This window comes from Dasypus novemcinctus, chromosome 12, assembly GCF_030445035.2.
Source record: "Dasypus novemcinctus isolate mDasNov1 chromosome 12, mDasNov1.1.hap2, whole genome shotgun sequence".
NCBI lineage: Eukaryota > Metazoa > Chordata > Mammalia > Cingulata > Dasypodidae > Dasypus > Dasypus novemcinctus.
Window position 1 is genome coordinate 55,377,939 of NC_080684.1, and position 144,179 is coordinate 55,522,117.

The 144,179-nt window shown below is 36.8% G+C and overlaps 1 non-coding gene and 1 pseudogene across 1 annotated transcript; one reads left to right on the top strand and one right to left on the bottom strand.

Annotated features, from left to right (window-relative positions):
• Nucleotides 1–26,082: 26,082 nt before the first annotated feature.
• On the bottom strand, nt 26,083–101,911 carry LOC101433455 (ribosome biogenesis protein NSA2 homolog pseudogene; annotated as a pseudogene).
• On the top strand, nt 74,000–74,107 carry LOC111765399 (U6 spliceosomal RNA). Its single transcript, XR_002797757.1, has one exon. It is a non-coding gene; the product is annotated as a U6 spliceosomal RNA (small nuclear RNA).
• Nucleotides 101,912–144,179: the final 42,268 nt, after the last annotated feature.

Sequence of the window (144,179 nt, forward strand, 5' to 3'; positions counted from 1 at the left end):
CAGGCGACTCTTCCCGGAGGCGAGGGCGAGGCGGGAGACCGACTCTTCCCGGAGGCGAGGGCGAGGCGGGAGACTTGGCCGAGTCTCCGGAGGAGGCATGCAAGGTGTGGAGGGCAGTGGGGACGAAGGAGACGAGACACCCTTGTGGAGCTGTAACAGAGCCGTTTATTGGGGGAAGTACAGAGATTATATAGGGCAGTCGCGGGGGCGGGGGGAATCTCTAGCTGGAATGCCTTATAAGGCGTGCTGGGGAGATTCGCGGTGAGGATTGGTAAGGAGCAACACGGAACTGCTCGGAGGGGGTGGGGCGGAGAGGGGCGGGAATGGTGTCACAGCGGGGGGGGGGGCGGGAGGAGGAGGGGGAAGGGGGAGTGGGGGAGCCATCTGGGTGTTGCTTTTAGGCGGGAACAGTGGGTGTAGCCTAGTTGACTGGGCGGGCTTTGGAGCGCCGCATACCAACGGTCCGAGGACGTGGCATCCGTACTGGCCGCCTCATAGTGGGCCTGGGCAGGCTGAGGGCTTGCGCCCGTACCAGCCCTTCCCTTGACCACTGGCTCCAGGTTACCCGTCTACCTTCCGCCAGGGCTGGCCCCTACTGAGGAGGAGGCTATCCCACACATGTTGCTCTTTACCAATCCTCACCGCGAATCTCCCCAGCACGCCTTATAAGTCATTCCAGCTAGAGATTCCCCCCGCCCCCGCGACTGCCCTATATAATCTCTGTACTTCCCCCAATAAACGGCTCTGTTACAGCACCACAAGGGTGTCTCGTCTCCTTCGTCCCTGCCGCCCTCCACTTGCACGCCTCCGCCGGAGACTCGGCCAAGTCTCCCGCCTCGCCCTCGCTTCCGGGAAGAGTCGCCTGGCCCACGGCCGCCCGTCCCTCGGCCAGGCTCAGACCGCCGCTGCCACAGTATGGTCTCACACAGTTCTCATTGTCTTCTTGTCAAGGAAAATAAAGCATTTTGCTAAGTAATATTTGCATTAGCCATACTCCGTGCTTTTATACTTGCTTTTCATTCTCTTTCCACCTATGTTTTTTTTTTCCTTTTGACAATTCAGACAAAGCATGTTCTAAAACACTGTACAGATGATAAATACTATCCCCATTTCTCTTACTCCCCATTACTCTGCAAAAATTGCAAAAGTATAAGGTACCAATTTACATTGGAACTTCATGTATTGCCAGCTCTAACACATCTTTCCCGTTTCTGAGATACACAGAAAAATAACAGGACATCCTCAGGCACTATTACAAGTTTGAGGACCAAATATCCAGAGATAGTCAATTTTCTCTATTAGAGCATTGTTCATAAACATGGGGTGTTTGAAGACCAATCTTTCTTAATTAAGAGGTGGTTTTATTTGACTAGTCTTATCTACCCACTTACATACATAGGTGACACTTACATTCCATCATGACAGTGATTACTTGGCTGTAACAACAAATACGGTTTATTTTGTTGAATAGTTGTCATCATTGACAATATTGATTCTCCTTGGTAGCATAGAACTGCACAATATGAGATGTTTGGAACAAAGTGGTCAATTAAATATCTACACAGATCCCTGCCTCTATTATAGTCACTTCAAAAACAAGACAAAAAGTAAACATGGAAAGTTTTAGAGAAGTTTTAGAGAAGATAATAATATAAGGATAAATTTAGTGTGAAGTGTTTACAATGTTGAATTAAATTTAAAAGAAGAATATTTTTAAAAACAACCTTGTTTTTAATTCATGAATTAAATGAGATGTTCACTATTTTACTTCTTAGAGTTGTTATAAGAGTGAAATGAAATATTCTGGAAATTCTAAAGAGATTTTCTTTTAACCCCACAACAAAATCACTGTTCCTCACTCATAAATATTCCAATATTTTCTTGTCACCTAATCTAATATCAAGAATGAAAGAAAGATTTTGTTTTTCTGATGGCAAAAATACTACGAAAGAGACAAGAGCATAATCTCATGAGAACCTGTGTTCTACCCTAGGATTGTATGAAATACAGTAGTGGGTCAAGATTATTCCATTTTAGAGATGCATGGCTACATTTATGAAAACATGATTATTTTATTTCTTTCATAAGTTTAATTCCATTGTACACTTCTTTAGGAGATGTTATGCTATGAAAAATTTGGGAAACATGTTTCTCTGTCTTTGGTACCTGCCATAGGTACATTACATGAACATTTTCTATTCTATTTGGTTTTATTTTATTTTGTTTTATGTAACCTTTTTGGAAGTGCTATTGAGTTTCATGGTTTAGATTGTTTAGTGGAAGTTCACTGGATCAATTCCAAAATCTAATTACTTGGCTTAACTGTAAGTCATTTATATCTGTACTAGGTGGCATTTTTTTACTCCATAGAAAATAGCTCAGTTTTTCCTCTTCCAAGTAATCCTCCTCCCCAAACCAAGCACACATCTAAATAAGTAGTTGAGCTGTGACTACCTCCTGTTTATAATTACCAACAAAATAGAGAAAATCACCGATTCTCTCTTTTCTGCAGTGTTGCTAGAAGAACATCTCAATCATAGAATGAAAAAAAGTATGTTTGTTAGAATTTAGAACTAACAAATTGTCAAGATGCCATAAGTAAGATCAAAGGAGTATTTTGTTTTACTTCAAAATATTTAAGCAATTTTTATTAGATTTGTTCAGTGAGGTAGCTTAAAATATTTTCTAGAAAAATATGAAACATTGCCATGTGACATTTAACATGGTATATATAAATATATATATCCCCTATAAGAATAGTGAGGAAAGTTACCTTTTGGGACTTATATAGTATACCATTTCTGGATGGAATTTTTATAGTTTATAGTAAGAGGAAACACTTAGTTGTTAGTTATTACTTAAGAATATGACAGTTGAGAAAGCTGTAAAAGTCATAATCAATTAAGCCATTCAGTTAAATTACTGCTAAGATTAAAACATATAGGTCAAGTTGTATGAAACATAAATTTACTGAGGACCTGACTGGCACTGATAATCAACTTCATAATATAATCTCTTTCAAGTTTCACAATAAAGTTTTGAAAATGTTGCTATCAACATCTTACAGCTGAAGACATGTGAGCCCAGAATTTTGTCTACTAAAAACATTAAGGGCTAAAGTCAACTCTGCATAAGTTCCAAGTCCATTTTCTTTCATTTCACTACATTCTATCAAAGTGTATGAAACTCTTTATCTATCAAATAATATGGATCAACATAAATTCCAACTGGGACTGGGAGGTCTTATGTATTTTCTAACTACTGCATTGAGGAGAATTTGGGAGAAGTTTTCTTTGCAGACACAATCAAGACTGGAATCTTTTTGTATATTGGAAAAACTTGGATATGTAGGAAATCATAAAATACAAAAACAAATAATGTATACATTTATTTTAAAATAAAAATACATTAATGGCAACTATAATATTTAGGAATGAGCCCTTTTCTTTATGTACATGTCTGGTGATTGAGTTTTAGGATCTTATTTTTTGCATAAACCACATGCGTAATACATCATGTAAGATTCAAACTTTTGTTTCTCCGAAGTAAAATAATGGAATGAGAACTGAAGAACACTTGAGATGCAATTTAAATGCACAATACTTTTAAAATGTTATGATTTTTCTCAATATTTTTGGTTGTCATGGGTAACATGCCAAATCTAACAGCAGAGCTTCTAAGTTATTGATTTAGATTTCATTTAAGCAACCTTTTTTTTTTGCATTTATTGTAAAGTGGTTTTATTTCATTTGTTTATCCAATATTTAACTATTTTCATAATTCTAAGAACAAGGCAACTAGTACAAATGATATAGAAACCAATACAATTGACTCCTGGTAAGTATGATTGTCAGAAGAAAAGTACAAAGGCATAATAGAGTGTTGATCATGAGCATGCAGTTTACCAAGGCTATTGATTAGTATGTTTTATAGGGGGAATTTATGTCAGTAAATCTATTGAATCAGTTAACTGGAGGTCAAGTAATTGGAATATATATAAAACAATAGTAATACAGAAACTTAGCTCATTAATCTAATGCATTTTAAGTGTTAATTCTGTTCTCTATGTTATTCATTGCTAGTGTTAATAGGTGTAACTAATATAATGGAATCAATATATAACAGCTTAAAAGAAAAAGATAACAATTAGCATTTGCTGAGCAACTTATATATGCCAGTCTTTTTTTTATAGTTTTAATAACCCTCCAGAGGAAATGTTATTATCTTTACCTATGTGGAAATAGATACTCACAAAGGAAAGCAATTATCTAAAGTCATAGAGCTAATAAGTTCAGACCTGGAGTACATGTTTCTTTTGCAACAAAGGCACTAAATACTAAACTAGAGTTTGTTAAATGCCTATTCTGTTCTGGGTATTTCCCTAGGTGATGAATTTATAGGTGAGAATGACTGACAAAGCCCTAGTTTTAATGGAGATTGTTTCCTAGGCTACAGTTAGAAATTAAACAAGTTAAAGAAATATAATAAAAATGGAAAATAAACAGGTAATCTGATAAGTCTGGGTAGCGTGGGCAATATTGCATAAGACAGATTTCTAGAAATTGAAACAAAATGTTAAGATTAATGAAAATGGCATTGATAAGTGCTACAATCTTTGTATTAAGGGCTATTAATAAGAGTAACTAAATATCATTACTTAAAGATAATTGTTAATATTTGTTAGCCTATCAATAAAGAAGTTTTAAAAACTAAATCCTCAAACTTGGTAGTGCAGTATAGTCAAGTTAACCTTATTTTAATTTGTGCCAAAACTACAAGGTGTATTTTCTTATCCTGGCATTTTATATTCATATTTATGATTGACATTACAATCATGGCAGCTTTAGGTGACTGCAGGTTGCTGTAATGGATAACTTGTAAATTAAGGACTACACAAATTAGTAACCACATTTTTTCTAAGGTACCACATATAAATTAACATATCTTCTCTAGTGTCAGGCATTGTTTTCTGTTCCGTATCTTAGAATTGCTGTAGGCACTGATTTTGAAAACTATTGAGTACTGTTAAGAAAAAAGTCAAAATTGTAACTGTGAGTAAATTCTGGGCCTAATTTTATAATACTGGACAGAAGATTAAAAATGGCTATAGAAAGATTATTTTACTTAAAGCTTATGCAAAATATACCCTGTAATTAGAATTATAATAATTATTAGAATAGTTAGAATTAATTTACCCACTAGCATATATGAAATCCATCTCAATTGCCATATTAGAAATGTTATAAATTATTCATAATAAAGCAATATATTTATGTGACGCCATATTCTGAAAGTCATTAACAGTGTTGGAAACTATCAATTGTATATATTGTACTAGTCAGAAACACTGGTTTACTTATGTCAAGAAAGAATTTACCAAGAGATTATTGGGGGGGGGGGTGAGCCAAGATGGCGGCAGAGTAAGTCACTCCTGGAGACAGCTCATGATACAAGGCAGTTGGTGGTCACCCAGACCTACCTAAAGCACCTGTTTAGGGGCCCCAGGAGACCAGAGGAGTATCCTGCAACATCCTTGAGAGTGTGAAAGGAGGAGACTGCCCATCTGCACAGAAGTTTCATGAGTAGAGCACTCCACTCCATGGAGGTCAGTGCCCGTGGAGCATAAGCTGTCTCAGGAGCTATTCCACGGAAATGGAGCTTCCAAAAAATGGGGGAGGAAGACACTAACTTCAGCTACTGATTAGTGAATTCAGTGGGCTGAGGTATAATCCTAGGAACAACTAAATTTTGAGCCTGTCCAGGTCAGAGGGAAACTGGTGGCCACGATTTTGACTCCACATCTGGCATGAGGGGAAGTATGGCTGACTGAAAATCACAGTGCTTGTAAGGACCAGCTTCTTTGTACCCAGGTTGGATTGCAGGTCTAACCTAAACTTCAGTTCCATCTCTGGCTGGGAAGAAGCTGGGGGGACCTGCACCACCCCTCTGAGAAGCTGCCAGCCACAGTGCAGAGGCCAGTGTCCATCCTAATCTAGCACAAGCTGCCTCAGGACCTTTTCTGTGGTGAAGTTAGAAGCTCCATTTCCCATAAACAGTTGAGGAAAAGACAGTTGTCCACTGACCTCAGCTACTGATTAGTGGACTTCACAGGCAAAAGTATAATCCTAGAGACAGCTGGGGTCTGCATCTGTCCAAGGAGGAAAGAGTCTGGTAGTCACCATTATGACTCCATGCCTGGCATGAGGGGAAGCCTGGCCGACTGAAAATCCAGGGAAGTTAAGGACTGGCTTCTTCCCACCAAGATATGACTGCAGCCCTAGCCTAGGAAGCCCAACTTACAGCAGAGAGGAAGCTGGTGGGACCTGCACCAGGCTCTCTGCAAGTGCTTTCTGCTGGCACAGACTGAATACTTGATCACCTGGGGCTGCATGCTTGCATCCCAATAGAATAGGAGAGGTGCTGAGTATTCTTGGCCTCTCTGGGCAATGGCAGGAGTTTTCAGCCCCCACAAGGAGATTTGTTGACTGCCTTCTGGCCCATCTCCACCTCTGTCACCTCATAGGATAGGAGGGGGCTGGTGTTCCCTCAGCCTCTCAGGACAACTTCATGTAGTTTTGGTCTGCACAAGCCTGACTGTGGGGCACCTGTGGCTCCACCTCAATCCCCAATAGGACAAGAGATGGATGGTGACTGTCCAGACTCTCTGGGTAACTGCAGGTGCTTTTGGCCCACAAAGTCTGGACTAGTGGGTACTTGTTGATCCACCCTTACCCTACAATAGGAAATAAGGGAAATGGTGTTTCCACAGCCTTTCTGGGCAATGACAGACTTTCAGCCTACATGGACTGGACTATTGGATGCCTATGAATCCACCCTCACCCCCAATAGGATAAGTGGGATCTGGTGTCTCTACAGGCTCTCTGGACAATGGTGGGTACTTTTGGGCAACAGAGACTGATATATTGGGTGCCAGTGGACCCAACCCCATGCCTTAATAGGATAAGAGGGGGCTGCTGTTTCCTCGGTCTCTCCTGGAAACAGCAGCTATTCTTGGCCTATAGGAACTGAACTGTTGAGCATTGGTGGTTCCATCCCCAGTCCCTAAAAGGCAGAAGGGACAGTACTCACTCAGCCTCTCAGAGCAATTGCAAATATATTTGGCTGACAGAGATTAGATTGTTGGGCACTCCAGAGGATCCACTCCCACCCCTAGCAGGGGAAGGGTCTGGTGCTACATCAGTTTATCATAACAACTGAGGTCATTTTGAACCCACACAGCATAGATTGCTGCCCATAACTATAGCTACATCCCTGCTCAAGGTAGGGGAGAAAGGGGTGTGAAGCTTCATTAATCTCTCTGGGAGAGTACAGACAGTCTTTCTGTTCCCAAATTGGATTAATATACACAGCTGCAGCTTTGTCCCTACCCCTGACAGAGGAGAAAGTTGGAAGAAGCTTCATCAATTCCCAGGGCAATGTGGACAGCTTCAGCTTCCATAGCCTACAGCACAAATTAAATCCTTGGTTCTTACACAACAACCAGCAAAGGAGAAAAGACAAAAAATCATAAACTAAAAGGAGAAACTGCACCCAGAGTAAATACATCTAGCAAGCCAGATGCAAAAACACCAACAGAAAATTAAAATCCATACCAAGAAACAGGAAGATATGGCCCAGTTAAAGGAACAAGATAATCCTGCAGATGACATAAAAGAGTTGAGACAGCTAATCTTAGTCAAACAAATCTCCTTAATAAATTCAATGAGATGGTGAAAGAGATTAAGGATATTAAGAAGATACTGGGGGAAGCAGACTTGGCCCAGTGGTTAGGGCATCCATCTACCACATGGGAAGTCCGCAGTTCAAACCCTGGGCCTCCTTGACCCGTGTGGGGCTGGCCCATGTGCAGTGCTGATGCATGCAACGAGTGTACTGCCATGCAGGGGTGTCCCTGCATAGGGGAGCCCATGCACAAGGAGTGCACCCCATAAGGGGAGCTGCCCAGTGTGAAAGAAAGTACAGCCTGCCCAGGAATGGCACAACACACACAAAAAGCTGACACAACAAGATGATGCAACAAAGAAACACAAATTCCCATGCCATTGACAGCAACAGAAGTGGACAAAGAAGAAGATGCAGCAAATAGACACAGAGAACACACAATGGGGTGGGGGCTGGGGATAATAAATAGATAAATAAATCCTAAAAAAAAAAGACACTGAATGAGCACAAAGAAGAATCTAAAAGCCTACATAGAAAATAGCAGACCTTATGGGAATGAAAGGTGCAATAAATGAAATTAAAAATACACTGGAGACATATAACAGCAGATTTGAGGAAGCAGAAGAAAGGATCAGTGAGCTCAAAGACATGGCCTCTGAAAGTGAACATACAAAAGAACAGATGAAGAAAACAATGGAAAAAATTGAATAGTATCTCAGGGAACTAAATGACAGCAAGAAATGTGTAAACATATGTGTCATGGGTGTTCCAGAAGGAGAAGATAAGGGAAAAGGGGCAGAAGGAATATTTGAAGAAATAATAGTGGAAAATTTCCCAACCCTATCAAAGGACATAGATATACATGTCCAAGAAGCACAACAAACTCCCATCTGAATAAATCCAATAGACCAACTCCAAGACACATACTAATCAGAATGTCAAATGCCAAAGACAAAGAGAGAATTCTGAGAGCATCAAGAGAAAACAATGCATAACATATAAGGGATACCCAATAAGATTAAGTACTGATTTCTCATCAGAAACCATGGAGGCAAGAAGATAGTGGTATGATATATTCAAGATACTTCAGGGGGAAAACTGCCAGTCAAGAATTTTATACCCAGCAAGATTATCTTTTTAAAATGATGGTGAGTTTAGAGTATTTACTGATAAACAGAAACTGAGATAGTTTATAATAAAAAGACTAGCTTTACAAGAAATACTAAAGGGAGTGTTACAACCTGAAAAAAAAAAAAAAAAGACAGGAGAGGAAGACCTGGAAAAAAGTCTAGAAATGAAGACTGTATCAGTAACAGTAACTAAAAATGTCAAAAATAAAATGACAGATAACATGCAAAGTTCAAAATGGATGAAATAAGAACAGTCCTTACAATAATAACATTAAATGTTACTGGATTAAATTCCCCAATCAAAAGACACAGACTGACAGAATGGATAAGGAAATATTAGCCATCTATATGTTGTCTGCAAGAGACTCACCTTAGAACCAAGGATACTAATAGTTGGAAAGTGAAAGTTTGGCAAAAGATATTCCATGCATGTAGTAACCAAAAAGAGGCTGGGATAACTATACTTATATCAGATGATATATATTTAAAAAGTAAAACTATTATTAGAGACAGGGAAGGACATTACATATTAATAAAAGGGATGAATCACCAGGAAGAAATAAGGATCATAAATATATATGCATCTAATCAGGATGCCCCAAGATACATGAGGCAAATACTGGCAAAACTGGAGGGAGAAGTAAACATCTCTACAATAATAGTTGGAGACTTCAATACACCACTCTTAGCATTGTATAGAACATCTGGGCAAAGTATCAATAAAGAAACAGAGAGCTTGAATAACATGATAACTGGACTAAACCTAATAGATATATAAAGAACATTGTACCCAAAACAGCAGGATATGCATTCTTTTCAGGTGCTCACAGATCATTCTCCAAGATAGATCATATGTTGGGTCACAAAGTAGATCTCAATAAATTCAACAAAATCGAAATTATACAAAGCACTTTCTCTGGTCATAATGGAATAAAGTCAGAAATCAACAAGTGGCAAAAAAAGGGAAAATTCACATATATATGGAGATTAAACAATCCACTCTTAAATAATCAGTGGGTCAAAGAAGAAATTTCAAGAGGAATTAATAGATATCCTGAGATGAATAGCAATGAGAACACAACATATCAGAACCTATGGGATGCCACAAAGGCAGTGATGAGAGGAAAATTTATTGTTCTCAATGCTTACATTAAAAAAAGAAGAAAGAGTTAAAATCAATGACCTAACTACACAGTTGGAGGAACTAGAAAAATAACAGCTAACTAATCCCAAAACAAGTACCAGCAATGAAATAACAAAGATCAGATCAGAAATAAACAAAATTGAAAACAAACAAAGCAATAGAGAGAATTAACAATACCAAAAGTTGGTCCTTCAAAAGATTAACTAGCTAGACTGACTAAGAAAAAAGAGAGAAGATGCAAATAAATAAAATAAAAAGTGGAAAGGGGAACATTACTAGTGATCCCACAGAAAGGAGAGTGATTATAAGAGGATACTATGAACAACTTTATGCCAAAAAACTAGACAATGTAGATGAAATGGAAAAATTCCTAGGAACGTGCAAGCAATGTACACTGACCCTAGAAGAAAGAGAAGACCTCAACTAACCAATCACAAGTAAAGAGATTGAAACAGTCCTCAAATAGCTCCCCAAAATGAAAAGCTCAGGACCAGATGGTTTCACAGGTGAGTTCTACCAAGCATTCAAAGAAGATTTAATATCAATCTCACTCAAGCTCTTTTTTTAAAAAAGATTTATTTATTTCTTTATTTATCTCCCCTCCCCATCCACCCCGGTTGTCTGTTCTCTGTGTCTATTTGCTGCATCTTCTTTGTCCGCTTCTGTTGTTGTCAGAAGCACTGGAATCTGTGTTTCTTTTTGTCGCGTCATCTTGTTGTGTCAGTTCTCTGTGTGTGTGGCACCATTCTTGGGCAGGCTGCACTTTCTTTAGCACTGGGCGGCTCTCCTTATGGGGCGTACTCCTTGTGTGTGGGGTTCCCCTACGTGGGGGACACCCCTGCGTGGCACGGCACTCCTTGCGTGCATCAGCACTACGCATGGGCCAGCTCCACACGGGTTAAGGAGGCCCAGGGTTTGAACCGTGGACCTCCCATGTGGTAGACGGACACCCTAACCACTGGGCCAAGTCCACTGCCTCACTCAAACTTTTCCAAAAAATTGAACAAGGAACTCTACCAAACTCATTCTATAATGCCAATATCACCCTAATACCAAAGCCAGATAAAGATATTACAAAAATGAAAATTACAGACTCATTTCTGTAATGAATACAGATGCAAAAATTCTCAATACTTGTTAATCGAGCCAAACAACATATTAAAAGAACTATTTATTGTGATCAAGTGGGTTTTATACCAGGCATGCAAAGCTGGTTCACTTAAGAAAATCAATCAGTATAATACACCACATTAATAAATCAAAGAAGAAAAATCACATGATTTTATCAATTGATGCAGAAAAAACATTTTAAAAAATACAGCATCCTTTCTTGATAAAAATATTACAAAAAATAGGAATTTAAGGAACCTTTCTCAACATGATAAAGGCCATGTATGAAAAACCCACAGCTAACATTGTACTCAATGGTGAAAGATTGGAAGCATTCCCATTGAGATCAGGGAGAAAACAAGGATGCCCATTGTCACCACTATTGTTCAATATAGTGCTAGAGATTCTAGCTAGAGCAATCAGGTAAGAAAAAGAAATAAAATGTATCCAAATTGGAAAGGAAGAATTAAAACTTTCACTATTTGCAGATGATATGATTGTATATTTAGAAAGTCCTAAAAAATCTACAAGAAAGCTGCTAGAGCTAATAAATGATTTCAGTAGAGTTCCAAGATACAAGATCAATGCACAAAAATCAGTGGTGTTTCTATGTACTAGTAATGCACAATCTGAGGAGGAAGTCAGGAAAAAAAATCCATTTACAACAACAACTAAAATAATCAAATATTTAGGAATAAACTTAATCAAGGATATAAAGCACTTGTACTCAGAAAACTATAATGTATTGCTAAAAGAAATTTAAAAAAAGACCTAAATAATTGAAAGAACATTCCATGCTTATGGATTGGAAGACTAAATTTCATTAAGACATCAATTCTACCCAAATTAGCATACAGATTCAATGCAATCCCAGTAGAAATTCCACCATCTTTTTTTAAAACAAATAGAAAACACAATTATCAAATTGATCTGGAAGGGTAAGAGGCCCTGAATAGCCAGAAACATCTGTAAAAGGAAAAGTGAAGTTGGAAGACTTTCATTTCCAGACTTTAAATCATATTACCCAGTTACAGTGGTAAAAAACAGCATGGTATTGGCATAAAAATAGACATATAGACCAATGGAACTGAACTGATGATTCATAAATAGACCCTCACATCTATGGTCAAGTGATTTTTGAGAAACTTGTCAAACCTACCCAGCTGGGACAGAACAGTTTATTCAACAAATGGTGTTGGGAGAACTGGATATCCATAGCCAGAAGAAAGAAAGAAGATCCCTATCTCACTCTGTATACAAAAATTAACTCAAAATGGATCAAAGACCTAAATATAAAAGCAAGTACAATAAAACTCCTAGAAGAAAATATAGGGAAACATCTTTAAGACCTGGTGGAAGGTGGTGGATTCTTAAATCTTATACCCAAAGCATGAGCAATGAAAGGAAACATGGATAAAGGGGACTTCCTCAAACTTAAACACTTCTGTGATTCAAAAAACTTCATCAGGAAGGTGAAAAGAGCCCACTCAATGGCAGAAAATTTTGGGGAATCACTTATCTGATAAGGGTAAGGGTTTGATTTCCAGTCTATATAAAGGGACCATGAAACTCAACAATAAAAGAGCAAGCAATCTAATTTTAAAAATGGGCAAAAGATTTAAATAGACATTTATCCAAAGAGGAAATACAAATGGCCAAAAAGCACATAAAAAATATTCCATATCACTAGCTGTTAGGGAAATGCAAATTGCAACAATGAGATATCATCTAGCACCACACAGAATGGCCATTATTAAAAAAAAAAAAACTGACAATAGTAAGTGTTGGAGAGGATGTGGAGAAATAGGAACACTCCTTCACTGTTGGTGGGAGTGTAAAATGGTGCAGCCTCTGTGAAAGACAGTTTGGCAGTTCCTCAAGAAGCTAAATATAGAACTGCCATATGATCCAGGAATTCCTCTGCTAGGAATATATCCAGAAGAACTAAAAACTATGACATGAACAGACATCTTCACATCGATGTTCATAGCGGTGTTATTCACAATTGCCAAAAGATGGAAACAACCAAGTGTCCATCCATCAATGAATGGATAAAAAATGTGATATATACATATGATGGAATACCATGCTACAGTAAGAAGAAATGAAATGGGACACATGTGATAACATGGATGAATCTTGAAGACATTATACTAAGCGAAATAAGCCAGACACAAAAGAACAAATATTGCATGGTCTCATTAACATGAAATAAATAGGAAGAATAAACACATGGAATTAAAACCTAGAGTATAGGTTATTAGGAGATAGAGGAGGGTTGAAAAGAACTACTGATGCTTACTGTATGCAGAAGTTTTTATTAACGACTGTAAAAGTGTGGAAATGGATAGAATTGATAGTAAAACATTATATTGAGTAGCAACTCTTTTATAAATGTGGTTGTGGCTGAAAAGGGTAGACTGGGGAAGTAAATGTCAATAGAAAGAAAGCTAAAGAATAGTCTAGGGACTGAATAATACAGAGAACCCAGAGGTAGATGAGAATTGTGGTTGAGGGTACAAATGCAAGAGAGCCCTTCTGAGAGCTAGAGCAAATACACATCATTTTTGCAAGGTGGTGGGAATATGGAGAAGCGTGGTGTGAACTATAGACTTTGTTTAACAACATTATTATAATACTCTTACATCAATGCCAAAGCTGTAGTGTATTAATGATGGAGGCGTATGGAAAAAGAGTCAAATATACGTTACGGACCATAGTTGGTGGTAACAGTCTGATGATATTATCTCATCATCTGTAACAAATGTTCCATCATGGTGTGATGTGTTGGTGAAGGGGTGTTGTATGGGAAATCTACACATGTGTATGCTTGTTTTGCAAGTTAACAAACTAATAAAAATATATTTCTTAAAAAATAGTGTGGGTTGGGGGAAAAATATACCAAATGTAAGGTAAGAACTATATAGTTGGTAGTAATATTTTGATGATGCTCTTGCATTGTTTGTAACAAATGTTTCACAACAATTCAAAGTATTGGTGGAGGGGTGATGTATGAGACCCCTGTATGATGTTAAGTACGTTTATTTTGTAAGTTCACAATCTTTACTATATACTTATTGTTTATGCATGTTCATGTATGAATGATATACTTCAATAAAAATATATTAAAAAATAAAAAGTATTAAGTAAGTCACAGAATTAATGGGAGGTGGCAAACTGATCTCAGGAAAGACCAAACAGAAAGGTAGAGAGGAAAGGATACTCCAGGAGTATAATACTCAGAATACCACTGCTTGTTGCTACAGCTGAGTCACTGCCTAACTGGCCATGCTAACTGTAACCTTTTATTTCCTTATGACTGGAGTTTTGGTTCTATGCCAATTACTATTAAAAAATCCTTTATAAATTTGGCTTATCTGAGATTACTTTAAAAATTTTTGTCTATTAATCTAGCATGCTCACAATCTGTGCTGAATTACATGCCATGGAATTTTGCCAAATTACTAAACTATTATCGATGTTTAGGAGTTACAAATTTTCTCCTTGGTTTTTTGTTTGTTTGCTTATATTTAACGTTACTCCTTGAGTGCTGGAATCTGGGTTCATCAGCTGAAGACAAGTAGGAGTAGAGAGTAGGAGGCATTAAGAGAGATGGCCTCTTTTTTCAAGATAAACCCATCAGCTCGGGTTGTCAGAGTCTTCAAGCCAGGAGAACAATTCTTCAGACAAGGTGATAAGCTGCTTTGAGTTTCAGTATACTTTTTAATTTCCCATATATCCTGTTTCCAATAATTAGGTCCAACTCTTTCTCCACTAATTCCCTAACTTTCTATAAAAGATGACTAATGAGGCTGGGAAATTATGTCCTTTTGTAATTTGACAGCCACTTGGAGGAAATTTTATGCTTCATTTACTGAGATCCTTTGGATCTCTGTAAAACAGGGGTTCTTAACCAGGGGTCCGTGGAAAAATTACAAGGGGTCCATGAGCTGGATTGAAAAAATAAGCTTATTATCTTTATTTTCTCTGACCTCTAACTGAAATCTACTGTTTCCTTCATTTATGAATGTATGCATTAAATAAATTACAGTAGTATTCATTTCACCTGATTGGCAAAGGGATCCATGGAACAAAAAAGGTTAAGAATCCCTGCTATAAAAGGAGCCCAGGAAGACCTTGAGTTTCAATGTTTTTCTTGAGCTGAGAATTTAGAAAAGTGAACTTGTTATTCTTTTTCTGTAGTGTGATAGAAATGGGCAGATAGTTTCCTCATGCCCCTCATCCTGGTTCATGGTAACTGCCACTTAGACCGTCTCTAAAACATTTTTTCAAGGGCACTTTATTTCAGGTGACCATAAAATTTCACCACTGCATGCATGGAATGACACATTTCTTTTTTTAATACTAATTTAGATGTTCACTATCTTCAACTGAAATATGCTAAAGAACCAATCCCAAAATCCTTTATGTCCCTCAGGGCCTGCTCTTAGAAACCACTCAAATTTCTGTGTCAGTCATAGTTTACAGTTACAAATAACAGAAAAGAAAAAAAGATTAAAAGCAGAAAAGGACTTTATGAGAAGGCTTTCAGGTAGACCATAGCTAGAATTAATAGGAAAGCTAAGTAACAGCTTGGTCAACTGCCAAGGTAGACAAGGAGCAGGCCATATGGTACCACAGGGTAGTGTACATAACATGGGGCTACTAGGAAACTGGATCCTTGTCATTGCTTCTGGCCCTGCTGCTACTGGAACCTTAACCTTTCTATATTCACTGCACAAATCTGGTGACTCCATTATACTCTCTATCCTTGCAGATTTACTTTAAGTAAGCACATTTATTAATTATAAAATATGCCACTTAATCATATTTTATCAGGATTTAAATTACTTTCAGAAAAATAGTATAACTGGTATAGTGTAATTGTGCTTACAGCTCAATTCCTTCATACTCTGTTGTAGTTTGCTAAAATTTGCTGGGAGCAATATACCAGAAATGGGTTGACTTCTATAATGGGAATTCATTAGGTTAAAAGTTTATACTTTTGAGACCATGAAAAATGTTCAAATCAAGGCATCCTCAGAGATGTCTCACCAAAGGCTGGCTGTTGGCCTCCTTCCTCGTGGCAAGGCACTTGGAACCATCTGCTTCTCTTTCAGGTCTCATGGCTTCAGCTTCTGGCTGCTTGGTGAGCTCCTGGGTTCCTTCTCTCTGTCTTTGCAGCTTTTTCTCTGTGTATCTCTGTGCTTTCAGTCATCTGTTTATAAAGGACTCCAGCAAGAGGACCAAGACCCATCCTGGGTCATGCCTCATTGAAGCAACACAATCAAAGTCCCCCCAATTAAATCCAATCCCATCAAAGGGTCTCATACCCACAGGAATGAATTAGGACCAAGGACATGATCTTTTCTGGGTCCACAAAAAGCTTCAAACTGTCACAGACTTCTAAATTCACAGGCCATCATCTCACCTCTTCCCCACTGGCTATATTCCATGGTTTATTTTTGTTTTTGAAAGCAAACTGCCTTTCCTGTTCTTTTTTATACTACAACCCAAGACAAATGCCTGTGTTTGCTTTGGCTTTAGGCCATCCCTGATCCTGGTCTACTGCTCTATTATAGATGATGCTATGTTGCCTCCCATGTGCAAATGTTCGGGAACTAGTTTAAAAGTAATCAACAGGCAACAAAGGGAATATGTATCAGGCAAAATGCACAAAGCCTAGCTGATTTCTTTCAAGTGCCCACTAGTGTCCTGGGAAAGGTGGTTGGATTTTACTCTTAACTTGTTTCTAACCAGAAAATAAAGGTATTTTGGTCACACGGAAAAAATAGTAAATCAGCAGGGTAACTGAAAAGAATAAGACCCGATTACTTGCAAACATAGAACTCCAGAATAACTTTTGCACAAAATAAAATAAACCCAGAACCTTAAGTGACCACATAGTGTAACAAAAATACGGTGGTGGTCAAATGTACAATGGCCCACAGATAAGGCAATAAACTCAGCTCAGAGGTTATAGACTTCATGTGCCCCAAAGGTTTACAACTCTGTTTTGTGGAAGTGCAATTTAAGTGAGACAGAAATGAAACTGAGAAGCACAGACAAAGGAGGAGTGAAGGAAGGAAGGAAAGTTCAACTACTATCTTGATATTGTTTTAAAATTATACGGTATTTTAATACATGAGTTTTGAATCAGTAATATCTTAATGAATTTAAATATACCTGCTTTGGGAATTGATTTTCTGACTACTGGGCTTTTAGACTTTTAATCAAATGATTTCATAAATAGCATTGTTACTAAGATCATGAAATATTTGTATTTATACAGGTTAAGTTTGATTTCTATCTCCACCATTGACTAGCCAAGTGCCCTTAATCATTAAAACTCTCAGTTTCTGGATTATCTCATAGGGTTGTTGGAAGGTGAGGTCAAATAATGCATGTAAAATATTACATGGTATATGACACATAAATATTAGCTTTATCATCATAATCATCATCATCATTGTATTATAATTTGATAAAATTAGCCATGTTAAGGCAATTATCAACACCATATTTAATGACAGATGACTAAAACCATAGATAAAAGAAAAGTGGGTAAGATTTGAATTCTCATTTCAGAGTCTTAAGCATGAAACAAAAACAAGTGTTAACCATTAAAAGGAAGAGAAAAAGTAGTATCATTATTAACATTATTATATATCCTGAAATATAGAAAGAATTAAGAGGAATAAAACAATTTTACAAAGTAGCCAAATATAAGCTAAATATATACATATATGCATTTTTATACAACAGTTTTGGAAATTCACTCATACAGTTTTCAAAATACTTTCATGTCTAACTTGATCATATTTACATTATATTAATAGGTTAATTTTTGAGAGAATCAATATATTGAATTGAGCTTTCACCCATAAAAAGCTTAATTATTAGTCTTAAAGTGAATTTTTAATTTATACTGACATTGGTGAAATTGTCTCAAGTATTCCTGTATTAGGCAAGATATTGATATTTTTCTTCAGGCTAAATAATATTTTTCTACTTCTAAGTTATTGCATTAGATGAATAACAATTTGCTATTTTTTCGTTTTTGTTTTTAATCCAGAACAACCCACTTGTAGTTCCTAATTTGGAGGATTTGTGACAAGTGAGACTGGAGTTGCAAAAGAATAGGATTCTGTTCGCCTGGATGCATAACATTTGCATATAACTGCTTGACAGCTCAGGGGCTCCCAAAGATACCCCAGACTAAAGTCCAAGGTTGGTGGAAATTTTCCATCCTAGTTTTCACTATTGTGATGGTATCAAGCCAACATGGTTTTGCTCTCCTGAACTGTCAAAATTTCCCTAAAACTCTGGCGCATTTCTCTACTTACTGAATTGTAACACCATGAAGAAAACTCAATAACGGCCATACTACTCAAATAAAACCAACCAAGCAAACAAACAAAAACCTCCAGTTAATCAAAAGACAGCATCAGACAGCAATTTTAGCAAATAAAAAATAATCACAGAGATTTAGTGTTTCTACTGACACTGATTATGCCTTCAGCTCTATATCTCAACCTGTCCTCCATACACCCAGACTGCTTGTCTCTGAACTAGTGATACAAACCTGTATCACTGATTCTTGTAGCTTAAAACAGAAATACAAGGATAATTTTTAAAAAATTAATGGCAAACTGAGCTTATCTCCCACCCCCATCCCCAATACTTAGAATTGGCAGTTAGGTATTTCTTTAAACATCTTTTTACAATGCTGGTGGGAGTGTAAACTAGCACATTTTGGACACTACTTAGCAGTATCTGTTGAACTTGCATATATTATACTGGAACACTTTCATTTCTGATCAAGATGAAATAAAAGGGATTGTACTTACCCTCTAAACTGAAATAACATTCCCCCCGATCCCCCAAATCCTGAAAAAATATAATAAAAAAGGTTTGCAAAATTCTGAGTATCAAACGATAAAAGATGATGATCTCTGAGAGGCAGGAGAAAAATGAGATGAGCTTTGTGATTGCCCCAAATTTAGTACCTTAAGAGACTGGTAGTAGTCCAGGTAGGGAGCACCCAGGTAGATGTCCTGAATTGTGGCACAGGACACAGAAAGAGAAGGTTCAAGCAGATGTTGTGAGTTGAGGAGACAGAGGTATACGTTTGGGGAGAATAAGGTAGCTAATGGTTGCTGTACTGGACATAGTACTGGAGAGGACAGAGCTGCACACAAAGAGAGCTTCAGAAATCTGCAGAGGGACTACCTTGAATATTCAGCAGAGTACTGATAAGAACATATATATAAGGAAACAACATGAGGCTGGAGAAGAACCATCCAAAAAGAATAAAAGTAACAATGTCCAGGACCCTCACAGGGCCAGGAATAGTGCCTGTTCCCACCAGTCAGATATAAATCATGGGACATTAGAGTATTTAGGAAGGTCTTACTTCAGTAATAAGGAACAGTTAGCCCTAGACTGAGCACTGCTTTGAACACACCTAACAAATCATAAAAGCAAAACCCAAATGGATCAACTACTTCCAAGTAACTTAGCTGCATCCTAGAAGAAATTTTAAGAATATTTATTACAATATAAATATATCATATCTCTGTCATCCATCAATGCATAAATCTCAATGTCTGACATCAAAAAAAAACATTACCAATAATTTTCCCTTTTAATCATATTCAGATATATATTTCAGTGCTGTTAATTACATCGTTGTGCTACTATCACCACTATCCACAACAAAAATATTTCCTTCATTCCAAATCATAATCCTATACTTTTTTTTAAGAAATGTGAAACAACTTACACTGACTCAAGAAGAAATAGAAGATTTCAACAGACGAATTACAAGTAAGGAAATTGAATTAGTCATCAAAAACCTACCAAAAAGGAAAAACCCTGAAAGAGATGGCTTCACTGTTGAATTCTACAAATCATTCCAAGAAGAATTAATAGCAATCCTGCTCAAACTCAATGGGACATGAGAGGCTACTTCCTAACTCATTCCATGAGGCCAACATCACCTTAATAACAAGGCCAGATAAAGATACTACAGAGAAGAAAAAAGAAAATTACAGGCTAATTTCTCTTATGACTATAGATGCAAAATACATGCAAATTCAATCCAACAGCACATTGAAAGAATTATATACCATAATCAATTGGGTTTTCTCCCAGGTATGCAAGTATGGTTTAACATAAGAAAATCAACTCTTCTAATACATCACATCAACAAAAGAAAGGGCCTAAACAAGATGATCATCTAGATTGATGCATAAAAGGAATTTGACAAAAGTCAACATTCTATCTTGATAAAAACACTTAGAAAACTAAGAATAGAAGGACACTTTCTCAGTTTGATAAAGGGCATATATAAAAAAATTCCCAGCTAACATCATTCTCAATGTTGAAAGATTGAAACAATTCCCTCTAAGACCTGGCAAAAGGCAGGGATGCCCACTGTCACCACTATTGTTCATTATAGAACTGGAAGATCTATCCAGAGCAATTAGGCAAGAAAAAAGAAATAAAATGCATCCAAATTGGAAAGGAAGAAGTAAAACTTTCAATATTTGCAGTTGGCATGATCCTATATATAGAAAATCTGGAATGATCAACACCAAAGCTAATAAACAAATTCAGCAAAGTGGCAGGGTACAAGATCAACACCTCAAAATCAGTGGTGTTTCTGTATGTAATGAGTAAGCAGAATTAATTCAGGAAAATTTCCATTTACAAGAGCAACTAAAAGAATCAAATATCTAGGAATAAATTTAACCAAGGATGCAAAGGAATTGCACACAGAAAACTATAAAATATTGCTAAAAGAAACAAAGTCCTATGTAAATGGGAGGTCATTCCATGTGCATGGATTGGAAGACTGAGTATTAAAATATCAATTCTACCCAAGATGATTTACAAATTTAATGCAATTCCATTCAAAATTCCAACAGCCTACTTTGCAGAAATGGAAAAGCCAGTGATCAAATTTAAAGGGAAGACTAAGGGGCCCAAAATAGCTACACACAAAAAAAGTCTTAAGAGAATAAACCAAAGTTGGAGGTCTCATATTTCATGACTTTAATGCATATTACAAAGATACAGTGGTCAAAACAGCATGGTACCATTATAAGGGTATATAGAGAGACCAATGAAATCAAATTGAGAGTTGAGAAATAGACTCTTACATCTATAACCAATTGATTTTTTTTAGAAGGCTGCTAAGTCAACTCAAGTGTTGCTGAGAGAATTGGGTATTCATATGTAAAAGAATGAAAGAGGACCCCTATCTCACACTGTACACATAAATTTACTCAAAATGGATAAAAAACTGAAGTAAATGAGCAAAGACTATAAAACTTCTAGAAAGAAAATGTGGGGAAACATCTTAGGATCTTGTGTTAGGCAATGGTTTCATAAACTTAAACCCAAAGCACAAACAACAAAAGAATAAATAGATAAATAAGATGCTTTTGTGCATCAAAGGACTTTATCAAGAAAATGAAAGGACAACCTACTCGATGGGAGAAAACATTTTGGAAACTATGTATCTGATATAGGTTTAATATCCAGAATATATAAAGAAATCCTACAACTCAACAATAAAAAGGAAACAACCCAATTTAAAATGGGCAAAAGACTTGCATAGACATTTCTCCAAGATGATAAAAATGGCTAAAAAACACATGAAAAGGTGCTCAACATCACTAGCTATTAGGAAATGCAAATCAAAACCACAACGAGATATCATTTTATACCCACTAGAATGGCTATTATTTTTTCAAAAAAAGGAAAATTGCAAGTGTTGGAGAGGATGTGAAGAAATAGAAAATTTCATTGATGGTGATTGTAAAATGGAGCAGCCTCTGTGGAAGACAGTTGGCAGTTCCTCAAGAAGCTAAATATATAATTGTCATATGACCCAGCAATTCTTCTGCTAGGTATATACCAAGAGAAGAATTGAAAGCAGGGTCTCAAAAACGTCTTTTCACACCAAAGTCCATAGTGGTATTATTCACAATTGCCCAAAGATGAAGGTCACCCAAGGGTCCATCATAGATAAACGGATTAACAAAATGTGGTATATACATATGATGGAACATTACCCAGCTGAAAAAAAAGGAATGAAGTCCTGATGCATGTGACAACACGGATGAACCTCAAAGATATTATGCTGAGTGAAATAAGCCTGACACAAAAGCACAAATATTATATGATCTCACTGATATGAACTGATTACAATAAGCAAACTCATAGAGTTAGAATCTGGAATACAGGTTACCAGAGGATAGATGGAATTAGAAAATGGGGAGCAGTGCTTAAATAGTGCAGAATTTCTATTTTGATTGATTGTAAAGGTTTGGAAATGGATAGTAGTGATGGTAGCACAATACTGTACATGTAATTAATAGGACTGAATTATGTTTGTGAATGTGGTTGAAAGGGGAAGTTTTGGGGAGTGTATGTTACTATTAATAGAATGAAAATTAGAAGATAAAATATGGGACTGCATGAAACAGTGAAATCTGTTGTAGACTATAGACTAGGGTTAGCAGTACAAGTATAAGAATATTATTTCATGAATTACAAGGAGTAAACAACATTATTACAAGGTGTTAATAAAAGGGTGGCATATGGGAAAATATACCTAATATAAACTCTGGACTGTAACTAACAGTAATATTTTAATATTCTCTCTTCAGTTGTAACACAGGAACAACACTAATGCTAAGTGTCAACAATAGGGGTGTATATAGGAATATTGTAGCTTTTGCATTACTCTTCTGTAAACCTACAACTTTTCTAATTAAAAAAATAATAATATTTAAAAAGCATTATGCTAAATGACAACCAGCAAGATGGTGTCAGAGTAAGGAGCTCCAATAATCAGCCCATACTACAGGGCAGTTAGTAATCACCCAGAGCTTTCTAAAGCACCTGTTTTGGGGTTCCAGGAGACCAGAAGAGCATCCTGCAATATCCTTGAAAGAACAGAAGGAGGAGACTGCCTATTTGCAGAGGGGAATCATAAAGAGAGCACTGCATGCCTTGAAGGCCAGTGCCCATCCTCCACAGCTCGGGAGCTATTCCATTGCTTGAATTGGAAGCTCCATTTCCCCAAAAAAGGGGAGGAAGAGATGGGTGGTCACCAACTTTGGCTGCTGATTAAAAATTTGGCTGTCTAAAATATAATCCTAAGAACAGTGAAAGTTTGAACCTGTCCAAATTAGGAAGAGGCTGGTAGCTGCCATTGTAACTCTGTCCCAGCAAAAATGGAAGCAGAATGGTCTGAAAATCATGATGCTGGTAGGAACCAGCTTCCTTCCATGCACATCAGATTGCAGTCTAGCCTAAGACCCAGTTCCACCTCTGGCAGGGAGGAATCTGGGGGGACTTGCACCAACCTCTCTGAGGAACTACAGGCCATGCCATGGAGTCTGACGCTCATCCTACTCTGGTGGCACAAGCTGCCTCAGAAGCTATTCTGTGGCTGGAGTTGGGAGCTCCATTTCTGGAGCACAGGAGAGGAAGAGACAGTTGGCGTCTGACTTCAGTTACTGATTAGTAAATGTGACTGGCTAAAGTATAACCCTAAGAAACATGAAGGTTTGAATCTGTGCAAGTTGGAAAGAGGCCAGTAACTGCCATTTTGACTCCACCCCCAGCATCAGACAAAGCCAGGCTGACTGAAAATCACAGTAACAATAGGGACCATCTTATTTTTCACCCAGATTGGACTGCAGGCCTAGCCTAGGCTCCAGCCCTACCTCTGGCAGGGGAAGCTTGTGGGACCTACCTGCACCAGCATAAATACATCTAGTAAGCCAGATGCCAAGACATGAACAATAAACTAAAATCCATACCAAGAGCCAGGAAGATATGGTCCAGTTAAAGGAACATGATAAGCCTCCAGATGGTATAAAGGAGTTGAGACAACTAGTCATAGACATTCAAATAAATCTCCTTATAAATTCAATGAGATGACTAAAGAGATTAAGGATATTAAGAAGACATTGGATTAGCACAAAGAATCTGAAAGCATACATAGAAAAATAGCAGATCTTACAGGAATGAAAGGCAAAATAAATGAAATTAAAAATTCATGGAGTCATATAACAGCAGATTTTAGAAGGCAAAGGAAGTACTGGTGAGCTTGAAGACTTGGCTGTCAAAAGTGAACATACAAAAGAAAGATGAAGAGGAGAATAGAAAAAATTGAACAAGGTCTTAGGGAACTAAATGGCAAAAAGAAACATGCAAATATATGTGTCAAGCATGTCTCAGGAGGAGAAGAGTAGGGAAAAAGGGCAGAAAGAATATTTGAAGAAATAATGGTAGAAAATTTCCCAACTCTATGGAAGGACATATTGCCATATCCAATAAGCACAATGTATTCCCATCTGAATAAATCTGAATAGACCAACTTGAGACACATATTAATCAGAATATCAAATGCCAAAGAAAGAGAATTCTCAGAACAGCAAGAGAAAAGCAATACATAACATATACAGCATACCCAATAAGATTAAATGCTGATTTCTTTTCAGAAACCATGGAGACAAGAAGGCATTGCCATGACATATTTAAGATACTTCAAGAGAAAAACTTCCAGCCAAGAATTTTATATCTGGCAAGACTGTCTTTCCAAAATAAGGACAAAATTAGAATATTTACAGATAAACAGAAACTGAGGGAGTTTGTAACCAAGAGACTGGACTGACCTTGCAGGAAATACCAAAGGGTGTGCTATAGTTTGAAAAGAAAAGACAGGAGAGAGTGGCTCGGAAGAGAATCTAGAAATGGATATTATATCAGTAAAATTAACTAAAAGTGTCAAAAGACTGGTGAAAATAAAATAGGACAAATAAATCCCAAAGGTCAAAATGGGTGAAATAAGAACTGCCTTCATAGTAACAATATTGAATGTTAATGGATTAACCTCCCCAATCAAAAGACACAGACTGATAGAATGGATAAGAAAATATGTGGCATCTATTTATGGTCTGCAAGAGACTCATCTTAGACCCAAGGATACCAATAGATTGAAAGTGAAAGGCTGGAAAAAGATATTCCATGCATGTAGTAATCAAAATTTTTTTAAAAAGTCCAGGGTAGCTATACTTACATCATGAAATAGACTTTTAAAGACACAATGCACAATCTGAGGAGGAAGTGAGGAAAAAAATTCTATTACAATAGTGACTAAAAGACTCACATATTTAGGAATAAACTTAACCAAGGATGTAAAGCACTTGTATTCAGAAAACTACAATATATTGTTAAGAGAAATAAAAAAGACCAAACAATTGTAAGAATATTCCATGCTCATGGATTAGAAGACTAAACATCATTAAGATGTCAATTCTACCCAAACTGATAAACAGATTCAATGCGATTCTGACAAAAATTCCCCCAGCATTTTTTTTAAAGTACATTTGGGTATATTTTTCTTACATAATTAAATATATATAATTCCAAGCAGATATTGCTATAAATTAATGAGAAGAGAAAAAATTAAGTGACCTAATGTATAAGAAAGTCACTAAGGATTAAGAACAAAGGTGAAAATATTTATCTAAGTAAGAGCTCTTCCAAACTCTCAGGAAAGGTCTCAGACAAAGTTTTCTTAGTTTAGGCCACATATTTAAATATGTGCTGAATTTTAAGTATGAAAAAAAGGTGTTTTAGACTAGCACTGGTGATTTTTCCAGTCCTGATGATAGATTTGCATTGCTGAGTGCCTGTACTCATCAGTTCAGATGCTGAAGTAGTATGATATTTTTAAAATTTTTAATCATTCAATATTTTGAGTATCGTAACTGTAAATGGATAAAAAAATAAACAATTTGTATAACTGAGCCATTTTAATGTTTTGATTTTTTGTTTGTTTTTTTCTTAAACAACATAATAATTTTCTTGATGACTGCAGCTATGTAAGGCTGTTGGTAGCACTCAGAAACATTACAGTAATGGTGGTTTTCCTGATTGGTATGCAGTCTTCAACAATTATGAGGAATTATTTGTATGAAACATCTGTCAAACCAGTAAGACTGCATTTATGCATCTATCATTTTCAGGATTGTTGATAACCTGGGCATATTTTCCCCAAATAACCTTGCTTCCTTGTGTCACAAGGCCCAGCTGTCTCACATTCACTTCAATGATGGTACCTTTGGTAATACCCAAGGTTGTACGTAATGGAGATGACATCTTCTTCTTTACACCAAGTATTTGCAGGCAAAAAGTGGCCTAAAGTTCAGCACATTACATGAACCTTCCTGAAACATAAGCCCATTGGCCTAATGAATCTTTCATATTTAGGTGGTTTTCGTGTAAAGTCATCGCCAACAAAACAAACTTTAGTAGTCATCCTCTTCCACGCTTTTTTCCTTCTCTTTCCTGGTTGAATCACTTTTAATACTTCTGTTTCTCCCTGGGCATGAACTTTGGGGAGAGGGACTTCACATTTTCCTGATTTCTCTTTTCATTTTTGTTTAATCATATTGGAAAGTACATTACCTCAGTTCTGTCCCCTCTGTCCAGCAGATGGGCAGGCACTGCACTGTGTGGGATCTTCTCATCCTTCTTTTCTTTGTTGTTTCTCTTCTCATGCATTTTGATATTCTTTTTCATTTGTATTTTCACAGCATGGTGCTGTTTATGGTAAAAGTTAGCCTTCAAGCCAATCATCTTTTTTGCCTTCTTAGAAAGTTCATGAGCCTCTCAACATCTTTTTTCTTTCTCTCATGGTGTATTAGTCAGCCAAAGGGGTGCTGATGCAAAACACCAGAAATATGCTGGGCATTATAAAGGGTATTTATTTGGGGTAGGAGCTTACAGTTACCAGGCCATAAAGCATAAGTTACTTTCTTCACCAAAGTCTATTTCCACATGTTGGAGCAAGATGGCTGCTGACATCTGTGAGAGTTTAGGCTTTCTGGGTTCCTCTGGGCTCAGCTCCTATTTTATCCACAAGGACAGATGTAGACTATAAGGCTCTCTAGGCTTTGCCTCTCCCCACAAGGTCAGCTGTAGACTATTAGGCAAATGGTGTGTCTCTTTCCCCAGTTTAAGACTTCAGAATCCAACATCAAAACTCCAACATCAAAACCCCAACATCAGAAACCTGCAACTCTGTCCTTTGTCATGCCTTTTATGTGAATCTCCACCCACAAAAGGGTGGGGACTCAATGCCCTAATGACATGGCTCAATTAAGGCCCTAATCATAACTCAATCAGGACCAGGTACAGATCAGATTACAAACATAATCCAGTATCTATTTTTGGAATGCATAACCATATCAAACTGCTACACAAGGTAATCCACATGATATCTCATAGTGCTTGTCATAACTCAATATATTCACTTTGTGACATCATGAACACTGCAGAGCTGCCAGGCACAGCCACAGGAGCACGATAATTTTCGGGTCTTAGACACCCACTAGTCTACTCCACACAACATGTGACAGTCCACCAGCATTTTTTAAACAAACGGAAAACACAACTATCAAATTTATTTGGAAGAGTAAGGGGTCCAAAATAGCCAGAAACATTTTAAAAAGGAAAAGCAAATATGGAGGACTCTCATTTCTGGACTTTAAATCACTTTACTAAACTATAGTGGTAAAAACAGCATGGTACTGGCATACAGATAGACATATAGACCAATGGAACCAAACTGATCCTTCAGAAACAGTACCTCACATCTATGATCAAGTGATTTTGCCAAGCCTCTCAAACCCACCCAGCTCAGGCAGAACAGTCCCTTAAACAAATGGTGCTGGGACAACTGGAAGTCAATAGCTAAAAGAAAGAAAGAAGACCCCTATCTCACATCTTATAAAAATATTTACTCAAAACAGATCAAAGACCTAAATATAAAAGCAAGAACCATCGACTTCTGGAAGAAAATGTAGGAAAACATCTTCAAGACCTGGTGGTAAGTGATGGGGTCTTAAAGGAGATAAGAGGAAGGTTGAGAATGACTACATACATAAAAATGTATGTAGAAGTTTTAATTAATTTTTCTGTGAAAGTGTGGGAATGTATAATGTTGATGGTAACACATTATAGTGAGTAACAGTTGGTTTATAAATGGGAATGTGACTGGAAAGGGTAATTAAGGGTTGCAAATGTCAGTTGAAAGAAAGCTAGAGAATAATCTAGGGACTGAATAACACAGTGAACCGAGAGGTGGATGAGAATTGTGGTTGATGGTATAGATGAAAGACTGTCCTTCTTTGAGCTAGAGCAGATGTACATCAGTATTTCAGAGTGGTGGAAATGTAGAGAAGCAAGGGGGAAAAACAACTAGAGTGACTTATGGACTGTGGCTAACAGCAATACTGTAATATTTATGCATCTAGATCAAAGATATACTATGTTGATAATGGAGGAGTATTAAAAAAAGTGTGCCAGATGTACACTATGAACCATGGCTAATGGTAAATAGTCTGATGATATGGGAACTCTACAAATGTACATGATTGTTTTGTAAGTTCATAACTTCTGTAATAAAAATATATTTTTAAAAATATGGTGGGGTGGGGTAAAAATACACCAAATGTAAAATATGGACTATAGTTACTAGTAAGATTTTGATAATACTCTTTCATAATTTGTTTTAAATGTCTCACAACAATGCAAGGTGTTGGTGGTGGGTTGATTTGTGGGACCACTGTATGATGCTATGCATGTTTGCTTTGTAAGTTCACAACTTTTACTATATACTTATTGTTTACATATGTTCATGTATAAATGATATGAATTAATAATAATAATAATAATAACAGGGTGGGTTTGGGGAAAAATACACCAAATGTAAGATACTTCGGTTAGTAGTAATATTTTGAGGATGCTCTTTCACCATTTATTACAGATGTTTTACAACAATGTAAGTTATTGGTGGTGGGGTGAGGTATGAGAGCCCTGTATGATGTTATGAATGGGATTTTTTTGTAATTTCACAACTTTTACTATCCACTTATTTTTTATGTATATTTATATATGAATGATCTACTTCAATCATTTTTAAATCAAAATAAAACATTATACTAGGTGAAAAACCAGAAACTAATGTATTTATCAAAGGATAAATATGTCAAATCTTCCTGAAACATTATCAGTTAATACATTTAACATAATTTTTATATTGATGATATTTAATATTATGGACTGTGATGAAAAACTTGCCTTTTTTTAATAGGACTTCAAAGAAACTTACATTTTGCCATGGGCTACCTTAGGGTCTGTTCCCAGAGTGGTCCAAAGATCTGTGTTCACTTGTTGTTTTAGTCAGTCAAAGGGATGCTCATGCAAAATACCAGAAACTGGTTGGTTTTTATAAAGGGTATTTATTTGGGGTAGTAGATTACAGATACCAGGGCATAAAGCATAACTTACTTCGCTCATCAAACTATTTTCATGTGTTGAAGCAAGATGTCTGCTGATGGCTGCCAGGGTTCAGGCTTCCTGGGTTCCTACCTTCTAAGGTCTTGCTTCTCTTTGGGTTCAAGGTTCCTTCCTTCCCAGGGCTTGCTTCTTCCTGGGCTCAGCATTCCCCTCTTCCTGGGACTGGCTTTTCTTTCCTCTGTGAGCTAACTTCCCAGGGCTCCAGCTTAAAGCTTCAGCATCAAACTCCACCATCAAAACTCCAACATCAAAAACCCTCGAAACAAAAGCTCCAACTCTGTCCTTTGCTATGCCTTTTATCTGTGAGTCCCCACCCACCAAGTGTGAGGACTCAATGCCCTAATGACATGGCCCAATCAAAGCCCTAATCATAACTCAATCATGACCAGTAATAGACCAGATTACAAACATAATCCAATATCTATTTTTGGAATTCATAACTATATCAAACTGATACACTTGTGGTCAACCTTATCTCTTTCCTTCCCCAGCACTTAGAACCTCATGACCCTTTCAGCCCTGAGACCATTAAGTCCTAAGTCATTATACCTTTTGTCCTGGGGATATAAGCTTTATAAAGCAGGCATTTTTTTCACTTTTCTCATTGATAAGAGGAGTGTCTGACACCTAGTAGGCCCTAAAAAGTACTTGTTAAATTGAATTGAACTTGCCAGTCCCCACAAAACTCTAGAATTCCCCAGGAATCCTCTAGCCCCAAGATTCTTATCCTTATACATAGGTTTTGTACAATTCCTTTTCTAATTCCATTGTAACTCCTCCCCAAGTCATAAAACTTTCTCCCCCACTCTCAGTAACTAATTAGCAAATGCTACCTTCAAACTCCTCTCCAATGTACATTTCCAAGTTCTTGCTTTGACTAAAACCTGCCTTAGCTCTGAAATATTGTATCCCCTGCTGTCTTTTCACATCATGACTCATTTCTATCCCTCTCTCCTAAGATTTGTCTTTTTTCTCTGAGGGAAAGTGGGGTCCACCGATTCTGACCCCAGAGCACTTGCCCTTTCTGGGAAACCAGCCCTATAGGATCTCTTCCCCTGGTCTTTTGGATGCTTTGTGTTGTTTTAGTAATAAAGTGGTCACCTGCTGAGCTTGTGTTTCCACGGCTCATGCTGTAGCAATGCACTCCATACAAGTCACTTTCGTTTATCTCTTGAAGGTTCTTATTCCTGGATAATATTTCAACTGTCTTCAACAACATTGCTGCTATAATTATCAAATATTTTCATATCTATATAGGTGATCCTTCTAATACTCATTCAGTTACTTGAACTTTGATCTTTTTTCCAGTGATCATGTAACTACTTCAACTTAACCATTTCCCCTCATGGTTATGAAAGAACCAAGTCAAGTCAGCCCTTCCAAATTCTCAGTTTTAAAATCTCTACTTTCAGCTCACTCCTTTTTGTTCTACTTTATTGGCAGCTGACATACATTGATCTTATTAGGTTTGCAATGTTTATCTTTCTCATTTTCCCACTCCCCTCTTCATCCAGGTTTTTTGTTTTTGGGTTTTTTCTTTGGTCTGGCATTTTGTCACACCCTTCTCACACACTCAAAACATTTAACTCCACATGCCTTTCACTGAACTTGTCTGAAAAAAATACTAATGTTAATTCACATTCACTTAAATATTTTCCCTATTCCTTTCCTGAACATACACAGCTAGCTGAACAAGTCTGACAATACATGTGCATGTGAACACATGCTGACTGGTTTCACTTTAAATTAATGTGAAAGTCATGAGGAAAAATTTTCTGTGAACTCCCACCACCGCATCAACCAACTTTCCTGACATTTTGCTTTTATGTTCTACATTCTTTCTTGTTTTCATGGGAAAATGGTTTTGTTATTTAAGGTCAGCCCCTCCATTTGTAAACTAGATCCCAATGTATCTCTCTTCCTCCTAAATTGCTCTATTAATTCTCTGCTCTAACTCCTATATCATCAATTTTTTCTCTCTTACCTGTTTATGCCCACTACTACACAAATATCATGAACTCTTTCCCATTTGAAAAGTACCATCACTTATATTTCACATCCCTTGGCCTAGGTACCACTCTTTCCTTCTAATCCCATCTATTGAAAATCTCCTTGAGGATTTTCTCAGGAAAAATATACTCACTATTCTTCATTCTCTCTTCTACCCTTCTCTCCTGGATGGATTTTAGTCAGGCTTTTGCTTCATTGCTATAATTAATCTGCTTATCAATGTCACTGTGATACTAACTCCAGTAGTCAAGCTTCAATTTTCACCCTACTTGAACTTTGACAGCACCAGACCCTGCTGATCACTCCCTTCTGTATAAAACACCATCTTTACTAGCATTCCAGAATGCCACACTCTCCTGGCTATGCTCCTTCACTTGGAAATTTCTCAGTCACCTTCAATATCTCTCCAACCTCTAAATGTTGAGAGCCTCCTGAGACTTTATTCTTATTCCTCCTGTCTCCCTTTTCTGTGTTTATATCCAGACTTCTGGTTTTAATTAACACTGATATAATAATATCATCAACTCTATATTCTTGATCTAGACTACCTCTCCCCAACTAACATTCTGACCTATATATTTAAAGATATTTCCATTAAACATCTAACAAGCACTAGAATTTAACATGGTCGAGTCCAAATTTCTCTTCCTACCTGCTGTTGGGGTTTGATGCTGAAGCTTTAAGCTGGAACCCCAGAAAGTAAGCTCACAGAGGAAAGAGAAGCCAGCCCCAGGAAGAGAAGACCCTGAGTCCAGGAAGAAACAAGCCCTAGGAAGAAAGGAACCTTGAACCCAGAGAGAAGCAAGACCCTGGAAAGGAGGAACCCAGGAAGCCTCACAGCCATTGACAGCTATCTTGCTCCAACACATGAAAATACACTTTGGTGAGGGAAGTAACTTATGCTTTATGGCCTGTTATCTGTAAGCTCCTACCCCAAATAAATGCCCTTTATAAAAACCAGCCAATTTCTGGTATTTGCATCAGCAATCCTTTGTCTAACTAATACAGAATTTGGTACCAAGGAGTAGGGAAGTGCTTTTACAATTACCAAAATGATAGAAAGATTTTATAAATGGGTAAGTAGTATTTTTGGAGGAATTGTGAAGTACTTGATGTAAAAGAGTTAGATCACTTTGAAGAGACTGCTGATAGCAATGCGGATGCTAGACTTTTCATGATGCCTTAGAAGAAATGATGAAACTATTATTGGAAACTGGAGGAAAGGAAATCCGTGTTTTAAAGTTGCAGAGAACTTAGCAATATTAGCTCCTGCTGATTTATGGAAGGAAGAATTTGTAAATGGTGAACCTGGGCATTTAGCTGAAGAAATTTTCAAAGTAAACCCAGAGAACACGGCTTGGCTTCTGCTTATAGCTTATAGCAAACTGCTAGATGAGAGATGCTGAGGACTGAACTGAATGTGAAACTGAATGTGAAAATTCCAAGCCTCTGGAAATCAAGCTCCCAGATGAAAATGCCCCATTTGAGGACTTAATTAAACTTGGGACTTGTAAATCAGGATTGAAGATGCAATTATGTCAGAAAGACTTGTGGAAAGTCTTACTGTCTGATGGCTTGGACACCTGCTTCCTGCAGGCTAAACCAACAGACTTTTTGAGAGAGCTGTATGAACAAAACCACTATCAACCTGGAATAAAAGGGACATGGAAAGGAGAGATAGAAAGGGAAACAACTTCAAGAGGAAAACCATGGAAGCTGAGATCTGGAATTAAGACATCACCTTGGGCCAAGAGAGTAACAACACCCATGTATATAGAGAGGGTGAGTTTACCCCAGCAGTTAAAGAGGTGGATGTCCCCACCCAATGTTCTTGGAGAGTTTTGCTGCCCCAGGGTACAGAGAGGATGAAGCACATTCCTCAAGATTAGGGCGGTTAAGCTCAACATCCCACAGGTCTGAGAGGGGTGGACCTGTCCCCCAAAGATTAGGGAAGACCAGGTGGACAACTCATTGCTCTGAGATGGTTGAGTCTGTTTGCCAAAGGTTAGGGGGAATGTTGTCTTCACATCACTGTACTAGGGGCATTAAGACTCTAATCCAAAGATTGGATAAGGTGTGGCAATCACCCCAACACTCTTGGAGGGAGAGGTCTGGAGCTTGGTCAATACCCAGATGCATGATGAGGGTGGAACAAAGAAAATGGCCATTGGGCAAGCCAGTGGAAAGGATGGATCCCCATATGGCCCCAAGGAAAAGAAACCATCATTTTAATAATGACTCTTAGACTGAAATCAAATGGAGAATGCCCTGAAGATTTAGCTAACTATAGAGAACATGTTACTCATGTTTCCCTCCCAATTTCTCCTTATTGTAATGAAAAATGTTTATCCTTTGTCCATTTGTGTATTGGAAACAGATAAATTGTTTTGTAAGTTTCAGAGGTCTGTAGCAGACAGGACTTTGTCCCAGCAAAAACTATATTTCTTTAATACGATTATGATATGACTTAGTACTTGCGTTGTTTCTGATTCAAGGGTTTTTCAAATACTGTAATGTCTTTTTGGAATTCAGAGGGTGGAGTGGTGCAGTTTGATATGGTTATGAATTCCAAAAATAGTATTGGATTATGTTTGTAATGTGGTTTGTATTTGGGCATGATTGAATTATGATTAGGGCTTTGACTGGGCCATGTCATTAAGGTGTTGAGTCCCCACCCCTTGATGGGTAGGGACTCACAGATAAAAGGTATGGCAAAGGACAGAGTTGGTGGTTTTTGCTGTTGGAGTTTTGATGTTGGAGTTTGATACTGAAGCCTTAAGCTGGAGCCCTGGGAAGTAAGCTCACAGAAGAAAGAGAAGCCAGCCCCAGGAAGAGATGACCCTGAGTCCAGGAAGTAGCAAGCTCTGGGAGGGAAGGAACCTTGAACCTAGAGAGAAGCAAGACCCTGCAATGGAGGGACAATGGAATGGAGGAACCCAAGAAGCCTGAACCCTCCAGCCATCAACAACCAGAAAACCTATAGAATTATTAAAACTGGCTCAATCTCATATACCATAATGATGTTATGCAACTATTAAATGATACACTTTTCCCCAAAGTCAAGATGAATTTTTAGGTGATTATATCAAGTCAAGTGAAAATTCTAAAGTCACCAACGATCTTGAACTGATCCAATATCTGGAAGATAGAAGTTAAGCTCCGGTCCTGCTCCCCAAAACTAATAGTCTATGTATCCAGTTTTCTGAGGTCAGTGGAAAGGATAACAGGTTTTTGAATGATCACTTCTCAATGGATAAATGTTTAAGATACCATGCTACCTTGTTTACCTGAAGATATCACTCTTTATAAGATACAAAAAATTCTAATCAAAAGAGTCTTAAAGTATTTGCTCCAATGATGTAAACTAATTTGTAAAAGCATAAGATATTTCACATTAATGTAGTTATAATGGGACTATGGGGTAAACAATAAGGAAAAGATCAATATGGACACATGTATCAATTCCTTTGTTTTTGTGAATTCAGATTTTCTGCATGAAGTTCCTGAAAATTACAAATTGTCCTGTTGTCCTATTTTAAAAATCAGAATATCACATAATTTTAAGAATTTATTCTTAGGTGATATCACATAAATTTTCAGCACATTTGCTGCTAGCTTAGAGAAGATAAAACAGAATATAAACTGCCCTTTAGAAAAAAAGTTTAAAATAATGTTTTTACTGTCTATAAAATTTCTCATTTTACTTTATATTAAAGTATAGAAAATAATTTCTTTCCAAATAGCTGAAGAATTTTGGCAGTTGAACAAAATAAACAGTCATGGAAGTATCATGTTAGTAAAATTGCAGAGGGTTAGAAGTTTGGAGACATGACTTTTAGGTATAGCTCTGCCATTGAATAGAAGGTCCACTTGGTTAAGTCAGTTAATCAATACTCTCACTAGATTTCTCTGAGGGCAGCCCCTCTAATAGTATATAACTTAATGAGATATTACAATTTTAAAATAAGTTTTCTAGATTAGTTTTAAGTAAATGACAGTAAATATTATCTTTTCTAAGACTCTGATTTTTTTTTGTTTGGACATTTTCAGAAAGAAAATTTAGTTTCACAGTGATTTAGACATAAACTTGAATGGATGTATTAAAAAATAAAAAATTTGAGACAATATAAATATCTTCAGATTATGTCTGTATTCTATAATCTATATATTTGTGTGCATGTGCATATGTTACAGAATAAAGTTTTCATCTTAACTAGAAAAGAAGGCTCTAGACTAATTTGAATATATCATCCTCAAGATATCTTTGTTTTTTGTGTTTTTTTTATTTTTTACACTTTTTAAAATTAAAGTTAATAGATCACAAAGACTGTTGCATTAAAAAACATAAGAGGTTCCCATATACCCCATTCCCCAACCCCCCACCCCATCATTTTTGTAAATTGTATTTTTTGAAGATATATACATCACACAAAAAAGTTACATTAAAAAATATGAGGTTCTGTATACCTCCCACCCCCCATACCCCACTCCTCCCACACCAACAACCTCCCCCATCATTGTGGCACACTCATTGCACTCAGTGAACACATTTTGGAGCACTGCTGCACCACATGGATAATAGTTTACCCTGTAGTTCACACTCTCCCCCAGTACATTCAGTGGGTTATGGCAGGATATATAAAGTCCAGCATCTGACTATGCAATATCATTTAGGACAACTCAAAGTCCCAAAAGTGTCCCCACATCACATCTCTTCTTCCCTCAGAAACTACTGTGGCCGCTTTCTCTACCTCAGTGCTACAATTTCTTTCATTACTAGTCACAATAGTTTTATAGTAGAATATCAGTAAGTCCACTCTAATCCATATTTTATTCCTCCATTCTGTGGACCCTGGGATGGTGATGTCCTCTCCATCTCTAGATCAAGAGGGGGAAGATATGATCTTTGAAAGATATTATTGCTATACAATTGAAAGGAAGCAAGGATTACAGGATCAGTCCCTTATGCTTATATATACATAAAATAACCTCTTTATCTTTTGCTTTCTACATAAGACCTATTTCAGAATTTTTTAATGGTTTTTTTGTTTTGCAGTCTGAAGACCTGATGCTTTTTCAGGTCCACCCAAAGAGAAAAAAGGATACCTTATTTGTATTCTTTCTGTCAATAAGAACAACATTTAATGACTAAAAGAAAATTTGAAGAGTAATTTCTTATTCAAAGTTTAATTGTGTAAATTACTGCTACTTAATATACCTTCCCCAGAGGAATAAATATTTAATGAGCTAATAAGATAATCATAAACTTTCTAGTGCTATTATATTATTTGACTGGCGTTATAGTCATACAATTATTGAAAAAATTAATGGTTGGAATAAATGCCATGTAATAATGCATACTGCAGAGCATATGCATTTTCAAGTCTGTGGTATATAAAGATACTGCTAAATTCCTATTTATACAGAATGTATACAAACATACACTCAGTATTAACACTTAACTCTAACAGAGCACCTAAGTTATACTGAACTTGTTAGAAATGATTATTCTGGACTGTGAGCTCCTTGAAGTCTGGGACTCAGTTTTAATCATTTGTTGTTTGTGTGTGTGTGTTAAATCCCAAACATTAGACACAATATATGGCATATATAATGAATTGAGTTTTCACTATGTGTCAGGCAGTCTAAGACACTATGAACAGCGAGGTAAGCAAAAAGACAAGGTTACTAGTACTTCACTTTTGGAGCTTGAAGTCTAGTCAAAGAAATATGCAACTAAAATACTCACATAGACAAATGTAAGCTAAATTCATGAATAGTGCTATGAGAGTAAAGTTTTCCTGTACTAGAGGGATCTAAAGTGATCATATAGGTCAGCAAAACTTTACTGTGGCAGAATTAATTGAAATGCAACCTGGAGGATAAGAGAGGAAAGAGGATATCTCAAACAAGGTAAAAAGCTTGATCCTTTTCTCCTGGGGCAGGAAGACTATGTTCAATACAAGAGACTGAAGGAAGTCAGGTTTGATTACAGAATAAAGATTTTAAAAAAATGTAGACCATGAGATGGGAAACAGATGTAGCTCAAGTAGTTGAGTGTCTTTTTCCCACATAAAAGTTCCTGGAATCAATCCTTGATACCTCTGGGAAAAAAAAGCACTCCATGGAACTGATCTGGGATATCATTTATTTTTAAAATTATTTTTGTCTTTTTTTAAAAGATACATAGATCACACAAAATGTTTTCATTAAAAAATATGAGGTTCTTATATATTCCCCACTCCCCCACTCCTCCCATATCAACAATCTCTTTTATCAGTGTGGCACATTGATGAATACATTTTGGAACACACCTACACTGCATGGATTATAGTTTATAATATAATTTATACTCCTCCCAGTCCATTCAGTGGGCTATGGCAGGATATATAATATTCTGCTTCTGTCCCTGCAATAACATTCAGGACAACTCCAAATTCCAAAAATGCCCCCATACCATACTTCTTCTTCCCTCTCCCTGCCCTCAGCAACTCCCATAGCCACTATCACCACATCAGTGATACAATTTCTTGCACTGCTAGAATCCGCTCCACCTCTAAATTTGGAGGGGGCTTTGATCCCACATGGCTGATGGATGGGATTCTCCTGCCTGCAGTTGTAGGCTTTCTTAGTTCCCTGGTGTGGTGGTTGGCCATCCTCACCTCCCTGTTAGCTGACCTGGGTAGGTCCAACAAACTGGAGAGTAGGTGTTGAAACTCTGCTGAGGCTCAAGGCCTAGCTGGCAAATGGACAGTCCAGAGATTCAAGTCTTCTGAGCATATATCAACCCCAGCTCCAAGTCAGTAAAAGTGACAGAAGTGACAGAAGAGGCATATGTAGAGAACTCACATCTGAGTCTAACTCCATCACACTCAGGAGCACAAATTCCAAAGTAGGGCCCACTGGTGAGGCACTGCACTCCAGAACCATCTGCCATGAGTGTAGGACCTGAGTGTGTCCATAGCCCTCAGGAGCACTTCTACCTGGGGTAGTATCTACTTTGGCTGTCTCTGGAATTCTGCTGAGACATGCAACACCTCTGATGGCCTCCCAACTCATTTTGAAGTCTCTTAGCCATATAAACTCATTTGTCTTTACCATTTCCCCCTTTTATTCAAGGTCTTTTTCTAGTTGCATCACCAGCTGTTGCTTGGTAGTAATCCCTCGGCACCAAGGAGGCTCATCCCTGGGAGTCATGCCCCATGCTGGGGGGAAGGTAGGGCATTTACATGCTGAGTTTGGCTTAGAGAATGGCCACATTTGAGCAACATGGAGGCTCTCCTGGTCTGTATCCATCATTGCACGATCTTGCAGAACACTTTCATTTTCTCCCAGTTACCCACACTTCCATCTATTCTATTTCTCTCTCCCCTTCCCCTCAGGGCCCACAGTGACAACTAAGCCTCACTGCTTGAAGAGCAAGATTCATAGATACTTGCAACAATGCTGAGGGCTTGACACCCTAGTCTGTCCTTCCCCCTTGGGAGTCACACATGCTCCTGAGGGACACTTTCCCCTCTTTTTGAGATCATCAGGCCTCCCCAGTATGGGTCTCCATTCACTGATATAACATACTATGACAAGATGAGCATTCACATACTCCCTAGAAGTCTGCTCCAGGTGCACCCTGTGCTAGATATCCATCAAACACATTAAACCAGTAACCTTTCTTTATATTTTCTAAAGACTTTTCTCAACATTAGGTTTCATCCACATACCTGACAATTTCCCATGTTTATCTGCTCCCTCCAACCCTCCCCCCAATTCCATGGGCCATCTGACACATCATCCCAACCATAGCTCTCCTCAAGCCTGCAAAACCACATCCAATAGTATCCCTATGCTTCTGTCTTTTCCCTTCGCTGCTCAACTACTTACTTCCACTTCATCATAGATTTTGCCCATAAAGGCATTGGCTCACAACCTCCCTCTACCTTCCAGTCTCCTGCTCTCTGAGACAGCTTGATTTGCTTAATTCATATCGGAGAGGTCATGTAGTATTTGTCCTTCCATGCCTGTCTTGCTTCACTCAACATAATGTCCTCAAGATTCATCCATTTTATTCCATATATTAGTACTGTATTCCGTTCTTACAGCTGAGTAGTATTCCATTGTATGTATATACCACATTTTGTTAATCCATTCATCTGTTGATGAGAATTTGGGTTGAATCCAACTTTTGGCAATAGTGAATAATCCTGCTATCAACATTGGTGTGCATATATCAGTTCGTGTCCTTGTTTTCAGTTCTTCTGGGCAAATACCCAGCAGTGGAATTGCTGGGTCATATGGCAAATCTGTACCTTGCTCTATGAGGAACTGCCAAACTGTCCTCCACAATGGCTGGATCCTTTTGCATTCCCACCAGCAGTGGATGAGGGATCCCATTCCTCCTCAACCAATACTTGTAGTCCTCTGTTTTTCAATAGCCACCAGTCTAATGTGTGTAACATGGTATCTCATTGTAGTTTTGATTTCCATTTCCCTAATAGTGATGTTGAGCACATATTCATGTGCGTTTTAGCCATTTTTTATTTCTTCTTTTGAGAAGCATCTGTTCAAATATCTTGTCCATATTTTAAATGGGTTGTTTGTCTTTTTATTTTTGAGATATAGTATTTCTTTTTATATGCTGGACATTAGGCTTTTATCAGATATATGGTTACCAAATATTTTCTAAAGTTGGATACACTATCACTTTCTTGATAAACTTCTTTAAGGTGGAAAAGGCTTTAATTTCAAGGAAGTCCCATTTATCTATGTTTTCTTTCATAGCTTGTGCCTTGGGTGTGAAGTTCATGAAGCCATTTCCTATTATAAGGTCCTGCAGATGCTTCCCTACCAAGGTCTTTATGGTTTTGACTCTTATATTTAGATCTTTGATCCATCTTGAGTTGATTTTTGTATAAAGTGTGAGATGGTATTCCTCTCTCATTCTTTTGCATATGGATATCCAGCTCTCCAAGCATCATTTGTTGAAGAGGCCATTCTCTCCCAGCTAAGTGGGCTTGATGGCCTTGTCAAATAACATATGACTGTATATGCAAGGATCTATATCAGAACTCCCGATTCAATTCCATTGGTCAATGTGTCTACATTTGTGCCAATACCATGCTGTTTTGACCACTATAGCTTTGTCGTATGTTTTAAAGTCAGGTAGTGTGATTCTTCTGATCTCATTTTTCTTTTTAAATATGTCTTTGGCTATCTGGGGCATCTTTCCCTTCCAAATAAATCCCATAGTTAGTTTTCCCAGTTCATTAAAAATGCTATGTTAATTTTTATTGGTATTGTATTAAATCAGTAGATTGGCTTGGGTAGGATAGACAACTTAATGATATTTATTCTTCCTATTCATGAGCAGGGAATATTCTTCCACTTATTTAAGTCTTCTTTGAGTTCCTTTAACAGTGTTGTGTAGTTTTCTGTGTATAATTCTTTTACATCTTTAGTTAAATTTATTCCTAGGTATTTGATTCTTTTATTTACAATAGTAAATGGTATTTTTTCCTTGATTTCCTTTTCAGATTGTTCACTATTGGTGTACAGAAATGCTACTGATTATTGTGCATTAATCTTATAACCTGTGACATTACTGAACTCATTTATAAGTTCTAGAAGCTTTGTTGTAGTTTTCTCAATGCTTTCTATGCATAGGATCATGTCATCTGCAAACAGGGAAATTTTTACTTCTTCTTTTCCAATTTGGATGCCTTTTATATCTGTTTCTTGTCTCAGTCCTTGACATTAACACATGTTAAATAGGAGGGGAGATAGTGGGCATCCTTGTCTTGTCCTTGTTCTTAGAGGGAAAGATTTTAGGATTTCATCATTGTAAATGATATTAGCTGTGATGTTATCATGTTCAGAAAGTTTCCTTCTATTCCTGTCTTTTGTAGTGTTTTTGTCAGGAAAGGGTGCTGTATTTTTTCAAATGCTTTTTGTGCATCTATAGATATGATCATGTGATTTTTTTATTTCAATCTGTTTATGTGGTGTATTACATTGATTTTCTTATGTTGAACCATTCTTACATATCAAGGATGAAATTCACTTGATCATGGTGTATAATTCATTTGTTGTGCTGTTGAATATGATCAGCAAGTATTTTGTTAAGGATTTTAGCATCTAGGTTCATTAGAGATATTGGTCTGTATATTTCCTTTCTTGTGGTGTCTTTTTTTGGCTTTGGTATTAGGGTGATGTTGGCATCATAGAATGAGTTAGGCAATGTTCCTTCTATTTTAATTTTTTTGGAAGAGTTTAAGCAAGATTGGTGTTAGTTCTTTCTGGAATATTTGGTAGAATTCACCTGTGAAATAGTCTGGCCTGGAGCTCTTCTTAGTTGGGAGTTTTTTAAAGACTGATTCTATCTCTTTACTTGTGATTGGTATGTTTAGATCACTTTCTTCTTTTGTTAATGTAGGCTGCTTCCATGTTTGTAGGAATTTGTCCATTTCCTCTAAATTGTCCTTCTTGTTGGTATATAGTTTTTCAAATTATTCTTTTATGATACACTTTATTTCTGTGGGGTTGGTGGTGATATCCCCTTCCTCATTTTTTATTTTGTGTATTTGCATCTTCTCTCTTTTTTCTTTGTTAGTCTAGGTAAGTGTTTGTCAATTTTATTGATTTTTTCATAGAACCAGCTCTTCGTTTTGTTTATTTTTTTCTAGTGATTTCTTATTTTCTATTTCTTTGGTTCTGCTCTGATCTTTGTTATTTCTTTCTTTCTTCTTCCTTTGGAGTTAGTTTGTTCTTTTTTTTTACTAATTCCTCCAAATGTGCAGTTAGGTTTTCAATTTTAGCTCTTTCTTCTTTTTTGATATATGAATTTGTCGTTATGAATTTTCCTCTCAGTACAGCATTTGTTGCCTCCCATAAGTTTTGATATGTTGTGTTGTCATTTTCATTAGTCTCAAGGTAGTTACTGGGGCGGCAGACTTGGCTCAGTGGTTAGGGCATCCGTCTACCACATGGGAGGTCCATGGTTCAAACCCTGGGTCTCCTTGACCCGTGTGGAGCTGGCCCATGCGCAGTGCTGATGTGCGCAAATAGTGCCCCGCCACGCACGGGTGTCTCCCACATAGGGGAGCCCCACGTGCAAGGAGTGTGTCCCGTAAGGAGAGCCGCCCAGTGTGAAAGAAATTTCAGCCTGCCCAGGAATGGCGCCACACACATGTAAAGCAGACACAACAAGATAACACAACAAAAAGAAACACAGATTCCCATGCCACTGACAACAACAGAAGCAGACAAAAAAAAAAAAAGGAAGACACAGCAAATAGGCACAGAGAACAGACAACTGGGGTGGGGGGGGTGGAAGGGGAGAGAAATAATTAAATAAATCTTTAAAAAAAAGGTAGTTACAGATTTCTTTTGAGATTTACTCCTTGACCCACTGTTTGTCTAAGATTGTGTTGCTTAACTTCCATATCTTTGTGCCTAATCTGGTTCTCTGGCCCTTGTAGATTTCCAACCTCATTCCACAGAGGTCAGAGAAATTATTTTGTATGATTTCAGTCTTTCTGAATACACTGAGGCTTTCTCTGTGCCCTAGCATGTGGTCTATCTTGGAGAATTATCATGTGCCCTTGAGAAGAATGTATATCCTGCTGTATTTGGGTGTACTGTTTTGTATATATGTTTATTAGGCCAGATCATCTAATATATTATGCAAAGTCTTTGTTTCTTTATTGATTCTCTGTTGAGATGTTCTGTCTAATGATGATAACGGAGTATTAAAGTTCTGGACTATTACTGTAGAGGCATCTACTTCTCCACTCGGTTTTTCCAGTATTTGCCTCATTTATTTGGAGGTGCCCTGGTTAGGTGCACAGGTGTTTATGATTGTTCTTTCTTCTTGAAAGGTTACCCCTTTTACTAATATGTAGTGTCCATCTTTGTCTCTCACAATAGTTTTGCATTTAAAGTCTATTTGTCCAATATTACTATAGCTATTCCTGCCCTCTTTTGGTTATTGTTTGCTTGTAAGGTTGTTTTCTGGCTATTCACTTTCAAACTCCTTGAATCCATGGGTCTAAGGTGAATTTCTTGTAGACAGCATTATGGATGGGTCATATTTCCTCATCCATTCTGCCAATCTGTGTTTCTTGACTGGTGAGTTTAACACATTAATATTCAGTTTTATTACTCTCAAGGAATTAATTACATTAGCCAAATTTTCTTTGGATTTGTGTGATGTTTAGGCTATTGTGTCAACTCCGCCAGATAATTGTGCCCACTTTTTGATCAAACAAGCATTGGGCTAACTGTAATACAAGGGCATTTATGGACTTTAGTCACCACTGACTTTACTGCAGTGGTAAATCATAGGTAGCTAGTTATAATTACATCAATCAGGGAGATTGTCATCAGCAATGTGTGCCGCTTAACCCAATCAGTTGAATGCCTTAAAAGGGGAAGTGATTCCAGCATAGAGAGGGAATTTCCCATTTTGTCTTTGGACAGCCAACATCTCCAAGAACTTGTCAAGAACCTTCATTGGACTTTCATTGCAGCTCCTGGTTGTAGCTGTCTGTGGAACCTGGACTTGTGCATCCCCATGGCTGTGTGAGAGACTTATAGAACTTCGTACTATTGACAGATATCTCTTGTTAATTCTGTTTCCCTAGAGAACCCTGACTAATACAGCTTTGTACCAGGAATGGAGTAGTGCTTTTGCAATTACCAAAATGCTGGAATGGTTTTGTAAATGGGTAAGGGGTATTTTGGGGGGAAATTGTGAGATACTTGATGGAAAAGACCTAGATAACATCAAAGTTGATAGCAATATGGATGCTAAAGAAACTTTTTATGATGCCTTAGAAATAAATGATAAAACTATTATTGGAAACTTGAGGAAAAGTGGTCCATGTTGTAAAGTTGCAGAGAACTTAGCAAGGTTAACTCCTGGTGTTTTCTGGAAGGCAGAATTTGAACATAGTAAACCTGGGTATTTAGCTGAAGAAATTTCCAAAGGAAATCTGAGAATGTGGCTTGGCTTCTGCTTGCAGCTTATAGGAAACAGCTATACAAGAAAAATATGTTGAGGACTGAACTGTCAGGCACAAAGAAAACAGAAACTAATTCTGGAAATTCCAAGTGTCTGGAAATCAAGGTTCCAGAGGAAAATGGCCCATTGGAGGATTTAACTAAGCATGGCACTTGTAAGTCAGGATTGAAGATGCAGTTATCTTGGAAAGACTTGTGGAAAATCTTACTGTCTGTTGGCTTGGAACCCTGCTTCCTGCATGCTAAACTAACAAGGTGTTTGAGAGAGCTGTATGAACAAAACCAATGTAAGCTTGGACTAAAAGGGACATGGAAAGGAGAGACGGAAGGAGATAATGCTTTAAGAGGAAAACCATGGAAGCTGAAATCTGGAATTAGGACATCACTTTGGGCCAAGAGAGGAACCCCACCCATGTGTACAGAGAGGTTGAGCTTACTCCAGCAGTTGAAGATGTTTCCACCTCTCTCCCTCTGGGAGAGTTTTGCCATCCCAAGATGCAAAGAGGGTGGAGCACATTCCCCAAGGATTAGGGCAGTTAAGGTCAGCACCCCACAGGTCTGCGAGGGGTGAACCTGTCCCTCAAAGGTTAGAGAAGGCGAGGTGGTCAACTCATTGCTCTGAGAGGGTTGAGCCTGTATGACAAAGGTTAGGGAAGGCCAGGTGGTCAACTTGTTGCCCTTAGAGGGTTGAGCCTGTTTACCAAAGTTTAATGGGAATGTTGTCTTCACATCACTGTACTAGAGGGGTTAAGACTCTAATTCAAAGATTGGGTAAGGTGTGGCAATCACCCAATCTCTTGGAGGGAGAAATGTGGAGCTTGGTGACATCCAGATGCCTGATGAGGGTGGAAACAAGAAAACGGTTATTGGGCAAGCCTGTGGAAAGGGTGGGTTCTCCTAATGCACCAAGGAGAAGAAATCATCATTTTAAGAATGACTCTCACAGGTTAATAAGCATAGTCATCCATATCAAGGGTTCATCATTGGACCATCCTTCTTCACTGGTCTTTGCCCTTGCACTTGGGGGATGGTTGCTGGTCCATTGAGGAATGTGAGAGAGCTCCCCTGGCTAGGAACTCAGAACTCCCTCACTTGTAGTGTGTAATTGTAACTACTGTGAAAATACCCAACAAATATCTGAACATTTTTATGTACCCTATATACTTGCTCTGGAGAAATCCCCCATCAATAATACCCCACACCAGCATTCCTCCCCTGCCATAGTTGAACCCCTCTGTGGTTCAAAACTTCTTCAAAAATGAAGCCTAATATATTACCAAGTTCACTTAATAGGAAAATGAAAGATAGATTTAAAGATTAGAAATAGAATATATATTAATTTAGAAAAACTAAAATAAAGTAAAAGTAAATTGGGGTATTAAAAAATGAAAAATATCATAAAACCTTGTTTTTGATGTTTTTCCTTCATCACTGTAGTAGGTGTTGCCCTGTATGTACAGTAGTAAGGCAATTTCTTTCATTTCTTCCTCAGTGTCTACATTTTTTTTTCTAATTTTTAATTTTGTCTTCAGAAAAGTTTTAGATCACAGGAAAGTCACATATAAAATATAGGGGACTCCCATATATCCAACATCAGCCCTTTCCCCCTTCCCCAGCAATGATCTTTTTACATGTTCATGTTATATTTGCTGCAGCTGATGTACAGATATTGAAACATGGCTGAAATTAAATGGAGGATGCTCTGCAGGTTTATGAACTTTAGAGGACCTGTGACTCATGTTTCCCTCCCAGTTTCTCCTTATTGTAATGAAAATGGTTATCCTTTGTCCATTTGTGTATTGGAAACAGATATATTGTTGTTGTTTTTTTTAATTTCAGAGGTCTATAACAGAAAGGACTTTGCCCTAAGGCAACTAATTCTTTAAATTGATTCTGATATGACTTAGTACTTACATTGTTACTGATTTAAGGCTTTTTTGAATATTGTAATGTCTTTTTGGAATTCAGAGAGTGGGGTATAGCAGTTTGATATGATCATGAATTCCAAAAATAGATATTGGATTATGTTTGTAATCTGGTATATTACTGGACATGATTGATTTATGATTAGGGCTGTGATTGGACCACATCATTAGGGTGTCAAGTCCCCACCCCTTGGCATGTGGAGGCTCACAGATAAAAGGCATGGCAAGACTGAGTTGGAGCTTTTTGATGTTGGGGATTTTTGATGTTGGAGTTTGATGATGAACCCTTAAGCTGGAGCCCTGGGAAGTAAGCTCATAGAGGAAAGAGAAGCCAGTCCCAGGAAGAAAGGAACCCTGAGCCCAGGAAGAAGCAAGCCCTGTCTTTTTATCAATCAATTTTACTATCTGTGTGATTTCAGGGGTACTGTCTGCCACATCACTAATTCTTTCCTCTGCCTGTTCAAATCCGCTGTTAATAGTTGTGAGTGTATTTTTGAGTTTTTGGATTGTGCCATTCATCACCATCATATCCATTATCTTTTTGTGTGTATTTACAATTTCTTCAGTATGCTCTCCAAGTGTTTTCTTAATATCCTTAATCTCTTCCTTCACTTCATTAAGTTGGTCTATGATATTTGTTTGGGGAGCTTTGACTAGGTGCTCAATATTCTGTTCTTCCTGGTTTTTAGTTTATTCATTCTACTGGGTCATGTCTTCCTGATTATTGGTATTATTTGTCATTTTTTGTTGCTGTCTGATCATCATTTTATCTTGATGGGTTTGTTCAATTGACTCACTTCTCCCTCTAAGTAAAAACCTCTCAGGTTTTATTTAGTTGCTATTTTTTTCTGTGTATTAAGCGTTTTATTAGACACTTTTTCTTCTTATTCTATTTCCTTGCTGTTCTCTAAGTTTGCATGAAGGAAAATGATTCAGACCAGGGAAAGCAAAAGAGGAAAGAAAAGAAAAAGTATAATAGCATTAATAGTAAATGTTAGCAGAAGAAGCATGCAAAACCTAGGAGAATGAATATTAAAATCATGCAAACAGTGTAGATTTAGAGGAATAAAAAAGTGAAATCTCTATAATGAAATGGGAAACTGAAAATGGAGAAGAATATAGTATGAATTAAAAGACATAATGAGGAGGGAGGGAAAGAGAAAAGAAAGGACAATTTCAGAAAGAGTTAATAAAAGAAAACAGAAGTGTTAGACATAAAAAGCCAGGAAAATTGGTGGCTAAACACAGCAAGGTGGAATGTAAGAAGAACAAGAGAAGGTGAAAGATAGAAAGATGTAGGAAGGGAAAGAGATAGTGTTGGTAGCCAAAATCAATGCACACAGAAAAGAGGAATTTAAGGAAGATGAAACACAGCAAACAGGAAACAAGCCGGCAGCACCTAATTAAAAAAAAAAAAAAAAAGCCAGGGAGGATAAAGTGGAAGGAAAGACAAGAAAACAAACAAACAAAAAAACAAACAAAAAAACACAGATGAATCCACAGGCATGGAGTCAACTAAACATTAAGAAAAATCAGACTTCCTTCTTAAGTCCCTATGAAGCTTGTCAAGCTGCTGGCGTTTATGCATCAATTACCCTGCAGCCTTCTCACTGCAGATTTTGAAGTGGGTGTCAGTGAGTAAACTAAGTTAAATTATATAACAAAAGTAATTTTTTTTTTTAGGAGAAATAAAAGACCCAAGGGAAGCTAATACAAGGTAATGTCTATGTTTTCCCTGTCCTAATGTATTTAATATTAGATGTTTAATATCCCAGTGGGTCACTACTCTTAGAGAAGCCAGAAATTGAACTAGAGAGCTTGCACATTCAAGGCTGAAACTCCTCCACTGAGCTAAACTTTCTTTCTATGTTGATTTGCTCTTCAAAAGTGCCCCTTTCTCGGTGAATGATCAACTCTTTGCAATTGAATAAACTGCTGATTAGGAATCTGTCCTCCCCCCCCCTTTTTTTTCTAACTGCTTTCTTTCCCAGGGCAGCAGGAAGCCTGTGTGTGAGTTCCCTTTTGAAATTCAAATGGGACCCTGATGAATTAACTCACCACAGAAAATAATAATTCTCAGTCTGTTTGAGAGAGAGCACCCACACCTTGCCAGGAGCCCTAAGTATGCTCTTGGAAGCTTATTAATTACTCCCTTAGGTGTGTTGCATGGGACTAGGTAATTGCCTGATTCTACCTTCTCCCAGACCAATTTTCCCTATCCCAGGGAGGTTTGGTAAATCAGACTGCCTCAGCAGATTGACCTCCTTGCTTCCTGATTTCCCGTCAAGTCAGCTGATATGCTCCTCAAAGCTCAAAAAGGAGGTACAGACAATTGAACTCGCACTCGTGGGACCCCTCTCCACCCTTCACCAGAACACTCCCACTCTCAGAGTTTGTCTTCTCAGGCTGCGTGACCAGCAAGGTTCAGGAAACTCGTTGGCTTCTTGACCTGGGGGAGGGGCTTAACCATCCCACAGATCCAGCCTCAAGTGCCAGATAACAGTTTTACCTTGAGCTATCACTCTTTCTGTTGCACTCTCTCCAGGTTGATGTCCTGAAGCTCCTGCTTTGTGGGTTCCCAAAACAGCTCACTCAAGCAGGATTTTTTCTCCACTCAGCCATTTTTTGCAGGAGAGGTGATGTGGATACACTTGTTCTTATGCCATTTTGCCCTTCTGTCTCTCGAAATATCATTTTGTATACATCACTCTCCATGAGAGTCACCTGATATATTTTCATTATAGCATTTGCCAATTCCCATACAAAATGATTTTGCTTACTTATGTATATTTTTATTAAGTTTTTTCCTGTTCCCCCACCCAAATGCAAACTCCATGAAGGCAGGAATCTGTATTTCTTATTCTCCTTATGCCATAACTCCAATACCTAGTACAATTCCTGGAAGATGCTGAATAAATAATGGTGAGTTCAGAGACAAGATTATGAAGACTGTCATTGCCTAATATGACAATGATGTATGGTATAGGGCAGATCATGTGCAAAAGAAAGGGGTTAACATACTTGCTCATCAATCAACCAAGAAGTAAATGCCATTTTTTAAAAGATGGAGTTAGAGAAAACATAAGTCTAGAGGTGGACAGACTTGGGAATTTAGTGAGCAGAATGAATGTGATGAGTGTCTTTGGCATCATTATGCATTAAGGTGAAGGAAGCAAACTAGGCAGAAGAACTGCATATAAGGTCCAATGACATCCTTAGCCATCCCACGAGAAGTTCCAGAGCAAAAATGACCTTTCAAAATTTTCCTGCATTGGCCCCAAATGGCCAGACCTCTGTTCTTCTGACTTTCTCACTCTTTGGAAGAGATCTGCTCAAGGAAGAGATGTGACTTTGGGGAATGGAGCTCTTTGCATTTGAGGCAATCCATGAGTGATGTCTCACAGCTGAGGCAACAAGAACTTGGAAGGTGGATCTGGTACACAGCTCATATCCAGCACACCTGGCTTTTTCTTCTGATGCCAAACTTATATGGATTCTTACTCTTTGAAGATTCAAAAGAAAGGACATTAATTCTGGTTCAGGAGCAACTAAGAATGCTAACCCTTGTTGTTTCACCTACTGGTTGGGAAAAACTTTTATCCTTTCTATTAATTTATTAGGCAGAAGACTAAAGCCCATAATTGTCCTTATATTACAATTAGCTCAGTGCTTGCTTGACCAGACAACTGGGCATAATTATCTGACTGAGTTGACACATTAGCCTAACCATCACAGCTGACTAATACACTGAATATTGTTTTTAATCCTAAAATCAGAGTAGGATTTTCCATAGTTGTTACCATCTTCAGAGTAAAATATCCACAGGTTGGGAGTATGTGCTTTGGAAAACAGATTTCGGGACACGTTTGTGACCTTTTACTATATATATATATACAAAAACAAACACTCAGGAATAAATATATGCAACAAGCCACAAGTATTAATATCATGCAGGGAGGGCCTGAAGATTTTGGGAAATGGAGTTAAGGAACAAAGCATTGTCTTGGTCTATGACTGTTTAATTACTTCATGTTGTTGGTGATTCCATTTCAAGGTAATTTTTTTTTCTAGTCTTGTAGACGTGAAAAAATTCTTCTATTTTTTCTTATATAGAAACAAATGGTGGTTTATGGAATTAGCTGTTCCAGAATTTTCCCCTTTTTATGCCAGTCTGGTTACTGAAAACAAAGCTATTCACACTGTTACCTTGGAGTGTCAGGGAGAAACTTCGATCAAGGTTTTACAATGTGTCATTACCAGGTAACACATTCTTCACAGTAGGTAATTAGCAGATGATAATGAGGATCAAGTCCAATATTTCACATTCACCCTTAAAAGCTACACATCCAGGAGAAGAAAGAAAAAGAGCTGAGAAAATGAGTTACAAAATGTTCTTCCACATATTGCTCCACTGTTTAGAAAAACAAAGTTTGTTTTAAAAGTAGAAAGTTGGACAAATATTTGAAAATCAGGATCTGCAAGCAATTGGATAATGCTATTGATTATTCACTGTGGGTTATCTGTGTTTTGGTTGAAGTGATTTTTAAAGTAACAGAGACTGTTTTCTAGTATAACTGACCTGAACAAATACCTTGGTTCATTTACAATTAAAAACAAAAGTTGAAAGTAATTGGAAATTGATTACCAGCCCAACCTATTGGATAAGTTCCCAGTGGTATATATGACATAATTTTGTGTTAAAGACCTGCCTGTCTTGCAATTGCCTCTACCAAATTATCAAGGTGTGGCAGTTTGGTCTTGTTTATGAATTCCAAAAATAGATATTGGATTGTGTTTGTAAACTGGTCTGTTCCTCTGGACTTTAGACTGCATTAGACTCAGAAGTTTCACCTTTACTGTATTAAATAAAGATTAGGGCTTTTATTTGACTATGTCATCAGGATGACTGGTGTGAGTCACCTGCCTACAGCTAGCCTATAGCTGTGGGCTATATCAACAGATGATCAATCAAAGACAGGGAAGTAAATACACAGAGAAAGAGAACAAAGAGAGTTTAATTTTGGACGCTGGAGCCTGGGAAAAAGCCAGGTCATTTGTCTGACAGTTTGTGGCTGAAGAGACCAGGGCCCTTGAACAGCTGAGAAGCCTGGAAAGAAATGAACCCTGGGGACAGAGACAAGCTGTATGCTAGCCTACAGCTGGAGATTGGAAGGAGCTGGGACTGTGGAGCCTTAGGAGGCAGAGCAAGCCTGAACCCTCGCAGAGACCTCCAGCCATCTTTCTCCAATACGTGACAACAGACTTTGATGAGGGAAGTAACTTATGCTTTATGGCTTGTGACTATAAGGTTCTACCCCAAATAAATACCCTTTATAAAAGTCAATGGATTTCTGATACTTGGCATCAGTACACTCTGACTAATACATAAGGTGATGGAAATGCCTAAAATTAAGATCTTAATCTTTCCTGGGAGGCAGAATGGTGAAATTCTTAAGCTCTAGAATTGGAAACTGTGGGTTTTCATTCTGGGTCCTATATGAGCAAATTGGGTGATTTGACAAATTGTTTAAATTATCTGAGCATTCAATACCTCCTCTTTAATATTGATGGAACAGTGAATTTGAATTTTGCATAGGGGTATGTAAGAAATATGTGGAAGTATCCAGATGAAGTTCTTAGGATGGTGTTTGGCAGTGAAGTCTCAATAAATTTTAGCTACCATTATTACTATTATTACTTCTACTGTTATCATCATGTGTCCAACAGAGACTTAGTAACAAAGTGTTACCCAGGAGAAGGTAGTACGTTAAGCTGTTATTACCCAGCAATAAAAACTGGAATAGGATATGGAACTAGATAGCTTTTACTTAACATGAAAAATATTTTGAGGAAATGAAATTCAGGACCTGTCAGTTTTGAAAAAGTGTAGTGGTAGTAGTAAGGGATTGTGAGAAAAAATCAGTACTTGAATGGACTTTTGCTCCAGGAAGGCAAGTTTGGGTGAAAAATGGGAATTAATCATTTCATTATTTTAGGACCATTTTAGGCTGTTTTTGAGAGAATGCATCAAAGGAAGAATGCTATTGCCTTCAATACAGAGTGAAGAATTTAGAGAATAAGCCTGAAATTATGCAGAAAGCAAACTTTGGTCATTTAAGCGTGTTTATTCAGTGATAATCATGTGCCAGGGACTATGTTGAATCGTATTTCTCCTAAATAAAATTGAAAATTAGAGTTTAAATGTACCTCTTAAAGGCAATAACCCTAATTCAAAATAACGCTAGTTTTAAAAATATTCAAACATGCATCTAATTGATAATATATGTATATACATTTTCAAAGTAGAATATGATATAGATTTCATAGATTACATGATTAATTTGTGCCTATGTTTTGCTGGATTATGCAGATTATTTCAACACATAATTGCTTGCCTTTTCTAACATTTTAAAAGCCTGTTAATGAAACAGTTTCCATCTAGACAACTCTTATTACCTGTCGCTATAATATATTGTGATATAACCAATAAATTTCTAGATAAGATAAAGCAAAGAAAGCTTCCAAAAGATTCTACAGTAAATCTGTGAAAGTTATAGCTCTATATTTCCTTTAATTGACCCACTATAATAATAATAAAAAGGAAATAATTACTGTTCTTTAGCTGCTCTAAAATTGCTCACTATGACTGTATAATATTTAAAGTAACTAGCTACTGAGAAAATGCCAAAGGCATTCACAGAAATCCAGAGTTCATCAAAAGGTTCTGCTTTATTAGTCTTTACCATTGAATAAAATTATGCTTAATGAGAGGGGAAGCAGGGCAGGGGAGAAAGGTAGGCAAGCAGTGCTATTTGGAATAACTATGGAAACAGTTGCCAGGAAGCACACACAGCTGCAAATTCTTCATCTGGACTAGCTCTCCCAGCCCCCAACCCTTGCCCACATTTTGGGTTCTATATTGCCATTTATTGCTGAAATTGGTCACTGAACATTTTAGGGTATATGGACCAATGATGGCTGGCCCCAGCATCATCTTTGAAAATCAAAGATAGAATTTATCATTGTGGTGACAGAAGTGATAATAAGAGATGGAGTAGATGTTAACGTCTAGTGAGAGGATTAGTAGCTTGTATTAAATTAACTATTTCTATTGCTTAGCATATTACCAGCACCTTAGACAAGACATGGTGTATTAGTCAGCCAAAGGAGTGCTGATGCAAAATACCAAAAATCTGTTGGTTTTTATAATGGGTATTTATTTGGGGTAGAAGATTATAGTTACCAGGTCATAAAGTATCAATTACTTCATTCACCCAAGTCTTTTTCCATGCATTGGAACAAGCCTGCTGCTGACATCTGCCAGGGTTCAGGCTTCCTGGGTTCCTCTCTTCCCAGGGTTTGCCTTTCTGCAGGCTCAGCTGCTCTGTTATCTCCACAAGGCCAGCTATAGACTACTAGACCGTCTGCTTGTTTCTCTTCCCTGGGTCTTCTCTATTTTCTCATGACCAAGTCCTTCTGGGTGCTTACTTCCCGGATCTCCAGCTCAAGATTCCAACATCAAAACTTTAACATCAAAACTCCATCCAATTCCTCTGCTGAGCTGTGTAGTTTCATCTGCATGGGCAGGGACTCAACATCCTACTGACATGGCCCAATCAAAGCCCTAATCATAAACCATATCAAACTGCTACAAATGGCATGAAACATTTTGGAAGAAGAATGATAATTTTTTCCTCTCTTAGACTAACACCACTGTTTTTTATTTTGTTTTATTTGTTTATGTTTGCTTTTTTTTTTTGTAAACTGTAGGAATCATATTAATTTTATTAAGAATAGTGGAAATTCTTCCCCCTTACAACTTATTACATATTACATGATATTTGGTGATGTTCTGTGATGGTTTTTTGTTTGTTCATTTGAAAGTTGCAATGAAAAACACATACTCTGACAATTTTACAGGCCAGTAAACAAATCTGTTTTATTAATTACCACCATCAGAAAATGTCTTGGTATTTGATTACTGACAATGACTCTTGCTAAACAGATTCTTAGTAATAAGACTCTTGATTCTCTGGAAAGGTGGTCTGACAGATTAACCAGCCTATGAGTCACCCAATCAAGGACCCTCTCAGGAAGATTTGACTGTTTCCTCCCTTTCAATCATAATAATGAAGTTAGGTAGCCCAAGATCAAAATAGACAGTTTTTTACTAAAATGCTTAAAAGAAGAATCAAATCCTGTTCACTAGGTCTTGTTACATTGAGATATTTTTCTGGAAACTTGATATTGTGACAAAGTCTTGGTTTTATGAAGCTCAAATAACAAATGCCTACTAATTAACAGCATTACTCTTACTGAAAATACAAAGATTTTGTTAAGAAATTATATGAGTTTTCTATTGCTGCTGTAACAATTTGCCAGTTTTACTGGCTTAAAACAGCTAAAATTTATTATTTTACTGTTCTAAAGAGTCAGAAATCTGAAGTTATTCTCACTGGAATAAAATCAAAATGCCTCCAGTGCTCTTTCAAGAAACTCTAGGGGAGATTCTATTTCTTTCCCTTTTCCACTTTCTAGAGGGCACATCACCTACATTGTGGTCTCCTTCCATCTTCAAAGTCAGCAGTGGCCAACTGAGTCTTTTTCATTTGCATCGTTCTGAAACTGACTCTCTTGTCTTCATTTTCCATTTTTAAGGACCCTTGTGATTATATTAGGCCTATCCATAAAATTCAGGATAATCTCCCATCTCAAAGTTAGTTGACCAACAGTCTGAATTCATCTGCAACTTATTTTTAGTAAGCTCCATTCCCATCTTTTATTTTTAATATTTTTATATATACTTGAATATAATATTCAATTATATCATTCATATATGAACATACATAAACAAAAAGTATATAGTAAAAATTGTAAACTTGTAAGATACACGTGAATAATATCATAGAGGGGTCCCGTATATCATCCCTCTACCAACACCTTGCATAGTTGTCATACATTTGTTACAAATTATGCAAGAGCATCTCAAAATATTACTACTAACTATAGCCCATACCTTACATTTGGTGTATTTTTCTTCCAACCCATCCTATTTTTTAAAAAATCAATTTTATCGATACATATAGATAAGCATACATTTTATCCAAAGTATGCAATCTATGGCGTTTGGCATAATCACATAGCTGTGCATTCATTGCTTCAATCATTATTAAAACATTTTCATTATTTCAATAATAATAATAAACAAAAAAACAGACAAACAAGGAAATTCTTCCTCCTTCTCAAACTGTTTCCTCTGCTATACATAGCTGCTATTTCTGGCTATTCTTGCACAATTATTATTATTTTTATTAAGTAGTTTTATTGAGATATATTCACATACCATATGAACTATCCAAAGTGTAAAATCAATGGTTTTTTTTTTAGCTGCTAAAAAGTTCTTTATTGTAAAATTGTAAAATAAACAGAAAAAGAAATTAGAAGAGGGAGACAACCAGCAAGATTGCGGCAGAGTAAGGAGCTGCTAGAGTCAGCTCCTGCTACAAGGCAGTTAGCAAACACCCAGGGCTCTCTGGAGCTAGCTGAAGCACCTGTTTGGGGGCTCCAGGAGACCAGAAGAACATCCTGCAATGTCTTTGAAGGAGTGGAAGCAGGAGACTGCCATCTACAGAGAAGACTCATAAATAGAGCTCTCCACACCGCGGAAGCCGGTGCCCATCCTCCACTGGAGACACAAGCTGCCTCGGGAGGTGTTCTGCTGCTGGAATCAAAAGCTCCACTTCCCCAAATAGGAAAGAGATGGTTTGCGACAGTTTGCTCAGTCGGTAGAGGTGGGGTCTGGCTGTGGACGAGGGGTCGGTCCAGCTCAGGATGAGGGGTCGGTCCCGCTTGGGATGAGGGATCGGTCCCGCTTGGGACAAGGGGTCGGTCCGGCAGCAGACGAGGGGTCGGTCTCACAGGGGTTGCGCGGTTCGGCTGATGGGGTCGCCCGGCGAAGCCGGCGATGAGGGGGTCGCCCGGAGAAGCAGGCGACGAACTGGGGACAAGGGAGGCCAGGCCCTTGTCGGGGGCTCTCAGGACTGGAGGGCGCACGGCAGAAGAACTACCGCGGAGACGAGATAAACACGCAGGTCCACTTTATTGAGGGAGAGGCAACAGTTTTATAGGGGCTGGGGAAGGCTGATTGGTCGAAGCCACGCCCTGTTCTGATTGGTTGCCGGAGAAAGGTCAGTGGGCGGTACTGGGCGGGGGAGGGGTGGTGATTAGGGATTGGCTGTTGCTGTTCTTGGGGGAAGTGGCAGGGTTTAGTGATTGGTGGCTGCTGTTGCTGGGGTAGAGGGCAGACTTGAGTTTTCCGCCCACGCCTGGCTGTTGCTGCTGTCGGGGGAGGGGAAAAGGGCAGACTGGAATTTTCCGCCCTGCGCCTGCGCAGGGAGAAAGAAGAAGAAGGGTGCCGCCCCACAAGGCATCGTGTGGCGCCATCCGGGAGGAGGGGCGGCCGCGGAAGCATGGCTGCCGAGAAGGGGAGACCCGAGGGCACTCTGCACCCATGCCGAGCTTCCTTCAGGGGTGGTGGTGGGCCCAACCAACCACCTTATTATGGGGGCAGCGGAATTAGGCCTACCACGGCCGCTCCCCCGCCAGGCCAGCAAACCACACTTCAGCCCGAGGGGTGATTGCAATGGTTGGGCACCAATTTCAGCTATTGTTGAGGAAACTCAGTGGGCTACAGTATAATCCTGAAAACAGCTAAAGCTTGAGCCTGTCCAAGTCAGAAAGAGACCAGGAGCTGCCATCTTAACTCCATGCCTGGCATGAGAGGAAGTGAGGTGGACTGAGAATCCCAGTGCTGGTGGAGACCAGCTTCTTCCCATCCAGATCGTATTGCAGATCTAGCCTAGGCCCCAGTGCCACCTCCAGAAGGGAGGAAGCTGCGGGGACCTGTGCCAGGCTCTCCGGGAAATTACCAACCAAGCTGCTGAGGCAAGTGACTATCCTACTCTGGCAGCATGAGCCACCCCAGGAGCTATTCTGTGATGGGAATTGGAAGCTCCATTAGGGAACTAAATGACAGCAAAAGACGTGCAAACACATGTGTCATGGGTGTCTCAGAAAGAGAAGAGAAGGGAAAAGAGGCAGAAGGAATATTTAAAGAAATAATGGTAGAAAATTTCCCAAATCTATTGAAGGACATAAATATCCCTGTCCAAGACGCACAATGTACTCCCATCTGAAAAAATTCAAATAGACCAACTACAAGACACATATTCATCAGAATGTCAAAGGCCAAAGACAAAGAGAATTCTGAGAGCAGCAAGAGAAAAGCAATACATAACATATAAGGGATAGCCAATAAGATTAAATGCTCATTTCTCACCAGAAACCATGGAGGAAAGAAGATAGTGGTCTGATATATTTAAGATACTACAAGAGAAAAACTTCCAGCAAAGAATCTTATATCCAGCAGGACTGTCTTTCATAAATGAGGGCAAAATTAGAATATTCACAGATAAACAGAAACTGAGAGATTTCTAAGCAAGAGACCAAAAATTCAGGAAATACTAAAGGGTGTGCTAGAGCCTGAAAAGAAAAGACAGAAGACACAGGCATAGAAGAGAGTCTAGAAATGAAGATTATACCAATAAAAGTAACTGAAAGTGTCAAAAGAGTGGTGAAAATAAAATATAGCAGATAAAACTCAAATAGTCAGGAATAAACTTAACCAATGATGTAAAGCACTTGTGTTCAGAAAACTGCAACTCAATTTTAATACAAATAAAAAAAAGGCCTAAATAATTGGAAGAACATCCATGCTCATGGATTGGAAGACTAAATATCATTAAGATGTCAGTTCTACTCTAATTGATATACAGATTTAATGCAACCCTGATAAAAAATGACACCAGCATTAAAGAAAAAAATTAAAAACACAATCATTAAATTTATTTGGAAGAGTAAGGGTCCTGAATAGCCAGAAACATCATAAAAAGGAAAAGTGAACCCTCATCTCCAGACTATAAATCATAATACCTACCTATAGTGGTAAAAATAACATGGTACTGGCCTAATGACAGACACAATAGACCAATGGAACCAAATTTATGGTTCAGAAACAGACCTTCACAGGTATGGTCAAGTGATTTTTGACTAGCTTGTCAAACTCACACAGCTCAGGCAGAACAAACCATTCAAAAAATGGTGCTGAAAAAATTGGACACCCAGAGCTGAAAGAAGGAAAGAGGACCCCTATCTCACACCTTTTCCAAAAATTAACTCAAAATGAATAAAAAAACTAAAAATAAAAGCACAAACCATAAAACTTCTAGAAGAAATTATTTGAAAATAGCTTCAAGACCTGGTGGTAGGTGGTAGATTCTTAAAGGAGATAAGGACTGAGTGGACTACTGATATTTAATGTATGTACAAGTTTTAATTGGCTTTACTGTAAAATTGTGGAAATGTATAGAGTGGATGGTAACACACAGCGAGTAACAGCTAGTTTATAAATGGGGATGTGACTGAAAATGGTAATCTAGTTATGTAAATGCCAATTGATAGAATGCTTGAGAATAATCTAGGAACTGAAAAGCACAGTAAACCAAGAGGTGGGTGGGAATTGTGGTTGATGGTACAGATGCAAGAATGTCCTTTGTTAGCTAGAACAAATGTATATCACTACTGCAAGGTGTTGGGAATGTGGAGAAGCATGGGGAAAATACAGCTGGCGTGACCTATGGCCTGTGGTTAGTAGTAATAATATAATATTCTTGCCCCTATGCAAAAGATGTACTGTGTTGATACTGAGGCAGAATGGAAAATGTGAGCCAAATGTACACTATGAATATGGTAACAATCAGATGATATTATTTTATCTGTGGCAAGACAGGACAAGCTTCAGAAATGAAAATTATGAGGAAAAGAGGGCATGAAGTAAGGGAGAAAATTTAAACAAACCATAGGAACTGGGGAGAAAATTCTACACAGAAACAAACAAAACAAATCAAGATTCCCAGAGAAGGAAGAGAGGAAAAGAAGCTTACTCCAGGAGGTAAAATCATTATACAAAATATATAATATTAAATTTTTTACAGCCCTGACTCTGAGGTTCCATTTGGAACTCTTTCTGGGGTCAAGGGAAAGCCCTGGATAACACCAAACAGGCCTCCTCATTGGTTCTAGATAACTCCAAACAAAAGGTCCCATTACTGATCCACTGAGAGCTAACAGGTGGGAACTTAAAGACAATCAGCCAGAACAGCAAACAGCTGGGACATCTCCCCAACAATAGGAAAGAGAAGGTGGAAAGGTCTTAAAAAGTTTTATTCTGGGCCATATGCATGCATTTCTCCCTGTAGCAGGCCTGCACCCATGTCTGGGGTTGTGTATAATTTTGCTTTTTTGTTCTTTAATAAATTCTTTACTCCCTTGCCTCAAAAATGTTTTTAAAAATTTTTTATTTAAAAATTATACTGCATATCCAAGGCAAGAATCAGATGTAGAAGAGGTGAGAAGAGCTGAGCTGTTAAACATGGACTACTAAAATGGTCCAAAGTAGGTTAGACCAACCATCAAAGAAGAGCTTTAACACAAAGCAAATCAAGATTAAAACCCTAGGTAAGAGGGAGAAACTAACCTTCAGTGTTAACCCATAAAGACAATCAGATGCCCAGACATTCAGCAAAAATTATAGGACATACCATGAAATAGGAAGATATGGCTCTGTCAAAAGAAAAAATTAGTACTTCAGAGGACACAGAATTTGGAAAAAGAAATGAAAGAAGTTTGAACAAATTAATCATCCAAAGAGATGAATATAGAACTAAAGGGTAATAAGACAGTAATGTGTGAGCATAAAGAAGAATTTGAAAGTTTAAAAAGAAACATAGAAATTATGAAGTTGAAAAACTCAATAATGGAGATTAAAAACACATGGGAAACAAACAACAGTAGATTTGGACAGAAGAAAGAACCAGTGAACTAGAAGACAGATCAGCTGAAATCATGTAGTCAGAAGAACAGATACAGAAAAGAATAGAAAAAATAGGGCAGTGTCCAAAGATTTGAGTGACAGCATGAAGAGCACAAACATACACATCATGGATATCTCAGAAGGAGAAGAGAAAGTAAAAAGGAAGAAAGAATATTTGATGAAATAATGGCTGAAAATTTTTCAACTCTCATAGAAGACATAACTATACCTATCCAAAAAGCACAACATACTCCATACAGAATAAATCATAATAGACTTACTCTGCGCTACCTACCAATTAAAATGTCAAGTGCTAAAGACAGAGAATTCTGAGAGCAGCAAGATAAAAGTGATTTGTCACATACATGAGATCCTCAGTAGGACTGAGGGCTGATATCTCACCAGAAACCATGAAGATGAGAAGTCAGTGGTATATTTAAGGCACTGAAAGAGAAAAACTACCAGCCAAGAATTCTTTACTTGGCAAAACTGTCAATAAAAGACCTTCCCTCTAAGAATTATCAAAAGGATTTCTACAGATTGAAATGAAAAGAAAGAAAAGTGTGATGCGGAATAGTTAAGAAATGAAGATCTTTTGTAAGGATAACTTAAAAGGTAAAGGTAAAGGTAAAGTGAGGTCATACTGTGTCCTCTATACATAACTCAACTCTTTAATTCCTATAAGAGTCAGAATACAATTGATCAAGAAAAAGGCAATTTCCTGATAATGAACATGCAAAATGTAAAGAGGTAAAGTGGTAGAAAAACAACATAAAGAGGGGAAGCTGAGACATATGGGAGCAGAGAATGTGCATACTATTAAAGCTAATTTGGTATATTTTCAAATTAGTAGCTTATAGATGTAAGTTGTGTGATATAAACCCCAGGGTAACATAAATAAAGTATTTTAAAAATATACAGAAAAGCAGATATTTCTCAAGCAGTGGGGCACCTGCCTACCATATGGGAGATCCCAGCTTTGGTTCCCAGTGCTCCTAAAGAAGACAAGCAAGACAATGAGCTGACATGATGGGCTAGAGCAGCAAGCTGATACAAGAAGATGATGTAACAAGATGACACAATGAAGAGACACAATAAGGAAAGACAAAGATGCAACAAGTGGGATATGGGGGTGGCTAAACCCAATGGACTTCCACATAGGAGGTCCCAGGTTTGGCTCCTGGTGCTTCCTAAAAAAGAAGGTGAGCACACAATGAATGGACACAGAGAATAGACAATGAGTGTAAACAACAAGGGAGTGGGGAAGAAATAAATCTTAAAAAAAATTAAAAATGAACAGAAACAGAAATAAGAAAGGAGTCAGTGAGATACATCACCAAAGATCAGCTATATGAAAAAAGAGGTTGCAATAAAGGAAAAAAGAGACAAAATAATATATGGCATATAAAAATCAAAGGACAAAATGGCTGAAGTATGTACTGTCTTTACAGTAATAACAATGAATGTTAATAAACTCCCCACTCAAAAGACACACAGTGGCAGAATGGATAAAAATCATGATCCAATTATATGTTGTTTAAAATAGACTCACCAAAGACCAACAGACACAAATAGGATGAAAGTGAAAGAACAGAAAAATATATTCCATGCAAATGGCAACCAAAAAGGAACTTGGGTAGCTATAGTAATATTAGACAAAATAGACTTTAAGTCAAAGTTGTTGTAAGAAACTCAGAAGGACACAATATATTACTAAAAGGGGCACTGCAACAGGAATAAATAACAAGCATATATATTTATCTACCTAACCACAATGTCCCAAAATACAAGAGGCAACCACTGACAAAACTGAAGGGAGAGTTAGGGACCTCTATAATAATAGTTGGAGACTTCAATACACAACTCTCACCAATAGGTAGAATATCTAGATGGAAGACCAATAAAGAGACAGAGAACTGAATTATATAAAAATGAATGAGATTTAGTAGACATATACAGAACATTGCAACCCAAAACAGCAGAATTTACATTCTTCTCAAATGCACATGGATTATTCTCCAGAATAGACCACATATTGGGTCACCAAACAAGTCTCAATAAATTTTAAAAAATTGAAATTTTACAAAGCTTCTTTTCTGACCATAATGGAATGACACTGGAAATCAATAAAAGACAGAGAAATGAAAAATCCACAAATATGTGGAAGTTAAATAACACACTCAAAGAATCAGTGAGTCAAATAAGAAATTACAAAGGAAATCTCTTAAGACAAGTGAAAATGAGAACACAACATATCAAAACTCATGACATGCCACAAAGGCAATGCTGAGGGGGAAATTTATATCCTTAAACACTTACACTAAAATAGAAGAGTTGAAATCAAAGACATAACTAAATACCTGAAGGAACTAGAAAAATATCAGCAAATTAAACCCAAAGCAAACAGAAGAAATAACACATACTAGAGCAGAAAAAAAATGAAATTGAGAATAAAAGTAAAACAATAGAGAACATTACCAAAATCGAAATTTGGTTCTTTGGAAAGATAAATAAAATTAACAAAACCTTACCTATATGGATAAAGAAAAAAAGATAATATGCAAATACATAAAATCTGAAATGGGGGGGAGGGGAGCATTATAACCAACCATGTAGAAATGAAAAAGATCTATATACAACTGAATGACAACAAATTAAACAACCTGGATGAAATAGACAAATTCCTACAATCACAACCTACACTGACTCTACAAGAATGAGAAGATTGCAACATAACAATTAATAGTAAAGAGATTGAATAATCATCAAAAGCCTCCTAACAAGGAAAAGCCCAGTACCAGACGACTTCATAGATGAATTCTACAAATCATTCCAAGAAGAATTAATACCAGTTCTGCTCAAAGTCTTCCAAAAATTGAAGAAGAGAGAAAACTACCTAACTAATTATTTGAGGCCAAAGCCTCCCTAATACCAAAGCAAAATAAAGATATGACAAGAAAAGAAAATTATAGGCCAATATCTCTAATGAATGCAGATACAAAAATCCTCAACAAAATACTTGCAACACAACTCTAACAGCACATTAAAAGAATTACACACCATGATCAAGTGTGTTTTATCCCATGTATGTGAGGGTGGAGCAACATAAAAAAATAATTTAATGTGATACATCACATTAACAAAACAAAGGGAAAAATATATTATCACTTTAATTAATGCAGAAAAGGCTTTTGACAAAATCTCATATCCTTTCTTGATTTAAAAAATCTTTAGAAAACTAGGAATAGAAGGAAACCTCTTCAACCTGATAAAGGGCATGTATGAAAAACCCACAGGTAACCTCATACTCAATGATTAAATACCAGAAGCTTTCCCTCTAAGATCTGGAACAAGATAGGGATGCCCTCTGTCACCACTGTTGTTTAACATGGTACTGGAAGTTCTAGTTAGAGCAGTTAGGCAAGAAAAAAAAAAAAAAAGGCATCAAAATTGGACACAAAGAATTCAAACTTTCCCTACTTGCTGATGGAATGATACTATATATAGAAATCCTGAAAAAAAATATACTCCAAATTTATTAGTGCTAAGAAATGAAATTACGAAGTGAAGGGATACAAGATCAACACCCAAAAATCACTAGTTTTCACTAGTAATGAAGTCTGAGGAAGAAATCCAAAAAAAAATTTCCATTTACAATAGCAACTCAAAGAAACAAATATATAGGAATAAATTTAACCAAGGATTTAAAGGACTTTTACATGAAAAACTATACAGTTTTGCCAACAGAAATCAAAGATGAACTACATGAATGAAAGGACATTCCGTGCCTCACAGATTGGAAGACAAATGTTGTTAAGATGTCAATTCAACTCAAAACGATTTGCAGATTCAATGTAACACCAATCAAAATTCCAACAGCATATTTTCAGAAATGGAGAGGTAATTATATTTATTTGGAAGGATAAGGGGCCCTAATAGCCAAAAACCTATTGAAAAGAAGAATGAAGTTGGAGGACTCATATTTCCTGATTTTCAAGCTTATTAAAAAGCTAAGTGGTCAAAACAGCATGGTACTGGCAAAAGGATATATGTATAGACCAATAGAATTAAACTGAGAGTTCAAAAATAGACTCTCATATCTATAGCCAATGGATTTTGATAAGGCTTCTAACTCCACTCAATTGGGAAAGAATGTTCTCATCAGCAAATAATGCTGGGGAAACTGGATATCCTTTTGCAAAAGAATGAAGGAGGACCTCTATCTCACACTATATACAAAAATTAACTCACCAATGGATCAAAGACCTAAATATAAAAACCAGAGCTATAAAATTCCTAGAAGAAAATATAGGGAGTGTCTTTAGGATCTTGTGCTAGGCTTTACATCCAAAGCACAAACAACAAAAGAAAAAAAAATATTGGGGACCTTTTCAAAATTAAAAATGTTTGAGCATCAAAGGACTTTATCATGAAAATAAAAACATAGGCTGGTCAATGAAAAAAAAATTGGAAACCACATGTCTGGTAAGGGTTTAATACTCAGAGAATTTAATGAAATTCTACAACTCAATTAAAAGGCAAATAACTCAATTAAAAATGAACAAAGGACTAGAATAGTCATTTCTCCATAGAGGATGTACAAGTTGTTAAAAGCACATGAAAAGATTCTCAACATCATTAGCTATCAGGGAAATGCAAATCAAAACCCCATACTCTTTAACACCCATTAGAAGGCTACTGTTAAAAAACAGAAAAGTCTTGGAAAGGATGTGTAGAATTAGAACCATTCATTCATTGCTGTTGGACATGCAAAATGGTGCAGCTGCTGTGGAAGAGAGTTTGGCAGTTCCTCTGAGAGCTAAGTATAGAATTACCATATAACCTGGCAATCTCTCTTCCAAAAGACTTTAAATCAGGAATTTGAACAAGTATTTTCACACTGATGTTCAGAGCTGCATTATTCATAATTTCCAAAAGTTGGAAGCAACCCCATTGTCCATAAAATGATGAGTGATTAAACAAATATGGTATGTATATACATACAATGGAATATTATTCAGCTATAAAAAGGAAGGAAATTCTGATATATGCAATAGCATGGGTGAACCTTGAAGACTCATGTTGAGTGAAGTAAGCCAGATACAAAGAGACAAAGATTGTATGATCTCACTGATATGAAATAATTAGAATAAGTAAACTCATAGAGTTAGAAACAAGAATATAGATTATCTGAGACGAGGGTCATGGTAAGAAATCGGGTTAAAACAAGCAGATAGAGGTGGCTCCAGGGTTTTATTTTATTTCTTCATGCTTGCAACCCAGCAACACAAATTTTTCACTTTCTTTTCTTCATTACTCAATGCTGCAACCAACAATTCAATATATTTCTCAGATAATGGTGGAGAGACAGAATTAATCAGTCTCTAGCTTTATATTACCAGGACCTTTGGAATTGTCTCTACAAATATGTTTTCATACATGCAAGAAGAAATATGGCATATCTTGCAAATTAAAAAATCAGTATATCAAGATGGGTAGGAAGGCAAGTAGCCAGATTAGGCTTGTGGGCCACATTAGGGATTTTAGATTATATGCTAGGAGTAGTAAAAGGTCTTTGAAGAGTATTAAAGAAGAGAGGAACATATTTAACCTTGTGTTTTTAAAACAACTTTTTTTAAAAATTGAGAGCTAAGTATGGAAATCCCCTATATTTTCTATGTGACTTTGCTGTGACCTAAAAGCTTCTTTGAAGATAAAGCAAAAAAAAAGGACTGTGGGAACATATGGAAGAAATTGTCACTGTAAATAAAACATAACAGATCTTACAGTGATGAAAGACATGAGTAAAATTTATTTTATTTTTATTTTTGTATTTTTAATTTTTGTATTTTATTTGTTAATTTTTATTATTTTATTTTCTTATTAATTTTATTTGCTTATTTTGGGGCTTTGTTTTTCAGGAGGTTTTGGTTCATAGAAGGGTTACAACTGTGGCAGGGGAGGATCACTGGTGTGGGGGGTTGGTGATGGGGGAGGTGGGTGGGGAGGAGTACATATGAGGCATGCCTCTATGGCATATTAATATGTTCAAGGATTCATGGGGCATTGTCTAGGGGGTGGAGAACCACAAAACAATAAAAAAAAACCAAACTGAATTCCCATCCTGGGGAGTCCTGCTACATTCCTGCTACTAATAGAGCTGTAAGAATCCCCTGAGTACATGAGCAGTGCCTAGTGAAGAAGGATGGCCATTATACCAGACCCTTGATTTGATGATTGCACTTATGGAACATTTCTTGTGAAATTGAAACTTAGCCTACTATCATATATATTTGTGTAAGTTAACTCCTGAAAACCTCCTTGTTGCTCAAATGTGGTCTCTCTCTAAACCAAATTCACCATGTAGATTCACTACTTTCCCCCCAGCATGGACATGACTCCTGGGGATAAGCCTTCATGGCACCAAGGGATTATTACCAACTAAAAATGCATCTGGGAAAAGACTTTGACCAAAAGGAGGAAATATTAAATACAAATAAGTTTTTATGGCTAAGAGATTTCAAAGTGAGTTGGGAGGTCATTCCAGAGGTTACATTTATGCACATCTCAGCAGGATCTCTTTGGCTGCTACAGAAAACAATGCCTCAAACAGCAGAGCTCTGAGGGCTCTAGAATCATCTAGACACGATAAGCAGGACAGTCTCAAGAATTCAGCATCCTATCTGTGAGCCTTACTTTTTAATTTATGCCCCTCTCAACATAACAGACTCGTTTATAATTTGCCTACACATTGCTCTTCTGCCCCTTTTATTTGAGCACTATCCTTGTTATATATATGTGCCAGAGATTTAAATCTTTGGTCTGTCCATATGCCGGTTGAACTCCGAATCTCAGCAGAGTTGTGTCCAACAACTATTCCCCAGTTCATTGGACTCATTCAGGACAACAAACAAAAGAATGAAGGACAACACCCATGTCAAAAAACAGAGTATCTACAAATGCAAGCAAGACAGTTTCATCCATTTGCCTCATAGGATCTAAGCCCCCTTCAATCAGAAACAGAACAGGCATCACCATCTCAAAATCCTTCAGACTGGAGAATGAACAATGGACTAATATAGACTTATTATTATTCTATCATAGACTTATTATTATTCTGGCAAAGGAAGAACTGGTATTACTGATATAAAGGCATTGGTCACCAGAGATTCTGAGGGGAGGGAGAGGGAAGAATAAGTGTAATATAGGGATATTTTGGGGACATTGGAATTAATTTTTAAAAAGACCCAAAACAGCGACCTCCAAGTGCTGGCTATGTTCAGAGAGGTAGATTTAACCTTTATAGTTCCATAATGTAGAAGAGAGAACAGTGGCCAATGATGGATACAAGCCATTATACATTTTGTCAAAACCTATTAAATTGTGCAGGGCAATGTGTAACTATAACATAAACTATAGTCTATGGTTATTATCAGTGCTTCAATATGTGTTCATCAATTGTAGCAAATGTACCACACTAATAAGAGATGTTATTAATGTGGGAAAATATGGAAGGGACTGAGGTGGGGTGTATAGGAATCCCCTATATTTTTTATGTAACATATATGCAATCTAAAGCTTCATTAAAAATAAAATTAAAATAAAAAAATTAAACCAAAAAAAGAGGAGTGAGGAAAAATTAGTAGAAGGCATGTTAGGTATCAGGTAGAAACATAAACATAGATGTGGAGATGCTAAAGATACTGTCATCTTCATTTTTGTCCCTATTAGTTGTCCAAGCTTTTGGGGGAAGAGTGATTAAGCCTTCTGTATAAATTTCATTTTCATGAACTATTTTAAGTTTTCACTATTTTTCAAGAAAGAACTGGGCAGAGAGAAGAAAATCTCAAAGTCCTACATACAGATCAGTGGCAAATAATTGGGATGAGAGGATTCCTCCCTGGTACTTATAATATAAGTATAAAAATTTGAGGAATATCTGACATTGTGTTATTCTCTATATGCAGTTGACTTATGTTGATGTAATAAATGCCCAACATTTTAGCAATAGGATTACTGTATTTTAATGTTAACAGGTCCAATAACAATGGAATAGTGATTTTCAAATTTTGGAGCTGTGAGTAGTGAATGAACAAAAACATAGTATGATATTTCAGTGAAAAAAGTTTATCTTCCTATCTCATAGGTGAAAGAATATATCAATTTAAGAAAGGATAAGACAAAAAATAATAGGCAAGACTCTTGTAAGTAAGCATGTTTAACAATTGATCAATTTGTCTTTTGTAACATCCCCTAACTCTAAGCCATGAGTGACTCACATTTTTCTTCATCACTCTTAGTGTCTCACCTCCTACTTCCTTCACTCTCATAACCTTACACTAACATGACTGAGTACAGCTACTATTCTGCCTGACATTAAGATTTTTGCTGGCATGACTTTCTTCCTTTTCACTGAATTTATCTGTCTAGTTTTAAATATTTGGTGTATTTTGAATTTTTATTGATGTAAGGAAAAGTTAAGGATAAAGATTTAAATTCTTCTTCAAATTTAATTTTGGGTATTTTCCCAGTTTTTCTGTGCCAGTTGTTAAATATTTCCTCTTTTATCCACTTGAACTGCCCTCTCATCATAAATTAAATTCACATTTCTAATTGTATCTATTTTTGGATTCTCTTTTCTTTTCATCTATCTATTTTTTGCAGACAGGCAGATAGGTTGTATGACGTATCCTTGTCAAGTCATGGAATAGAAATTCTTTTGGTCTGTAGATAATTTATTTTTTCTCATACTTTAAGGTTGTTAATTGACAAATCAATAATATCACCAATAGCTGATTCAGTTCAGTAGCTAGACAGCTGAAATCAGCAGCTTGATCAACTATGCTGTTATCTGCTGAAAAGTCTAAATGCAATCAACTGTATACTGTGTGCAAAATTACTCTCCATGACACATACACTTTTATCCTGTTTTTGAATACTCATATTTTCAGTACTTTTAAAAATAATTTATTTATTTTTAATTGTATTTTTTGAAGATACATAGACCACAAAAATGTTACATTAAAAAATATAAAAGGTTCCCATATACCCCACAGCCCACCCCACTCCTCCTGCATCAACAACCTCGTTCATCATTGTGGCACATTCGTTGCATTTGGTGAATACATTTTGGAACATTCCTGCACTGCATGGATAATACTTTACATTGTAGTTTGCATTCTCCCCCAGTACATTCAGTGAATTGTGGCAGTATATATAATGTCCAGCATCTGTCCCTGCAATATCATTTAGGACAACTCCAAGTCCTGAAAGTGCCCGTACATCAATCTGTTCTTCTCTTTCCCAGTATTCAGCAACTACCATGACTACTTTCTCCACATCAATGATACAATTTCTTCCATTACTAGTTGCAGGAGTTCTATAATAGAATACCAGTAAGTCACTCCAATCCATATTTTATTCCTCCATCCAGTGGAACCTGGCATGGTGATGTTCGCTCCACCTCTATATCAAAAGGGGGCTTAGATCCCACATAGTTGATGGCTGTGATTTTCTTGCTTGCAGTTGTAGGCACTCTCAGTTCCCTGGTGTGCTGGTTGACCATTGTCACCTCTGTGTCAGCTGACCTGGGTAAGTCCAACGAACTGGATTCAGTACTTTCTAAAGTAAGTGGTTGATAAATGACAAATGGAGAAAAAAGGTTGAAGTAGCTGTGTTGAAAATATCTGAAGTGCACTTTATTTTGTAAATACAGCTAGTAAAATAATATTTAATTTTAGTATCTTCTGTGTACAGAAGAAACTGTGCTAAGCAATGGAAAGTGGGAGAAGATGTAATAGAAATGCCAATGATTTTTTCTCAGGAGGAACTTGAAATCCAGTTGAGTGATTCACAATCTTCCTTTTCCTTTTCCTCTCTAACAATCTCTGCAGGTGTCACTTAAATGAGAAGACCTAAATTTTGATGGTCATTCTCTAAGACATTGTTTCTCAAGTAATTCAATCTATGTCTACATTTAGTAAGAACAGAAATCTCATTCATCCCATTTTTGACATGACTTGCCCTCTAGCCTCTGACTTTAAGGGAAACTCATGGGTCTGTTATAATTTTTCCAGACTTCTTTCTGTATTCACCAAAAACTTTACATCAAACTCTTAAAAAAATGCAAGGTTTTTCTATTTTCAGAAGATAATACAGGCTTGTTTCATCACTAAGGGACCATATTTGAATATTGTCAGTTTTATGGAGAGAATATTGAGAATTAAAATAGGACATTGGCTATATATTTTATCTTGCTTTCAATGGAAGAATCATCTCCATTGTATAACTTCTATAAAGTTAAAATTATAAAATTACAAATCTATTTATTACTTTCTTTAAAAGTTAAGAAAAATGTTCTGAGGAGTAGCAGAATGTTAAGGGAAGAAACAATAGTACTTTCCAGAAAAAGAATTATACCAATTATTTTTCAGTTTCATTAGTGAGGAGGGAAATTCAAAGTAAATCCATTAACTACACACCTAATGGAATGTCTGAAATTTAAAATGCTGTCAATACCAAGTGTTAGCAAACATGTGGAGCAAAAAGGCTTTTATATATTGTTGAAGGCTGTATAAAATGGTGCAACCACTATGGAAAATAATCTACCCTATGACTCAGCAATTTCATTTCTAGGTATTTACACAAAATAAATAAAAATATTTGCTTACAAAAAGACTTTTATAAGAATGTCCACAAACTGGAAACAACCCAGATGTCCATCAGTAGGAGACTAAGACACAAAAAGAAAAGGACATATCATTTTTATCAAGTTTCATTTCTTAAAGAATCTTCCACCCACAGCTGCCTATCCTCTTTTTCTAATTAGACTGTTGCATGATATGTCTTCTATCATTCTCACAGTAATTCCTTCCATGAGTATTATAAAATTTTAATCACATAGTTTCTTTTTTGTTGTTGTTATTGCTGTTAGCTGTGTCTTATGTTTTTTTAATGGTACATTCAAAAAATATAAAAAGTTCCCATATACTTCCCACCCCGCCTCACGCCACTCTTCCCATATCAACAACCTCTTTCATCTTTGTGGCACATTCATTGCATTTGGTGAATACATGTTGGAGCACTGCTGCATCAGGTTTTCCAAAATAAATTGATGTGTATTTAAAACTTGTACAAAATTATCACAATGAAGTATACAAAATATCATAATCAAGCTGTATTTATCTCAAATAAGTATTGCTTAAAATTAGAAAATGAAAATTTTTAATTCATAGCAACCTCAGAACTTAAAGGGAAAATATCCACTATGATTTGTTTGAAGAAAATATTTCTGTTTCAATAAAATTCTTATTTATTATGAAAACTTAAGAATTTTAAGAAGGAAAGATCCTTACATAAAAAAAAAAAAAGGAAAAGGACAAAATTACTGATAGAACATCCAACAATATAGATGGATTTCAAAAGACATGCTGAATGAAAGAAGGTAGAAATACATACAGTTTAAATGTTCCATTCATATCAAGTTGTAGAATAACTCAAACTAATATATGGAGATAATCAGAATGCTAATTGCTTCAGCAGAGTTATTAACTAGAAACAGTCATTAGGAAACCTACAGGGATGACAGATTATTCTACATCTTGAGCCAGATAACAGATAGACAGCTGTATACATTTGTCAAAACTCATAACAATGTACGTTTAATGTCTTAGCCTTTTAAATTATGTAAAATACACCTTATTACTTAACAAACCATAATAGAGCTTTTTAAAAGAAGAAAAAAGAATTGAATAAACTCTGTTTATAGATGCTGTGCTAAGTATTTTCCATGTCTCTGTATCTATTTCATCTTTGCAGCAATCCAGTAAAATATAAATTCCATTTTTTTTTTCCTATCTAGATGAAGATAGCATAGTTTAAAGACATTGATTTATTTGGCCAATCTATTTAGAGTAAACCGAATAGTAGTCAGTATTCTAATATTAAACTTATGATTTTAAAGCTGTTCTTTCTCCTATTATAATTATGGATTAGCTAATCAAGTCTTATATTAAAGTTGAAATTGCAAACAGTTTAAAAAGAATATGGAAGATATTGCAAATGCTTACAAAATTAAACATAAACACACAAATATAGGAAAAAACTAGTATTGTGAATAGAAAAATACATTTAATGAGAAAACTACGTAACAGAATTATACTTGAAATAATTATTAAAAGAAGAAAATTCACTGTTTCCTAGGACAGATTGAAATATGAAAAAATAAAATTTGTAACATCAAAGTGAATAAATGACATTAGGAAACACCAGAAAGTACATATTGAAGGGAAGAAATAGAAACTACATGATCTCATAGATTGAGTTTAGGAGGCTCAGTCTAGGCTGCAACTCACTCTCTTAATGATATTTGGTAAGCCATTTAACCTCTGCCTTATTTTTCCCACATGTAAAAAGTAAGAATTCGAATAATGACTTTCCTTACAAGACTGTGGAGAAGATTAATTAGGTAATGTTCTCTAGGAGCTTTGAAGATGAAAAGCCTCAAATAAGTGCTAAGTATAAAATAGAAAACCAAAGAGGCACAATTAGAAAATATGCAACTCAGAAAGATGAAAGGGGAAAAATATGCCTGTAAAAGAGGTGAAGTTAAAATCTAGAAAAATATGCAAAGATAAGGAGATGAACTAGGAAATATTAAACTCCAAAATCACATATATGACATTTTTTAAATGTTATAAGCAATACTATGTTGTAATTCATTAACAATATGACAGTCTGAAAATAAACGTCAACCTTTTTTTGTCCTGCAAAAGAAACTATGACTATTTTCTTTGCAAGGTCACAGGATGTCCTATATTATTCACACCTATCACTTTCAAAGCTGTCTAATTTCATTTCTGTTAAATCTGCTTTTAGGTGTCACACGCCTTTCCAGAGTGGGACCTTTGTTTCCAGATTTCACTTATCCCTGTCGTCTACTCTAAATGTGTGAGATTCAGAAGTCAACCCAAAATAAGATGGATGGGACTCAGTGACCACAAAGGGCTTCAATGAACTGTGAAACAGGGAAATGAGCCAGTCTCCAGAAAGAAAAGATTGGATGGACTAAGAAAGGCTCAAGCCAGGTACCGTAGTGAGCTTTACTCTATAATTTCCTCAAGCCAAATGAGAATTTCAACGAAAAAGATAAACAACAACAAAAAATTCTGTGACTTAGACAGCAGAACTTTAAAAAGTTTCAGTTTTTCTTGAAGTATTTAGTTTACATTTGAAGTGGAGCCAGAATATTTAGCAACCGTTACCGCAGGGCACACAGGTAATAGAGGCAGAACACTTAGCACTAGGTACCACATGGACACTGGCCAGTCAGAACAGATGCTGGCAATCAACCACTACACTGATAGATGAGCAATGGATTTTAGTCCTGGTAAGAGCAATAACAGGAAAATTGCAAGAGTGACTGACTAATTTCCTGCTTAGTTTCTCCTTTGTTTCGTACCTCTGCTCCTGACTGGTTTTCAACCACCTTCATGCTTATCACTGGCATTTCAGGTTCAGTCATTGTATCATTTTCCTGATCTTGACTCCATGACTGCTACTAGCTTTTATTTATTTGTTTATATTTATTTATTTATTTATTATTTACTAAATTGTCTTTTCTTTTTAAAGATACATAGATCACAAAAAATGTTACATTACAGTGCTCGCTTCAGCAGCACATATACTGAAAATTGGAACGATACAGAGAAGATTAGCATGGCCCCTGCGCAAGGATGACATGCAAATTTGTGAAGCGTTCCATATTTTTTGATGATGGGGGAGAGTGTTGCTGTGGGGGAAGTGGTGGGGTGGGGGCAGTGGGGGTGAATGGGGGCCTCATATTTTTTTAATGTAAAATTTTTTAAAAAATGAAATAAAAGAAAATGTTACATTACGAAATGTAAGGGTTCCCACATACCCCACCCCCCACCCCATCATTAGCTTTCGGCAGGTTTGTCTTATCAAAATTCCAATTTCTTCTTGACTCAAATTACTTTTATGGAAAAATGTGATTCAATCAACTAATTTTACACTAAGGTGTTACAAAAATTAGGTTAAAGTTGGTGAGCCACTGTTCTTCTGACCCATCACAAACTGCATTCACATTGATGTGGGCTATGGGTGGAAGGCACTTTGTCTCTTCAGAGATAATTAAGTTGTTTGACTTGTGGGTGTGGAATGGTAAGAGGCTGCAGTCCTGCCCTTAGGGACAGTGGCAGCGGCTCCAGTCCCAGGAAATGTTTAACAATGCAAGGGCTATAAACTTTAAGTATTTAGGGGAAATGCAAAAAGTAAATATGCTAAAAGCTTATCTAGAATATCTGGAGTCCATGCTAAAAGCTTACCTAAGATGTGGAAGAGATATATGCTAATTGAAGCCTATTGAGAACTGAAACAAAGGGACCATTTGGCCTTTCCTCTCTGTGTATAAAAGATGTTTGAAAATCTTGTTAGGGGCTCGGGATTCAAACAGAAGTTCCCGAGTCCGGCCGGCCGTCAATAAACCATTTTTCCTTCTCAAAATCATTCCTGAGTCCTGGCCTCTCTGTACTCAAATAATTGAACTTCTCTTAAATTCCACAACATTTTTGGCGACTCTAGTGGGACTACAAATGAAGGCCAGAGATGGTAGCATTTTGCTGCCCCTTCCAAATCCCCGAGGAAGCCGGGAGGACTCAGGTGAACCCCAAATCTGGGCGCCCCTGGATTAAATTTAATCCAGAAAAGATGTGGGCTCCACCAGAATCTTCCCGACAAAAATCGAGGGCAATGGAAGGTCTGAAGAGAAAGATTCTGGGAACGAAAAAGAACTCCGAACTTGGAAGAAGGTAAGACTCCCCGGGTGAGCACAGTCTGGAAGGCCCTAGCTTTAATTGCTAGGAAGGGGAGGCTGATCACCTCCCGAGAGAACCCTAGTAGCCCCAGAAGGCTGGGGGGAAGCCGTTCTCTCTAGGCTTGGGAAAAGGAGGAAAACCGGGGAAAAGCCCTGGTGTTTTGGGTTTGTCTAACTGCATGTTAGAATCTGGTACTGGTCTTATATCCACTAAAGGAGTGGAGTCTCGATTTTAATAGGAAGGGCTATTTATAGGTTCAAGTCCTAATGTCCTGGAAATTGGTCTAGATTAAGGGAAACAAAACTTGGTTACAGGAAAATGGATCGGCTTTTCTGGTGGAGCTTGGTCTGGGTGTAAAGTTTAAACACTGGAAAAGTCTAGCTGAAATCTTTTGTTATGGCGCTAACTTGTGAATGAATTCACTTTATACCAAATGTTAAGTGTTCTGAGGTTTGTGATGGCTGTGGGGGCAGCCATGGTGAAAATAAATATATAACTTGTGGGTCAGATTAGTGACCTTTGTGATTCTGTCTGTGTCAGCTCAATGCTAGTGTTGGAGTTGTGTCCTTATGTAAAGTGGAATTACAGCTGAGCTGGAGCCCTCCCTTGCCATTGGCAAGGGGGTGAAATGATTCTTGGGCAAAAGCTGAGGAGTCTGGATGTTTGTGGAGTCTAGATGTTTGTGCATGCTCTGCTGTCTTGTCTCTGGTCTGGCCCTTTGCCGGGGCTTGGAGGCCATCTGTGTCCGCGCCACGCACCCAAGTTTGTTGGGGATGTCCCAGTCAGGGTGGCTGGGTCCCTGGGAGAGTTGCCAAATTTGAGTAGGTTCTGTCTGCCCATTTTGGCTGAAAGCTGGAAAGGGGGGAGCGGCTTGCCCCTTTCCCGTGAGTCCACCCTTCTATTCATAAGCCGCATTCCTGTTTGTTGTGCACCTGACTGCCTGGAAGGGGGGGGAAGTGAAGAGGGTGAAAAGCAGAATCAGAATAAATGCGGTAAAGTTCCCACCTTAGGGTGTCAAAGCCAAAATATCTTTGCATTCTGCCCAGGTTCTTAGAAAGTATTGTAGTAACCTAAGTAAGAGAATGTGTTCTGTGAAGGTAAAATTTGTCTTAAGGGTATAAATAATTATAAAAGTTTTACAAAGCATTGTTTAAATTAAGGTATTTAAGTGGCTAATTGCAGAAAATCATTATTTAACAAAACTGAATTGATAATAATAATAATAAAAGGCAATTTTATAACAAACTTATTCGGCAGTCAATCTCCCCTGCCAACTTGCTTCCAAAAAAACTGTTTCTGGTATTACATGCTACTAAGTAGTTAAAGTGAAGAAAAGTTCATTATTTTAACAAGCTTGTTTAGTATTAATGGCAATTATATGTTGTAAGAAGTTTGCCTGGTAACTTAGTATGTGGGATATATGGAGTGTGTTTTTATTGTTAAGGAAACAGAAGATGATTTTGTCCTAAGATAAAATGATTGATTATTGGAAAGAGTAGTGTGTGGGACAGAACCTGAATGAATACTGAAAGTGTAGAAGGTTTGTGGAAGGAAAATTTTTATGATTAAAATTGAGTAAGATCAATATACAAAGAAAATCTTTTATCAATAGCTTCTTGTGCTTTAACCTCATCATTTCCTCAGTGTTTGAAGAAGAGTCTTACCTCTTTTAAAAGAACATTTATGTTCTAGAAATCAAATCCTGAAAAGTAGCTTTTTATTTCAAACTAACTGCAAGAGATTTATTCTTTTACTTTAAAGGAAAAATTAAAGTAATGGTTAAGTTCATTTAATATGTTATAAGTCGAAAGAAAGGTATTTAAAGGTGTTATAAAATTAATAGGTTTTTTTAAAAAAATTAATAAAAACTGTAACTAAGTTAAAATCATTTATAAATGCATTTATGTTATAAAACAGTGGAAAGGTAATAACTGAAATTATAGCTGGGTGAATTTAGCTTGAAATTATTAAGTGTAAACTCTAAACTTTACCTTTCCTTAGTTTATGGTTACTTCAAGTCTAACCTCACCCCTTGCCTTTGCCTATGGTTATTTCATAATAGCTTCTGCCCCTATAGGCCAGAGAAGAGCTGGGACATCACTGTCTCCTCTCCTGGTATTAGTAACCCTTTCTCTCATGAATTCAAGTGTAAACTAAATAAATGGCTGCCTGATGGAATAAGGTTAAATGACCACTGGAGTTTTATTATCTCCAAAATCAAAAAGGGGGGGTGGAGGGGGAGAAGTCTCCTGCCTTAAGGGTCAGTGTTCCTAAGAGTGGCAATTCAAGAGAGAAAGCAGTCTGTCTCCCTGAGGCTTCAAATAGCCTCAGTAAATATATATAAAATTAATCTTGTTGCTTATCCAAAATTCTGCTAATTTCAAAGTAAAATATAAAGTTCTAAAACAAAATGGTGCTAAGGCATTGAGAACATTTTGGTTATTACAATCCATTAAGTAAGAAAGAAAATTCTTGTGGTAAACGGCATGGTCATAGTGCAAATTAAGAAGAGTTTCAAGAGTCTTTGAAATGTTTGCAGTCACACTTATTTTGTAAAGATTAGAAGTTTAAAGTAACTAAAGTCATGTTGTTGTGTCAAACTATTCATGTCTGCCTATTTGCTCAAATTGTTGAGGTTAAATATGCAGTTATATAAGTAATATGTATTTCTGGACCCCTAATTAATTAAGCTAAACAGTATATAAAATAATGCAAATTATAAGTAATATCAATGAGTTGTGTTTGTGTCTAACTCTTTGTGTCTGCCCATTTTTAAAAAATGCTCAATGTATGTCTTCATACATCAGGATAATATCAAATTAACAAATAAAATTTCTTAAAAGAGGTCTATTCAAATTGTTAAAAATTAAATATGCAGTTATATATGTAAATAAATATTCTTAAAGCCCAAATTAAACTAAGCAGGATGAAAAAGTCATAGAAATCTGATTATGGAAACAATTGGGAAAGGGCCTCCTCTTTGCAAGAGCTTTTAAGGCAAGACTAGGTGTGGCAGATTAAACCTATCTACTAGGCTAGGGAATTAAGACTCAGTTTGCCTGGTAATTTCCCAGTTTAAACCTTTGTCAGCCATAAAATGCAAAAAAAAAAACCAAAGATTAGGTTAATTTTCACATAAGAAAAATGTTGATGTAACCCGGCGGCCTGCTGCCTCAGTCTCCCACTCCCGGGTTGGACAGCAGTGGAGGAGACCAGTTTAGGCCAGTCCTATGGGCAGTGGAAGGATGCCCAAGAAGGAGCTAAGTTGGTGCCATTTCAGCACTAAATTCTATTCATTATTTGACAAAGGGGTGAGCAGGTAAAAACTAAAATGGTTGGAATGTGATAGAAGAAGCAGTTAAATCAAACTTTTGTGTGGGAAAGTTAAATCTCAGATAAGCTGTAACTTCTGAAGTATCCAATCTATGGAAAAACAGAGGAAGAGCTTGCATGCTAGGTTTAGGGGTATAAATTGTGTCATTTTTCTTTGTTCGGGGCACCAGCCATATCTGGCTTTGCGCCCCTTCTTGCAAGATTGAGAATAAATTATTTTCTTCTCCACAATCTGGTGAGCCTTAATTTCTTCCAGAAGATTTCTTTCCAACGAAATAAAGGTAATTAGTGGCTCTATTAACAAATTTCAGTAAGTAAAGGAAAGTCCATAAAAACTATGGAGAGATCTTTCCTGGGTTATGATTTTAAAAAAATTAAGTAATTGTGTAATGTGTTTTAAAACCTGGTAGTCAGTATGCATGTGTTTTAAAACCTGGTAGTCAGTATGCTTTTAAATTAATAATTTTCATAACTTAAAGAAAAGAAGTTTTTAGCTTCCTATAAGGGAAAAAGAGAACATTCCTTGCATAAACTATTATGGTTTCAATTTTATTTAACTTGAGTGTAATCTCCAATAGTTAATTTATAAACTAAATTAACATTATATGTACAAAATCTTTACAGTAATGAAAATTGTAAGTTCACATTGGTGAAATTAGGCTAAAGGAAAAAGATTGTAGATATGCTCTCTTAAATAAAGAGTAAATTTCTTTCATTGGTAATTGTAATTTAGTAAGTTTATTTAAACATGAGGTGGCTAGTCAATGTGGTTATAGTCAATTATAAAGAGTTTGTAAAACATCTTCCAAACTGAAAATGTTTAAATAGTTCTAGTTGTAGAAGTCATTGTTAACTAAAAAAACTTAGATTGGTATTGGTAGCAGAAATAACTTCATGATAATAAACCTGCCTGAAGGCCACTGCAAAGTACACATTTTTAAGTAAATAGTAATAAAAAGTTGTCTTGATTCTATTGGAAATATTCTGTTTTCATTCTAACAATGAAAAATAATATTTTTCCTCTATTACTGAAGTAAAGTACCTACTGTTATCTTCATAATAAAATTGTGTAAGTAAACAGTCATTTAATATATGATGTGTTGCATTAAATTGTTTATATAATATATAAATTATATATATATATATATAAACAAGGAATAAACGTTAACATTATCAAACTCTTGTGCATTTGAACCAGGCCTTGTATACATTACAGGTGGCCTCTCCATGTGAGTTATTGGCTAGGCTGGTCACTGACCCCTCAATTAAAAATATTTGCTATATCAGCCTCTGGTTCTGCTCCTGAAGTCGATGGAAACTACGTTGTTGTTTCAAGCTCCTGCAGCAGCCAATGATGACTTGGTACAGCCAAGTGTACAATGGATATCACCCCCAGACTGGCACTGTTCCATGGTGCCAGAGAGCACTATGCACCAGGCTAGTGGAATACTGGAAAATCTTTCTAAGATGAAGGATGCTGCAACTTGCTCAGTGCATTGAAGAACATGCTAAGTGGAGCCATGATACCAGGATACTGTAAGTAAAACTTAAACACAATTGGCATTATGGCCTGCTCTCATGGAGAGATAACATGTAAAGTATTACAAACCTGAAACTCAAAACTAATAATTGCAACTCTGAATCCTTATGCATTAAGTAATACATTAGTTAATATTAAGTGCTGCACTTTTATCCTGTACTAAATATATGCCTAATAATTGTAATGTTATCTTTTCTATTTTGGATCAAGTGCAGAAGTATATTAGACATGTTAAATTCCTGGTAAAATCATTTTCTAAACAGTTAATAACATGTCTATAGAATAAGGTGGCAGTCTCAGCCAGTCTCAGTCAACTTCTATATTCTGTTGTACTCTGCTGTGTAGCAAAAGTGAGGCTTGCTTGCTGATGGTGAGTCACCTATTGAACAAGTCAAAATTGCTAGAAATTGTACAATGAAAACCAAGGTGTAAAAATCTTTATTCTGTAGTTCTGATCACTCCCACAGGTGAAAACTAAGAGTATTTCCAAATTAGTGTTCTAATCCTGAGTGAAGCCAGTTGCCCTAGGAGTGCCAATTCACCAGGAGCATCTGACAGAGCGAATGAGTGTCAATCATTGAACAGCTTGGAATGTGTCTTCAGGCAAAGCTAAGTGTCTGTTGCAATTTCTCTCTAAAGATGGATAACTTAAAGAATATATATGCTGTTCCCACCAGCTTTTAAGGAATGCCATCTTTATAGGCAGCTAACCTTGTCTACCTCTGTAATCCAATGTGTCCTCTTTTAAAAACAGGTATTCCAAATTTTTAATTAAGTTTGTTTCTTTCAGAGTGAACATCTTATTAACCATATGAAAACTTCATCTAACTTCGTACAGAATGCCAGATCCATCTTCCTCCAGTTAGAATAAATTAAAGAGTTTTACACCTTATTAGGCAATGACTACAGCCCATGGCCAGCAGGAAGCAGTTACAGAAAAGAGATCGTCTCCCTTCAACACCCCTTTTAAATTAAAGGTGTAAACTCTTTAAGAGTAAAATAAAAGTAATAGATGGATCTGGAACCTGACTGGAAATCCACATGAGTGCCAGTGGCAGCAGAATAACTGCAGGAGGCCCCTGCCCAAGATTCTGCTGTCCAGAATGAAAAGTTCTAAACTTCTAAAAACAGTCCTGGATGCTGTACTAAAGACTGATAAATAATCAATCAAGACAACAACCAGCTATCCACCTCATAGCTCCAACAATAATTATGCCAAAGCTTAGCAAGTTAAACTTTGGCAAAAGGGGGGGAATGATGTGGGCTATGGGTGGAAGGCTCTTTGTCTCTTCAGAGATAACTAAGTTGTTTGACTTGTGGGTGTGGAACGGTAAGAGGCTGCAGTCCTACCCTTAGGGACAGTGGCAGCGGCTCCAGTCCCAGGAAATGTTTAACAATGCAAGGGCTATAAACTTTAAGTATTTAGGGGAAATGCAAAAAGTAAATATGCTAAAAGCTTATCTAGAATATCTGGAGTCCATGCTAAAAACTTACCTAAGATGTGGAAGAGATATATGCTAATTGAAGCCTATTGAGAACTGAAACAAAGGGACCATTTGGCCTTTCCTCTCTGTGTATAAAAGACGTTTGAAAATCTTGTTAGGGGCTCGGGATTCAAACAGAAGTTCCCGAATCTGGCCGGCCGTCAATAAACCATTTTTCCTTCTCAAAATCATTCCTGAGTCCTGGCCTCTCTATACTCAAATAATTGAACTTCTCTTAAATTCCACAACAACATAGCTCAAATGCATTTGAAGTATACTGAGATAATCTAGTGGAATCCTTCTCTAATGACAAAATTTGAGAATTTTTTAAGCCTTCCAGCAATTACTTTGGGGCAGCAGATTAACTGCTAATCCTTCAAAGCAAACTACTCTTTCTATATATGTCTATTTATCTTTAAGATGACCTATGAAGAAAATCATATAAATAAATTAAAACCAATGCTGAGACACCTTTTCATGAATTTTCCCTAATTCCCTTTTGTAATCTACAAACTCTCTTTAAAAATTCCTTATATTTATGTACTTTTGTACTTTATTTACGTACTTTCAATCCTGCCAATCAGTCTATGAATGATGGCATCATATCTGAATCATCTTTATATATTCATGATAATAAGTTATAGCATATTTGTCAGATTAAGGAACTAATACTGTATACTAATAAAGCAACAGGCCCCAATAAACATTTTTTTTAAATGTTTTAATACAATGTTTGAAAACAATGAATAAAGAATGGGTAGGTAAAGCAGACCTGGAAACTATGCATCTTCAAGAAACTATCCCTGATGTTGCCAAAATCAAATTAAATATTAGCCAAAGCAAGATTGTCTCCCAAGTCACAGTTCTGACCGTATCTTTTAAGCTCAAACATCTTCAAAGTCTCCTATTGCATCCTTAAACTAAATTTTCTCAGCTAAAAACTGTAAGTATTCTGTAGTCTGGATTCAAATATACTCTTCAGTGTAATTGGTTATTGTCTGCTCTTAGATGCTTAGGTCAGGAATTTTAGCCAAAGTAGATTTTTGCCATTTCTTTATCATGTCCTTATATTTCTTACCTTTTACTATACTTTAAGCTTAGTTACCATACTCTCCCTCTCACATACCTGTCCAAATAATTAATGTTTAGTGGTGCTCCTGTGAAATATTTTTCTCCCCCCTCCCACTTAATACACTTTTCACATCTACTTCATGTTATTTCTGGTTTATTTCTACTGAGGGCAAGGATCATGTCATACCCATCTTTGTATACCCTACGTCTTTTAGTGCAGTGCCTGTGCCATGATCTCCACTGAGGGTATCATAAAGGACTCATCTCAGGAACGTCTCAAGGAACTAGACCCGCAGCAACATCTTGCTCTGTATGAATGACTGCATCCACAATCAGCCTGAGATCAAATCTTCTGAAATTATTTCAAAGCTAACAAGTAATACAAAGCTAGAAAGCCTAAAGTACCCTGGGAGAAAAAGTGTATCATGAATTATTTTTCACAGATGAGAAAATTATAGGTGTCTTCAAAAGCTGACTAAAATATCTGGAAGAAATATTTAAAAGAGGGTCTTGGAACAAGGTGTAATTTTAACAAGGGATTCTACATACGATTACAATAAACAGAAACAAACACTCAATTAATCTATTTATGTAAATAGATAATTTCTTCCCAGAAGGAAAACAGCACTTAATTAATTTGGCTGAACCAGACTCCTAACTGAGTTCTCAGCTATGATGCTAATGGGGTCATGTAAAAGACCAACCAGAAATGCAGAAATTATTGAAGGGAAGAATTGGAAAAATTACCCATATAAAGACCTAATTAGTGGCAATTATTTGATAAAGTTATTGTCTTTTAAAAAATGCATTGTTAGAGGTACCTTCTGTTTTAGTTTCCTTGGCTGCTCAAGCAAACACCATGCAATGGGTTGTCTTAAACAATGGGAATTTATTAGCTCACAATCTTTAAGGCTAGGAAAAAAGTCCAAAGCTTTCATCAAGGCAATACTTTCCTCCTGAAAACTGGAATTCTGGGGCTGCCTGCAGTGATCCTTGCTTCTGAGTCCCTCTGTCATGTGGAATGAACATGGGTGCCCTCTCCTGGCCTCTCTCTTCTCTTCCAGGTTCTATTGATGATCTTCAGCTTCTTGTGTCTGGTGACTTTCTCCCTATGTCTGAATTTCACTCTGTATATGGGGACCTCATAATTTTTGAATGTAACGTTAAAATATATATATATATATATATAAAGGACTCCAGTAACAGGAATAAAACCCATCCTTACTGAATTGGACCATACCGTAACTGAAGTAACCTCATCAAAATGTTCTGCTTACAATGGCTTGACACCCACAGGAAGGATCATGTTTGAGAACATGTTTTTCTGGGGTACATATAGTTCCAAACCTCCATACCTAACATAGAGGAGAACTGGGGTAAAAGGAATTAGATTAAATGTAAGCAACTAGTTCAGGTACTTTGGGTCTGAAAGGAGCCTATTAACTCTTGTCTGTCTCTGGCCCCAACCCACAGCACCCTTAGAGCAGACGCAAAGGAGCTTACCCTTGATTCTTACCTTTTGTGTCTCATATGCAAAGAGTATAGTTAATTCAGTAAAATATATATAAGGAAAGAAAATCTGATAGCCATTTATAGGACTTGCTGAAATTTTTTGCTGAATATAACATTTTAGAAAGCATTAGAAGAATATTTTCAGGAGTGATAGCCAATGCCTTTCTTTGATGTTAGATCAGAGATGGCTATCTTTACTGACCAAAGCAATAGTGCCTGGATAAAACTCAATATATTAAAGGACAATAAATACAAATCCAGGTAAATTGCATTCAGTAGTGTATGTTGGATCGGCATTTTAGGACATTTTTTGCTAAAAAACTTGGGGCAACTGGTGTCTAAACTATGGCCTAAATTACACTTGTGTTTGGATAGAATTTGGAAAGTCTGTAAATAACCATAGTAAGGCAAATTAATTTTATAGCACCACCAGATACTTTTTTTGTGGCATTGTTTTATGTTTGTGTCAGATAAATGTATTTGTTTAGCATGTAATAAGGAACTTACGATATTTAAGGAAATTCAGATCTATATAGTATGGGAAACTAGTGGGCTATTTGTGTAGAATAGCTCACTTAAAGAGAGGCTTTAAGGCTATAGAAATATGAATCAACATACAAACAAAAAGAACATGTTGCGTATTTTGCAGATATCAACTAGAGCAATAATTAATAATGTACTCCATTAGGTGGATAAGTGTTGCTGTTTTGTATTCCCCTTTCAATGAAGCAACTCTTAGAAAACTTGAGGTGCTTATTGAAACAAACAAGAGAAAGAAAAGCCTTGGAGAGCATAAAAATGTCGAAAATTAAAGGAAAAAATTTCAAGAGAGTTTGTTTGTTTTATGTGAATAGAAGAGGTTAGACACAACTTAAATTATAGTTAATTCAGTAACTGAAAAATTCTCACAATTCTTAACAAGAGATGTGACATATTGCTTACCTAAGGCTACTTTCTTCCCTCAGTGCTTAGCTCTAAATAATCAACTCACCATAGTGGAATTCTGGTCTGAATTTAGAGACTGTTCTCTTTTCCCTCATACACAGTCACTTGTGTTAGAGGTACAGGATAACCATGATTTAGCAAGTATTTGCTATGCATAGTTATGATTTGAAATCACATATATCCCACCTCTGTGGGATCCAGTTAACTACAAAAATAGATGCACATTATGAAATATTATGTATGAGGTATTAACCACAGCTGCATGTATATTGTAGCTGATATCCATTAGCAATGAAAAAAATATCACTAGGTAGTACTTTGGCTCAAATTTAACCAAAACTTTCAAGTACATCTATCTCTAAAGCACTCTTAGGTCACTGACTGTGTCAGGCACTGTCCTAAGCTGATAATCTATTGTGAACAATTTTTATGTTATTAAGTATATTTCTAAATAAAATCCATTGTTATTGCTTCACACTATTCCATATATCATTAAACAAGTTTCTTCCCTTGGATAGTTAGGTAGGTGGTTTCTAATTTTATTGCTTTTGTAACAATGCTCTTTTGAGGATTCTCTGGAGGGGTAAAATGTCATTTTTTTTTTCTTGGTTGGTAGGGTAGGAATTGTTTCTAAAAGTGATTTTTTTAAATCAAAGATTTTGTATAAAGCATCTATGGTCTAAAATAGATTTATTGTTATTCCAGCAATGGAAGACTTTGTATCACTGATATAAAGACAGTGGCCACCAGAGGTTCTGAGGGGAGAAAGAGGGAAGAATAGGTGCAACATAGGGGCATTTTTGGCACATTGTAATTGCCCCCATGACATTGCAATGACAAATATAGACCATTATACATTTTGTCAAAACCTTTAAAATTGTGCAGTGCAAAGTGTAAACTATAATATAAACTATAGTTGTTGGCTAATGCAGTGCTTCAATATGTGTTTATCTATAGTAATAAATGTATCACATTAAATGAAAGATGTTGTTAATGTAGGAAAGTGTGGGAAGGCGAGAGGGAAGGGTATATGGGAATCCCCTATATTTTTGATGTAACATTTATGTGATCTAAAGCTTCTTTAAAAATTAAAAAAAAATTTTTAAGATTCTGCATATTTAAGAATTGATAAATATAAGCAAATTTCCCTTCAAAGACATCTATCCATTGTTTTACTCCATGACTGATAATATTACATCCTACATGTCTGGGAAAGGTTATTCCAGGAAAGGATTTAAGTATAAACTTTCCAATTTACCTTCACCAGAACTAGTACAATTGTCTACCTATAACCAATATGCTAGGATTTTAAATAAGTTTCTTACGACTTGGATTCCAGTTTGGCAAGTCAAACTCAACATTCCTTCTCTACCCACTTCCTTAAATTTCTATTCCTTTTCCAACTGTATACTAGTCTTCTCTACTAGAAAACCAAAACCTTTTGTTGCAAGTGTTTTATTCGTCTTTATTTTCCCTTCAGTTCCTGGCAGACTCTTTTGAAAATTCACAATATTCAACAAATGTTTTCCAAATAAAAATTAGCCACGGAAAATATATGCTAATATATTTATGTACACTGATATATTTGCTTCTATACATATAAACATTTAAGTTCATATTATAATATTTTAAAATACATATTGATATATAATTTTATATCTTCTTAGAATGATATTTTCTTCTCAGTTACATGCTAAATATTTTAAGCAGCTACTGAGTTTCAAATCTCAGAAGCCTAATCAGAAATGAAATTTTTTTTGGAGATTCTTTTTGAATTTGCAGACAACCAATGTCATCTTAGATGTTTCCTTCCCAGAAGGAGCCAGTTTAGGATAAGGGGGAGAAAACTTTAGAGTGCTACATTAAATAAGTTTGATAAAAAATGAGTTCACAGGAAGTATAATGCAAATCATTTTATGCAAAGCACACAATATAGATTTTGGGAACTAAACATACCTTGATTGAACCTGAACATCTTCCTGAATTCATCTTCTGTACTTGCTCAGAATACAGCTGTGAATTCTCTAGTATTACAGCCGATGTTGACAGCTAATCCTAATGGAATTGCAATACCATATTTGCTAATCCTAACCGAGAAGTTAAATCACTTTTGCTTTCAATCTAAAAATCACATATCAGATTAGTTTTGGAAAACAAGATGCCAGTCTAAATTCTATCTTAGGAAACACAAGATTCTATGTGTCTATCTATGAGCAGAAATACTTTAGTTCACTTGCAATAATATTATTAAGAGTGTATTTGTAATCACTTTTTACCCCATGTTCTAAAAAAGACCACTTTTTCAAATTTTATTTTAAATAAAATTCCCACAAAAATTATAACACATTATTAAACAAATGACAACTTCTTTACTATAGACTAACCACTTTATTCATTCTTTTCCTTACAATTTTAGATATTTTAGCCACTTGCTAAATATTAACTAACACACCACCTAATTAGAATATATTCTCTCTACATACCCTGCCATTAACACAATTCTAGAATTGCTCTAGTTTTATTATTTTCAGTTATAAAATGGGAGCCATAATATTTTGTTTGCATAACAGTGGCTAGCCCAGAATTCATAAATAGTAGAGATAGGATTTGCACATGTGCTTTTTAATTTAAAATACTCATTTCTATTACAATTTTACCCCTTATATCAATGAAGAATAAGTTTTAAAGGTTCTAGGAGAGCACCTAGATACTCAGTGGTGAAATGGGGTCCCTGTTTCATGGATCTTTCAGTCTGAGGATCTTCAGATTTCTCTCCTTTTTATTATGCACAAACAAAATAAACAATGCATAATCAACAATGTTAAAATATTTTTTATGGTACATTTGAATAAGACCATAAAATCTTAGATAAACTAGTTTTACATGGTCCAGATATTGTCTTTCTGGACTGCAGTTTCAAAACTCATTAGTAAAATAAGAAAACCTGAAATCAATTATATATAAGGTCTCTTCTGACAGTAAATACCTATGATTCTTTGGGTCAAATGGATATTTATAGCACTCTGAAAATACTTTCACAAATTTTATTTATTTTGATGCGTTATTAATGATGACCAAGTCTTATTTATGCATATATGAACCACTGTCAATGGGGGAAGATATTTGCTTAAGTACATTATGCAAAGTTAGAAGTCTAGCAAGAACTATACTCTATTTCACCAGAGATTATTTAGGAATTACATGCCTTTGTTGTAATGCTTCCTCATAGCCAAATTTAAGTGACTGGTTTATTCTTTTGCTGGGAGAAAGCATATTAATAACTAAGTGCCAAAATCAGAAGCTTCTGGGAAGCGGACTTGGTCCAGTGGTTAGGGCGTCCGTCTACCACATGGGAGGTCCGCGGTTCAAATCCCGGGCCTCCTTGACCCATGTGGAGCTGGCCCATGCACAGTGCTGATGCGTGCAAGAAGTGTCCTGCCACGCAGGGGTGTCCACCGCATAGGGGAGCCCCACGCGCAAGGTGTGCGCCCCGTAGGGAGAGCCGCCCAGCGCGAAAAAAAGTGCAGCCTGCCCAGGAATGGTGCGGCACACATGGAGAGCTGACACACAAGATGACAAAACAAAAAGAAATGCAGATTCCCGTGCCGCTGACAACAGAAGCAGACGAAGAACACCCAACAAATAGACAACAGAGAACAGACAACTGGGGCGGGGGGAAAAGGGGAGAGAAATAAATGAATAAGTAAATCTTTTTTGAAAAAATCAGAAGCTTCTTTATCAAAGTATAAAGACAAACTCCGATATAATACTTCCTACCAGAAAAGGAATAGTAGCTCTCATAATGTAAAACTAGGGAACTGACACAAACTTAGAGCTACCACAAACCTCCCACTTCAAATAAAACTGTCCTTAGGTGATAATAGCCAAAAAAATGACGACAATATTAAAGAAAAGAAACAAAAACTATAATTTGCCTAGTGCTCATAGTATGAGGCAAACATTGTCATGGGTCTCACACACATTATCTTATTATTTATCACAACAATCCTATATAATATGTATGTATTATAATAAAAATATAATAATAATAACAATTATTACTATCATTCCAGAAATGATTAAATGAGACATTGCAAGTTTGAGAAACTTGTACAAGGTCACACATCTAGTAAGTGTGGAATTTCAAATTTCAATCAATTATCACCACCACCTTCAAATATATAGCACTGGTAAAGCCAGTCTTGTAGAGCAGATGGAACTGCATGGATGGAATTCTCATTGGAATTTCAGATGCAGAGTAATGCAGAAAAATGCTGAATTAAAATAAGGTACATTTTTGATAAGCAAAAGCTAAAAGTCTGCATTTTAAGTATGCGGCACAATTATTTCCTGCACTTAAAAAGAAAGATAAAAAGTGATCTCTTCAACAATGTCCAAATATAAACAAGATGCAAATATCTTGAATGAGGTCGATTCCCACCTGTATTCTCACTTTAAAGGATCTTCTCCTGGCCCCTTCCAACTGTGTCTCTACCAGAGGGAAGTTTCCAGTGAACTTGTGCTCACTTGGACCCTCTCACCTGCCTACTAGACCTCACTCTGTGTACATATGACCCCACAATTCCATGCCGAAATGGTACTGAACCTGACTCTAGGACCTATGTAGGTCTCCCCACTGCAACCAAACTTCCAAAGGGACCATTTAGTGGTGTGCACACACCTAAATCCAAGAGTTGTCTCATGGCTATTTGCAGAAAGTGAAGATAGAGTTTGAACTTGAGACCTAAAGTTGCATGATATCGTGATACATTTCATGGTTGGTGACTAAGAGAGGTTGGTGATAATGAGTTGAGAAAGTAGGTGGAGGATAAATATGTTGTAGTTGAGACCCAGGATGCCACTTCCTGAATGACCAGACTCTGGCACAGAACTCCAAGGATACTGATAATTCTAAATCCAAAGCTGGTCTTTCAAAATATTCTGAGGGTATATGTGTCAATGAGGGCAGAGAGAATATTTGTTTAACTTTTTTCAGCCTGATTTAAACTTTTAAAATATTTAAACATGTTTTGTTGGCCTCCATTTGTACTTTTGTTCTGAACCACAGAAATGTTAGAGAGACGTCTTCCATGAAAATTGGAAATTTGTCTTTCAATCTCTTCAAGTTTTCCTAAAATATGGGCCTTATGGGAAGAAATGAGGTGAATATTATAATGTTGAACCTATTTTTTCTTTAAGTTGCTAAATTCAATTCTATTTCTCCTCTCAAAATATTTCTGTATCAAGACCATCTCATCTGTGCCAGTCCATATCTTTAGAATCTGTTTGGCAGTACAAGTGGTGGAAACTTGGAGAGTGCAAATGCTCTAACTGCCTCAGGCTTGTAAATGTGTTTAACTTCTCTTATCTAAGATTACCACTGCATTTCTGAAATTACACAAATAGCAACTGAAAATTGAGACAGACCGTCTATTATATATATGCTTTAATTTGTGGAAAAATAATACTAGCAAGTCATCCATTAAAGTCAATTAAAAATGTTAGTGGATGCTATACTACATTTTTTAATGGTAGGTTACCCAGAATGCATACACAGCCAATTCTGTCAAATTATCTCTCAGAAAATAAAATTTAAAATATGTGCATTTGCTGTCAAAAACCAGGATTAAATGTCTAGATTTTTTAATAGGTCAAATTTCTTCCTGGGACAAAAAGAACAGTATTTTGAGATATTTTAATTATTTTTTTGTTTTTGTTTTTTTGGCCTGAGATTCCAAACATTTCCACCCATTTTTCTCATTATGATTATCTTACTTTACACTTTGCATCCACTTTCAGTAATGCTTTCTCACATGATTGCATGCTTTGGACCCAAATATTTTACTTCCAACAGTACTATCTTTCACTAGGGTTTTATTTTCTCAATTATTGTGTTTGGCAGAAGTTGGTGTAGAAGCCCAATGTTTTCGGGAAAGAAAATCCCTCAATAAAGTGAAATAAAATTTTTAAAAAATAATTTGGGGTTGGAATTGATCCTCATTTTAAATAAATAATCTTAAAGTTACTTATGTCTTTTGAAATGTATACTGCTATTTCAAATGCTCTTTATAAATTATACTCTTTGGAGAAAATTACACAAAGTAGAATGAGAATCTGTATTACTATGTCACTCAGTTATAGTAAAGATTAACAACACTAGGAAACCAATAACTGTAAATTAAGATCATTGCTAAGGGCTGAGAATAGCATGGATTTTAATGAACAAGTGAAGCAGAATTCAGGAACAACAATGCACATTTTAATAAGGAACTGGGTAATGGACCTGTTGTTAATGTTGATCTCACTGCTTTTTCTATCTCCTTAGAAAACTTGAAGTGGGCCAGTCTTCAGATCTATGAAGAGGCTGATTGAACACATTGGACAAATGCACTTACATGTCCAGGATATAGGACTTGCAACGAATATAGGAGTTACTTTGCCCCTAGTCCAGGCAAGGAATAGGACTATGGTTAGTAACTGCATGCCAATGGCCAACCAAACTCATTTATGAAAGAACAACTGTAAATGATCAGAGAAGTTCCTATTATACCAAGACTGCAGGGATGAGCCAGCCAGACATGTCAAATATTCCATGTTACCATCTTGCTTTCTTAAATAGAGCAACACCTATATTTGAAATGTGTCAACATTTTCACATGCAATTGAAACATTTAGATAATGAAAATCCATGTGGTGGAAACATTTTACTTTGAAAAAGATATTTAGGATAACAACATTTTAATGTTTTACACGTGTATCATTGCTTTGAAATGCTTGAAATAATGGAAAGCTCTTCCATTTGTCAATTCTATACTTTTTCTGAAGATGTTAGAGCAATCAAATTAGCCAAGGGCTTCAAATTATACTAGGTCTTCCTAAATTTTTTTTGTGTATTTTTATCCTAGTATAAGAATAAAAGAAGTCCTTATGAACTTGGTATCGCAGATTGATTATGAATTCCAAAAAGAGATATTTGATTATTTTGTAAACTGGTCTGTTCCTCTGGGCAGTATACCTTTTGATTGTATTAGATTCAGTTGAGATGAGTTTGATTAAATTATGTTAAGATTAGGACTTGGATTCAATCATATCATTAGGGCAATTCAATTTGAGTCCATGCCCCCTTTGTGGACTATGATATATACAGACACTCACAAAAGTAGATACACAGAGAAGATACACAGAGGAAGAGAGACAGCTCCAGAGAGATGGCCGAGGCCCCAGGATGAGAGATGAGCCATTTGCTTGATAGTTTACAGCTGACCTTGCGAAGAGAATACAGCAAGAGCCCAGAAAGAAATGAGGCCCCCTGGGAAGAGAGATGAATCCTATGCCAACCTACATCTGAAAGAAGCTGAACCCATGGTGCCTTAAGAGGGAAGAGGAAACAATCCTTGCAGATGCCTCCTGCCATCTTGCTTCAACACATGGCAACAGAGTTTGGTAAGGGAGTAACCTTGATTTAGATTCTTCAGGGCCTTGTAACTGTAAGATTTACTCCAAACAAATACCTTTTAGAAAAGTCAGCAGATTTCTAATACTTTGCATCAGCATCCCTGTGGCTGACTAATTAAAACAATTGAGTAACAGATATTTTAGAAACAGTGAATTAAATCCAAAAGCAAAATGTATTTAATATAACTACGTTATATTATTTTAGATATTGAAACCCACAGAAAATAGCTTCAATAGATTAATTTGTAAAGGTGAATAGTTCTGAGTTCATAATATTTCAAATTTAAAAGCCATACTTTATAAATCATATGAGGTAATTCTGAAGCATCTATTAAGATTTTAACTTTACAACAATGTAAGGACTATAGAAGGATATCACATTTTGATACATATAAATAATTAAATGATGAAAATGCTTATTTTTGTAAATCTGATAGATAAAAATGAATTGCTTTTCCAAGAAATTATTTAAAAATAATTTTTAATCTAAAAACTTAGTTTGGAGAGTAGGAAAAAAGGGTGTTAGGAACTTTTATGCACTCTGCCAGGGATATGTGCCATTGAAAAGCACTTTAAGTCCATTTCAAATTTTTAAAAGAGGTTATTATTAATTCTTTTACATTTAATTCCCACATTTAATAATATTATTTTTTTAAAACTATAGAAATTGATGATGCAGTGGTTTGAAACTGTATGTACCCCAGCAAAACATACTCTTAAATCCAACTCATACCTGTGAGTGTGGAACCATCATAAGAAGGACCTTTTGATGAAGATACTTCAATTAAGGTGTGACCCACCTCATTCAGGCTAGTTCTTATTGTTATTATTATATTCCTTTATAAGTGGAATGAATACAGAGAGGGAGAGAGAAAGCTATGGAAGCAAGATGCTGAAAACAACAAAATCCAGAAGAGAAGGGAAATTCAAGCAGATGCCACCATGTACCTTGCCTTTGGGCAGGGTAGCAAAGTATCACCAGCAGTTGATTTTGGGGAAGAAAGCATCCCCTTGGTGAAGCCTTGATTAGAGCATTTTTCTGACCTCAAAACCAAGAGAGAATAAATTCCCATTGTTTAACCTGCTGCCCCATTTCATGGTATTTGCTTTGAGCAGGCTTGGAAACTAAGACAGATTTTGGTACCAGGATATTGGTGTGCTACTATTGCAATGCCAAAATATGGAAACAGCTTTGGAATTGGATAATGGGTAGAGGATAGAAGAATAGTGAGGTGCTTGATAGAAAAATCCTATATTTCTTTTAAGAGACTGTTGGTACTTCTAGTGAGATCTTAGACAGAAATGGTAAATGTTATTGGAAAGTGGGGAAAGGTAACGCTTGTTTTAAAGAGACAGAGAACCTAGCAAAATTGAGTTCTGATGTCATCAAAGGCAGAATTTGAAAGCAATGAATTTGGATATTTACCTAAGGAGATAACCAAGTTAATGTGGAAAATACAATCTGATTTCTCTTTTCAGCTAATAGTAGAATGTGAGAGGAAAGGAATAAGCTGACAACTAAAGTTTTGGGCACAAAGAAACCAGAAACTGATGACTGGGAAAATTCTGAGCTTTGGAAAGTGAATCCCCAGAGAATAGAGCTCCATGTGAGAGTTTAACTGAACATGAGTGCATTCAGCCATTTCAGTCCAAGTTAAGATCGGAAATACAGTTAGCCTGGAAGGATCTGTGGGAAGTTCTTTTGTCTGATGGTTTGGACCCCTGTGTTCTACATCTACATGCAAAACTAACAAGTTTTTATTTTTTGCAAGATCTATATGAATGGAAACTGCCAGCATGGAATAAAAGGGATGGAAAAGGGAGAGACTGAAGGAAAAATCACTTCAAGTGAAAGACCATGGAAGCTGAGGTCTAGACTGAAAATGTCTTCTGGGTCAAGAGAGTATGTGAAAAGGGTGAGTATGTCCTGGTACTTGGAGAGGATGGTCCTTCCACCCTGTTGTTCAGGATGACTGCTACATCCCAGAATTCTCTCAGAGGTTGGAGGTTTTTCCCTGAGAATTGTAGAGAATCTGGCTGCCACCCCAGTGTTCTGAGAGGGTTGAGCCTATGCCCAGGCAACTGCAGAGAGTCTGGCTATCACTCCAAAGCTTCAAGAAGGCAGAGACCTCAGGGAAAATATGACCATAGCACAAGCACCTGGAATGGATGGGGTTGCCACTCCATCAGGCCTGGAAGAAGACAAAACATAATTCCATACATGATTCTCAGACTTGAAATATAATGGTGTATGCTCTACAGCGTTTCAGAGTTGTTTGGGATCTGTGACCTCTGTTTTCTTACCAGTTTCTCCCTATGTGAAGGGAATGGGAATGTTTATCCTATGACTGCCCTCCATTATATACTGGGAGCAGATAACTTCTCTAGGTTTCACAAGTCCATTGATGGAGGGGAATTGTGCCCCAGGATAGGCCACACCTATAACCAATTTTGATTAGACTTTGTACTAATCATTGTTACTGAAATGATTTAATGCTTTTGGGATATTGTGATGGAAAGAATGCATTTTTCATATGGAAAGAATGTGTCTTTTTTGGGGGCCAAGAGAATGAGTGTAGTGGTTTGAAACTGTATGTATCCTAGAAAAACATTTGCTTAAATCTAATCTATTCCTGTGGATGCAAACCCCTTGTAAGTAGAACATTTGAGGAGGCTACTACAGACAGGTAAGGGGTGACCCACCTCATTCAGGATGGGTCTTAATGCTATTACTGAAGTCCTTTATGAATGGAATGGATAAAGAGAGGGAGAGATAAAGCCATGATAGCAAGAAACTGAAAGCAACAAAACATGGAAGAGAAGTGAGATCTGAAGATATCACCGTGTATCTTCTTACCATATTGCAGAAGATCTCAAGGATTGCCGGCAGTTGATCTTCTGAAAGAATGCATCACCTTGATGATGACTTGATTTGGACATTTTCAATGACTCAAACTAAGCTAGGAACTTCTCATTGTTGAAACCAACCCATTTCATAGTATCTTCTTTGAGCAGCCTAGAAAACTGAAACAATCAATTTAAGTAAAAATAGCTTTTGGCCATAAAGTGAAAATTTTCTCCCTTATCAAGACTACCTTAAATTTTAGCTTGACTAAACTGTAGAAGGTTTTCCCTGACTCCAGGTCCCTGACTTCCCTGCTATCCTGGCCTTTAAACAATCTAGGTGCCTGAAAGCCTCCTAAGTAGGTAGTTGCTTATCCCTTCACCTTCCCTCTAGTCCTTACAGATTCCAGGTGACCTAAGTATCACAAAGAAAAACACTCTGGACCAAGTGGTCCTAATTGCAATCTCAGTAAGCCACTTATTCTTCTGAGGGATCAGAACCCCTTCCCATCTGCCAGTGCTTATCCTGCAACCTCCCAGTCCTTAAAAAAGCTTTCATGGAATTGAGTTCTATTTCTCCTTCCATGCTATAGCAGCACCTGAATAATGTCATCCTTGCCTATTTCATATTGTGCGGTGCACTTTTTCCTTTGATATCCCCACTACCTCCCTCCCCCTTTGTTAATTGATGAGGCACTGCTATTTCTTCTGCTGTATTTTCTGAAAGAAAGGGAAATCATTACTGCACTCATTTCCATAGAAACATATACTGTCCACTGGTGATAGCTGTCATATATTTGCTTATGAGCATATATATGCTTATTTTCTATGTGTTTATAAAGTTAATGTAAGTTACTTGCTTTTTTCACAGGAACCTTTTTGAGTACTTTGAATGTTCAGATCTTGAAATTATGTGAAATTGCTCAAAAAAGTCTTCAAAACAGTAGGGTGCTGCCATTGTCACAGATAAAATTTAATTCCCTTATTAAATATAGTAATTTTGTATTTTAAAAATGTAGGAATGATGACAACTTTAAATAAAAATAAATTTTGGCTGTACAGTAAAATTTTCCATTAATATATGTACATGAGGTAAATATAAATACATATTAAAAATATGGTGATTCAGATAACTTTTCAGCTATTATTTTTAACACTAAAATGCATTAAAATTTTAAATTTAATTTGGTTAAAATCAGAAATATCTTAAAATAACAATGATTTTTTAAAATGATCTCTGGGATGAGAGTGGCAATTAAACCAAACTTGGAGATGCAGACTTGATCTAAATATATAGCCATTATCTTGATATTATTAGTGTATGCTATAGCTGCCATATGTTATTTTCACAAAGGAAATGACCTGAATATCCTTTTAATATTTAATTGTAATGATACAGTCTTTGGTATAAAACATTATATTTTGATCTCAAGTAATATTTGATTTAGTAAGTGAGCTAATTATGTAGGTTAATAAACATATTGCACAAGGTATGCTAATGCAATTAAAAACAAGCTCAGGTGGAAATTATAAGGGAAGATGTATAGAGTGCTAATAGCAAAGATTATTTCTGTGTTTACCATTTCTAATATCAATTCTTCAAACACATGTTTTGTTTCTATGTTATTTTGTAATTTACCTCTTTCTTGGTATAATGTACTATTTGACCTCAAAGAAACTCTGCATTTAACAAAAATGGTCCTGAGTCAACATTTATTAAGGCCATAGTGGTTAACTTTCACATCATTATTTGAAGCTTAAGGAAAAAGAAGTTAAGCCTTTCTTTTTTTTTTTTTGATTTTTTTTTATTGATTTTGTAAAAATATTACATTAAAAAATATGAGGTCCCATTCGACCCCACCACCCCCACCGCACCCCTCCCCCCCCCCCCCCCAGCAACACTCACTCCCATCATCATGACACATCCATTGCATTTGGTAAGTACATCTCTGGGTATCTCTGCACCTCATGGTCATTGGTCCACATCATGGCCCACACTCTCCCCCATTCCATCCAGTGGGCCCTGGGAGGATTTACAATGTCCGGTGATTGCCCCTGAAGCACCATCCAGGGCAACTCCAAGTCCCAAAGGCACCTCCACATCTCATCTCTTCCTGCCATTCCCCATACCCAACAGCCACCATGTCCACTTTTCCCACTCCATTGCCACCTTTTCTCTGAGGTCCTTGGATTGTTTGTGTCCGTTGCAACTCTATGTCAAGAGGAGGCTCAGATTCCACATGGTTACTGGATGCAATCCTCCTGCTTTCAGTTGTAGGCCCTCTAGGCTCCATGGTGTGGTGGTTGCCCTTCTTCAACTCCATCTTAGCTGAGTGAGGTGAGTCCAATAATTCAGATTGTAGGAGCTGGAGTCTGTTGAGGCTCAGGGCCTGGCTATCATATTGTCAGTAAAAAGATTCAATCCCCTAAATATATCTTAAACCCCAATACCAACTACAATTCCAGTAAAGTAGCATGATAGTCTTATGAAAAGAGATCCCCTCTGGGTCCAGTTTCATCACTCAGAAACACCAGCTCCATAGAAGGGCCATCTGACATGGCAGTGAACCCTATCTGCCATGACCGTAGAACCCGTGGGTCCCTTTAGCCCTCAAAGGAACCAATACCTGGGGATTGTATCTACTTTATCTGTCTCTTAGACTCTGCTCAGTTGTGCATAAGGGAAATCCTTCTGACAGCCTCCAGACTCTTTTTTTTTTTTAGAGACTCATAGCCATATAAACTCATTTCTCCTTTCTATTTCCCCCTTACAGTAGGTCAAACAGCATTTTAAAGTCATATTATTCTATGTAGACAGGGATATTCTACTGATCCGCATCGAACCTTCAATTCAAGGTCATTTTCCAGTTGCATTATCAGTTGTTAGTTGATAGTGATCCCTCGGTGCCAGGGAGGCTCATCCCCGGGTGTCATGTCCCACGCTGGGGGGAAGGCATTGCATTTAGATGCTGAGTTAGGCTTCGAGACTGGCCACATTTGAGTAACATGAAGGCTGTCAGGAGGAGATTCCCAGGCACAGTGCTGCTCTAGGCCTTGTTCTTATTTCAGGCCTGTAGGCTCACAAGCATAGTCATTAGTATCAGGGGCTTACTGTTGGACCTTCATTCCTTCTCGGTCCTTGCCGCTGCACTTGGGGGGCTGCCGCTGCTCCCCTAGGGACCACGGCACAGCACCCCCGGCCAGGGACCCAGTACCCCCCCCGCTTTAGTTTTTAATTTTTGCCACTATGAGTATATCCAAACATTACCATGCACCCTGGACATATGCCCTGTATAGCTCCCGTCAGCCATTTATCCCCTGTCAATAGTATCCCATGCCAGTATTTCTCCACTGCCATTGTTGGACCACTCTGGGATCCAGAACTTTCTGAATATTGAAGCCCCAATATCATGTCAGGATCTCTTACTAGCAAAATGGAATATAGCGATGGGTTTAAAGGTTAGATATAGAATACGTGTTGACTTGGGAAAATTCTACATCCTATCTTTTTCTTTTCCTTTTCTTTTCCCCCTAATTATTGACCTTCTCTTCACAAGAGCCCTAGACGACAGCAATTCATGTATGCAATATACAGCATTCCCACACATCCATTACAAAACCTTTTCCCTTCCACAGCGATACTCTTACAACCTATTCACAACATATTTACTTAAAGTGATGTACATAGTCTGAGACAATAGCTTTCAAACCAGGTGACATCTGTGATTACATTGTGGTGCATACTTTAGGACACGCAGTTTTCTAACATTTTTAGTTATCCTATGTTTTACATTATGGTTTACATTGTCATTCTGTCGTCCCCTATATGTTTATGATGTAATATTACATATTTTATATCCTTCCTTGTGTATTCTCACGAAACTCCTCTCTTACCCCTCATTTACGTTGGTTTCACACATTTAACATCCATTTTCCCATCCCCTTGGTGCCCACAGTGACAGCCAACCTCCGTTTCCCGAGGTGCCACGTCCAGAGATACTTGCAACAGTGTTCAGGTCCTAAATTGCTCAGCTGCCCCAATGCCCTGGGAGCCACCCTTTCTCCAGAGAGATACAGTTCCCTCTATTTGATGGCATTAGTCCTCCCCAGGATGTGGGTCCACCCCCACTCTCACTACTTGGGTCTCTACCCAATGGTATCACCCACTCTGGCAAAATGAGCATTCAGACATTCCCCAGGAGCCCGTCCCGCATCGGGCCATCCCTTCCGAGCATCCTAAACAGGTAACCCTCTTAATTATATTTTGATACGATTTTTTCAGCATTTTACTCTCAACCAACACCTGACACTCTCCTGTGTTCGTATGCTACCCCTCCCTCCCCCCACTTATTGGGCAATATTACTCATCTGCCCATCCCCAGCCCCCCTCAAACCCACAAAGCCCCCCCAAAGGCAGCCCCTTGCCCCCATTTTATCTCTTCTTTGTGTTCATACTTACCACCAGCTCATCATAAATTCCACCCCTGCAGACGTCGGCTCACATCCTTCCTCCACCCCCTGATTTCCTGTAAGCCTATCATTCAGTCTCTAGCTCTCTGAGGCAGCTTGTTTATTTCATATCATTGAGGTCATGTAGTATTTGTCCTTCAATGCCTGGGTTGTTTCACTCAACATAAGATTCTCAAGATTCATCCATGTTATCACGTGTGTTTGTAGTGTATTTGTTCTTACAGCCGCGTAGTATTCCATTGTGTGTATATACCACATTTTATTGATCCACTCGTCTGTTGATGGGCATTTGGGTTGATTCCAACTTTTGGCGATAGTGAACAATGCTGCTATGAACATTGGTGTACATATATCGGTTTGTGTCCTTGTTTTCAGTTCTGCTGGGTATATACCCAGCAGTGGTATTGCTGGATCATATGGCAAATCTATGGTTAGCGTTTTAAGAAACCGCCAAACTGTCCTCCAGAATGGTTGGATCCTTTTGCATTCCCACCAGCAGTGGATGAGTGTTCCCCTTTCTTCACATCCTCTCCAGCATTTGTATTCTTCTGTTTTTTTTATAGCTGCCAATCTTATGGGAGTAAGATGGTATCTCATTGTTGTTTTGATTTGCATTTCCCTGATAGCTAGAGATTTGGAGCATTTTTTCATGTGCTTTTTAGCCATTTGTATTTCTTCTTTGGAGAAGTGTCTGTTTAAATCTTTCTCCCATTTTTTAAATGGGTTGTTTATCTTTTTATTTTCAAGATATATGAGTTCTTTATATATGCAAGTTATAAGTTTCTTATCAGATATATGGTTGCCAAATATTTTCTCCCACTGTGTAGGCTCCCTTTTTACTTTCTTAACAAACTCCTTTGAGGTGCAGAAGTCTTTAATTTTGAGGAAGTCCCATTTATCTATTAGTTCTTTTGCTGCTTGTGCTTTTGAAAGACACGTTTATAACCCTTTTGCATCTCTTCCAATTGATTGATTTTATGACTAGATTGTTTTTTTTTAATAAGGAAGGACTGTACAAATTATACATACTTTTGATACACCCTCATCAAAATTTTTGGAACTTTTAGCTGTTTTGCCAAAATATTATACTTAAGTAAAAAGGCACAACATTTTTCTTCTAAGAGCAATAATAAGACAGAATTTAATTTGTTTAGTTAACTGCCGAAAAAGCAGATACAGTGGTACCTTCATACTTGAAGTTAATTGGTTCTGGGAGGCAGGATGAGTACCAAAAATGAGTTCAAAACAAATTTTTCCCATAAGGAATAATGTAAATAAATTTAATATGTTCCCAAACTAAAGACAATGCACATTTTTAAGACAATATGTAGGAAGATAGGGTTGTATAACATTACTTTACATTAAAAATAAATCTAAAAATTAATAAATACTTAGATTAAATACAATAAAAACTTCACTTTACCTGTACTGAGAAGAGTCCATGGCCTAATGGAATGGTGGGAGGAGAATGATGAGTAGGAGAGGTTACATGGAGTGTTGCTTGGAAAGAGAGTTCCCCTCCAATAAAACATCGGCACTTGCACTTCAAGTGTTCTTCTCTTTTCTGCCTTTTTTCCAACTTGCACCACAGGCTCTGACACACTCTTTGTCACCTTCACTGAAAACTTAACCAAAGAGGACTACTTCTGTCTTCTTTTCAGAGTTCCTTGAAAGTGTAAAATTGGTCATTCAATAAATTCACATTTCTGCTTCTCAGATCTTTGTCCAGATGGTACTTCTCCACAAAGTTTTGAACTTCTGCTCATTTTGCTCATATTTCTTTTATCTAGAAACTGGGGACATCTTCCCTTACCTCTTACTCACCTGAAAAAAGCTCTTCAGCCACCTTATTGTTGCTTCTTCTGTAGTTCCTGCAGCTCCTCAGTGCTGAGCTCTTCACAATGTTCCTCCACTAACTCTTCAACATCAGCAGCATTGACCTCCAGACCCATGGATTAGCCCAAAGATACAATATTCGGCACAGCTGTACCCTCTGTACCTTCAGGCTTGGAGTCAGCCTCAAATCCTTTGAAGTCGCTCTGAGTCACAACTTCTGGCCACAAATGCTTCCCTGCTAAATTCATTGTCCTATAAGAGAATTTGTTCCAGGCAGTATAGGATATTGAAATGCTTCTTCCAGAATTCTTTGAGGGTCAACTGGGTGTCAAAGGTGATCCCAAAGCACCTTGGTATACAACTTTTTGAAGTTTGAAATGATTTGCTGGTCCATGGCCTGGATGAGAAGAGTAGGGTTGAGGGGCAGGAATCTGATAATGATGAAGCTTAACTCCTCCAGTAAGTCATCCTCCAATCCTGGAAGGTGGGCAGGTCCATTGTCCAAAAATAGGAAAGCTTTCAGAGACAAATCTTTTTCAGCAAATATTTTTTCACTTCATTTTCCACCAGTGAAAAATTGCCTTGTGACCCAAGCATTGTTGTTTGCCCTCCACATCACATGCAGTTTGCTTTTTATGGCATTATGCTTCTTGAAAACTTGGGGGTTTTCACTATGATAGACTAGTAGAGGCTTGAGTTTTAAGTCCCCACTTGTATTGCCACACAACAATACACAACAATAGAGTGAGACTACCCTTCATTGGTTTATGGCCTTGTAATGCCTTCCCCTCTTTGTGAGATAGGACTTACTTGGCATTTTTTCCGAAAAAAACTCCAGTCTCATTACAGTTAAAAACTTGGTGGGGGAATAAAACCCTCAGCTGCTACATAGTCTTGAAATTCATGGCTGAATTCATTAGTAGCCTTTTTATTAGCACTCATTGCCTCACCATGCCTCACAACACTATCGATGCCAGTCTTCTTTTTAAAATTATCTAACCAGCCATGACTGGCCTTGAACTGCAATGCTCTCATCACTCCGTTCTAGTTTGTTTTTCGAAAGATCGGCATACAACACTTTCCCTTCTTCACATACCATGACTTCCAATACACAGTCACCCACTAACTGCTTTTCTTTTACCAAAATTAATAAGAGCTTTCCAACTTCCTTGAGTATTTGGGAATGCTGTTTTGTTACTGCTTTAACTCATTTTGCAACGCCAGCCTTTTATATCATTTCTTCATTCTTAATGATCGTGGAGACTGTTGTTTTAGGCATACCATATTCCCTACCAAGATCAGTAATGCAAATACCACTCTCATATTTACCTATTATTTCTTTTTTTTTTTTTTTGCTCAATGGTGGTGGGAAGAAATTTTCTTTTCTGCTTAGCTCTATCACTGTTCATTTTCTTAGGATCGTGATAAGAAAAAAAACCCACAAAAATATACAAAATGACCACAGACACTAAGGATAAGACCACAATGGGATGTGTACAGGGCAGGAGTTATCATGTGACTAATGGACCCTTTGTTTTGGCTGGAAAGTGTAGTGAGTCACAAGGCAACCAACACTGGCAAGTTCTAGCTTATGTGTCAAGTACAAAACAATGACTATTGAGACAAAATTTTCATGTCAAAATATGTCGAGTACCAAATTTGATATGTTTCAAAGTAGTCTAGTACAAAGGTATGACTGTATAGCCAAACAGTTGATAGACAATCTTTAGGTTCATAGCCATAAGTCTGTATAAGTGCAGTTATTTTGAAAATAAGCATTTTTTCACATAATAAGCTTTATTTTTAAATAGGTTTTAGATTACGGAAAAGTTACATCAAAAGTCTAGGGGAATCTCATATACCCCACTCACTCACTCCCCCTTCCACCTCTTCCCCTATTAATAGCATCTTACAATAGTATGGTACATTTGTTACAATTGATAAATAAATATTGAAGCATTGCTACTAACCAAGGCCTATAGTTTACATTGTGGTTTACCCGTAATTTCAATGCCCTAAAAATGTTCTATGTTCCTCCTATTATTCCTTTCCCCTTCCCTCAGAACCTCTTGTAACCACTATCTTTGTAATAATTATACATGTTCTTTCATTACTGCAATATTAAGTTTACTTTATTCAAGGTTGCTTTCCCCCATAATGTTTGCTCATTCCTCAACCTTGAGAAGTTTGGAATGGTGATGCCCATTCTGTTTCAGATTGAGAGGGCACTCAGATCATATGGGACAGATGGAAGGGACTGTCTTGCTTGCAGATGTAGATACTCTCTGTTTTTTGGGAGGGGGTTGTCCATCATCATCATTTTGTTCATTGTCCTGGGTGAGTCTGATAAACTGAAGTGTACATGTTGGCTGCAACTCTGCTGAGATTCAGGGCTCAACTGGCATATGCACATGTGGACAATTTAAGTCTCTGAGACATATATGTAATGAGTGTACTGCCAATTATAGGCTGAAAAAAGGTGGGTAGAAGGACCATGTGTAGGGAAATTATAAACGAGTCTAGCTCTGTTACAATTGGGAAATAGATTGTCATATATTCCAAGATAAGACTCACAGACAGGGTGCAGATTTCTAGGGATTGTGTGCATTGCCTATAGTATCCAGATGGCTTTAGAGTCCTCAGGAGCACCCCTATTTAAGACTTTGTTTACTGGGGCAGATAGTAAGAGCTACCTAAGACATGTATAAGTTTAACCTCTGGAATGACCTCCCAACTCACTTTGAATTCTCTTAGCCATAAAATCTCTTTTATATTTAATGTTTCCCCCTTTTGATTAAGATCTTTTTCCAAATGCATCACTGGTTGGTGCTTGGTATTAATTCCCTGGTGCCAGGGAGGCTCATCCTCAGGAGTCATATCCCATGCCAGGGAGAAGATAGAGTATTTATTTGCTGAGTTTGGCTTAGAGAGAGGCCACACTGAGTAACTAGGGGGTTTTCAGGAGATAACTATTAGGTAATAGTTATTATTTGGGGAAGATTCAATTTTACAAGAATAGGGTTCATACATACATAAATTAATATTGAGGGCTTGGCATATTGGTCTATTGTCTTTTATTAGGCACTGTCTATGTAATTGAGGGATTCTTGACTCTCTATTTGAGAATGTAGAAGCCTACCCTGGTTGGGAATTTAATATTTTGTTGTTTATTTTTTGGTTTTCCACCACTAAGATAACATGCTGTGACAAAATGAACACATTCATATTCCATAGATGCATTCCTCATATACACCCTTCCCACATATCCCCCCTCCACCAACACCCTGTCCAGTGACCCACACACCATATGTGCCGAAAGAACATTCCCACAATTGAATTCTCAACCACAGACTTCAACCTCCCCAAAGTCTGCCTTTTCCTTCCTCCAGTCCTACCCCAGTTCTGTAGATAACCCAACCCACCAACCACTAACCTCACTCAACCTCACACTCCAGCAACATCTACCCCACTCAAATCTCTGCACCACCATCACCCCTATCCACTACCAAACCACCCTCATCCACATTACCATAGATTCTGCCCAGATTGAACTCTTTACACCCTTTCTATCTTCTGGTAAACTATCTTCCAGACTCTATCTCTGAGTCTGCTCAATATCTCTACTGCATATCAGTGAGATCATGCAATATTTGCCTTTTAGTGCCTTGCTTACTTCACTCAACATAAGGTCTTTGAAGTTCATCCATGTTGTAACATGTGTCAACACTTCATTTTTTCTAACAGCTGAGTAATATTCCTTTGTATGCATATGCCACATTTTGTTTATCCATTTACCCATTAATGAACACTTGGGTTGCTTACAACTTTTGCCAGTAGTGAATGGTGCTGCTGTGAACATTGGTGTGCATATATCTGTTCATGTTCCATTTTCAATTCTTCTGGGTATGTACCTAGTAGTGGCATTGCTAGATCATATGGCAATTCTATCGTTAGCTTCCTGAGGAACTGCTAAACTATCCTTCACAGTGACTGCACCATCCCACCAGCAGTGAATGAGTGTTCAAATTCATCTATATCCCTCTCTGACACTTGAAGTTTTCTGTTTATTTAATAGCTGCCAGTCTAATAGTTGTAAGATGATACCTCATTGTACTTTTGACTTGCATTTCCTTAATAACTAGTGATGTTGAACATCTTTTCATGTGCTTTTCAGTCATTTGTATTTCCTCTTTGGAAAGTGTCTATTCAAATCTCTTGCCCATTTTTAAAATCGGTTATATTTTTTATTTTCAAGATTTAAGATTTCCTTGTATACACAGTATATTAGACCCTTATTGGATAAGGTTCCTAAATATTTTCTGCCATTGAGTAGGCTGCCTTTTCACTTTCTTGACAAAATCCTTTGAAGCACAAAAGTTTTTACTTTTGAGGAGGTCCCACTTGTCTATTTTTTTTTTCATTGCTCACATTTGTGTGTAAAGTTTATGAAACAATTTAATACTTTAACTAATGGTTCTGGAAGAACTGGATATCCATATTCAAAAGAATGAGAGAGGATTATGATCTTATGCCTTTTACAAAAATTAACTCAAGATGGATCAAAGACCTAAATATAAAAGCCAAGACCATAAAACTTCTAGAAAATGATAAAGGGAGGCATCTAAAAATAACTTTTTTATTTCAATTCCATCAAATATATTCATTTAGTTTCTGCTTGTCATTGACCTGCAAAAAATAAAACAAATATTTCTATATTCAATATTAATTCATATTTAATATGAGAAAAATTGTTCTCAAGTTTTGTGTGCATAAATATCAACTAGCATTTTGGTTTTAAAAACATTTTAGCAGTCCACCAACAGAGATCTGTTTATTAGTTATTGGGTGGGACTCAATAATCTGCATTTTAACAAGTACCTCACATGATTCTGATGAAGATAGTCCTAGAACACAGCTTAAAAATGTAAGTTTCAAATACAGGACATGGGTTTTAGATTGTCAGAGCAAACCAAAATTTTATTTATGTTCTTTAATATTTGTGTCTGATCAAAAGCTTTTAGACAAAACTCAGCCAGAGTTACACCTTCTCTTTGCAGATAATAAATGTTCAACGCTCATATGAATTTTCCCCCTATTACATCTCCTTTTTGCATTTGCTTTTGCCTGTCTGTTTTGCGTTGTTTTCAGTGAATAGATTAATACCATTAAAGTGGGTGTGGCAGTCTGGTAATGTTGATGAATTCCAAAAAGAAATACTGATTTTTTATTGTAAACTGGTCTGTTCCTCTGGGCTTGTGATATGATTTGATTGCATTAAGTTCAGAGGTTTCACTTTTATTTGATCAAATTAATATCAGGGCTTTGATTTGGCTTTGTCAGGAGGGCTTTGCATCCCTGCTCCCTTGGGGGACAACACTTACACAGAAAAAGACACATAGAAGGAAAACACAGAAGCAAATATGCAGGAAGAGAGAGTGCTCCATAGACACCGCCCCAGGAAGCAAGATGAGCATGGTAGTCTACAGCTAACCTTGTGGAGAGACCAGAGCAGCTGAGCCTAGGAAGAAACAAGCCCCAGAGGAAGAGAGATGGATCTTTTGCCAACCTACAGCTGAGATCAGAAGAAACTGGATCCACCGACCCTTAAGAGGAAAGAGGAAGGCTGCAGACATTGCCCTCCATCTTGCATCAACACGTGGCAGCAGAATTTGGGTGAGAAAGTACCTCTTAAGTAACCATGAATTGGACTCTTTGGGGCTTTGTGACTATAAGCTTCTACCCAAATAAAGATCCTCTATAAAGCCATCAGAGTTTTGATATTTTGCATCAGCACCCAGTGGCAACCATTATCAGCACCTGTAAGTTTCCCATTGCTGTCTCCCTCAATGCAGGAGTAGGCACCAAAAGAAACAATAGGTTTGTTGGGAGAGTAGCAACCTAAACATTTTTTAATTTGGGAGGACCTATCTGACAGCTAAAGGCCCTGAGTGGTAATAACCTAAACTTACTATTTAAGATGAAAACATAGACTTTTTCATCTCTCTGTCTTCTGATTCTCAGTAATTTAGATTACAGACCATAGGCAGAATCTCAGTTCCACCTCTGCTTGCAAACTGGCATATTTTTAACTGAACTAAAAGTAACCAGGAACAGTCAGAATTCTGTGTTTTTCCAGGCTCTTCCCCTATGGGTATAAGTTCAAAGGTTTATATTCATTGTGCCTCCCAATGACCACCAATTATAGTCCAACAAATATTTTCCACAAGACAAGAGTCAGAAGTTTACCTGCTTATGGTATATCCTTTCTTCTGCCTGTTCTCCAAACACCAATACAATGTCACATGTTTAAATTTTATTGCTGTAAAACCCCATTTCCAGGTACCAGTTTCTGTGTTAGTAAGCTATAGCTTTGGAATAAGAGACCTCAAATTCAATGGCTTGAATGACATGGGAGTTTACTCTCACAAAACAGTAGAAAGGTGAATTGCACAGGACTAGTAGAGAGGATAAACAGCAGAAAAGCACTTAGGGATCCAAGAACTTTTCCTTTGCTTTATTGCCCCCAGATGTTCTGTCCTTGTTCATATCTTCCATCTGAACTTGTTTTTATATCCACGTTCCAGGCCATGAGAAGGTGAAGAGGGAAACCACTGACCCAAAGTGAGCACATGGACACATCTACATGTAAAAGAGGCTAAGAAATGTATCTTGACAAGTTCCATATTTGCTATACAAATGATAGATATATATTTTAAATGACACTATCTGTTAAGGCTGAGATTCTCTTTTTCATACCTGCTTTTATTGTTAGTTATTTCTCTCAAAAAAACTAGTGGTTTAGTTAGTGATTTAGCATTTTCCATTCACCAAATAAAAAAGAATTTTGAACAGCTTTCTAATTCTCCATTGTAATTATAATTATCCTTATTTCTGAAGTGATTTTATTATCCTATAAGTAGCATTCACTCATTTCTCCCTTTGTGTTTTTAGCTGAGTCATTTTTTCTAATACATCCATTCATTCATTTTCATCACCATCTTTTCAAAGGTTAAAATTCTCCTTCTCCACAAAGTAATTGATTAACCCTGCATGATTTCTCATTTTTACCTCATCACTTTTTACTATGCTAATTTGCATTTAAAAACATTTTACCTTTAATCATTTCAATACATTTCAAATTTATATGCAAACTAAACTGTAAACTCTTCTAGGACAAGTAGAGTGATTCTCTTGAACACACTCATGATATAAAGAAAATGTATGAATATTCCTTGCTGAAAAAGTATCCCTTCTATGAGAGAAACAATAAATTTGCAGGAAAAAACAAAACAAAACACTGTGTATGGAAATGAGAATATTCTTCTTTAATATACCATTTAACTATCTGTGTGATTTTGGACAAGTCCTCTGTTTTAACTGCTGCTATTCTAATGAACTCTAATGGCTGTATCAGAAGAAGAGTTCTTTAAGATAATGGCATCCTGGTAATTCAGCACTGTCACTCAGAATGCTTAATAATAGTCTGTTACTATGTAAAAATTCATATTATTAAATATTTAACTCAAATTTTGTTTGCTATAATAGTAGGCAATATCAGCACATGAGGATCAAAATGAATATTATTATCTGTACACTAATTTCTAATGATAATGCTCAATTGCATTCTCTATGGACTTGTAGGGCCACATAAAAAAGAAATTCAAATATTAAGTCTATTAGACAATAAATTTACTATTTCTTTCACTAAATGAGAAAACCATTTGATTAAACAAATAGATCACGCACTATAACCCAAGGACCCAAATCTCAGAATTTGTAAAACTAAAAATGAAACAATTTCATGCATAATTCATACTAACTCAACCTTTTATGCAGAATAGAATAATTAATATAAAATGATATATTAAGGTTATTTGATCTCTAATATCCCCTACAGCAATAACATTTCATAACTCATATTTTAAAATTCTAAAGTGTCTTTACATTTCTACATATTACTGCTACATAGACACATCATTTTTCTAGTACATTAATTTAAACATATCAAATAAAGAACCATAGTCTTTTAGATCCAATATCTCTTATTTTTCACATAAATCTTTTCAAATATATCTAAACCATAAAATTCTGAATCCTAGTAAGCCTTCTAGAAATACTAAATGTAACAAGCCATCCTGGAAATAAAGGTGGGCACCTATATTGGTTTCAGAAAGTTGGTATTTCATTTTAAGGTCGGGGTACAAAATTGTTCTTTGTGCACAATGACATTTGCGTAGTGAGATAACAAGAAATACTATATTTTTGCTTTTCCCTTCTATTTACTTATAAGGAACGTTTTCTTAGTCAGAAGCTTTTAGGAGAAATAAGATTATTTGAATATATATAAAAACAATTGACTGAAAAGAGCAGGTCATGGATTGTAGATCATCTAAACGTCCCTTCCATTAGTTTAAGTAAATTCACATGCCGTCCATATATGTTCTCAGAGGTTCCCCATCTTCCCACAAAACTTAATGATAACTGATTCCAACTAATACTTTTTTAAAATTTATTTTTAAATTGTCTTTTTTTAAAAAGAACTAATACTTTTTAAAACCAGACTTGGTTGCTTGTAGGAAGTGAAACAAGATGAGAAAGATTTGAAATTGTGTTTCAATTGATTTGTGTCTAAGCACCTAATTACAGATGGTTAAGAGTTGCTAATATTCACCTACCCAACACTAACCTATTTCATGGGATGTAGCATGCCCTTTTTGAAAGCCTGGTCCTTCACCTGTCCTTTAGGTCTCCAAGAAATTCTGTATTTTTATTAAGTTAATCAGAGTTGGTTTTGTGACATGTAATGAAAGAACCCAAACTAATCCAAGAAGAGTTTTACAAATTTAAAATGGAAGAATTAAAAATAACAATGGAATACTTAGAGCAAAGTACTGGGCAAAACCAAAGCAGATTAAGATTTTTCAAAACAACAACCAAGGTTTGGTTTTATTTTAATCCTTGATTGAATTTAAAATGTGAGCTCTACTCTGCTTGGTGGAGGATAGAAGAACACTTGTTGGATGAATATAACATTTTAAGGAGACTTTACATTTTTTTTCTTAATATAGGTGACTTACATTGTACAGAGACAGGAGTATATGACTAAATGAAAATAGAAACATGCCCAGAGTTAATTTTGAGAATGAAATTAGCAAACAAGTGTTTTAGAATAACTATGATTAATGTATTTGAAGTAGCTAGAGAAATAAATGAATGAGGATGAAAAATGGAGAATATCATTAGAGAACTTGAATCAATAAATATAAATCAAATTTAACAATATAATACCTAAAATTAAGAAATGAATAGGAAGGTTTCACAGCAAACTAGGTACAGGAGAAGACTGTATTGGTGCAATGAAAAATATGTCAATACCAATGTTAAATCTGATAATCAGGAGAAAATAAAAATACATAAAATAATTGTACATTTGTGGGATTCAGTGAAAAGAAATATATATTTAAAAGTCTCATAGTGCTAAGAGCCATGGAAGAAAGGGAGAGAGGAAATGAGGCAGAAGCAGTATTTGAGTTAAATGTCTGAAAATTGTCCAATACTGTTGAAAGACATTAACCCACAGATTCAAGAAGTTAAATGTTAAAGAGGTTAAATGATTCAAAAAGTTAAATGCTGTTAAAGACAATTAACCCACAGATTCAAGAAGACCTATAAACAGTGTACACCACGAAAAAAGTAAGGAAAATCTTTCCTAGGCACATCATAATAAAGCTATCATGAAACAAGGAAAAAGACAAAACCTTGTAAACAACAAGTGGGTAAAAGAAACATTACTTTCATGAGAACAAAAATAAGACTGACAGATGATAGGTCAAAAGAAATGATGAAAGCTAGAAGTAGAAGAAATACATTGTTAAAGTTAGAAGAAAATACTTGCTTCATGTGAATTCTGTTTTCAGTGAGAATAATCTTCATGAATTATAAAGATGCTGTTTCTGGTTAGGATGTAAAAAGAAACCATTACTCCCACCATAACACAGAGGATAAGCTAGAAAATCTCTATCACAGTTTTCTTCAATATATCATAAAGCTGAGGACAAAAAGAAATCTAAGGGAACTAAAATATAGAATGTGGAAACAGTTTCTACGGATGAGGAATCATGACTACTTTCATCCTTGGTGAGGTAGCAGGAAATGGAAAATGTGTCATGGAATGGTGTAAGGAGAAACCAGCCAAAATTTAAATATTTAGTGGTTAACTGTGGCCTGGCTCAAGGTATTGTAAACCCAAGGACTGCTAGCCACAGAGAAAGAGAGCATTAACTGCCATCTCTTACACTCATGACTTCACTGAGTGCTTAGGAATAATATGCCGAAAATTGGAGGCAGGGAAGGAGAACTGATAGAAAAATCACTTGAGGAATTCTGGGCATTCACCAATTGCAAGACAGCTGCTGCTCAGGCTGGTGGTGACATGTAAAGCTGAGCCATGATATTCAAAGCTGTTTTTCTTCTTTGAAGAATTTTCTTCATAAAGTGCATAATGCTATCTTAATTTTTAAATTAGGCAACCACCAATTTAAAATGATTTCTAGCACCTTCATGAAAGGAAAAGTGTATATATCTTTCTTCAAAGATTAACACATTATTCCTACTTAACACATTATACCTACCTATATCCTACCTTCCACTTGAAACTGGTGTACAAACAAAATTGTTCTTTTCATGTTTTGAGATTTATGTGGAGTAAGATTTAATTAGATTAGGGTTTTTTTTTTTCTCCAACTGAGTCTTCTCTTTTCATTTCTAAAATTATAGTCCCAACTTGTAGAGAATGTTATGGTATGGCTTTGTTTATACTGTAGGCAGGTTAAAACATGTTTCTTTTCAATCTGCTCAGTTACCCAATCTTGGCTATTGAAACTGGGATTCTTAAACTGGTATGATTCTTTACAAAGAATTCTTTTCATTTCTATTATAGTGAGGTGTTCCTAAGAACTCCTAAGACCCTTTGCATTTTCTAATGCATTCATTCATCCATTTGAATCAATAGTGATTTGTTTGAATTACTGCTATTGTACAAGCCTTTGTAGAATAGGGGAACCCTGCTTTGTATACTGTCCTGTTAGGCTGTGGAATAGGTGGTACTGAAAGACTCAAAAGATGTTAGAATGACAGATTATAATATTTAATGGAGACAATAATATGACAAAAAGCGATGTAGAGCATGTTAGCTGTGGTGTACAAATGTCATCTAATTTTCACAATATCTATCCAGGGAATATATAACATTATCTCCATTTTCTGCTTAGCAAACTTAAACCCATGGCTAAGTAACAGCCCCAAATCATGGAGAAATCCTGGCTACTCTGACAGGAAAGCCCATAGCCTTCTCATTACATTGTGAGTCTGCCTTTCCTTCTCTGTAGTGACTAATTTCATCTGACTCTATTTTTAGTCATATTAAGTGCATTTGCTCACTAAGGGGTATGTAATGCATGGATCAGAGAGATGAAAAATTTCTACTAAATATGAACTTTACCATGCCAGCTAAAGAGAGGTACTTACTGTCGATATTTGCATCTGAACATTGCCTTAAGTGAACATTTCCCTTATTCTGACATCAGTGTACATAATAATGATAGAGTAAAAGTGAGAATTGTCAGAGGATTTTGTAGGGTATTAATTCATTTTACATTCTGAATAAGCAGATACTTATTTTTCTTAGTAATGACACTTGAGAATCCATTAAACTAATAGGTTCATGTTGAGTGACAGTTGACTACTGACCACAGTTCTCATTTACAGTTCTATTGCCATATGCCTGTCCTTTTTTGATTAAAAAAAGTAAAAGGTTTTTATTTTGTTTTTGTTTTTGATGTACAATAAATATTTTTCTTCTTAAGGAAAAAGATTAGGGTGCAAACACCAGCAATATTGTCTCTCTATATATTTATATATTTCCCTTTTATTATAGGTTTAGTATATATATTTAGACTGCATCAGAATCCAGTAAATGAATTGGCTGTGGCATTGCTGATCCACAAATGTAGGGAAGATTATGTCAGGGATGCATTTTCATGTTTCCAACTGTATCATGGATTTAGCCATGGTACTTGATATTATTTCAAGAGTTGGGAAAAAATAAATCAAGTCAGCCATGGCTTCAAGAGATACAGCTTCACTTCTGTCAACATTGAGATGAATCATTAGTTTTCATAAAAATCCTTTTATTCGCTTCAAGATATGTTTCCTATTTCTGTCATAATTTAAATCCAGTCAAAATTGTGAGCTTAGGTTCCTTACCTCTGATAATTCATAGAAGAACATCTTTTGCTACCAGTATCATTTCATCATTAATGAATAACATGAAATTTGAAAAAAACATGCATTTACTATGTGTTCAAACACCTATTTGAAAATCTCATCTTTTAAAGCCAAGCGTGGAATATTTTTGCACATCCTAGTCCTCCTGAAGTCTATTTTTTGTTTATAGTATGCTGACAAGGTAGCATTCTGCCAAGCAAACCTAATTTCCTTTCTTTCAAAGTAACCCCAAAGGTTTGCATTATTCTTTTCACATTTTCTCAAGTTAGTCCAGAGAAAAAGGGGTGAGGGATTGAGGACACTGCTCAACTTTATTCCTTATTGCAATAACTTTTGGTTATAATTTTCATACTATTGAAATGCTTTTGTACTATCATCACATTTAGAGAAATAAAATGGTCATAAATCATACCACCTGGGTTCGAATCCTAGCTTTGTCATGTCTAGTTGTATGACCTTGGGCAAGTTAATGACTCTTTCTGCATTTGTTTCCACATGCATAATGCAGATAATAAAAGCATCTGTCTCTGAAGAGGTTGTGAAGATGAAATGTGTTAATGCATATATAGAGATTAGGGTTTAGAAGATTTTCTGGCAAACATATAGAGTTCAGTAACTGTTGGCCCTAATTGTTTTTGTTGCTGCTTCAGCTCTTGTTGCTATTTGGGCACTCAGCACCCAGGTGCCATGGTTTAATGAATAGAAATCCTTCAAACTGTGAGCAAAACCATTTGAGCATTCTAGAAAATGATTCACCATCCCACTGTATAAATGGTGCAGATCTTGACAGACAAATTCTTCTTCGATTCTACTTATGAATTCTGCAGGGATAATTTAATGATCTTTTCTTTACACTTTCTTTATGACACTTAGATGGGCACAGGGAGTATTGGAACTACTTGTGGTATTAGATTTTACTACACACGTTTCAGCAATTCCTACTATACTTAGAAAAATTTTCAAAATTACATTTTGGCAAATTTTGCAATCCTTCACTCCAGCAGGATATAGAGTTTGCAGAAGAAAAATTTTCATCTAGTGATAAAGAATAGTATTTCTCCTTGATAAATAGGGAGAAAGAAATATGTGTTTTGTACTAATGTCTATAATTGTCAGTATTTTTCTAACTTCATATCCTTATAATGTTTATAATCCCCATTAAAAAAAAAAACCTCAGGTGGATTTAAATAACTTTCTTTAGAGTTTGGATGGATTGTAAGGTTGGAAAAAGAGCTACACCGTTCAATATGATCTAAAAAGGGAAAATTAAGATGAATTGTTGGACATGTATAGGTAATATAATCCAAATTTCTGAGATTTATGAACATTTGCTAGTGGTATATGGAGAAACTAAAGAATATATGAGCCTACAACTTTCCTCTTCCTTTTCATATGCAAAAGTATCACTTGCACTCAAATACTTAGAAAGCCACTAGAATATATTTTATTCTCTGTTTTTCCAAAGGATATTTTATTAATTTTTTTTATTATTTACAGAAGCTTTAGAGTGAGTAAATGTTACATAAAAAAATAATGGATTCCCATATGCCCCTTCTCATACATTTCCACATTAACAACAACTTTCATTAGTGTGGTACATTTGTTAGAATTGGTGAACCCATATTGAAGCATTGCTACTAATTGTGGACTACAGTTTACATTATTGTTTATACTCTTTCCTGCACAATATTTTAGATTATGACAAAATATACAGTGGCCTGTATCTGTCACTGCAATATCATGCAGGACAAATCCAATGTTCCAAAAATGCCCCCACATTACACCTATTCTTCCCTCTCCTAATCCTCAGAACCTCTGGTAGCCACTGCCTTTACATCAATAAGAATTCTTTCATTGCTAGAAATAATAAGTCTATAGTACAATAATGATAAGTCTACTTTTGACCATTGCTCATTCCCCCATCTTGAGGATTTTGAGATGGTGATACCCACTCTGATAATTGAGAGGGGCCTTAGATCCCATGGGGCACACAGATGGAGCTATCTTACTTGCAATTACAGACACTCTCTCTTCCTTAAATGGGCTTTGTCCATGATCATCTCCTTGCTAGTTGTCCTCGGTTAGTCCAATGAACTGGAGAGTAGGTGTTGCAACTCTGATGATATTCAGGGCTCAACTGGCACATGGATGGACCAAAGATTTAAGTCTCTGGGACATACATTTATCAAGTATAGTACTAATACAGGTTCAAGTAAAAGGGGCAGAAGAGCCATGTGTAAAGAATCTATAAATCAGTCTAACTCTGTTACAATGGGGAGCATAAATTCCAAAGTAAGGCCCACCGCTGAATTCCTGAATTGCCTTCCCTGCTTATAGTTTCTGGATATCTCTAGAGCCCTCAGAAGCTCCACTGTTTGAGGCACTTTTTACTGTGTCAGTCAATAAGCGTCTGCTGAGACTTGCATAAGCATAACCTCTGGAATGCCCTCTGGACTCACTTTGAAATCTCTCGGTCATAAAAAAATTCATTTGTATGTATTATCCCCCTTTTTGGCCAAGTTCTTTTTCTAGATGCATTGCTAGTTGGCACTTGGTAATAATCCCTTGGTGCCAGGGTACTCATCCCTAGGAATCAGGTCCCAGGGCCAGGGGAAGGTAGTGTGTTTATATGCTGAGTTTGGCTTAGTAAGAGGCCACATTTCAACAAAGGATTTTGTGATGTACTTTGAGATAACCAAAGATAATCTGGGTTACTTTACCATTGTTAAAAACCATTGAGTAGCAGTGATTTAACAGAAGGGAAAGAAATTGTGGACCTTCTTTGAAAAATTAAACAATTTTTTAGGTTCTGAGACTTGGAGCTAGATTCTAGCTAGTTCTTAAATTATTCATAAAAATGACCCAGATACACTTTTTTTTTGGTCTTGTTATTTATACCTTCCAAAGGGATGATATCTTGCTGGCTCAGAGTTTCATCATCACACAGTAGTTGAAATCTCAGTAAGTTAACCAGAAAGAGAAAAAGAGGCAGTCAACTTTTTATTGTCTAAGTGTTTAATATTTTTCATCTGCAGTTGATGTTATAGTAAGAATTTTTCCACTTTTGAAAAGTGTTAGAAGGTGCTTTGGTTTGTGTTCCCCAGAAGCAGATCCTGAAATGAAGATATGAGGGAGAGTTGCTTATTTGGGAGGGCAAGAAACACTGGTAGGATGTGGGAAGTGAAACAAAAAAGGGAAGGCAGTGAACAAAGTTGTCATTATCAAAGAGAGCAACCATTGTGGATGACTGCAGCTTAAATCTGCAGAGACCTTTGGGAAATTGTATAGTACATAAATCTCAGAGTTATCCACTGAAGACTCAAGGGAGCTTGGATACATAACCTCTAACTACTGTTAATCATTGACTGAGAGGGAGTAGTAAATATGGGGTAGAGTGATACTAATTCCCTCATTTTTCTAGTCTGCCAAGTTTTTGCCAGAAGGGTTTTCCTCACTTTATGAGAAGGCATTCTGTCAAAGAGATTTGGATACTGTGAGTTGGAAGTTGAACAATAGACAATAAGCTGGTAATGCCAAAGCAATATAAGCAGGATACCAACTGCATCTGTTACATATGGCTTTCATTGTGTCATTCTGATTCTACTTGTTCTTTCTATATGTTCACATATTACTCTTTGTTTTTCATTATTTATCTCATTACATTTTAACTGGTTATTTATTTTTGTAGGCCACCTTAATCACCAATGAAACTCCTCTGCATTTCCCAGGGATGAACACATGGTAACTGCAACTATTTCTTGAGTGAAGGAGAGAAGAATGTCCTCAGAATCAAGAATGCCATTGTTTCAGTTTCCTGGCTAGCTGCCAAAACAAATACCACACAAAGGTTGGCTTAAACAATAGGAATGTATTGGCTTACAGTATTGAGGCTAGGGGAAGTCAAAAACCAAGGTAATATCAAGGCAATGCTTCCTCCCAGAAGATTGTGGCATTCTGGGCCTGGCAGCTAGCTACTGGCAATCTATGGTCCTTAGCTTTTCTGTCACATGGCAATACACATGGCAGCCTCTCCTGGCTTCTCCTTTCTCTTCCAGGTTCTATTGATGTTCAGATTCTGGCTGCCTCTCTATGGCTTTCTTTCTCTGTGAACTTCCCTATAAGGACTTCAGTAATAGGATCAACACCCATCCTATTTTAGCTGGACCACATCATAACCAAAACATCCTTATCAAAGGTCCTATTCACAACAGTTCACACCACAACAGTACAATATAAACTATAATCCATGCAGTGTAGCAGTGCTCCAAATGTATTCATCAAATGCAATGAATGTGCCAAACTGATGAAAGGGTTGTTGATGTGGGAGGAGAAGGGGAGGTGGGGAGTGGGGTGTATGGGAACCTCATGTTTTTTAATGTAACATTTTGTGTGATCTATGTATCTTAAAAAAAAAGGCAATAAAAACTAAATTAAAAAAAATAAAGGTAATGTAGCAAAAAAAAAAGGAATAAGTTTAAAGATATCTTTTCTTGGAGTGCATAGCTCCAAGCTACTACAGCCATTATTTATGAACTTCTAGTTTGGGTTTTTATTTTCTGTTTACTACATTCTAGTCTAGTTCATTTACATGATTCTGTTTAACAGGTAAGACAATTTGTATTAGTCAGCCAAAGGGGTGCTGATGCAAAATACCTGAAATTGGTTGGTTTTTATAAAGGGTATTTATTTGGGGTAGGAGCTTATGGATACCAGGTCATAAAGCATAAGTTACTTCCCTTACCAAAGTCTATTTTCACATGTTAGAGCAAGATGGCTGCTGGCATCTGCAAGGGTTCAGGCATCCTGGGTTCCTTTCTTCCCAGGACTTGCTTCTTTCCAGGTTTAGGATTCCTCTCTTCCTGGGGCTCCAGCTTAAGGTTTCAGGATCAAACTCCAGCATCAAAACTCCAACATCAAAACCCCCAACTCTATCCTTTACTATGCCTTTTATCTGTGAGTCCCTATCCATCAAGGGGAGAGTACTCAAAACTCTACTGACACAAGAGGTTTATTTGATTACCTATCAAGATTACCTCTGAATCCAATATAATCACAGATGCCCAGAGGAAAAGACCATTTTACAAACATAATCCAATATTTCTTTTTGGAATTCATCAATAATATCAAACTGCTACACCATTGTAACCCTTTTAATCAAAATTTACAGTCACCTGTACTTACAAGTTATTTTTCATTCAGTCTGTTGTCCCACCGCATTACTTTATTTGAGTAAAGTAAATGAAATGCCACTCACATGTCTTGGCAGGTTTAGAGGGTAAGTGCATTAAAGTATCAAAAGTGAGGTAATGCAATTATATAGGTAAATATGCACTGCCATGTTAAGTCACTTTGCAGGGATTTAATGAAATCCAAAGGGTTGGATCCCCAGAGTTAAGGGAAAAGCAGGTTGTCAATCAGATTTTAAATGAACAAGAAGAATTTCTGCCAATTTGAGAGTAATCTAGCAATATGCTTTCCATGGAAGCATTGGGTAATGGAGCTCTAGTTTACATGGAGGAGTAAGAGACTCTTCTTTCAACCTGATGCTTCTTGCCATTGGTGCTTACATTTTCATGCACATAATAAAAATATTTTGAAATTAATTATAATTTAGATAATACTTTTTCAATAATTTTATTTATTTGGTTATTCTTATTCTTGAGCTTTATGATCTTTGTGGTATGGTTTATATTTTAAAATATATAAGCTATGGTTATACCAATTTCATAACTGCCATAGAAATATGTTGTGCTAAAGAACTTTAGCTTTCTTCTGAATAATATCTCATTCTGATACACCCAAGAGTACTCATTTACACTTACACCTAATATATTAAAACATCTAGAGAAGTTCCATGTTCGTTAATATGCATCTATCTATCTATCTATCTATCTATCTATCTATCTATCTATCTGAAGAGAGAAAGAGAGATTGAAAGAGAGAGGTAGAGAAAGGCAGAGAAAAAAAGAGAAGATGAGAAAAGTTTCTCCATTCCTGGGGAAGCAGTGTTTGTCTCTTTATAGCTCTTCTCCTCCCGTGTCCTGTAAGGCAATACAGGTCAATATAGACTATAGTATTTGAAATCTGAAGATCTGGAGGTTGATAGAGGCACACACCCTCCACTAAATGCTGAGGCAAAAACTTTATAGCTTTAAAATTGGTGGGAGTTTCTCAGCTGGGATGGCCTATAAAACAGAAAATTGCTAGAAAACTCTCCTTTCAAATATTTTCCAGTGTCTGCTAGTCATTTTGAAATTTTGATTTAGTAAGAAAGGATTTAGTAAACAAAAAATAATAATGGCAAACAGTTACTGTCATTATTATTTAATACGTGTTGTGCTAAGCATTTTACATACACTTTCTCATTAAATCATAACAACATCCCTAGGGATTGACACTATTATCATAATCCATATTTTAAGATTAAAAAACTTAAGTTGTCCAAGGTCACCTAGGTAATAAGTATGGAGCCAGGACTCAAATTTAGGTCAGACTCCAGAGGTCAGAATCTTAGTGAAATTTTGTATATAATTTAGAAAGAAGAGAATACTAGGAGATACTCTGAAATAAGTTATAGAGACTTCAGGACTCACATGCCACAAAAGTATAGTTAAGGGTTATGTAGAATTGACTTCACTAACCACCTTAGAGGACATTGAGCTGACATCACTAGGTGCCAAGGGCTTCCTTTGTGTGGAAGTCATTGAGTTGATAAATAAAATTATCAAAGACTTTTGAGAGCCTGGAGGTGTCACTGTTTATATAATTACAGCAGTCACCTGAATAATTGGTTCAGTAGAAAGGGATAGAGAAGACTGTGATAGGATATGTTCAAATTTCTAAATAGAGAAATAAGACTTATTGGCACCTATCTGTAGTACCATGCCTTTGTCAATTCAACTCAGCTGCTAACTATTTAATTTGGGGTGTGAGGGGGTGGAAGGGTGATAGAAGGCTGGCATGAAAAATTGGGAGAAGCCATGCAAACATCACCACCTTGACATTTATCACCAATAGATCAATATCCTTGAAAAGAGAACTTTGTTTGACTTCAGAAGAAAATAATTTATGGCAATGACATAATTTCTGATTAAGCATTGGGGAAGACTTGATCATCTTATAAGGGGAGCAATAGCTATGAATCTAAGGCTGAGGACTTCAGGGAGACATAATGGTGAGAGCTTCATGCACATCACAGAAAAACTACTAACCTTGAAAACATCACAATAATAAATCTTCCTTCATGTCCCATTTATTAGGCAAGACTGATTTTGGGTCTCAGACTATGTAAATCAGAAGATGTACCCTAAAGATCAAAGAGGGCCAACATTCCTAGGCAAGAAACTACCTAAGGCAGTGGTTCTCAGTGGGGGTTGATTTTGCCTCTGATGGTCATTTGACAGTGTCTGGAGATATTTTTGGTTGTCACAGCTAGGCTGGTGGCAAAGGGTGATGCTGATGTCAGCTAGATGGTGCAAACATCCTACATTTCATGGGATAACTTTTCAAATAAATAATTACTGGCCCAAAATGCCAATAGTTTCAAGGCTGAGAAGCCCTGACCTAGATAGAGACTTAGTTGGAACAAATTCATCCACGAAACCTTAAAGCCTGAAAGTAGTAAACTATTTAGAAGGGACAGCAGCTACTGAGCTTGTGCTTCTGCTATTTATGACTAGCCAACGCTATTTATCTCCAGAGGATTGAGAGGGTAGTTTTGCATCACTTGGAATCATGGCTAGGTGGATTGACCACTGTTTTTTTATGAGAGTTTGAGTTCCAAGTACCATCAGTATCCTGATTCTTATCTAGCATCAATCAGTTTAGGTAAATTAAAGAGTAACTGTAAGTATATAGATGAATTGTATAAATTAGTCAAATTTATAATTGTGCAAGGTTAAGTATTTTTCTCAAAAAATGTAGTTAGTACTAATGTGTAAAATAAATGCAGGGAAAGTGGCACAGACATTTTCTTTTAAAATATTCTTCCTCCCACATGTTTTACAATGAAAAGTTAAATATTGAAAATCCTGATTCATTGCATTAGTGCAAGGCTTTATTGCTTCCAGCTCAGAAAAATAAAATAAAAACCACAATAGGATGTAACAATATAAATGCTTTCCCCCTATAGTTCTAGAAAACAGAATCACACGATTTCTCAAAAATTAAAGACTATTAACCAAAATGTCTTTAGCTTTTTTAATAAGAAAAAAATTCACTGCTGATTTATAGAATGCACTTGAAATTAATTTTAAACTATGTGATAATCCCAGCAGAGTTCTGATACTGACTTACATAGATGATTTTCCGGTCAAGTGCCAAACTTTCTTTTTTCTATGATTTTAATATCAAGAAACATTATTAAACATCATTTAATATATGTGGTACTAATAGAACTGTTTATAATATAATCTATTTAAAGATAAGGAAGATTTAGATTGGGCACTCTGAATTGGAGATGTACAGATGGAATTCTGGGATTCCTGAGTCCTCTGAAATTGAACGCAAATTATATAATTGAGCTCACTTTCTCCCCCAAGGAAAAACAGTCTTTAATTTTTATCAGGTTGTCAAACATTCATGGTACCAAGGTATTTAAAATGACCACCAAGAAGGAAAGTTGGAAAGAGCTTACATCAGTCAGAAAAGTTTGGTGGGCCTTTTACACCTAAAAATAACTACGTAAAACTGTCATATTCTTTGCTGGAGGAAAAAACAAGAAATGTGAAAATGATTGTGCTTCTTGTTACTGTAGGATCATAGGAAATATCCCTCTTTTTAAAAAAAACTCATATTTTATAATGCTATGGATTTTTTAACAACCAATAAAACTATAATCTTAAAATATCTCTATTTAGTGTCCCAAAGCATTGAGAATTTCAATAAGTCCAATTTTCATACCAAAATACTATATTTCCAGGTACAAACTATAGTGTCAAACACTGCAGTTGTAATCACTTGTCATTAACCTATTTTGGTAATTTCTATCTCAACATCAAATTACTTTAAAGTTAATGAAGATATGCTGATGCTACAATTCTTTATAAATTTTGATTCAAGTAAGCCCAATTTTTTATTGTTTCCTTTAAGTTATTTTATAGCAATATGTTTGGATTACTGTTAGGTTAATCATGAGTTCTATATTAGATTATGATTAGCTGCAAATGTGTCTCTTTACTCCATGTGAAATTAGCCTCTTGAAGTCAGGTATGGTTTTTAATTAATCTTTTTTTCAATTATCCTCTCTCAGAATACTTTAAAAAAAATAACAGTGTTCAAAAACTGTTGAATTTATTTACCTTAATAGTACTTAAAATTTGGTCAAAATGATTCTCTGAAAAAACAACACAGAAAAATTCAATTTTCAGATATTAAAATGTATCTACTCTGTTCAATGTACAATTTATAAATCAGTTTGGAGGAATAAGTCAGGTTCCCAAATATCTGGAACGCAAATACAAATAAAAAAAGGTAGCAGCTCAAACTATGATTTTCTTCTATTAAGTTAATTATGGTTCATCTCAGACATGAAGAAGCATGTGGGAAAAGAGAACATTATAACAAGTACCTAATATAATCGGACAAGTGATTTTGTTACGTAGAATATTTTTACTTTATCTTATCCAGACAGGTTTTATCTTGGAAAAGTGTCAACAAATTCTTTTTCCTTGCCACTACTTTTCTCTTTCCGCAGTGATAATCTTGGGCTGCAAACAAAGAATCAAAACCTCCAAATATCACAGACCAATAAGTTAAATTAGGGACACCCCCGCTTGGCAAACTTTGCTTTCACCGGAAATGTGTTTTAACTGTAATTTAAGGTAATGAGATGTTTTTTGTAAGACCAAGCACCAAATCTCAGTGTGAATTTCTTTCCCATGTATAAAACTTTACTGGGGTAAAACAAAGATTCACCAACTAAAATGTTAGTGTGCCAAGCGCAGATTTACAGAACTTCCAGAATTGACTAAATCAAAAACCAATTTATGTAATTCTTTGATAACTATTCCAGAGTCTTCCCAGGCTCTGTAGCTTATTAACAGATGTTACATTACCCCAGCCGGCTGTCAATACCTGCTGTCACTAAGTAGATACAAAGTATCACAGAAATACAGCAAGGATATTCCCCTGCTATCCTTCACCACCACATTTTGAGGTTAGATAATGTCAACTTCATTTACCTATCATCTTCATTCTGATTCACTATTCATGACAGAGATGTTACAAAAACTCACATTTTTTAAAAGCTGATTTTTCCAATAATTATTGTTGGTAAAGACTGGCAAAATTCACTTTAAAATAATTAGAAATATATTTGTTGTTACTGAAGAGAAAATTTTTAAAGACTTTTCCATAAATTCTAATTATGGAGAAAAGTAACAAAGAAATTGCATTTATTTTCACAGTGTGCTTCCCTCTTTTTAGTTACACATTTTTTTTATCCCCACACCCTTGACAAGACCATAAGCCCACTCTCCTTCCCATATATCTCTTTTGTGAATTCTCTTTACAGAATTTTGATCTATGTGATGGATATACTAGGAAATAATTAAATCTAGGACTTTGATGAATTATTTGCCCCTCCAGCATGTTAAGATGCAAAGAACCACTCAAAATCTTAAACTTTCCAGATTTTCTTTCTTAAAATCGACTCACATATCATCAAAGCTGCTAGTTTTCCTCAAGCTGTTTTCATTTTCTTTAGATCTCCCAGGAAGAGATCTCTTCAAATTTTCTTTTGAATTGTCATATGCACATCTTTCCAAATTCCTTACTCAGGAATTAAAGCAAACATTATGTTTAATCCTATTCGGGTTATCATATTGCCCCTCCCCAACTATACTTTCAAAGTCATTTCTGTCATGTGTATAAATTTGTAAGTGATATTCTAGGAGGTGTTAGCTTTATATCAAAGTTGATTTCTACACATAAATTCTAACTCATGAGAGTCAAAGCCTTTGTCACTGGTCATTCACACTGCACAGGTTTCAGCAATGATACTTGAATACAAAACATTCCAGGGAACTCCTTTTTTTTTTTTAACAAATAATCTAGTCTACTACCAAGGCTGTCTTTTTCAGTGTCAGACCTTTTCTCTGAGGGGCTTTATTATATCAAGTAGTTTCCAATGGGGAAAAAAATAGTCTTTTTAAGTATTTTGAGCTTTATCTCACTCTCCCTCTCTCTGATAATCAGATATTAGAGATTTATATAATCATATGTCTGGAAGGGATTTTGAAACTTCTTTATCCTTCTTGGTGTTTTTTGTGGGTACTTAAAAACAAGCAGGCTCTCAACTGACAATTTATTTCCTTTCCAGATTAAAAAAAAATCATATATTCAGATCTCTCCTGGTAGACTTGGGTTACAGGTTCTGAAATACATTGTTCAAAATGAGAGGAAGTTTTCTTAATCCTCCTCTTCTATCTCAGTCAGTTAAAAATGTCATATTATATTAAATGGTTGATTTTATTTGTTCTCTAGATGTATCTGTGTGGCTTTAGCTTCCTTTTCATCAGTTGAGGAACAAGTATGAATTTAATAGTCTCCTATGTATAGGCCATCATTCTTAAAAACAAAATTTGTTACACTTCTATTTAAAAAAAAAACTCTTAGGTAAATATAATAATCCCACATTTCTTGAAATTGAGAGGAAGGTGTTTAAATAACTTATCAATGTTCCAAGCTGAAAAAGAAAGCATTTAGCAGGGCTGTTTTTTTCTGTATTAGAGAAGTTATGGGTTTACAAAATAATCATGCATAAAACACAGGATTCCCATATAACACCCCACCATCAACACCTTGCTTTGGTGTGGAACATTTATTAAAATTAATGATAGTATATTTTTAGAATTGGACTATTAAAGTTCATGGTTTATCTTAGGGCTTACTGTTTGTGTAGTACAGTTCTACGGACTCTCTTAAAAATTTATTGTTACCATATATACAATCTAACTTTTCCTCTTTTAATCATATTCAGATATATATTTCAGTGCTGTGAATTGTATTCACAATGTTGTCCTACCATCACCACCATCCACTACTAAACCTTTCCATCTTTCCAGCTAGGAAACCTTTACATTTTAAGCCTTCACTTCCCATTCTCTATCCCCATCCAGTACTCTGGTAACCTATATTCTAGATTCTGACTATGAGTTTTGCTTATTCTGTTTCAAATCAATGAGATCATAAAATATTTGTCCTTTCATTCAACATGATGTTGTTAAGTTACATCCATGTAGTCACATATATCATGATTTCATTCCTTTTTACATCTGAGTAATATTTCATTGTATATACCACATTTTATTTACCCTTTCATTGTTTGGTAGACATTTGGGTTGCTTTCATATTTTGGCAATTGTAAATAATACTGCTATCAACATCAGTGTGCAAATATCTGTTCCAGACCCTGCTTTCAAGTCACTTGGATGTATGCCAGTAGTTTGATTACTGGGTCAAATTATAGTTTTATATTAGCTTTCTGAGGAACTGCCAAACGGTCTTCCACAGTGATTGTACCATTTTACATTGCCACTGTGGGAAAAGGTTAACATTTAATTTTCACAGAGCAGAAGCCAGAGCCGGGTCTGCCACTGTTTGAGGGAGGGAAAGGAATCCTAGCAGCTTTGGCGGGCCAGGAATTTGAAAAGTGGTGCCAAAACGAGGGGGGCCAATGGTGAGACGTGAGAGCAGGGCCAATAGTGAAAACAGAGCCAAATTTGAAAAGCTGCCAGGAGTGAAAGCGGTACCAACCCTGCCCAGCCCACCGGGAGTGTAGAGAATGCAGGAACAGTGACTGAGAGAGGGAACTATGGAATTTAGTTAGAGGATTTGGATAGGCGGTAACCCCTGAAGTACCCAATCAATGGGGAACAGGGGAGGGACCTGCGTGTTGGGTTTAGAGTATAAATGTCAGGGTTTCTTGCTGTTTGGTGTGCAGGCCATTTTATCCAGGTCCTGGGCCCCTTCTTGCAAGATCATTAATAAAATTCTTTTCTCCTCCACAATTGAGTTTTTATTTTGTTATAGCTGCAGCTTTCTTTCTAACACCACCAGCAAAGAATGAGTGTTTCTATTTCTCCACATCCTCTCCAACACTTGTTATTTTCTGGATTTTTTAATTTGTTTGTTTTGTTTTTAATATTTGTCATTCTAATAAATGTGAAATGGTATCTCATTGTGCATTTGATTTGCATTTCCCTTTGGGCATGATGCTGAACATCATTTTCCTGAACCTCTTCTAACCATGTATCTCTTTTCTTTGGAGAGATGTCTGTTCAAATTGTCTGCCCATTTTTCAATTGGGTTACATGGTTTTTGTTGTCAAGTTAAAGGATTTCTTTATATCTACAGGATAATAATCCTTTATTGGATAAGTGGTTTCCAAATATTTTCTCTGATTTTGTAGGTTGTCTTTTTACTGTAATGATGAAGTCCTCTAAGAAACAAAAGATTTTCATTTTGATGAGATCCTGTTTATTTATTTTTTCTTTTGTTGTATGTGCTTTGGATTTAAATTCTAGGAAACCATTGACTAACTCAAGGTTCTGAAGTTACTTCTTACATTTTCTTCTTGGAGTTTGATTATTCTATCTCTTATACATAGGCCTTTGATCTATTTTGAGTTGATTTTAGTACATGGTGTGAGGTAGTGTTCTTCCTATTTTTGTTTGCAAATAGAGGTCCAGTTTTTCCAGAATAATTTATTGAAGAGACTATTTGCCATTTGAGTGGCCTTTTGTCACCTTTTCATAAAACAGTTGAACATACATATGAGGGATGATTTCTGAGCTCTCAATTCTCTTCCATTTGTCTATGTATTGGTACTTGTGTCAATACTGGGTTGTTTTGATTACTGTGGCTTTTTAATAAGTTTTAAGTAGGGAAATGTGAGTCCTTCAACTTTATTCTTCTTTATCAAGATGATTTTTACTACTTGAGTCCCCTTATCCTTCCATATGACTTTGATTATTGGTCTTTTTATTTCTACAAAGAAGGTTGTGGTATTATGATTGGGATTGCATTGAATCTATAAGTTGCTTTGGATAGTATCGACATCATGTCAATATTTAATTTTCCATTTTATGAACATGGAATATCTTTCCATTAATTTAGGTCTTCTTTAATTTCTTTCAGCAATATTTTGTAGTTTTCTGTGTACAAGTATTTTACTTATTTGGTTATAGATATTCTCGGATATTTGATTCTTTTAATAACTATTGTGAACAGAATTCTTTTCTTGATTTCTTCTTCTGATTGTTCATCATGATTGTGTATATAAACACTACTGATGGTGTTGATCTTGCACCCCACCACTCTCCTGAATTCCTTTCCAATTTTTATGTCTTTTATTTCTTTTTCTTCCCTAATTGCTCTGGCAAGAAATCCAGTACAATGTTGAACAACAATAGTGACAGTGGGATCCTTATCTTATTTCTGATACTAGAGGGAAAATTTTCAGCCTTTCACCATTAAGTCAGATGTTACATGTCTGAACAGAGAGTTCCTAGAAGTGAGAGATCAATGGGAAGACTGATATAAGCTCTTCACATATCCCTGACCAATTCCTAAATTGCAAGTGTGGAGAAATATGGGAGGGTCCAGCAAAAAAATTGATGCCAAGGGAGATTTGAGAAAAGGCATAGTGACTTTGAAAATGTTGTTCATCCTACCAATAGTTTGGGTGGCAAAAGATAGAAGCATTACAGACTTAAGGTGTGTGAGCGCGTCTACCCAAATCATTAGCTGACTAGCTAAACATGGATATAACTCCCCCTCATGAAAGAACAAAAGGAAAAATATGAGCAAAGTTAACTGCAACTGCACAACTTGAGGAAGTCTGATTACATAATTTAATCCCTGGCAAGTTACTAAAACAAAAGTGTAAAAACTCAGAAAAATAAAAGAGAATCTAGGGGAGCAGGTAGAGCTCAATGGTTGACTCCCTGCTTCACATGTACAAAGTCCCAGGTTCATTCTCTGGTACCCCCTAAAAGAAAAAGGAAAAAAACAAAAAAAAAAAAGAGACAAAGAGAGAGAGAGAGAGAGAGAATTCAATGTTGCCCCAATACATAATCTGAAATGTCTTATTTGTAACAGAAATTGATAGATTCACAAAGAAAATGGAATGTGTGTCATTTCCTCAGTATAAAAACCAAATCCCTAGAACCTATTTCCAAATAGTCCCGTATGTTAATATATTGGATTTGGCAAATGAAGAATTCAAAGCAACTATTATAATTATTTTAAATATGTTTGAATAATTAGGAAAATATTATAACAATGAGAATATTAATAGGAACTTTCAAGAGAGAAATAGAAAGCATAAAAAAGGACCAAATGGAAATTTTAGAGATGAAAATTATAATAAGTGAAAAGACAAATTCTATAAAAGAAATCACACACAGATTTGAAATAGGAGATGAAAAGATCTGAACTTGAAGATAAATCAATGGAAATTATCCATTCCAAAGAACAGAGAAAAAAGATTGAAAGAAAATTAATAGAGCCTCAGAGACCTTCGGGACAATTTCATGCATTTTAATATACATATAACTGAATTCTCAGAAAAGGGGAGAAGTGAAAATGGGGCAGAATAAATTAAGAAATAATGGCCAAAAAATTCCCACACTTGATGGAAAAACCTTAAATTATAGATTAACGGAGACACATTATAGTCAAACTGCCAGGGGAAAAAAAAGGTTACAACAAAGTCCTCAAAATAATAAGAGAAAATTATTAGTGCTGTTCAGGGAAAAACTATGACAGCAGTATGTAAGTTCTCATCAGATATAACAGAGGCTAATAGGCTAATAATCAAAGTTCTGGGAGAAAAAAAAAATCTGTCATTTAAGAATTCTTTCTATACCAAGAGTATCTTTCAAAATAAAGGCAAAAAAATACTTCTCCAGTTAAAATTAAAAAAAAAAAGGAAGTTTTTAGTGGTGAAAGGAAATGGCAATAAATGGTAAATCAGATCCACAGGAAGGAATGAAGAGCACCTGAAATAGTAAATACATGGGTAAATTTAAAATACTGTGTATGTTTGCATATGCAAAAACATAAAGTAAATAAAAATAATTTAAATATACAAAACATATAAATTCATTCTTCTTTTAATTTCTCTAAAAATATATGATCATTTAAAGCAATCAGTATAATACTATAGATTTTTTACATATTGATACATAAAGATAGATATTTAGATATCAATTTATAACAACAAAAACAGAAAGAAATCGTGGGGAGAGGAAAGAAGATTTACTGGTGCAAATTTACTATATTTTAGCAGAATTATGGTATTATTAATTAGAAATAGATTGTGAAAAATTAAAGGTACATACTGTAGTCCCAGTACATCAAATAAAAATAATTAATAAATAAGTAAGGGAGATCAGACACAGAGCACTATATAGAGTATGATTCTGTTTATGTGTAATGTAAATATAAATTAATTTATAAAGATGAAATTAGACTAGTAGTTATGTAGGACTGGGGAAGGAACGCTAAAGGGGTAAGAAGCCATTCTTTCATTCTTTTTGGAATAATGAAGTTGTTCTAAAAGTTTGAGATGTTGAATATACAATATTGTGACTTTCCTTAAACCCATTGATTATACACTTTGGATAGATCATATGTTATGTGAATATATCTCAATAAAACTGCTCAATAAACAAATACATAATTGTGCAAGAATAGCCAGAAATAGCAGCTATGTACAGAAGAGGAAACAGAGAAAGATTGAGAAGTGAGACATTTTCTTTGTTTATTTGTCTGTTTTTTGTTTATTATTACTACTGAAATAATGAAAATGTCCTAATAATAATTGAAGTGATGAACACACAACAATGTGATTATACCAAATACCATTGATTGCACACTTCGGATGAATTGCATGTTTTATTAATATGTATAAATAAAATTGATTTTAAAAAATAGAACTTAGAAAAGAACAGAAGAATTAAAATGATATATGAAAAATATTAAACTTGAATTAAGGCAGAAAGGAAGAACACAAAAACAAAGAAAGATGAAATATATAGAAAACAAATAAAACAGCATATATAAATTAAAAATATTAACAATTACATCAAATTGGAATGGCTTGAATCCATAGCCATGTTTGTCAGACTGGATTAAAAAATGCAAGATCCAAAGTTTTCAGTCTATAAGAGATACACTGTAAATTCAAAGACAAAAATAGTTTGAAATTAAAGGGACAGGAAAAACATATGCCACACAAACAGTAACTGTAAGACAACTGGAGTATATTAATACCAGACAAGATAGACAATAAAGCAATGAATATTAACAGAGACAAAGAAGAACTCTGCATAATTTTAAAGTATTAATATATAATGAAATTATACAATTATAAATGCATATTCATCAGAAACAGAGACTCAAAAATATCTGAAGCAAAGACTGACAGGATTGAAAGGAAAAATAGACAATTCAACAGTTACAGTTAGAAATATCAATACTCCTATTTCAGCAATTGACAAGGTATCTGTACAGAAAATCTGTAAGTGTATAGAAGACTTGAGCAACACTATCAAGCAATTTGACCTAATTTTAAATATTGAACACTCCAATGAACAGCAGTAGAAAAAACAATTATTTCCAAGAGCACATAAAACATTCCCTGGTGTGGCATATAAAACATTTCCAAGTATCATAGGCAGAATAAAGGACTCCCAAATATATCTATGCTCTAATCCACAGAACAGGTAAATATACTGCCTTAAATGACAAAAGGGACTTTGTAAATGTGATTACATTAAGAATCTTGAAATGGGGAGATTATACTGGATTCTCTAGGAGGAACCTATCTAATCACATGTCTCTAAAAGTTGTTTCTAGCTGCAGATAACCAGAGAAATGGCACCATGAAAAAGACAGGGCTTGGCGGTGGACTTGGCCCAGTGGTTAGGGCATCCATCTACCACATGGGAAGTCCGCGGTTCAAACCCCGGGCCTCTTTGACCCGAGTGCAGCTGGCCCATGTGCAGTGCTGATGTGCGCAAGGAGTACCCTGCCACGCAGGGGTGTCCCCGTATATGGGAGCCCCATGTGCAAGGAGTGCACTCATAAGGAGAGCTGCCCAGCGTGAAAGAAAGATGACGCAACAAAAAGAAACACAGATTCCCATGCTGCTGACAACAAAGAAGAGGACAAAGAATACACAGCAAATAGACACAGAGAACAGACAAAAGGGGGTGGGGAGGGGAGAGAAATAAATAAATAAATAAATAAGTCTTAAAAAGAAAAAAAGAGACAGGGCTTGATGTTGCTAGCTTTGGGATGGAAGAACAGCACATGAATCCTGGATAGTGAGCAGCCTCAAAAAACAAGAAAATGCAAGAAAACAAATTCTACCTTAAAACTTTCAGAAAGAATGTTGTCTTATAAACACCTTGATTTAGCCTGATAAGCCCCATGTCAGAATTCTGACCTAGAACTGTAAGATAATAAACTACCATTGTTTAATCCACCAGGCTTGTTATAATTTGTTACAGCAGCAATAGATAACTAATACACCAGCATGGAACATATATAAGCCATTCGTCTAAAAATTTTTAAAAGAACTGAAATCATATGAAGTTTGTTCTCCAACTGTGACAGGATTAAATTAGAAATAAACAACAGAAAGAAATTTGCAAATATTTGGAAATTAAACAATGAACTTTCAAATAATTTATGGGTTAAAGGAGAAATAAAAAATGAAATGAAAACACAAAATATAAAAGTTTAAGGAATGCTTTTACATAAATGCTTAGAGGAAAGCATATACAGACTTAAATGCTTATTTTATACAAATTAAATTTCTAAAACCTAAACTTTCACCTTAAGAACCTAGAAAAGTGCTTTAGTTTGCTAAAGCTGCTAGGAGCAAAATACTAGAAATGGGCTGACTTTTATGATAGAAATTTATTAGGGGAGAATTTTAAAGTTCCTGGCTGTGGAAATGTCCAAATCGAGGCATCATCAGAGTTTCTGCTTCCTTAGAAAACCCTCATACAAAAAGTAAGAGACAATTAAACACAAAGTAGATAGAAGGAAAGAAAATAGATCAGGGTGGAAATTTATGAAATAGTAAACAGGAAAGAGAGAATATCAATGAAATCAAAAGTTGGGATCTAACAAGTTGGATCAACAATATTGAAAAACCACAAGTTAGATTGACCATGGAAAAGCAGAAAAAAATGACATAAATTACCAAATCTGGAATCAAAGAGGAAGCATTACTAGAAACCCTAAAGAAAATGAAAGTAGTTTTTTAGGGGGGAATTTTGCAAACAATTTTAAGCCAAAAAAATGATCCTTGAAATGAAAGGGACAACATCATTTTAATATAAAATTACCAAAACTGACTGAAGAGGGAATAGAAAACTTAAATATACCTATATCAACTAAATATATAGAATTTGTAATTTAAAGTTTTTCCATAGAGAAAATACAGGATGAGAAATCTTCACTGCTGAATGTTAGCAATCATGTTAGGAAGAAATAAACACAAATTTGTGGCAAGTTTTTTAAGAATATAGAGGAGGAGGAGACACTTTTCCCACTCATCATTTTATGAAGTCAGTATTTCTATCAGTCAGGCTTGTCAGAGAAACAGAACCAATAGGAACTATGTAGATTTGTATAGATATATATGTACATGCATATATTATTCACACACATACACACATACATATGAAGAGTGTCATTTTTAAGGAATTAGTTCTTTTATTTTAAGGAATTGGTTCACATGAATCCAAGATCCATAGGCAGGTTGGCAGGCTAGAGGGCTATTGTAGTCTCGAGTCTGATATACACAGTGGAACACAGCAAGCTAGAAATTTCAGTGTTAAAGTAATTAGTCTGATACCCATAGTGTAGCCTGCCAGGCTTGAAATTCCAAGGGCAGCCATGGTTGTAATTTTAAGGTAGAATTTCTTTTTCTTTCTGGAACTCTCAATTCTTTGCCCTTAAAGTCATCAAATGATTGGCTCACATAATACCTCCACAGAAACTTCTAAGCCAATGTGTGCTCAAATAACTGGACAACATAACGTAGGTAATTTGAGACATAAAGTTAATAATCACAATATTAACCTGACAGTAAAACCTAGAGAAGGGCATCATTAGATACAGACCAATACTTCTCATAAACATAGGAAAAATCTTTGACAAAATTAGCAAATTGGACACAGACACATTCAAAAAGGATTATACTCCATAATTGAGTATGTAGTTATTCTGGAATGTAATTTTAAAGAAAAAAAATCATAATCTCAAAAAATATAAATAAAACTTTATTACAGAAACTCTTAGCAAAATAGGAGTGGAATGGAATTTCCTCAAACTGATAAAAGGGCATCTATGAAAAACCTACGGCAAAATTAATACTAAGTGGTGACAGAGTGAATACTTTCTTGTAAGGCAAGGAACAAAGTAAGGATTTCTGTTTCAATACTTCTCTATTCAACATATTCTTGAGTTCATATTAAGTGCAATGAGGAAGAAAAAAATTAAAGAAATGCAGATTGTAAAAGAAGAAGTAAAAACTATCTTGCTTGGCAGATAAAATAATCTTGAATATAAAAAAAACATAATGAATCTATGAAAAAGCTACAAGAACTAATAATTAAGTTTAGCAAGGCTACAAGGTTGATACCACTAAATCAATTGTAATTCTGCATACTAGCAATGTAAATCTCAAAATGAACTTAAAAAAATAGTTCCATTTGGGAAATGGACTTGGCCCAATAGATAGGGTGTCCACCTCCAATATGGGAGGTCCACGGTTCAAACCCCGGGCCTCCTTGACCTGTGTGGAGCTGGCCCATGCACAGTTCTGATGTGGGCAAGGAGTGCCATGCCACGCAGGGGTGTCCCTGGCGTAGGGGAGCCCCACTCACTAGGAGTGCACCCCGTAAGGGAGTGGTCCAGGGCAAAAGAAAGTGCAGCCTGCCCAAGAATGGTGCCACACACACACAGAGCTGACACAACAGGATGACACAACAAAAAGAAACACAGATTCCCTGCCGTTGATAAGGATAGAGGCGGTCACAGAAAGAACACACAGCGAATGGACAGAGCAGACAACTGGGGGTGGGGGGGTGGGAAGGGGAGATAAATAAATAAATAAATAATCCATTTAAAACAGCATCAAAATGAATCAAATATTTAGGAACATTTTTAACAAAGTTTTGTACAACCTGTCATATATTGTAAAGTTTGAAATATTGCTGTTAGAAATTAGAGAGAAAAATCACTGTACAGAAATACCATTGGATTGGAAAACTCAATATGTTAAAAAGCCATTTCTTCCAATATTGAGCTACAGATTTAACACAGACCCTAATAAAATTCCAGTAGGTTTTTTTTAGGGGTAGAAATTTACAAGTTTGCCCTAAAATTGTGCAGAAATGTGAAGAATAGCCAAACAATTCAGGGAAAAAAATTGTTAGAGGGCATATACTGCCTGATTTCCCAAATCTCAAGGAAGCTACATTAATCATGAGAGTGTGTAATTGGTGTAAGAATAGATACAATGGCACAGAATGTAGAGTCCACTAATTGGTCATTTCACAATGACAAAATTGCCAAGGTAATTCAATGAGGAAAGACTATTCTTTTCAACAAATGGTATAGGGATATTTAGATATCCATATTTAAAAAAAAAAAGGAAAAGAATAAAGAACATCTTTTCCTACTTCCCTACCACACAAAAATATCACATTAAAATAGATCCTAGATATAAATGTAAGAACTAAAATTATGAAACTTCTAGAGGAAAAATAAAAAAAATATAGGAGAAAAATCTTTGTGACTTTGGTATGGACAAAGATTTCTTAGATACAACACATAAAGCACAACTAAAATGAAAATGATTTAAAAGACTTCATGAAAATTGAAGTCTTTTCTCTTCAAAAGATACCCTTAAAAAGAAAAGCTAAGCAACAGACTGAAAGAAAATATTTGCAAAAGCTTTTCTTATAAAGGACATGTATCCAGAATATATTAAGAATTCCCAGGAGAAAATAATTGAGTGGCAAGAGACACATGAAAACATGTTCAACATAATTATTCATCAAGAAAACACAGATTACAACCATAACAAAATACCACATTATATACATTAGAATTGCTAAAACAGACTGACCATATTAAGTATTGGTAAGAATGTGGAGAAAATGGATACTCATCCTTTGTAGGTGGAAATGTAAAATGGCATAGCCATTTAAGAAAACCATTTACTAACTTCTTCAAAATTAAGCATACACTTACTACACAACCCAGTTATTCCATGTCTAGAGGTCTATATTAGAGAAATGAAAATATGTATCTATCTATCAAATTCTTGTGCACAAAATTAGTAGCAGCATTATTTATTTATAGTAACCCCAAACCTGAAATGACACCAACATGCACTAGCTAGGAAATGGATAAGCAATATGTGGTCTATCAACATGATGGCAGGAACTACTGATGCATGTAATCGTATGGATGTATCTTAAAATATATATCAGGCTAAGTAAAAGAAGCCAGACACAAATGACAACATATTTAATGAGACCATTCATTTGAAATTTCTCCAAAATGCAAAATTTAGAGATAAAATCCAGATATTTGGATTTTATATAACTGGGAGAGGGAGTTGTGAAGAACATCAGGAAATGTTTTCAAGTTTTGACAGTGTTCTAAAACTGCATTGTAGTGATGGCTACATAGCTGTTCAAATTTACTAAAATAATTTAAGTGTACACTTAAATTACATGAATTTTATAGAGTGCAAATTATACCTCAACAAAATTTTTAGAAATTCTCTATTTAAAAAATAAAAAAAGAAAGAAATTATTTGGAATTCCGATTAGTGTATCATATTAAGGGATTTGTGTACAATTTCAGGTGTTTTGATGTTCTAGGTTCCATTGGTGCAAAAGTAACTCCTGCCCTGAACTTGCGCTATGATTGAGGTAGAGACATGAATAACTATGAGGAAAATGATATAAATTTGAGATATAAATTTCTATTAAAATAAAGAACTAATTGATTTTAACTGAGGGGTCTAAAGAATATTTCTGAAAGGAGAATACATTTTAGTTGGTCCTTGAAAAATTTATAGGATTTAAAAACACAGAGCTAATCTGGGAAGACATTTCTAGAGGAAGAAGCAGGATGAGTAAATGTAAGAAGACTCTAAACATAACACATCATACTGCTTTCAAAGCATCAAAAAATAATAGGAACACCTCTGCAGTGAAGTAATAGACTGATTTTCTTCTGAAAACTATCTTATTAAGAAGTATACATTAGCAGTCTTCTTTTATATGGAAATAAAAGGTAATATAATTTTTATAGTAAAGGTACACTGTCAAAAAATGGGATTATCCTGATCTTGTTTATAACCCTCCTTGGGTTTTAAATATCTTTCTAAATCTCCCAACCAAACACTTGTAAATCACATTTTTAGATCATATACAATTTTCTCTAAGAACTCATAATATAGGAGACCTTAACAATTGAAGAGCAGCATCATATAAAAAGAGAAAACCAATTAAATAGAATTAAATCAGGCAAAATTATTAGTAGGTGTATGTTTTTTCTTTTTAAGGAAATCAAGGACATAACAGATTTTCTTAAAAAACCACACAAGTGAAACATAGGGCAGCTTTTCATGTATATTTTTTCAAAATTTACAACAGAATATTTTTAAAATATTACTTTCAACATTGGGCTACCAGTAAACAATTAAAATGAATTCAGTTAATTTAAAAAGTGATGCTTATTTGTGCTTATGTTATGCCAGGAATGAATAAAGATAGTTAGAGCATTGGAGAATGTGAAATAAGTATGTAAGAGATTGCCTAATAGAATTACTGCTTGGGCCAAATTATGTACTTCGCTTAAAAAAAAAAGTGTTCCACTCTGTCATGTAGTTTCGGAATGTTTCATTTTGAAAATCATGCTGAGCTTAAGTTCAGTTCACATATTTTCCAGGTGATCAGCAAATGGCAAATGGGTTCAATATTTTAGAAGTGTTGGTTTAAAGAAATGATTTATCTTTTTTATAAACAATCATTTTATTGATCAAAATCATCATTGCTGAACAGGATGAATGGATACGATGTACAAAGGATATATATTCTAAGTCAAAGAACTTACCTCATAGCAGCACAAGCTCACAATTTACAAATAAGTTTGAATATTTGCATTATTTTCAGCTTTTGAACACAGTGTAAACTTATAAGCTGTATTCTTTAACTTTCAAACAACCTGCAGCTTACAGAAAGCTAAAAGAATATTTAAAGTATTTATCTAGGTTATAGCAAATCTTTTAGAATATATAATATTTCTCTGAGTAGGACTAGATTGGATGGACTGAAATTAAATAACCTGGAGTTGAGATGCTCATGAAATTTTGGGGATTTTAGCTATGTAGTTCTTGGTACATTTCCAGAAATTAAGAGACAGGTAAAAATGGAAAATAATTTCAAAATGTATTACCCTGATGACAAATAATAAGAATACAGCAATAATTAAAACCTTAGATTTTATAAAAACATAAAACGCCTTACTAAATTTACCTGCACTTTCTTCTAGGCTTTAATTTTCATGCTTTTGCTAATAATCAACATCTACTTATATTAAGTAAATCCTGCCATTTATGTACTATCGGAATCATGTTTTCCTACAATTCATTGTTAATGCTTAGGCAAAATTATTGAAGTCATAAATGACAACATAAAAATATTCAGCATTAATATTTTTTAAACTGAAAAGATAAGACTAGGTTTTATAAAGTGCGGTCACCCCTCGGGCTGAAGTGTGGTTTGCTGGCCTGGCGGGGGAGCGGCCGTGGCAGGCCAAGCCGCTGCCCCCATAATAGGGTGGCTGGTCGGACTCACCACCACCCCTGAAGGGAGCTCGGCATGGGCGCAGAGTGCCCTCGGGTCTCCCCTGCTTCCGCGGCCGCCCCTCCTCCCGGATGGCCCACACGATGCCTGTGGGGCGGCACCCTTCTTCTTCTTTCTCCCTGCGCAGGCGCAGGGCGGAAAATTCCACTCTGCCCTTTTCCCCTCCCCCGACAGCAGCAACAGCCAGGTGTGGGCGGAAAAATCCAGTCTGCCCTTTTCCCTCCCCCCGACAGCAGCAACAGCCAGGCGTGGGCGGGAAACTCCAGTCTGCCCTCTACCCCAGCAACAGCAGCCACCAATCCCTAAACCCTGCCCCTTCCCCCAGCAATAGCGACAGCCAATCCCTAATCACCACCCCTCCCCCATCCAGTACCGCCCACTGACCTTTCTCCAGCAACCAATCAGAACAGGGCGTGGCTTCGACCAATCAGCCTTCCCCAGCCCCTATAAAACTGTTGCCTCTCCCTCAATAAAGTTGGACTTGCGTGTTTACCTTGTCTCCGCGGTACTTCTTCTGCCATGCGCCCTCCAGTCCTGAGAGCCCCCTACAAGGGCCTGGCCTCCCTTGTCCCCAGTTCGTCGCCTGCTTCTCCGGGCGACCCCCTCGTCGCCAGCATCGCCGGGCGACCCCGTCAGCCGAACCGCGCAACCCCTGTGAGACCGACCCCTAGTCTGCTGCCGACCCCTCGTCCCAAGTGGGACCGATCCCTCATCCCAAGCGGGACCGACCCCTCGTCCTGAGCTGGACCGACCCCTCGTCCGCAGCCAGACCCCACCTCTACCGACCGAGCAAGCCGCCGCAGTTGGCGCCCAACGTGGGGCAAGGCAACTCCACCACAGCCTCACTCCATAACCTGGCGGCCCCCCCCCTCTCTTCTCACCGTGGGACTTCTCTCGTGCAACATTGCTGCTACCTGAGCCTTGGCTACCTCATATGATCCACGGCGGTCTGGGAGAATCGCTGGATGGCTTTCTCCTTCCATGTCGGGAGCTTATACCGACCTGCTATGATTAAGAGGAGCCTTGGATTTCTCGGGAGCACGCGCTTGCACGTCTGAAGTAACCCTCCCACAGCCCTACGCCCTCCTCTCTTCTCACCCCTATCTTTTCGCTCTGCATTGCTGCTCCTGAACCTTGGTGACCTCATACAATCCACGGCGGTCTGGGAGAATCGCTGGATGGCTTTCTCCTTCCATGTCGGGGGCTTATACCGACCCACTATGATTAAGAGGCGCCAATAAAACTCTCAGGAGCGCGTGCCTGAGCACCTCCACCCCTGCCTTCACCTCTGCCTCCTCCCCTCCGCGCTTGCTCCCCTTTGCCTTGCTCCACTGCTCGTCGTTCCGCCTTCCCCTCGTCGGGGCCTTCTCTTGGCCTGTGACCACCGTCGGAGCCCCACCGGCTCCGACCCCTCGTCTCACTGCGCACCTCGGCTCCCATCGCCGTGCTCTCAAGGTAAGGGCCCCTTTTCTTATCGGCTCCAAAAGGCCATTAGCAATGGGTAACATCCTATCTGCTAAGCAAGCCCCGCAAGTTCGGGCCCTCGCCGGTCTCCTAGACACTCACCGGTGTAAGATCTCTTTGAAACAGCCCCAAGTCTTCTGTAACCGCGGCCCCCCATGCCGCCATCACCCTCAAGCAGCTCCAGCCCCGCTAAACGGCCCGCAACCTGCTTTCCCTGGCCCGCGGCCTGCTTTCTAGCATCTAATAACGTTTTTTGCTTTTGCCTCCCCATACTTCTGCGGAGCTTCCTCCTGTCTCGACCTCACTCCTCTTCTCAGCCATCCAAAGCGTCCTTTCTCGTCCCCCGCCCCCCTCCCTTTTTTTTTTGCCTGAACCCCCACTGCGTTGCAGATTGGGCCGCCCCATGTCGGCCCGCCCCATTAACATCGGCCTCTCTCGGCCCGTGGAGACCTTGGCCTTCTTGTCCTCGCCTACGTCTCCACCACTCCCGACACTGCCGCCACCACCATCACTGGTGCCCTGACGCGACTTGTCCTCACAGCTGCGATCCTCCAGACCATCACACAGTCTGCCTCTACCGCTCTTCGCCGCCAAGAAGAGATCAACTACCTGTAACGCGCTGTCACCCTGGACTTTTAACAGCAGATGGATCTTATAGCCGCCGAGATCAACAAGAATTGGACATTGGCCACCCTTGCTTGCAACGGCAAGATACCGCCCCCTAAATTGTACATTTATATCCCCGTCATACTCACCTCCCTCTTCAGCCCCGCTTCCCTCATTGCTTACTGCCTCTTGGGCCTCGGCTACTTGTTGCTGCTGCCATCCTGGCCCTTATTTGAAAAGAAGGGTGAAATGCGGTCACCCCTCGGGCTGAAGTGTGGTTTGCTGGCCTGGCGGGGGAGCAGCCGCGGCAGGCCAAGCCGCTGCCCCCATAATAGGGTGGCTGGTTGGACTCACCGCCACCCCTGAAGGGAGCTCGGCATGGGCGCAGAGTGCCCTTGGGTCTCCCCTTCTCGGCAGCCATGCTTCCGCGGCTGCCTCTCCTCCCAGATAGCGCCGCACGATGCCTTCTTTCTCCCTGCGCAGGCGCAGGGCGGAAAATTCCACTCTGCCCTTTTCCCCTCCCCTGACAGCAGCAACAGCCAGGCGTGGGCGGAAAAATCCAGTCTGCCCTTTTCCCTCCCCCTGACAGCAGCAACAGCCAGGCGTGGGCGGGAAACTCAAGTCTGCCCTCCACCCCAGCAACAGCAGCCACCAATCCCTAAACCCTGCCCCTTCCCCCAGCAATAGCAACAGCCAATCCCTGACCACCACCCCTCCCCCGTCCAGTACCGCCCACTGACCTTTCTCCAGCAACCAATCAGAACAGGGCGTGGCTTTGGCCAATCAGCCTTCCCTAGCCCCTATAAAACTGTTGCCTCTCCCTCAATAAAGTGGACTTGCGTGTTTACCTTGTCTCCACGGTAGTTCTTCTGCCGTGCGCCCTCCAGTCCTGAGAGCCCCCGACAAGGGCCTGGCCTCCCTTGTCCCCAGTTCGTCGCCTGCTTCTCCGGGCGACCCCCTCGTCGCCCCGGCTTCGCCGGGCGACCCTGTCAGCCGAACCGCGCAACCCCTGCGAGACCGACCCCTTGTCTGCTGCCAGACCGACCCCTCGTCCCAAGCGGGACCAATCCCTTGTCCCAAGTGGGACCGACCCCTCGTCCTGAGCTGGACCAACCCCTCGTCCGCAGCCAGACCCCACCTCTACTGACCGAGCAAACCGCCGCAATAAAGGATTAATCATTTTGTTAGGTTAAAAAATCAAGCAAGTAGTACCAAAACAGATTATATACTTAACACATCTCACAGGAAAGCTGGAAAAAAGGACATTGTAAATGAATTATTCCAAATATGCCATTTACACATTAAATATTATTATAGAACTGGTGTTTTAAATAATGCTGTGACTCCTTTTGGAACCTTATCAATTTATAATAGCTTTTTCCTCCATGTGTTTGAGGTTTAACAATCAATCAACCAATCAAAAAAAGTAATATTATTTCTAATAAATAAAAATATACTTAATGTACATGATTCCTGTTTAAAAAAACTGTGAGATGAAACTAAATATATGTATTCTGCAAGTAGGACCCTACTCTAAAAGCAAAATAATGAAACAATTGACAGCATTTTGGCATACATTCTAAGGTGGCTCAAAATGTGCTAAATGGAAACCATTCTGGGACCAATTACTCCAGTTTAATCATTAAAACAGAAAAATTTTCAGTGTATGTAATAACAGGGATAAACCCAGGTTTTGAGACACCAGAAACCTATGCAATTTTTGAGGTCCTTTTTAAGCAAAAGAATATAAATTCACAAATCAAAAAACATAATATGATACAAATCAAATACAAAAGTGAATCCTAACTAAAGTGGTCTTAAGTGACAGCAGACAAATATATAATATTTTACAAACGCATATGAGCACATTGCTAGGGCTCTTGGGAAAGGCCATGAATCTGTAGGCAATTTGAAATGCTCTTGCAAGCCTAAAGATATGTGGGTATAACAACTTGGAGATTACCCATACTGGGGTCACGAAGGAAGCCATGAGATTGGGTGGGGTGACCAGAAGGAGAGGATGTTCACAATCGAACAGGGAATCTCATAGAGCACAGTACAATTATCCATTGGTGAGTTATTCAAGGAGCAGTGAAGTTTAGGAATGGCGTTATAGGAAACACAGCAGCAAGAAGGAATTTTTATTACCGTGGCAATTTTCTTTTCTTTTTAGGTACTGGCCGGGGATTGTGGGAAATGGCATTCAACTACTGAGCCACATGGACTCCCCTGAGTTGGTATTTTCCTTTGTTTGCTTGCTTTGTTTTTGATTTTAGGAGGCTCCAGGGACTGTGGGAAGCTGCCTCTGGCACTGGTGTTGTATTGGCCATCTTGTTGCTAAGCGCTATTTTTAGATACTAACCCAGTTAAGTTTCCCGTTTCCCCACCCTCGCTGTAGTAATTAAGTTTCTATCCTCATGCCACTCCCCCGGGGTTCCGATTGGGCACTCCCTAAAGAGCGGGAAAGTCTTTCCCGCGTTGCGCATCCGCAGACGGTTGTTTTGAAACGGCCGGGAATAGACTTCGTGACGTGGACCAATCAGATCTGTGGCGCTAAACCTCATTCATCCCTGGCTATAAATACCCCTGATTGACCCTCAATAAATGAGACTTGATCAGAATCCTGTCTTGTCTCCATTCTTTGTGTCTCTTGTCCCTTTCATTCCCACTCCCTCCCTCAGGTCTTGGTTCGACTGATCCGCGGGTCGGGTCAAGGGACCAGACCCAGAGCCTCCCATATAGGAAGCAGGCTCTCAATCATTTGAGCCACATGTGGCTTGAGCTACATCCACTTCCCCCTGTGGTAATTTTTAAACAACATGAATGAAAGAAGCATGAGGTTAGATTAGCCCAGCCCCTAAATTTTAAGCAAAACATTTTATATTTCTGGGTCTGCTGCTGAGATATTCCATGATGGCAGAAACCAACAGTTTGAAAAGCAAGATTGTGGAGCAGATCAATGGAGTGGCCTAATAGGGCACAGCTCTGAGGCTTTAATGCATACTACCTGGGAATCACGCAAGGGGTATTAACATACAACGCCTCAGTAGACAGAAGTATTTTAACCCTGATAGTGACCAATGATATAGACCAATCATTTTATTAACACACAAGTCAATAATATTTTAATCTATTACTCACAGAAGTTTTTAGTTAGCTGCTGTAATTTAAGTGTGGCTTCTCTCTCATGGAAATGTGTGCAGACACATGCCAGATTCTCTATTACAAAGCAAACATATGGTGACTT